General features: G+C 41.7%; 6 protein-coding genes across 6 annotated transcripts; 2 read left to right on the top strand and 4 right to left on the bottom strand.

Annotated features, from left to right (window-relative positions):
- Positions 1-39,777: 39,777 nt before the first annotated feature.
- nomo (nodal modulator) lies at positions 39,778-56,419 on the bottom strand. The gene is made up of 31 exons (XM_029499276.1): positions 56,264-56,419; positions 55,665-55,754; positions 55,526-55,571; positions 54,967-55,067; positions 54,653-54,759; positions 54,471-54,543; positions 53,079-53,231; positions 52,549-52,686; positions 51,290-51,379; positions 51,068-51,173; positions 50,820-50,970; positions 50,475-50,652; positions 49,846-49,987; positions 49,316-49,447; positions 48,471-48,607; positions 48,276-48,363; positions 48,015-48,078; positions 47,830-47,925; positions 47,508-47,729; positions 47,119-47,201; positions 46,764-46,923; positions 45,607-45,733; positions 44,656-44,769; positions 44,365-44,492; positions 43,742-43,883; positions 43,559-43,642; positions 42,035-42,145; positions 41,856-41,957; positions 41,525-41,644; positions 41,269-41,361; positions 39,778-41,045 (listed from the first exon to the last, which is right to left on the bottom strand). Exons 1-31 carry the CDS (start codon positions 56,417-56,419, stop codon positions 40,914-40,916), a joined length of 3,666 nt encoding a protein of 1,221 aa, XP_029355136.1. The 3' UTR covers positions 39,778-40,913.
- Positions 56,420-56,630: 211 nt separating this feature from the next.
- tmc7 (transmembrane channel like 7) lies at positions 56,631-63,378 on the bottom strand. The gene is made up of 16 exons (XM_029499290.1): positions 63,230-63,378; positions 61,903-62,167; positions 61,573-61,721; positions 61,307-61,462; positions 61,126-61,211; positions 60,887-61,032; positions 60,660-60,807; positions 60,078-60,260; positions 59,692-59,837; positions 59,462-59,576; positions 58,981-59,078; positions 58,601-58,784; positions 58,227-58,357; positions 57,860-58,015; positions 57,666-57,744; positions 56,631-57,515 (listed from the first exon to the last, which is right to left on the bottom strand). Exons 1-16 carry the CDS (start codon positions 63,243-63,245, stop codon positions 57,318-57,320), a joined length of 2,256 nt encoding a protein of 751 aa, XP_029355150.1. The 5' UTR covers positions 63,246-63,378; the 3' UTR covers positions 56,631-57,317.
- Positions 63,379-63,905: 527 nt separating this feature from the next.
- On the top strand, positions 63,906-72,671 carry tmc5 (transmembrane channel like 5). The gene is made up of 20 exons (XM_029508935.1): positions 63,906-64,023; positions 64,524-64,729; positions 64,880-64,954; positions 66,199-66,315; positions 66,423-66,525; positions 66,731-66,812; positions 66,907-67,167; positions 67,673-67,815; positions 67,977-68,121; positions 68,348-68,500; positions 68,802-68,968; positions 69,333-69,408; positions 69,495-69,592; positions 69,679-69,774; positions 69,866-69,941; positions 70,412-70,545; positions 70,756-70,929; positions 71,185-71,263; positions 71,437-71,523; positions 71,606-72,671. The coding sequence occupies exons 1-20, from the start codon at positions 63,950-63,952 to the stop codon at positions 72,104-72,106; spliced, it is 2,847 nt and encodes a 948-aa protein (XP_029364795.1). The 5' UTR covers positions 63,906-63,949; the 3' UTR covers positions 72,107-72,671.
- A 2,085-nt stretch (positions 72,672-74,756) lies between these two features.
- Positions 74,757-79,758, bottom strand: LOC115047961 (germ cell-specific gene 1-like protein). Its single transcript, XM_029509229.1, has 5 exons — positions 79,470-79,758; positions 77,639-77,686; positions 76,313-76,465; positions 75,699-75,810; positions 74,757-75,051 (listed from the first exon to the last, which is right to left on the bottom strand). Exons 1-5 carry the CDS (start codon positions 79,756-79,758, stop codon positions 74,757-74,759), a joined length of 897 nt encoding a protein of 298 aa, XP_029365089.1.
- Positions 79,759-85,428: 5,670 nt separating this feature from the next.
- Positions 85,429-94,713, bottom strand: sec23b (SEC23 homolog B, coat complex II component). The gene is made up of 19 exons (XM_029505208.1): positions 94,575-94,713; positions 92,755-92,982; positions 92,303-92,360; positions 92,073-92,159; positions 91,222-91,458; positions 90,988-91,070; positions 90,726-90,870; positions 89,334-89,492; positions 89,071-89,186; positions 88,845-88,968; positions 88,642-88,722; positions 88,442-88,531; positions 88,094-88,200; positions 87,539-87,692; positions 87,290-87,367; positions 86,975-87,136; positions 86,745-86,831; positions 86,401-86,622; positions 85,429-85,758 (listed from the first exon to the last, which is right to left on the bottom strand). Exons 2-19 carry the CDS (start codon positions 92,973-92,975, stop codon positions 85,669-85,671), a joined length of 2,301 nt encoding a protein of 766 aa, XP_029361068.1. The 5' UTR covers positions 92,976-92,982; positions 94,575-94,713; the 3' UTR covers positions 85,429-85,668.
- Positions 94,714-96,183: 1,470 nt separating this feature from the next.
- ccdc85al (coiled-coil domain containing 85A, like) lies at positions 96,184-121,331 on the top strand. The gene is made up of 4 exons (XM_029505220.1): positions 96,184-96,710; positions 97,992-99,090; positions 117,978-118,035; positions 120,530-121,331. Exons 1-4 carry the CDS (start codon positions 96,471-96,473, stop codon positions 120,546-120,548), a joined length of 1,416 nt encoding a protein of 471 aa, XP_029361080.1. The 5' UTR covers positions 96,184-96,470; the 3' UTR covers positions 120,549-121,331.
- Positions 121,332-144,179: the final 22,848 nt, after the last annotated feature.

The raw sequence follows: 144,179 nt of genomic DNA, 5'->3' as shown, positions 1-144,179 counted from the left end.
TGCGCATGGATATATTTTAGCTCAACTGTTCCCAACATTTAATTCCAGGAAACAAAAAGGAAAAAGCTGCGAAAATATTCACAAGTTAGTGCAGATTATTCACTCATATTGGCTTTTATATTGAAACTACAGTGAGTCATTCCAGATGGTGCCAACCACAGCGGCACAGCTTCTCCCACTTTCTTCTCCAAACTGGGAGCACTGCGAGGTGTTAATATATGAACTGCAGATAACTACCTCTCTCAACGCACATCAAGCAAGCCAAACCATCAGTTTGATCTCTCCTTCAAATGTCTGATTATTTGCACGGTATAAAAGCTCTAGCTGTTGTAGCCCAGTCTTCAGAGGCCAAAGGTGTCAGTGATTTGCATTTCAAAAGAAGTCTAGACATCTGGATTGATATTTTAGCAAGGTTACATTTTAATGACTGCATCGAAGCAGAGCTTAACCACATGCTGAGGTGTATCATTATACATAATACATTTGAAAGAATGGTCACCTTTTCATTCATCGAAAAAAAAAGAAGTAGATTAGAAGTAGTTTTTTTTTTTTTTTTTAAACTTGCAAGTCACCAAATCATTGTTTCTTGTAACATATAGATGCTTTTAACTAAGACGATATCGAGAACAGATGATAATCACTGATGTTTGGTTTAGGATGGCAGCACTATACAGCGTGCTACAGAAACGTTTGCCCTCAAGGTGAACTATCACTGTGTCATGCATACAAACATAAAAGCTCGATCTAATAGCACGCCTCAGGACTGTTTTATGAGCAATAGCTTTCATTTACATGCATTTACTCAGAGTTAAATACTAGCTTCATCATGCGTTTTACAGAAACTAGAAAATCATCGGCTTTATTTACATGATTTTAAAGTATTTTGTTTAAAGGCTGGAGAGGATTTAATATTCCGGTAGCGACATTGTATCTGCTGAGTGATCCATATTATTTCAATGAGTCAACACTAATGCGAAGATTATTCACTGACACAAACCCCATGGGCATACCTGACCTGTCATCAGTCTCCCTCTGCTCCCTGAAGTACGCTTCATCCATCTCACCTCCCCCCCTCCATCTCTTCCTCCCACTCCATCTTGTTTCATATCTTGTCTGAGTGTCTGGCTCTGGTCTGTTTTGTACTGTTGCCTTTTGCAGCCTTTAACCTCTCATGTAAAGGCAACAGATAAGCCGCGCGTGGATTAAACTTTTCACGTCAGTGTGAAAAGGAGAAACAAACGCATGCACCAGCTTTTATTTTTTCACATCCAGAGTGCTACTGTGTGTTTGTCTAGGGTGTCAGTTGACAGTTATGGGTGCTGATTGGTCCCTGTTGACTACTGTATCATCACTTGCTTCTCCGTCTTCTACCTCTTTCAGTACCGTATGTTTTTGCCAGCCAAGTAATTTCACTTCAGCCTACAACTTTATTTACATCTCTCCCAATTCCCTCAGCAATAAAAGGTCCTGCTCAAGGCTACTGCAAGGACATGTGCTTGCAGTATCCTTGCTCTACACCTGTTTCTGTTTATGCATACATATGTGTGTGCTTGTTGTGCATTTGAAAGCCAAGTCACATACTTGAAGTGATGTGTGCAAATGCTGAGATATTTGGGACATATGAAGAAACTTTGGAAGCGGCTACAGTAAACTGTCGCCCACGCAGACCTTAATTCCCCTCAGCCTGCCTCATGTCCCTCAGCCTCAGCTCTAGGTCAACACCTCCCCAAAGCCCTATCAGAACTTTACAATTAGTTGATTGAACCTGCCTCCAGTGAGCCATCTGCCTGGGCACACGGTGGAACTGATGTCCTCACCCGCCAGAGGCAATTAACTCTAAATACGACTCTCCCTGCTCATTCACTGCAATTCTCCTCCCAGCTGAGCATAATAAGGTTGAACTACGTCGAAGCTGAAGAGGGGGCAGGAAGCCTGCTCATGGCCCCCAGAGGGTGATGGGTAATTACTTCCGTCAGATTTATACCGGCAGTCATGCGGAATGGTGGACGAGCGTCTCCGACCCTTGTAGGCAGAGGAAGTGGTGGAGGTTTTCTATTCCTTTTGTATTTACTTTTGACTTTTTTTGTCGGGGGGGGGGTGGTGGGCTGCCATGGGTCAACTAGGAAAGGAGTGCAGGGTGGAGCTGAGGGGCTGGAGGAGAGATGGCGGCATGAAGGGAAGGTTAGGTGATTAATTGGAAGAGCAGCTCAGGGTCAGCCTCCATTGTTGGGGCGATGGGTCAAATGAGAGCGACATTGAGTGCGTCACCTGATGCATGGGTGGCCCACAGAAACAACTGTGAGATGAAGTTGTAATTCAGAGCAGTGCAGAGAGAATGAGAGAAGAGAAGGAGAACGAAACGAGGCCACCGGAGAGACAAAAAGACAGTTTCTGCGGATTTGGAGTCCCTGTCTCTCGACTGACGTTTCAATTAAATTGCTATCACAAGTGCCATGAGTATTGTTGACTTCATATCTTGTACCAATATTTTTTTTCTCACTCTGAAGGATTTCAATTACTTCAAGAAGTGAAGGAAACGTCCCCAACCAATGCACGGAGCCTGAAGTTTCACTGACAGTAAAATGAGATTTATGGGAGTTGCTCGGATGATTGTCCATTCACACAAAAACATATAGAATGAAGATTAAGGTAATTCCCCTTCACCGTTTTCTACACCTAGACTTTGACGTCTTGAGTTGTTTATCTCTTTTTAAAATTTTGTCGAGTTTCTATGACAGGATTGTCACCGCGGCTGCATGCTCCTGTGCAGTCATTAAAATTAGCCTGGAACATGACAGATCTTTGCCCCCCCCCCCCCATATCTGTGGTAACATTGTTGACAGTGACAAGGGTCTAGCCTCTCTTTATTTCTCCTGCGTCTCTCCCATTTTTCAGAACTCATCTTGTATGGTTTTGTGTACCTGTGATGCCCTTGGAGAAAAACAATGAAGATCTACAGAATGCTAAGAGGCATATGGGCGTAACATTGATAGCAGCACTGAGCTATCAATCTTCGAAACAGATTGCCTATCAGTTGCGTGGCTTCGTCCTCGACATGACTACTGCGCTGCACAGAGGTGACCTCTCAGAGATAATGCACGTTAAAGATGACGGTACATGCCTAATTCACCTGAAAGTAAACAGACTTTCTTCAGAACGGAAATGTAGTATATCTTTAGTACTTTGATAATTCTGATAAGCATTATTACTGTAGCTAATTAACATTATTTCATATATTTTCATGGAAGCTAATGAAAGCGGGGATGAAATGTAAAATAAACGATTAGGCTGTAGCCAGCTGCCCATTGTTCCCGCAGCACGTCCTGCTTATCAACAGCTCCATGTTGGCTTTCACAGCACAGGAAAGAACTGCCATGTCAATCCTCATTAATTCGCCTGCTGAATTAGAGGCAGAGTAGATGATAGGAAATTAATGTCTGCAAGGAAATACTTAAATAATTCAACGGTAACAGGATTATGATGAAAGATCACGACAGTGGCTTCTTCTAACATCCTCATCCATTCTTCTTTTTCTTCTCCTCCCCCTCTTCCTCCCTCATGCCTTTAACTCCTGTTAGATGGCAGCCATTGCCTGAATATACATGATTTTTTAAAACCCTGCCTTGTGTTATCCCTGTTGTAAGACTTGGTTTTACACCTGTATTATCCTACCATGTAGTAAATTATAATGCTGTCACTTTGTTAAGTTATCTTTACCTTTTAAAGTGCGGCTCGTCAGCAGGACGCCTAACCACCGGCTGGAAAGTAAAAGAATCCATGTTCAGCTTTTGGTGCAGATTACGGATTTGTTTGCTGATAAAGGGAATGATTCATGGACTGTGAGACAGTTTTAGTGTAAATGATGTAGTCCGCGACAGTTTGACAGAACCTTAACACTCGCTTCTGTACAAATTAAACAAATCGGATTGTGTCGCTCAGTGATTTCAGAGCTCAGATTTTAGAGGGACTGAGTCAGCATTACTGTTCCAGTCCAGTTCAGTCAGTATGCTAAACTAAGATGGTTGACCTTTATTAGCTGACCTTATACCCCAGAAATATGAATAAAGGAAAATATGTGTGTATCCCAGATGATCAAAATTTCTTGGACGCATCTATAAATCTACTGATATAAGGTCTGACATCATTGGATATAATTACCTTCATCTCTAACAATGGAAAGCAGAATACATAAAAAGGTTAGCTATGATGAAACTCGCGCCGTGAGTATATAGGTTTTTTTTTTTATTTAATAAAAGATAGATTTAACTTGTCTACATCTGCCTTCTCCTCAATATGTAGGACTCACCTCTGTTGGATTGTAAGGAGATATAAAACTTTGCGGTTTGTTTTTTTATTTTGAGTTGAGTATCACTTCAGAGTATTAGTTGTTTGTGTGAAGGGAACTCCTAATCCAAGGTGAGGCTGATGCATATTCCAGTGGTTGTTTTTTGTAATTATCGTGTGCTTGATCTTGTAAATCACCATATTTTTATTTATTACTTTATTTTTTATGTTTTTAAACACAGGGGAAATGGGGAGATTGCTTGGGTCTTTCTGTGGCTTTCAGAACAAAGTGTTGTTGATGATACTCTGAACCTGAGCATAGCCCCAGTGCTTGTGCAATAATGGGAAAAGAACAAGCCTTTTTATACAGAAAGAGGCTATTTATGTGGCCTCATGGGCTGCGCTGGCAGAAGTACATGGCACATAGTAGTAGATGAACGAGGGGACTGTATGAAAATTCAGGATACATTTAACAAGGATATATTCCTCATAGGCCGTAAGGGTGGTAGACAATATGGGTAAAAATCAAAGGCAAGCCAACTCTTCACAGTTGCGTTGTCTTTTAAATCTATAAATTATAAAGGTACATTACTTAGTACTTTAACTGCACAGTGCCAGAACAAATTTTGCAAGAAAGCAGTCCTTAAATAAACCACAGCTGTGTCTGCACAATGAAGCATGAATTTGTAACACGTAGTCACACTTTGTTGCACCGACCCGTCCTCAGCTGGCACTGCGGGAAGTTTATATAGGAGTAAATCCAAGGACAGGGATGTACAACAATTCTCAGCTAACTACCCGCTGCTCTGGATAATGCCCAATCAATTATTCACCTGATGTGTTAAAGACACACAAAGACACCAGTATGGACTGATGAATGATCAGTGACTGATACAGAGTGATGTGCTGCGAATGTTTAATTCTATTGTCAGAAGGATAATGTGGTGAGACTGATGTTTGTTGATATTTTCTTACTTACAGCAGCACGGCATGCACGAAGAAACACATTATAATTAGAAATAATTGATAGAGTTACAGCACTATGATGCTGAGGCTTGCTGTTAATAGATGGAAACAAAAAAAAAATAAAAAAAGTTTGACCGAATGTCAGGGCGCCTGAGGACAGGGTAAATGTGAAGCGTTTGATGAATTAGCTCATTACTGCTTAAAAAAGGCGAATGGAACAAAGGGATTGTGAGCAGTTGATTTCTTTTTCATTGTTCTTCCCGGGGTTAGGGAAAGAAGACACAAAGAGCAAGGCATCTTTTACAGCACAGTGAACATGCATCAAACAATTGCCTTGCCTCGGAGACATCCTATTTTATTCAACATTTTTCCTGTTTGGCAGCTTAAGTTTCAAAGAATGTGGTTTGGGAAACTTCAACCAGCATGTAAAGAGAAAAAAACAACGTATGTTAAGAGCCCTGCTGGTAAACGACATGTAACTATTTCAATGTCCGAGGGGAAAGTTGGGAATTATTGAGATTAGGAACAAGCTATTTAAAATATCATCACCTTATAAAATGAAAAAGTAACAACCTGCTTGGCTGTGAGTTTCCTGCACATCCAGGGGACGTGGTTTTTATTCGCACATGCTTCAACCTTCACTTCAACACATGATGGCTCGACAGCAAGAACAGAAGCTCCTTTGTTTCTGTTTCTTTGAACAACAGGAGAAAGTCCCAAAAAGAATAGTTGAGTGTAGCAGCCAAACAGAAAGAGGGCCCAAGCATTTGCACATATCGGCATAAAGTACAAAGGATTACTCTGCAGACAGTCCACACAGTCTGAAATTCATGGTTCTGCACTTGGGCAGGTGATGAAATGTACGCCCTCTGTGGACCCTTGCAGACACACTGACCTGGCAACCATTAGTTGTCCTTGAGAATCTTGTGGAAGGGTTGCAGGCCAACAAGGCTGAACACCACCGATGCAGACTGAAATGTGTTTGCTCAGGCAACACTTGAGTCACCAGATTCGTCATTCTCATTTAACAGCGAGGCGTTTTATTCAATATGGAGAATTATATTCAGTCGTCCTCGATCCTGTAAAAGCTTTTGGGCTATTACAGTGAGAAAAAAATATTCTGTATATATATTTATGTGAATATCATCCATTTAGTAACAGGTTTAAAAGTATATGTGCTGACTGTTAGGCCAAGTATCATTCTGAGAGGCCTTTCTTGCCTTTTAACCATCACAGTTCAGGCAAAGCAGTCCTCCACTTGGCCATCTTTTTAAAACCAGAAGATCGAGCAAGCCAGATGTCAGATGTGTTTTCATATTAGTCACAGCTCACTGGCAGAGGGGATAAAGTTGGCTACATCAACAGGACATGCTGGCTAACAGCCAGAGTTGCCCAAGCATACACAGACGACAGCTCCATCAGCTGAATGACAAAGCTAGGTGGCTAAGATAATGTGATGTAATTCATTGACATTGCATTTTCCTGGCGAGACATTCAATGTGCTTTCTATAATGGAGCTAACGGAGAGTAATATTAAGTGGACCATAATCAAAACGCACATTCATATTGATATTCAGCTGCTTTTGTGAGACACAGCATTGGATTTCCTTGTGTTTTTTTTACTTAAATACCACTTTGAGTTGTGCAAAGGATAAAAACAGCTCCATGTCTATTTCAAGCTGAATCCTCAAGCGGTTTTCTTGGTTCCTGCCAACACCACATCACATGTTTTGTTTTGTTTTTTTTTCTCTCTCTCTCTTTTTCTCTTTTTTCGAGGAGCTTTGAAATAAAAAGGCACAGTATGTTGAGGGAATTACCTGAAGCCGAGGGGGTCACATGTTAAACTGCCTCAGTTTTGTTGTGAAGATGTGCAGCTCTCAGTGTTATTTTTGGCACGATCGTACGCCTGCAGCAACTTGGAAGTGTACTTTTGAGAAGAATGATGTTATAGAGCAGGTATGTGGAGGTGCGATTGCAAGCTTTTTAATGTTAACTGCGTGTGAAAACAGTTTGATTTGTTCTCGATGCTAATAACTGACGGGCCCTTATTGGTTCTTCTCTGAGGTTGTCTCGGTGTGAGCCGCTGAGGTGTTGTAACAGTCAGAGAAAGTTCTATTCCTTCTGTGGGGAAGTGTGTTTCGAGATGCTGCTCTTCTTTCATTTATCATGAGTTTATGTCCACTGATTGCCCAGAAACACCCTGAGTGAAGCCCAACACCAGACTGAATAATTAAAACGGCCCATGCTTCAGTGGACTTCACACCTCCCATATTTTCCAACTGGAACAACAGAAAGCATCAGCAGTTTACAAATCCATGAGAGGAGATGGTTGTAAAATTAAAGGAGGATTACACAATTTTTTTGCATAAAGATGTCAGATTTGAATGGAACATTATTATCAAGTATCATTTCTCATAATGCAGCTGAACAGCATTTTTACTGGAACCTCATGTTGTTTTGAATATGAATACAGTACTTACTCTGTGACTAGACAACACCAAACAGAGAGCCCTGATGACGGCTGGTACATTTTGGATTTCCACTGATCTGTGACTGATTCACATAAAAAACAATGCCGCAGTAAGCAATTCAGTCGAGGCCTCCTGAGCAGAGAACAAAGTCACACAACCTCAGTGTGTCTCAGTGTAGATGAAATGTGTCTGCCGTGGATACGTTAACATGACATCTACCAACCTCCAGGAATAAGGTACATCTTCAAACGGACACAGAACTTTTTACTCCCTCATGTATCTGATAGCGGGTACTAATGTGTCTGAGCAGTATCTTCCGGATTACTGCACATCCTCCCCTGTAAGCTTTTTCACTTTTTACCAAAGAAAAGAAAACTGAAAGAACTGGCAAGAGGGTTAGTTAGGGAAATGTGGAAGTGCTGTGTCCTTATGTGTCCTTGATCAGCCTGATATGGCCTGATGAAGCTCCTGGAGATGTTTTGTATAATATGAATTGAAAGGTTGAAGCGAAGACACCCACAAATCTGAAAATGAGCTCATGAAAATAAGTGTTGTGTAACGTAGCACTGAGGTCTGTCAAGCTCAGGAGAAACAGGAAGTGTAGGCGGCCAATCAGGTACATACAAACGGATTGTTTTGGTTAGGTCTGACAAGGTGATTTTTTTCTTTGTGGGTGTTTGATTCTGGGTGTATCAAACAAAATAAAAACATGAAACAGAAATTCATGGCATAGGAGCGAGACTGAGAAGAAAAAATACAAAGGAACATTGGGTCAAAGTTCTGCATTTTCGCTGGAGGACAAATTTGTCTTGATGCAGGAAAAAGAGTGAGGTGAGGGCAAAGGTCAACTCCGTAGTTAACAAGGTCACCAGGAGGCTGAGCTGACAGCGCAGTCAATCCAAATCCAGACATGTTATTCAAAGGTCAAATCACTGGTCCAATTTAAAGGTAGGGTTTTTTTTTTTTTTTTTATGTGAAAAACGGAGCAACAGTAGGAGGTGAGATGAACGCTTGGAAAAGACCTTGAAAGGTTTCCACGTGTCTGACATGTCTGGGCAGAGAGTCTTGAGGAGTAACAGAACTTTGTGCGTTCTTTTGCCAATAATAATGGCTTAAACTGTTGTCCACAACAGTATGAATAAAGTCTGTGATGTGAGATAACCTTCTCCAACAGCGCAATGACACTACGACTTCTGGTGATACTCAGTCAATTAGCAAAACTTTATGACAAAGCTGCCGACATACTTTCTCTTCAGGCTGTTCATAACCGGGACAGCGACCATCATTGTTTACCGCACAAGTAACCATTGTAGTTCATTGTAAATTTTTTTTATGTCACTACAAATGTTAGTTTTTCAAAGAAAACAACATTTGTTGAGGTCTCTCCCACAAAAATGAAGAGTATGCTTTGCGGGCAGGAGGTGTGATTGTAGCACTACAACGCTACATTTATGGTACGCTATGACATTTTATTTCTATTTAGCACCACAATTTATATAATAGATCAGATTTTTCAACCTACTTCATAACTCTTCACTGGTAGCCCACTGTGTGTTTTTTAAAGCAATGCACATCGGATGGGAGCAGCTGAAAATGTTGTGTTAAAATCTTGCTGAGCAGATGGTGCGATAAAGGGCACAGCTTCCTTTTTAGCTGGAGCTGAGGAGTGAGGCCTGGTTCTGACCTGAGTGACAGTTTGCCACACTGATGCATTTCCCGCATCACGGTCTAGTTCCGCTAAATTCAACCATCATTTAAAAAAAAAAAAAAAAAAAAAAAGTTATCTTCTATGGAGGAAGACTTGAAACTAAAGACTGGGAAAAGTCCAAAATGAAGACCGTTTTCTCAGAGACTTTCACACACACTGATGCTTTATACAAGCAGTGCGGTCCTGATGGTCACTGAATTAAATGCAAGTTTAAGTCACTTGAGTATTGGCTTCAATTTTGAGCTGCGGTGTCTTTGTCCATTTTTATATACAGTCTATCTGCTGCACCTTGATGCTGAAGACACACCGGATGCGTTGCGTGGTTGTGGCGGATGCATCACAGAATCGTTTAAATTTGAACCACAGATTCAGCATCTTGCAAAAAAAATTCGGACTTCATACAGTACAAGCACGATTAAACAAACCTGACACTTTCCAATATAATCTGTGTGTCTGTGCTGGATCTGATACAGTATGTGGAAGAGATGAAAATGCACATGTATGTTGTGCATTTTAGCAGCTGCATGTAAAGACTGTGACATGTTGGAGGCATTTTCTGTCAAACAAATCTGAAGTTTACTTAAAATAAACGGAGTGCTGTATCTATGTGTTTAGGCCTGCACAGTCCTGAAGCAGGCAGCAGTGATGCAAGTGACACACACGCCAAACATCCAAATGTGTTTGGAACAATAATTCTGGTTTTGTTTTTTTTCTCTGTGGTTCATTTCGCTGAAGCAAAATGAAAAGATAAATTTTTTCTGCTGCCATATCTTTCATTGCACACGCTCATTTCATGATAACAGAATGAAATGTTTATTGGTCAGTACCATAGCGTACACCACAGGGTCCGCTTAAAACCTTCATGTTTTATAAGTTGTTTTTGCTTCTGGTTTACACTTTCAACCCTTCATGCTTCCTTTTCATCCCAAAGACATTAACATCCTTGAACTGCTTCGCTCTCCAATTTGAACCAAAAAAAAAAAAAAAAAAAAAAAAAAAAAGGGAGAATGAACACACTTCTAACTGCTGCAATGAAAGCAGTGCAAATGTTTACACAAATGTTAAAGAGAAAACTTTTTAAAAAGCACCCAGTATTCATCACAGCACCTGTCTCCCATTGACCTTAGGCCGATGGACATGTTGAGTTTCAGCTCTGAATCACACTGCACTGCAGAAAAGATTAGTCACTGCAGTGGAGGAGGGGAGAAAGCATTTGAGTTTAGCTCACATCAAACTAAATAAAAAAAAAAGTGTTCCACATGAAGTAAAGGAAATAACTTTGACAGAAGTGTTTTCTGCTAAATACAAATGTCAAAATAAATAGACAGGCGGGAAAGTGAATCATGAAGATGATGCGTGAGAAAGATATTAAAACGGGCACCCATCTGCAACAATTTCAGTCTTAACAACACACACACACACACACACTCCTCAGGCCAGAGCTCACACACATTCCTAATGATTTATCACGCAGGTATTGCCTTATCTCCATAACCATGACACTGGTCCAGTCTGCAGTAAATAACCTTGTGTCCCCTCATTAGTAGGACAGCCATGTCTCCCTTGGCCTTTTTGGCACGTAGCTACACACTAACACACACGCACAATCCCCCTAAGACCTGGCCAGCCCACACCATCATAAATTCATGGGGCGCACAATCTGGCAGCAAGGGATGGGCAGCTAATTATTCAGACAAGCAGAACCGGGCATGGAGGTGACCCAGACGCTTGGACCAGGAAATCCTGAGAGAGAGAGAGAGAGGCTGGTAGGCCCGTGGGTGGTCCACTCCCCCCCCCCACACCCCCCCGCCGGCTGCTCCCCTCACATCATCACAGAGTTAATAAATCAGTTGGCTTTACCTGCTGGTTGCGAATACCAATGTTGCAGTATCTATGTGGGCACACTGTATATAAGATGTTAGTATACACACACGTGCGTGCTTTCAAATGAATGACACTGTTGTGACGTTTGAAGAGATTTCCCCTCCCATTTACATTTACTACCCAATATAAAACTAAATGCAAAAATCAATTAGTTCTTGAAATCAGCTTGACTTGTGTAATCCATCACGGCGAACATCAAGTCAGCATTCATTTTTTTCAGTTACATGATGGTGGCATGGTAATACAGATTGATCCGAAATGTCTGCACGGCATAATGATACCGTAACTTTTACAAAAATGAATGCCGACCTGGTCTTCACTGTGATGGATTACACATCTCAAGCAAGGGTCAAGAGAATGCTAAAGGGGTATTCCATCAATTTCACCAAGTAACTTCAGGGTAGGATTTCCAAAGTATGGAAGCATTTATTGAACTACTGTACAGAAAATGTAGGATTCAGTGTTTTTGGAACGTAACTAACACAAAAATGCTCAGCTGCTTTGGGCCATTGTCCCTTGACTAATTTAATAATGTCTTTTACATTATACAATTGTATAACTGAAGTAGTAGCATCGGCCTTTCAGTATAATATTACAGATAAGTGTGGCACAGCAGTCACACCTGGACCTGTAAACCAACATCATCTTCAAAAGAGGGAAAGACAATATTAGAATCTAGCAGTGTCTCCCACTTGCTGCGATCACGCTCCAGTGGCTAATGGGTGTAGTTGGGTGGGGGGGTTCTGGGAGCAGAGATCTCAGGCTGGTTGTTAATGGAGTTATATCACTGCTTCAGCTGAGATATGGAGGGCAGCACTGACGGACAGGCCAAGACCACCTGCTGTGCTGTGAGGTGCCGTAGACTCGACAGGTAGATGAATAAGCCTGGCCCTGTGTGTGTGTATGTGTGTGTGTGTGTGTGTGTGTTTGTCTACTTGTTTGTGGACTTGGTGAACAGACAGTGAGGGGGCTGTGAAGTTGCAGCAAAGCCTCAGCACAGAGGGGGCAAGACAGAAGGAAGGAGGTGAGGGATGACAGCCAGAAAGAAAAAAAAAACCAAAAAGGAAGCCAAAATGAGTTGAATGGCATAAAAGACACACAGCACGGCGGTGTGTTACTGATAGGTTTGTCACACGACATGAGATGATATTTTGGTCATTGAGGGAACACATATTTACTCTGCAGAGATGTGACAGAGAGGCTCTAAATTATCATGAAAAGGCTAAACTATTATCTCAACAACACAGACAGCTGCATCTATTTACCAAATCTGTCACATAAATCTGCTGTCGGGAGATTCTCTCGAGCGTGGCACAGATGAGATGGGGAAAAATTTAAGGTGCGTATTTATTACAACCTAAACCTGATTCGGATGACGGACACCGAGGTCACAGATCTGCATGTAATGTCAGCTTTTGCAGCTGGAAGTGATTGTTGTGAACGTTCAGTCATTTATTTCCATGCACAGATATCTTATAAAATAAGATAACACACATTAGTACGGCGTTAGCACCAAATGTTTAATCAGTGCTGTATTTACACTAATTTGTCAAATGTCGTTGCTCTTGCGTGGCAACGGGGTTTTGGTAACAACCCAGTGTGCTGATTTGTTTTTTAAAATGCATTACTGTGGACCCAGCTTTAGGTTTTCAGCAGTCATTGACCTGATTTAAAATACACTGTCCCACACGTGGAATGCTTTATGATTGCTGACAAAATATTGAGTGCTATTCTGGCCGTCAAAAATTTTATATCGTTATGAAGCAGGGACAAATATATTACCTGTCAGTGTTTCCACATTGCAAAGGTATTGCAAAAAATATGTCAGCGACCTCAGCTGCTAAAGTGGTCATTACCTTGCCATTTAAGCTGCTATATTTAGGCATAGGTATGAACCCAAGTCACATTGTCTGCATGTTTTTTGTTTTGTTTTTTTTTTTCAATAATTTACTACACTTTGACAGCATTTCTGATTGTTGAATCTTTGTGTTAAAACTGAAAACCGAGCAAAGTTTTAAAACCAAAAAAGGAGGGTTGTTTGATTCTGATCATTCAAAAATTTCCTTTCCCAAAATATAAAAAAAAATAAAAAAAGTTAGGGAAAAAAAAAAAAAAAAACAGAAGCACATGCACTGACAGCACATCTCCTCAGAGATCCGCAGAGATCTGGTGAAATAACAACCTTCTAAGTGAGCTGATGTCTTTTTACGACATATAGCATAACAACAACCTCAATTAACAGACTTAAGTTTTGTTCATGATTTCGCAATTATCCTCATAATATTTGAAATTAAAAATATCTCCTTTTGAGATTTGCTCAGCCACCGAAAAGACTCGAACAAACTGAAAAAGGGTTGTTTACTGTCTGAGTGTTTATAGTCACAAGTCAGTGAACTAAAATGCTAAATGCTTTTTGATAAATAATGTCAATGTATAATTAAGTATAATGAAATAATCTTTTTAATTATACAAATATTTTCCGCCTTTAATTCAGCCGTTATTTTAATGGCATCAGATTTTACAGTATAAAGCACATTGTCGTCTAAATATTATTAAGTATTCACATTGCATCTTATCTCTCAAACAGCGGATCTTCTCATTACTATAAACACGTTTCCCTCATTTCATTTCAGTCCCGCACACACTAAAGGAGGAGCAACATCCTTTCTTCTTGTCATCTGAAGCAACATCAGTTTCTGACAAGCACAGCTGGATAACAACTTGATCAGCTGCCAGTCTGCAGGCATTTAGAGCGTTTTCTGCCTTTGAGTTTGGAATTGCACAGATAAAATAATGCGCTGTCCAAACAATCCTTCGAACATATGCAGCAGAGAGATGATATCCTCCAGCACGACAACAGTGAAATATGAATAAATAGCAGGACAGCAGCGGCACGTTCATCAAACAGTTGTTTGTATTTATATTGTGAACAGTTCCATCAAAACACAGTTTGAAAAGTTACTGCTCAGTCTCTCCAAATCGACAAGATTTTTAATAGATTTTTTTTTTCTTTTATAAATCTGCTAATGTATAAGTTTTATTTGGAGGAAAAACGTGTAAATACCAAAAGTATAAATAGTCATTCTAACTGATATGATACTGCGCAGACATTTTCAGCCTGAAAGAGACTGAGGCTTGATTAAAATGGTTTTACAGCCAAGGAGAGCCAGGGGAGAGATCTTTCCTTTCTCTGACTGTAAGTTTACCCTTGATTTATGGGAAAATTGCCAAAAAAAAAACAAAAACATAATTCTGATGAATGATGAAAGTTGGACCAGTCTCATGAGCAAAATGGAATCGGGACATAAATAAAAAATGAAATGAATCCTAAACCAGGTGTTGATAGTACATCTAAGTATAGCCCATCCCAATGTGAGCTCCAGCCAGCCCGGTGCCTGGAAATGGACAAGCGGTAGAAAATGAACGAATGAAACAAAGTGCACAACAATCGGCTGGTCTTCTGGTGGTAAAATCCAGATTTCACAATCAGGAAGTCATGTGACAAAATTTCAAAACAGCTGACGACATTGAAGACGAAGACTGCTGTGCTGTGATTTTGGCCATTTTTACTTCTAAAATAAAAAAGTTAGGAGAAACAGAACACACTCCTTTGTGTTTCACAAAGCACAACCCCTGACTGGGAGCTAAAACGGCTTTCAGCAATTTTGAGTGTGTGATTACTGTTTGATTGTAAGCTGTTTTTAGAAGAGCCAAGAGTAACGTTTTGTTACACATGAAGTTGCTGTTGGACTGCACTGGTTTGGTGTTTTATCTAATTAGCAGCAGGGACACTCATCATGTCCTGTAAGCTTCCAAACAATGAAAATATGTGCATTAAAAACTACCTGTAGGATCTGCTGTGTGCAAAACAGTCTTTTGGGTGCTTAGATTTGTGTATTTTACTGGTAATAACTACATCAGCATAAAAGTAACCATAACAATAATAATGTTATTCTTCCAGACTATTATTTCAAAATAAAATTTCACTCAAATGTAGTTTAAATGTAAATAAAATGTGTTTGTCTTTCACATATTTGCCTTTGGCCATATTGAAATGCCTATACAATGTTTATAATCATTGTTTTGCTCTGTTTTTTCTTTTGGCTTTTTGTGATTTCCACAAAATGTACTGGATTGTGGACAATCAATCGTTCCAGCAAATTTTACACCTTCAAGATGAGATGAAGACGTGCCAGGCTCTCATCGTTATTTCAGGCCATGCCGTAGAAAAAGACTCTTCACTGGTGACTGTGGATGATTGTTTCAAGGCCGTTGTTGTGTTTGCCACCACGATGAAAGAAATAGCGTATGGGTAACATTTAGATGAGCATAAAATTTCACTCACTGGGTTGGATCAAATGAATGACCAGCATTTGGGTTAAATGGTGAAACAAATATTTACCAAGCCGACCCAGCACATATTCTGGCCCAGAAATACAGTTAAGTCCAGTTAAGGTGGGCTTTTTTTTAGCCAATCGGTAAAGTTACATATTATCGGCTTTTTAGCACACAGTTGAACATCTACACATCCAGGAGGCACCGTTAGCATTTCACAGTGTGTCTAACCTCCTGATGCATTTTTATTTTTAGCTTCATTTTGTAAGTTGCTTTGTCTGGCTGTGGATTGGTGCTTTGGGGGCAGCGTACAGTGAATTCATCTGAGCATTTTCACCGAAAACAGCTGCTGTTGCTGCTGGAAACTGGATTGATCAGAGTAGAGAACGAACCAAAACAAAGTTGCAATTTTTACCTCCTCATTTGACCCATAGTAAATAAAAAGATTAATAATGGCAGTAATTCTATAAATATGAACATGAGCATTTTTTTCCCCATTAGAAATTAAAACTCTTTATTTTATTTTCTCGTGAAAATGTTCTGCTTTGTTTCATGGTATCTTCACTGTGACAGCCTCATGTCTTCATCATCATCAAAACATGAACTACAAACGCACACTCAGTGATATCCTTGGCCTTGGGAAGCCCTGTCCTCTGTCATGTGTCTTTCCTTTCTGTTGTCTCTTCAACATTTGCCAACACAATGGCCCGATGCAATCAGATGTGTTCTGCATGTCACACAGCAGCTGGCTGTGTTTTGACAACCCGGCCGAGCAGCAGCTGGAAACCAGAAGCAGCTAGCAACATCAGCCCAGTTAGCAGTGAGCCTATAAATGGGGTCCACGTAGCACAAGTCGAAATCAATACCCAACCTCCTATTTATCAAATACACAGGAAACGGCTGCTACCAGGTGACTTTTGCAATCGTTTGCAGAAAAAACGACGCAGAATACTGACTAGTCTTTGTCTTTTCACAGCACATGCTGAATAAATAGCATCCATTTTTCCAGAAATGACATCTGAACACAAAACATGTACAGGTGCATGTACACACAAAGTCTTATGTGGGAAGTGGGAGCTGACAACAGCCCAAGTTTGGCGTGTAATTGTTTCGGCTCAGTTAAAATGATTAAAAATGCAGTGTCGTGGGTAAAAGGACATGTTTTAGTATGTGGTTGGAAAATGGAAGTCGTACTGTCGCTACCTCAGAAGCCATCTAACAAATCCGTTCCAGTGACACTGCCAACTGTTGACCTCCCACCTCTGCACCAATCAGAGTGGAGGAGCAGGCACATTATTCAGGATAATTAACCAATGGGCAGGATGTCCCCTGTTGTTACTCACGGCTCATTTGCTCCTATTCAGATGACAGATGTCATGTCCACTAAGGCTGCATGTTGCTCAGGGGGGCCGACAAAGCCAGACATGAGAAAGACCAGCTATGTCAGGAAGCCAGTTAGTTTATGTGCATGTGAATTTGTGCATGCCTTGTTGACTGGACACGACGGACACATTTCTGACTTTAAATCAATGCAATATTATGCCGATATGAACATAGCTCAAATTTATATTTCTGTATCTAAAACCTTCTGAAATATTGGTTTGCCAGATCTATGAGACTTGCTCCTATTAAACTATATAATATTTTAGATATAAAAACAGTAAATCAATCTGCACCTTTTCCTGTATTCAGGATTCAAATACAAACAAGAAACATGACCACCATCAAATGAGCAAAACCTTTGTCAATATTAATACATTAAAACTAACTTTAAACTACAAAATGGGTTTTAAGTGATGAAATATTTCTTCAGTTATAACTGAAAACTTTCGTGCTTCTACACATTTAAGCAAAAACATAACAATAAAACAATGAAACATACGTTCCACAACTTTGGTGGAAATATCAAATCCACTGTAAACTTTTTTATTTTTAATTTTTTCTATCCCCATGCTCTTTGGCAGTCCACCAATTACTGACATCTCCATTGAAGTACATGATAGTCAGCCTTTGTGTTGAGCTCAGTGAGTGACTTATTACTTAGATGACCGCTTGACTGAGATTTTTCCCGACAGAAAAGTTCCTTTTTATTATGAAAAAAGACCTGGGTCCAGTCTCTCGTCTCGTCTAGTCTCTGGGGAGGTCCCATCTATTGTCTGGTCTGGTCTAGTCTCTGCAGGGGTCCTGTCTGGAATTCAGGTGCCCCCACCGAAGTGCGCCCTTCTTATTGGGGGGCGACAGCGCTAACCACTACGCCACCATGTGGCTCAGGCCATCACATACATTTACATTAAGTTAGCAATTAACCTACTCATGGTGCTACACAGGTGCCCCTAATGGGAATCGAACTGCACCCACTACGCTGAAGTCACCACTTTCATTCATTCATGGGTGGGGGGGGTGTATTATTAGTGACCCCCATCTGAGCATTTTCCCGACAGATACGTTCCTTACGTCTCCTCATGAATTCTGTGATTCCATGATCATGGATTTCATAGGGCCCTATTTACCAAATGCCCAGGAAGACTGAACTTAAAATGAGCTTCAAAGTGTGCAAGGTTTGGAAAGTGAGGATTAAGCACTTCGGGAGCCCATGTTTAACTGCAATTTTTTTTTTATAAAGCAACACTTTTATTTTTGTTACTTAAGCAATTTCTGAGATTGCTTTTATGCAAAATGTATGAATTCATGTCTCCATTTGTCATTCCATCTTGCAAAGCAGACTGGAGTAGATCAGGAGGATCCTTTGCACACCGATAGATTGAAGCAGAAATCATTACGAATCAAATCGCTTTGAAAATAAAATCAAACTGCATCCCCAAAAATCGGAATCGAATCCAATTGTGAGAGAGTAAAAGATTTCCACCCCTAATGAAAAGTGCTAAGAGTTGCTGCAGAATGTATTAAAAAAAAAAAGAAAAAAAAAGAGAGAGTGAGCAACAATAAAAACACATGGGGTGGTTGCTGTGTTGTCTAAGCGACAGGCTGGCTTACACTCCTATGGCGCCTGATCGTCAGGCTCTCCTCTGGAGGTAAACTGCTTCAGATGGTGGACAGATTTGATGTGGTGGCTCCTCTCTGGCCCATTTAGCAGCACACTGAACTAGCTGAACTACTTCCCCTCCACTGGATTAGTCTCTCTTCTCTTATCTGCCATGAGCTTTATTATGACTTGTAGAAGCTCATTCAGTCACATTTCTATAGCAGCCAAAGGTCACATTTAGCAGCTTAAATTTATGGCGTCAACGTCAAGACTACCTGCGGTGTACATCATGGCACACCACCACTGCTTTTTGTGTTCTGCTTTGTGCTCGGCCTGAATGTGTACTGTACTCCCGGCAATGAATGTCAGCCAGTGGCAGATGCTGTAAATAATGTATACTGAAATATCGGAAATTGTATTAAAACCATATCACCGTCATTGGAACATTTTCTATCATGGCATGTATTGATATTAAATTATTGTCCAGCTGTGCCTTGCTGGAGGAGAGGCAGTGAACACTCATGTAGACATAACACGACAACGGCCTGATAACAAAATGACTGCCTGTTAGCGTCTGAGCAGGGAAGATATAGGTCCAAGCTCACAGCATATGCATGACTAATCCTGTTAACACACTCCACCAGCAGCCTGCCAGGAGTAAATCATCAACAGATCAAGCTTCAACACACAAATCAATCAATAATTTCATGCTGCTTCGTGTTTACTAAAAGTTTTAACTACTTATACCTCCAGATTACTGTATTGTTGTACATTAGTCATCTCTTATTCACGCTGCTCTATTGGTGATTTATGGAATATAATACAGTCTGTTTCACCAAGTCCCGAGGAAACACATATTTTCCATGCATAAGTACATACAGATGTCTGCCCCTACTTTTCCTTAAATTAAATTAGGCTCCAATGACAAAAGTGACATTATAAGTCAGTGGTCTTATAATTGTTCAGACAATATTGATGAACCTTTAAATAAATCACACATTTGGATCCATCTGAAAATTTAGGTTGCGATTTCATTACCCTCATAAATTACGTTAGCATTGATTTTGTATTTTGCCCGACACATCCTCTGCATGAGTGTTTCATTATTTTGGAGATTTGTAATTAACATTGAGACAGAGATGACTGATGTATTAGTTTTGCTGCACAGTTTTCTGATAGTCTGTCTCTGCAAGTCAAACATATCTAATCTTAGTAAAAAAAAAAAAAAGACTGAAAAAGACAGCCTCCCCCTCCAAAGGCATGACACAAGACACCATGTTAGATACACAACATGGTCAAATGAATGGTGTTGTACAATCTTCCTGAAAGCTTTTGCATAAAAGCTTTGGTGGGAGGCTCCCCAAAGAAGAGTGTAATCTGTAGGATTTAGAATTAGGTGAATATATTAAATGACTCCGGTTTCCATTAGGCATGTTGCACCAAATTGTTTATCGACTCATATCTCAGTCCTGACACTCCCTGATTAATGATGCTATTAAAGGGGGAGGAGCAGCAACAGGGGGGGAGGATGACAGGCCAAAAAACACTAACCGTTAACGTGTATGTGCGCAATTCTACCGTGTGTAAAATTTAAATTTTAATGTCCACCTGATCGCACATTTGTGCTCATTGGTGCATTCACGCATCAAGTATGTCTGTTCATATCTATTCATGCATGGCATTGGAGGAAGCTTTTGATGATCTGTGGGGAAATGAGGGAACCTTGAACTACCGTGTGTATTGACAAACTCATCAAATCAGCGGCTAAAAGCAGCCCAGCAGTGGCATGCTTTGCTGTTTTTCCACTGCTCTCAGGGCTTAACACATATTCTAGTCAATAACTGCAGAAAACAGTTTTTATAAAAAATCATACCCATTCTGGAATGCCAAAGTAGGGTGCTTTCATTCAAGATGACAATGTATTTTCAGCGCGGTTAAGTGTTCAGCTGGTGTTTAGAACAGCATGCTAATAATGCTAACCACATGCCAAAGTTTTGAAAATGACGAGATATGATCCAAATTTCTGCTTTCATGCTGTATTCAGTGGTGATGTCTGTAATACTGCAGACGAGGCACTTCCCACTGCGGCTGTAATGACAGGGAAGGTGAGATGATGTCTCGGGAATCATATGTTAGGAACGATCAGCAGACCTAAACAGTCACAGCAGAGCACTCTGTGTCTTTCCTGAGCCACCAGCAAGTTTTCATGTTGGTTTTTCTCCCAGAGCTTGAACCAATTCCCATCACTCTGCCTGCTTCTTGAAGGTTTCTGTCAGCCATCAGTCCCGCTGGACGTGAGCCGAGCCAGACAGAGATACTGTCGGTCTAGGTGACCTTTGAGCTGTGGCAATCTGCAAGTCATCTGACACTTGTCTCATTCACATCTGCTCCAGGACCCACGGGCTGCTGATTCGAGTGTGGACGTGCTCGGCCTCACATGGCATGTGTGTAAGTGAGACAGAGTGAGAGAAGCGGCTCTGCCTCACTACACCAATGAAGGATCAGTCGGGGGGGGGGAGAAAAAAAATGAACTAATCAGCCTCTACAGTGGTGGAATCTCAACCAATTTATTTCCAAGCTAACAGGCGTTGGTTAATGAGCTGAGGCAAAGGATCTTCTCTCTTGCTCCTCTCCTCTCCACCTGTCCTCTGCTGTTCCACTGGTGAGTCTGCACACAAAACCAATTACTCCTGAGCACATCCATTCATGTGTGCACACATTCACATTTGTGTGTCCAATCACAGATGTTCAAAATATCACTGCAGGAGAAGGAGATGTACGCGTTCTATGAATAGTTGGCAGTAGTCTGTCACACACACACACACACACAATCAAAGAAAACATCTCAGCACATATACTCTGGCCCCTTTGTTTGCTCTGTAAATGACTCAATGACTCATTTAGTAAATGACGAAATGACTGGTATTATAAAAAAAAAAAAAAAAAACTCAGACAGACAGGATCATGGCCAAGGTAAGATTCTATCAGACATATCTATGGGAGAAGACGTGAAGTAACACCTTTCTGACTTTTTACTGACTGAGACTGAGGATGCAGCATAGACAGGATGTCTGTCTGTTAGCTATGGTAAAAAATATACGATTCTTTGCAGACTTTAGAAATGCAAATGTTCTGCGCCACTCAAACTTTTATGCTTGTGGCAGCTTTTAAAGAATAGTGTGAATACAGGCTTGTTTTTACATCGCTGTAGTTCGGAAACAGTACAATTGCATACATATGCAGCATGTAGACGGTGAAAAAAATTTGCATCGCACAAGTTCCCATCCTACTTTCACATCATTGCCATTTCCAGCTTTATGCCAATCAACATGTTGGGACCTTATTTTTTAGGAGGCTTCAGATGTTTCATTCAATGTGTTTGCATGACTTTTTAAAATCAAAGTCAAAGAGGCACTAACCCACATCTCCAGATTCTGGTTTCAGTGGAAGGTGTCAACTTTGGTAAGTGCTTCATTCTTAATGAGAGCAACAGAGGAACTCTGATGTTCCTCTCTATTCAAAGGTTAGTATGGATGAATGCGTTGACAAAACATACAATTTCTAGCGACTGTCCTATGTATTGTACCCATGAATCCAAGGACAATGGGTGAATTTGAAGCCGAGACCTTGTTTGCAATTTGTGTGCAAAGTGTTTGCTGTCACTCAAAGGGATGTTGTGAAATGGTCGTGGTTGCTGAGGTGCATGAAAAGATTTTGGTTTGAGTTGTAATTATTATGTAGCTTAAAGAAAGCGCACAGATTAATGGTATTACATGGGGAAAAAAACTAAACCAAAGCCTTCAGTGTGAGAGATTCATGTTTTGTTGACCAATTCGTCCACCCCAACCTCCTATCAGTGCTCGATACCTTTTGTACTTCATCAACACCTCCCGTGTTCCTGTCATAATTACTAACTGTAGGTAGTAACGGGCTTCACGAAAGAACTGCAGTGTCTATTTTTACCAGTGACAGTCTCTTTAAAGGTTAATTCAATCATCATAAAAAGTCCACAAATGCAGTGAACTTCCCATACTGTACAGGACCTATATCTATCACCAGGGGACTAGTTTTCTTTCTTATTATCTCCGTCCCTTTCATGAAAATATTGCAACCATTTTTAGTCAGTGCTTCAACTTCAAGTGCAGCTGATATAAAATGCTGCACAGACATCACCTGAACCGGTTAACCTGTGATCAATAACCACAATACAATACGTGGCTTGGGCCACCTATAAGGCGCCATTACTATTGAACATATCAGTGAAAAGCATTCCTTTAAAAGTTATATAACTGAATAGTGAATGGCTGAGGTGACCTTTTGAGAAAATGCCAGAGGAACCTTCAAGCAAAATCCCACATTCCTGGAATTGCAGTCCTTGCGTTATGGATGGGGATTTGCTAAATCTCTATCAGTGAAAGGTGGACCAATCTAGTTTTCAGTGAGGGCAGTTGGCTGACCAAAAGTCACTCTCTAACTTCTGTATGAATCAAAGAGATGATTGCTGCGAAAAGCAGCAAAAGGCAGATATAAATAAGAGGGAGGTGAGAGAGGACTGACTGTACTATATTCACAAATCAGGTTTCTCTCAAATGTATGCCGGCTACTGCATATACTGTTTAACACAGTGAATATGTTTAAAGAGTGGGCAGACGTATAATTATGCACATGTAATTAAAACTCTTTTTAAATATGGGGGATGATAGCTATGCTCCACTGAATATTAATGTACCATATGAAAACAAAGTACAGTGTTATGTACAGTATTTCAGTAACAGGACTGGATTTTTTTTCTAATCTCTAAAATGACGAATGTGCTAGTTTGATTAGAAGTGACAGTATTTTACTGTGGGTGGAAAAAAAAAGCTGTCAAAAATTACATCTGTGACAGTGCGCATAAGAAAATGATCTCATGAACAAAAGCATATGCGGCAAAGTTTGAGTGCAAAGAAATTGATGTGTCAACTCTGATAAATCATTTCATGAATTCAAAGTCCCTCAAGGAGAGCTCAAAATGAGGTTACATGGACACTTAATGCTATTTTTAAATGTACAGAGTTTCCTGTACCTTTGAAATACAATGTGGTCAGATGAGAAAACAGGAAATGGTGGCTACAACCTACCCACTCTCCTGTATCCTTTACCACCAAAACCCAACCTTTTAACCATGTGATTAAGTGCTTTGGTGTGCATCTCTCCATGTAATCTCAGCTCATGGGTGTTAACCTGCGATTGCCTGTCAAGGCCATTCAGCTCTCGTCTGCATGTTTGATGCAGAGTCACGGTGGAAAAGGCCAAGAGTTCACGCCTGCAGGCACCGACACCAATCACTTGTGAGCACTGGGCAGCTGCTCGTAATGGTCCCATAATAAGAATCTTTGGTGCTGTGGAAACCAGGCCCCCTTCTGGGTGCAGAAAAAGAGAAACTCAGAGACTGAATAGCTCAATATTCCATTTGAGCTGCGCTTCGTGAAGAAATCAATAGAGACATACACTGTGATGCTGTAAAATTCCAAGTTTCTCATCCGATTGTACCATCTAGTCTGACTCTTACTCAAAACCAACAAAGGTGACAAATTAAGGTGTGCCCCAGCTTCAGTGTCAGATTGTTTATTTCATCATCTTTGTGGTCTTTCTCCAGCCCTGCCATTCTCAATTCTCCTTTCACACGAGGACCAAAGAAAAGCTTCTTTTCTTAAAGCGCAAATGGCACCAATTAAGAAGGCAAATTTTGCATCTATGAATGCCGCTTGGCTAGTAATTATATCCTCCAGAGTGTTGCAGCCATTAGAGTTCTCAACAACCAAATGAAGACACACCCAGCCCAGTGCGACCAGATTAAAAGAAGAGAAATTTGCCCCTTGATGCTCTCAAACAGCCACCGTCGCTTCTGGAAGTCCATCAGTCTAGAATCTATGACTTGAATCACCTCTGTATCACAATTAAAGTGGCTACTCTACTCATCAACATCTGTATAATTGTACTTACACCATACCAGTTTATGAGATCAGCATTTCAACTACTGAATTCACCCAAAATGGCCCATTTGTCCTCCCTTGAACAGCTTGTTGTTGCTGCCTTGTTTATTTCTATTTATTAAGCAAGTGCAGGTGTATTTGAGCAGTAATTAAGTGTTCTTGCCAAGTCTGAAGGTTTTTTGTGTGGTTGCAGACTGCGCAAAAAAAAAAAAAAAAAAAACATACATTATTTTTGCATCCATTGTGTAGTTCCTCATTGTCTTGTGTGGGATTCCATTACAGTTTAGACTTACATTCACAGCCCCATCCTGCCATCATTTAATTTGGGGTAGTGTACACTCAGGTGACATTACCTAAGGCAGCATTACATCTGGCAAAGGCATCCTAAAAGCAGTAGGCAATAAAACCTACAAAGGTCAATCGTGTTGGTCATCTGTTGCTCCCTTGGTTATCACATGTGATGACTATGGCTGGAACACATCAGACAACCGCAATTTATAGCATCACTGAAACCATGACCAGTTTCTTCAAATTGTGCCACAGCTACTTCCACACCTCCTGAGATATGGCACAAAGCTGCTTGGAGGGGAGAACAAGGAAAACCCTTTCATTATCCTTGTGTCTGGTAGTGTGGGAGAAATCGATAAAAAGCATCCATGCTGGACTCATCTGTATTCTACTGTGTGAACCTAGTACCCACACATGGGAAAGGAAGATGAGTGGGTGGTTTGAGGGGAAGAGGTGAGGGAGTTTCAGTGGCAATGAGGTGCGCTGGAGGAGAAAAGGAAGTTAGACATGGTGAGGTTCAAATAGTTATTTATACATAAAGTTTTTTGGTGCACTCACTCAGGTTGGAATAACTTGCATTTGGAAGTCAAGAAAGATTAAGATGCAGGTTAGATACAGTGGCTGCACAAATATCAATTGTGATGCATGCTGAACCACAGAGGAAAACAAAGCTCGAGTTATCAGCTTCTTCTGGTCTGAAGTTATAAATGGAGCCGCCGTGATCTTCGTGAGAAGCGAAGCAAAGAGGAACATGAGACTGCTGAGAATGCACCAGACAAAATACCAGACATTTCATTTGTGGAAGTCATGTTAACGAGGCACTTGTTCAAACTCTGAAAACACACCCAACCCAAACACACAATCTAACGACCACATCACCTGTCACTGGGAGCCTCATTAAGCTGACAGGCGCTGGCCTCTCAGGGCAGGCCAAGACGTCAGAGTCCTCTCCTTCCTGTCATGACATGATGGATCTCTCCACCACTGGATGCCAAGCTGCCACTCATGTCCACCTGCCTGTGGGCGTCCATCAGGAAACACTCGCTAAGCATACTGTTGATCAGCTTTTTTTGTAGATAGTTGCCATTTCTACCCACGTCCAAATCTGACTGCACGTTGAAGAAACAGTCAAGACTGGCTTGCTCCACTAGCAAGTTGTTCCGTGGCTTTTGCTGTCAATGGATATATTGTACATTGTCTGACTAACTTTATACGTCTCTGTATTCTGGCATAGCCTGGCTTCAGATCTGAGCACCACCCACACCTCCACTTTATTTATGTAAGTCATCAAGTCATCAGTGGTTCATGGAAGTGTGAATGAGCTGCAGGGGCAGCTAAAGAAAATGGGAAGTTATCACCATTTGAAATTGTGAGGTAAACATGGTTACTATCTCCAAAAGCAATCAATAAAAATCTGCAGAAAAATCATACATTTTTGTAGCATTTCTGGTCACTGTCCTATTTTCTGTTTTAACAAATGTGAGATGTATTTAATCTTTGATGATGGTCTGCATGAGTGCTAAAATAACTCTTACATCATGGGAGATGTGAAAGTTTTGGTGTCGATGGAGGAAATGCCTTCTTCCATCACTTATGACAGCTTTGATCAATTCCCACAAGAGTTTTGTATCTTAAGGAGAACCCACAAACTGTCAGTGTCACAGATGATCAAGCCTGACTGGACAATTATCAGCAAGTCTGCGACAGGAGCCGCATACACTTCAGCGGTGATGATACAGATGAGGTGAATCTGGGTATGGATGAAAATCTATTGATAGATAATGCCAAATCACAACGCAAAAAAAAAACCCAAACATATTCTTAAGCATTTTAACAGATTTCCCTGATTCTAACCAGCGAAGGTATCACCTCGTTTAAGAAAATTCAGGTTCTCTGACATGATACATTTCATGCACTAAGAGGTCCTGGATATAGGCTTCATCATCAACGTCTCTGTCACCAACTGGTCAACAGAGTCAACCTGACTGTTTGCAGATGACAAACTACATTTTATAGCATTTTATGACATACTTCATTTCACGCATTTTAGAGTACACTTCCTTTTATGCATTTTCCTGCAAAAGAAATTACAGGAAATTGCATAGTTGGATGTTGGTTCTGGAAACCAAGTGCAAAAAGTGATCCTTCATTATTTATTAAGCGTGACTTTGTCATGTGCCTTAGATCAGTTTCATTTGTGACTTCTCTTGGAAGGATAAATGAAGCTGGTTTGTGTTGCGACAAGGCAATTGTGCTCAATTTTACAGTAGGTGCTGGCTGAATAAATGCAGATATTGAGTGCGCTTCCCTTCCTCCTGCGGCCATAGTCGAAGAGCTAATGTTGTTTCCAGGAAGTTTACTAAATAATCACAAGAAAGTCAACTGAGCAGCTTTGAACTTAATCAGCAAAGCCAAGTTGCCTTGCAGTTGACCTCCAACTCCATGAGACAGGAAATATCAAGGTATGTCTCAGTATTGACCAACCACAACTCACCTGCCAGTGAGAGATGTGTGTGGTCCAACCTGTGATGACTGGTTGACTGGTCACGACGGCAAAATGTCGATAACAGGCATGACAGCTGTTGCGATGCCATCGTAAGGTTGTCTGCAGTTTTCAGCTTGGGTGTTTGTCATCATGGTTTCCTGGTTAAAAAAAACAGCATGATCGTGTCACAAGTTGTATGTGCCAGATGTGAATAAAATACAATGTCACAATAAGGTATAAAGTTGTTACACGCTGAAAAGGGGGAATATGAACGCAAACACTCCTCCACAGCAGCTTCATTCACAGTGTATTTGTTCAAGAAAGTATGAACACAGTTATGAAATTCTTCAACATGAATATCATCATCTCAAGAAATATCTCCTGTTGATTTCACAGGTAGGCTTTCACTTCATTTTTTATCATTTAACATTTATCTGGTAAGTACAACGTGTAGTACCTCTATTTGATTTTGGCTTCCTCTAAAAGCTAAACTCAAAAATAACAAATGAGGTAGGTTATATCAATCTTTCATTTATTAAAAATGAAACGAAATAATTAGAATTAAATGCATTTTAAATGAATAAATATTTGTCACAATCCTTTTTTCTTAAAGTTGTAAAGGTAAACAGAGGACGGACTTAAGCTAGCTGCTCCGGCAGTCCATCAATCAACGAGAGTAAAGTTAAAAACATCCCGAGGACAGCTAACATGTACATAAAACACACATGAATACATTTCTGAAAGATCTTCTGAAGTTCAAAGCCAAAAATACTCATAACCTACCTGAAAAAGGGGAAATATAACTGAAAATGCTCGGAAACACGGATTCTTCTCCGGCAGCTTCATCACCTCTGCAGGCAGAACTAATCAATCCCGATTATCTGTTCAAGGTCCAACAGGTGGATCACCGATCAACTCATCAGGGAGGTATATTCATAATCGATCACTTTACCCTCTTTAACAAAACCTAAACATTTCGACCCTTTATGGAATATGACTTTACATTACAGCTCAACTATTTATGGATGAATTTTCTTTTCACTCTTTTTTTGTGATGAGTGTTTTAAATGATTAATTTTAAATGTTGTCACTGCCATGTGAGTTTGTTACAAGTAAGAGCTTTTTAATAAGATCGGTCTACCAGATTGGAAGGTGGGGTCTTTTGACCATTAAATATTTATTTTATTTATTTATTTTTTATTTTTTTTCCATTCCTCTTCCACCACTTATCCGTTTCCATTGCTGGAGCCAATCCCGGCTCACGCTGGGTGAGGGCAGGGGTCACCATCAGAGGGCCAACACACAGAGACAGACAGACTTTGGACGGTGGGAGGAAACCGGAGTATACTAAATACTACATGTTGACAGGGGTCCTGGCCTTGATTGCAACTAATTTTGTTTTTTTCACTCGTCAACCTAATGGAACAAACACGCAAACAATTTTTGCTAGGCTTTTGTAGTTGAGTTTACAAAATGTGTCATTTACTTATTTATTATTTAATTAACATACAAATACAAACTCACTCAAGCCAACTCAACTCACCCGGGGATGTAAGATTTTCAGCCACTTATCATTACTGGTTTGATAAAGTACAAGTATATCATCTATCAGAATTGTTTAGTTCACAAGTTGGTTATGTGAATTGACTGAAAAGCAACAATTTAGTTTCAGTTAAATCATTATCTTTATAATAACAGTTGAGTAAGTTAATATAATATCAAAGGTCTAGTAATGAGAGATATAATTATTTTCCCCTATCCAGCATCTTTTCACCTTGATTTGATACGACGTCAGAGTTGTGCAGGTGGGTGTGTTGTCCCCAAGTGACCAAAAACTAATTAACGCATGATGTTTTTCATGCAAATAAGTGTTTACCCCAATGTTGATATAACTAAATTAAGTAAACCAGAGAAATAATTGAAAATGACTGATTAATGAAATGCTGCTCTGGAGTGGCAATGCATTCCTGTAGTGTTGGCCGCAGTCTGTGAATGAACCAAATCTGATATTAGATGTGTTTGTTGGCTGTCTTACACAGAGCCTATTAAGCCTTCATGAAAACAAATTTTAATCTCTCAGTAAAATACTGACGATGCTTAGAAGCTGAACACAAAGAAGCCCCAGGTCATATGTTACAATACAACATCAAGGGAATACCAAGAGACACAGGGCGCATAAAATTGAATGAATTATGGAATCTTTTTCTTCAAACACTTCTCCTGAAGTGCATCTAGACATCTCACAAAGTGGAAGTACAGAGGCATTGTGGGCTTTGGTGATAACAGTCTCAGACACCTGACACCTCCAGAGCCAGATCCCTACATCCAACATTCCTATGCGTCCCTTCCTCCGTTTGTATCATCAAAGAACAGCTGGTTGCAGGCGGTGGCCCTTTGAAATGTTTGTCTGTCCTGGACAACCATTTGACAGCAGTCAGCCACGAGAGCACATGGTGGCCCAGCCAGCTTGTACCAATTTAATGCTGGCTGCTTTCATATGCATGTCCCAGTCGTGACCCAGCGACCCGGGCAGTACAGAGCGGGGGTGTAGGGGGATGGCGGCTGTTAATAGCTTGGTGGACATAGGTAATGAGATTATCAATTAGAGGGAGCATTGCTCTCATTTGTCCCTTTAATGATGTCATGTTTTTGAAAGGGCTTCTGAGGAGGAAACTAGGAGAGAATTTATAATCGTCATTTCATTAAAGGACCCAGAAGGCAGCGCTTCATTATTTGGGGGTTTGTTGTGAGCAGATGTTTCCAATGAAAAGGTGCTTTCCTTGATTTGTACAATAAATTAGCCACAAAGACAATGTAAGTAACGATGGTCTATTATCCTGACTGTAGCAAAGTTTATCCATTTCATTTGCATTCAGATCTCAGACAGAGCAGCTATGTAAAGATTTGGATGCGTGTTTGTGCGTACACTTGGATGAACAGCCAGCAACAGTAGAACGACCGCCGCTCAGTTTTCCTCTCAGCAGCTGGCTAGATGCTGTGAGTGTGAAGGTCCCAGGAGGTGAGCAGACAGAAAAGCAGCCCGGGAAGAGATCTCCTCCTCACTCCACATCCGAAGCTTCGGCGTCCATGTATTATTAACGTCTGAAGGCAAGGGATACGCCTCAGCATGAAGGATGGCGCGGAGAAAGAGAAGAAAGGACAGCAGCAGGCAGAGATGCGAGGATTACAGGAGTTGAGGGACAGGTGCTTGGGAGAGGGAGAAACTCTGATACAAAGAGACGAACATTAGGTAGGAAGACCAATAGTTAGACGAGGGTAACTTGGCCGAAAACAAAGTGTGCTGTTCAGGTCGTGTGTCTGCAGCAAATACTTGAACGTTTGATTATGCTGATTAGAGCACTTTGAGTCAGAGGGGGAGACACTAATCAGTGAAAACACCTGCTGCTGTGTTTGGCTCCAGCAGCATCTTGTGTGAGCCTGACTTCACTTGTGCAGCATTGGACACCGCTGAGCGTGACAGTAAACCTCCTATTGATTGTGGTAGAAACCTCAGACTAAAGAAACTCCCACATACAATTTGCATATCTATTTTAGGTACCACTTCATAATAGGTCTGCCCATATGAAGGCTTTATGAATAGCTGACAAATAGGTTAATGGGCTGTAAAAACATTATGAATATAATTTATATAAATAAGTATAAACAATAACATGGGTTCTATAAAATCTTAAGAAACTAATTGAACTTGTCAAAAGCCACTGACAAATGCTTTACAAGGCTAGCCTTATGGTTAAGAGATACTCTTCTTTACTTTGTATCTCTGCAATATGCAGTTTTTACAAGTCAATCCCAAAGCAGCTATAATCAATCTATGTTCAAGTTCATTGATCCAACTCAGTAATGGATCTTTGACAAACTCAGAAACCAGCTAGTTTTAGCAGCTAGTACATCAGTGCCTAAATTCAACTTTGTTCTTATCAGGACAGCTGGCAAACAGTCAACAAAGAAAAAAGAAAGAGCTATTATTTAATCAAATGAGCGGAAATATTATCTTAAAATAAATGACCATCTTTCTCTGTATTTGCTGCTTGAAACGGTTTGCTCACAAGCTGCCAGCATCAATTAAAGTTATGTCAGTGACCTTTGTGTCAACTGACATTTGGGTAAATAACTCACTTGCTTTAGATGAGAGTTAGAGAAAGAGAGAGAGGAAAAGAAAATAGCTACCATTCCACAAACTTTTGCAATTTAATATAACTTTTTGGAGTCTCCACTTGTAACAAGAGCTAATCTAAGATAAATCCACGCTGACTCATATTTCACATACTAACGTGGACACATTTATCGTGGCATATATTTATTTTATTTTTTAGACAATGTTACAAAATGTCAAATCTCTAATCAGTAAACTTTGTGATGTGATACAATTAGATCCTTTTCCTTTTCTACTAATATTAGGCTTTGCTATATGCTGTGGTTGTTTCATTTCTTCCTGCTCCAACCTCCTCCGTCACTGGAATTCCTTCACATTCAGTTTTTATTTTCACATCCTTACATCATCCTGCCTGCTCCATCATTTTTCACTCTTTACTCTCAGTATCAGGGCTTTTTACCCCAGACCTATTTTTTTACACAACCAATCGCCAACATGATCTCACTAACCCCTTAACCATGACCACAGCATCCTGCTCAGGGGCCATGATTAATCACATTGATTGAGTCTAATTGCCAAAGTTGTTTTTTTTTCCCGTTGCTGTCATGCTATACATATCTAACTGAATTTCTGTCTCTTTTGTCTTCCAGCAGCTGCTGTAAATATCGCTCCAGGCCTTCACTGTATTCCCAAAGTGTCCTCTTTTCATGCAGAAATGTGGTTTCTTTCTGTGTTTATAAAGCTCTCCAGCAGATTTGCTCAGCGTTCTGGCACAGCGGGGGTCTTATTTAACATGCAACATAGTAGTGTGTAGACCAACCAAGTCTCAGCTTTGATTGCTCACACTAAATATATTAATGTCTCCAAATTAATGTGCTAATGGATTTTTGATGGTGAAAGCTGCACATAGTCCATTTAAATTCCAACAGCGTTTCATCCATCTTCTTCTTGCACCAAAGACCTCTCACACTAGTTTCCCCCGTTCTCAGCGTGTCACCTCTTCATCCTCAGGCTAACCGACAGTGGAGGTCAGTTACCATTTCACTCTGTCGCTTTCTCTATATCTCACACACTCCACCTCTTCTATCTTAGTCAATGTCTCTAGCAGACAAGTGCACAGCAACACAACCGCATCGACAGAGCTCTCATAATTGCATGCACCGCACACCTATCAAACCAAATTAGCACACAAAACCCTCTTATGCTATCACTTGGCCGACTATTCAGCCACTTAATTAATCCAATTAATCAGGAAAGGCATATTCAACCTAATCAAAACATGTGTGTAGTATCTGGCAGCATCATCAGTATCCTGCCACGGCTGTGCAGTAAAGTGTGAAGGGTGAGACAAGGAGACAATGAAACTTTAAGTCCGCTTTTCCTCCTCGTGCCATTGTCCTCAATCATCCTGAAACATGACGTTTTCCGAAGCCTGACGCCGCTGCAACGGATTACATGACATGTTTTGATCAGACGATGCCAACTGATGCACAAAGAACTTTTAGCAGAAATTGTATCTTGTTTGTTTTTTAGTTTTTTTGTTTAATGTGTGGTGTGGCTGTGCCTTGAAGATAACCAAAACAAACCTCATTAGAATAGTGTTTTCATATTCACTGTCTGTGGAGAACATAGATAACTGAGGCAGGGAACATATTTCACAGGACATTTTGGGGGATCCATAGGCTGCACAGTCAAAAATGCAATTCACTCATAGATTAGGCAAAGGCTTGAGATAAAACCATAACTTTCTTTAAAAAAAAAAAAAAAAAAAAAAAAGCAAACCCTAATATCAATGCCCACTGTCCATAGTAAGATACTTGGGCTGTCAATGTGCTGTTTGACTTTAGGTTGACACCTCGACTTGGTCTAAGAGATATTCCAGACTTGTCTGTAATGTAATTGCCTGTTTGGTCAGACAGACAGATTTTGGACACCTTTTCTAATCCCAAATGGGCATTTTGTTTGCTGCTTTCCATACACATTCAGACCAACAGTCAAACAATCAATCAATAATCAGATCAGTTGAGGAAACGGGAAGAAAAACATATACATATACATATACAAATAAATCTCATAAATAAATATATATACTATAAAATAAATAGGTAAAAATAAGTTCATCTCAAAAGACTGGGATATGTGTTTGAAAGCTTAATAGCTGAGGGGATAAAAGACTTTGCATTGCGATTAGTGTTTAGACTGATGCAAACAGAAAGACTGACCAGTTTTAAGCCCCAAAATATTTTATACCTCATAAGACAGATGTTTCCATGGTAACAATCAATGACAACTGCACTGTCCAGTAGCACCAAACATGATATCAGATCATTATTTTTTGATAGCCTTGCTTGCCAAATACAGTCTACCAAAGTAAAATGCCCTTGTATTCAACCGTTGAATTCAAGTTGAAAAAAGAGTTTGTTTCAGGTGAACATTTTTTACCACGAAGGTCTTGATTTGCTTACATTAACTATCATCCAGTGCTGAATTTGGATATCCATCTTAAGTCTGACTGTTATATCTACGCCATGGTCAGAGTCCATCTTAGTGATACAGGCCCTTGGGCTGCAAGGGCAGCTGTAACGTCTGGTTGGACATGAATCGATACCGGTATGACTGAAAGCTGTTAATAATTAAGACTCAGGTTCATCCTGCTGATGTGATAAAGAAATCTTCGTATCTGAGAGCGTGTTGGTCAGGGTTTCCTCTCGGGTGGGGGCAGCCATGCCTGAATCCTTCGTCCTCCTCCACAAGGTCACTTTGTTCAAGGACTTCTGGAACTCTGATGAACTTCTTCCCCTTCCCCATATATACACCAGACATCTCTTCTTCTCTCTCTGCCCCCTCTGTCTCGCTTCTCCTCCCCTTTCGTCAGGCTCCGTTGACCATACAGATGACAGTATGGACTACAGCGCCAGTGTATCAGAACCAAGAGCTGAGGAGAGCGATGAGGGAAGAGAGGAGATATGAGGCAAAATGAGAATGATGGAGAGGAGGGGAGAAACAGAGTGAGTCCTTTCCAGAGCCTGTCAGCTTTTTTTAATTTTTTTTTTTTTTTTATTACTGTCATGTCTGTACTTTTATCACTGTGCCCGCCAACCGAAATCTTTTCAAGCCAATGGGGTGGCGGCTACAGACGCCTTGCTAAATGGCAAACAGGCCTGGATGCTCATTTGATCTGTGAGAAACTTGAGCATTGCCAACAAGTCAGTGTCACTTCACGAGGGTCAGCAAGGGCTGCAGAGAGGTTGGCTCACCTTGTTGACCCTGCTCAGGATGGAAGGAATGGACAGCCACTGGCTGCGGTCAGTGTCACACATGTTTGAGGGGAGATTTTTGGACAGGCAGAAGATTAAAAGGTGCTGTTCGTACGTAGCTCACCTTACACTGATCTGCCGGGAAAACGGCACTAAGGCTCATGCAGAGCATTTAATGAGTTTCAGACGCCAATGCCAATATGTCTGACTGAAAATGGAACAAAGAAAGGAGGGAAAAAAAAAATAATAATAATTTGTTCGACCTTCAACCACAGATGTGTCAGAGCTCTATATTTTCAAGATGTGTCATAATATGAATTTAAATTTTGCCTTATTTACATACGTAAAAAGTACACAATCCTGTGGGTTCTGCGAGCAAGGCCAGTGACCCTTTGTTCTCGCCTCCTTCCTCTTTGTCCTCATTTTTCATCATCTCTCTGTAAACGTCTGTAAAGACATAAAATGCCCCTAAAATAAAAACTAGAGATGTTTGATTTAGATACCTGAACCCAGACTTGTCTCATCCCACGGAAGACCTGTTAAATCTTCCCAACAATGGAGTGTGAAGCAAATTTACTATTGATTTTAATATAGATTTTTGGAGGTGCTGCTGTAAGATTACTACGTGCCGGGGCATTCAGTCATAAGTCATGCATCCTTACAAAATAGATGGTGCTTAAAGCTGGTTGACGCAATAATTACTTGACCAAAAAAAAAAAATAAAAAAAATAAAAAAAGACTGCCCTCTTGGAGAAAACTGAAACAGGCTGCACGTCATGCAGTTACTTTCTAAAATCAAAGTGGAGTGTAGGACAATGTTTCCTCTTATGGTATTTTTCATTTATGTACACAGTTTCACATCATGCCTCTGATATATTCAGGTGGGGGTGAAGGGCAAAGAAAAGCGCTGACGTGCAGGAATGAAAAACTATGACTTCAGAAATGTTCTGATGAAGCAATGGTAATGAGAACTGTGTTGGCCACAGAGTGTTTGTTGCAAGCTGATGGAAGCTGCATAGTCAGGTGACTATCCATTTCTCACTGTGGCCCAGATGAGAAATCATTTTCACATAACTGGCTGTGTTATCCATTATTATCCATCAATATGAAAAGACTGGTTATTGTTGCTTTAGGTGTAGACCTTTAATTCATGAGATGGGTCTTGTCCCATCCACTGGAAAAGCAGGCCCATATAAAACTGGATGTTCTCCGTCAAGAACGTCATTGATAAGAGCCACACATTGTTGAACACGATGTGTCAGCTCCAAACGACCATGAGCGAAGGCAAAGATCACAGCAATTCAATTGTAATAAACAGATTTTTAAAGTCCGACTGGCCTGACTAAGCTCTATAAGAGTAATGCTCATTTTCTGAGACTGATGAGACTGAAATACTGAACGCTCTCAGGCTCTCTCGGATTACATTGGTGGGGATGGAACGACTGCTTTCCTCATATCTGCCGTACACTAAGTAGGCATTAAGTTCCATAGAAGGGTGTCATGACACACCTCTTGTTCTGATAGAAACTGGCCTATAGAGTCTGTCTGGGTCATGTTGCCCCACACACACACACACACACACACACACACACACACACACACAAATCAGCTCCCACAAAAGCAGCCAGTAGGTAATATTACACATTATCCTCACCGCTGCCCATATTGTCATCATCCCCAATGAATATTTCATTCCTCCACCCCTCACTGGCCTTCTCATCAAACGTCTGGTATTAATGTGCCACAGACGGTGTGCCCCCCCCCCCTCCCCCAATATCTCCTCCCTCTTCTGCTTCACAATGACTTGTGTCCTGGCCAATACGTTATGACTGGTAGGGGTGACTCAGGCTGGGCAGCATGCCACTGCAGTTTGGGTTGACACAAATGGACAAAAGGGTTATTTTAGGCAACACATTAATACAGATGAGGCTGTATGGCTTTTGGAGACAACTTCCTAAATAAATTCACTTACAGGAAGCCTGAATTTTACAGAATCTTTGCACTGAGGACTTTATCAGTCAGCTTATTGTAGGTCTGGGAACATCTCAAGCCACAATTAGTCAACATTACCTGCTTTGAAAAACTTCCACTAATCCGCATTTTGCTGGGGACCTCTTATAAGCTCAAAGGGATCCTGGAGTAAAAGTTGGTAGCTTCATAAAAGCTGTGTAAGGCACACAGCAGCGCTTTGAGAGCAAACGTCATGACAGTCATACATGTGGACTGTTTTCCTTCAATCACAGTACGATTTCAGCAAATTGTACCATAATGATCCCAGAAAAAAAAAAAAAAAATCTTCCCATTTTTAAAGAAATAAAGGTCGGTGAAGAGAAATGGAAAAACCATGACGCATGTCCACTGCAGACTGTCAGGCATCATGAACTTGAAAGACAAGGTTATTCGATCAGACTGCTGACCCCAGTGTGCTGCTGGAGCTTTTATTTCCCAGGCTGCCACAGACAGACGCGGAGCCGAGCGGTTCATACTAATTGGCCGCATCTCATCACGACAATATGCCAGCAGATGAGCCCAGTGCAGTCTCAGCTGCAGTCAAAAGGCTGTGTATTTAGTGGCACAGCCAGACAATGGCTCTTATTTTCACAGGAATGGGCAGAGGATAAAGATGAGACCCCCACTGTGCAGTTACACAGAACAAAACAGTCTCCTCTAGTTCACTTCTTAAACTTACACAGACAAAATAACTCAAACAGACAAAAGAAAGAAAAGACAAAATTGAGGATGTTGAACAACAACAAGAGTATAGAGGACTTATTTCCAGTGTCAGAGTTCATTCCTTCATGAAAAGACCACAACTCCTACAAACAACATTCAAGCAAGCGAATTACTATAATGACTTCATCCTTATTGTGGATGCCATGTCATGTAACCAGTAACTGATATTTTTACACAAACACAATCGCCAGTCCCAAAAAAAAAAACAAAACAAAAAAAAAAAAAACAGAAAAGAGAAGCTCGGTAGGTAGCAAACAAAACCCAAGACATTTTCCTCAGAAGTTACAGAGTCAGAATAAAAGACGTCAGGAAACAGTGGATTTACCGGGCGGCCAGGAACAACTCCAAGGAGAACTTTATATTTCTCTCTGTGTGAATAAATAGATGTTTGTGAGTTTTTGATGGAGTGCTTAATTTTGAAAATATCTTGGTACAGATATAGCTTTTCTTTTCTTTTTTTTTTGGGTGGGGGGGGGTGTATCACATTTTTTGTTGTATTATTCCACAGATCATTTACATAAAACCTAACGACTGTCTCAGCACTGTAGAACAAACAGCTTGTAGGATATGCTTCAGAGCCCTAGGAATTACCATAAAATACCCATGTATCAACAAAAGGAGCCATTGTCACCTCCCAATATTTTATTCTTTTTAGGCAGTGACGGCAGGAGGGTCATGAATTTAAGGTGCCTTTTGCTCCAGCTCAGAAGCTTTTGCCTCAAATATCTAGCCATTGTTAGATGACTGCCAGGTTCAAACTGAGCCGTTCAAACATGCAGCTGGAACAAACACACCTGACAGTGTAGGACTTGGTTCTGATTGTTTCCCTTTCCAGTGACATATACAGCTAATTCATACTACAGAGTACTTCAGAAACACAGTGGAGTCAAAATTATGGCACTTATCTTTAGATGAGTAAATGTCAAAAGCTTCCATGTAAAAATGCTAAAGTACAGACACAAAAATTATATGCAAGTCTCCAGTAAATGTTCTTGATTGCCATCCACTCCTGCCACGATGCCAAGTCAAAGTCTCTGGTGTGAAAGAAGTAAATGCTTTCTTTTGGCTTAACTCCAAGCTCAAGACCAAAGTACTGATGACAAATACTCATGTCTGGGCTCTGGGTTGCTGTGGTCTATGTTTGATAGATAATGTACTGAGACCATGATTCCCTGACAATTATGAGCCAGGATACCCCCCCCCCCTCGCATTTTGTCTATAAAAGCTGGGAATCATCTAAAACTGTCCATCCAATAGTGACCAAACAAAGGGGCTTAAACCTTTTTGAAGACTTTCCACCTGATCACTGGCGGAGTTGGAATGACTGTTGTGATTATAATGTGACATACTTTACATTGTCCAATAGACAGCACACAGAGGCAGTGTGGTGAAGACATCACACCAAGGACAACCAAAGGATCTCAGATGAAAGTGGTCCTTCACAGACAGATGTACTCTGAGAGCATTAGCCTGTCCTGGCTGTGCTCCTAACGTGCACCAACACATTTTGTTCCATGTGCTGTTTCAATGAAGACAAGGGACAGTGAGATAAGTCTGATACTTATTTTTGGGGGGAATAACACATAGCTAAAAATCTCAAAGTTGTTCTTTTAACACCAAGGATGAGATCTGCAACTGTTATCGTCTTTGTGAAAATATGAATGTTTAGCATTATATTGCCCCCTAGAGGCAAAACTATAAACCAATTGAGTTCATTTTCTTCCAGTCAAACTTTATTCACCCCCACCCCCCCCAAAAAAAAAAAAAAAAAAAAGTTATTATTTTTCACAGATTCTGGCCAAAATGACCAAACCAAACTAATCAACCCCCCTTCAATGGGGACGAACTGAAATATCTTTAAAGTCAGTAAATAGTACGTGGCCGTTTCACTTCTCAGTGGAGGTCAGCCTCCAATCAGAGCAGATGAATTGAGTACAGCAAAATAATTGGGGTCCGTTGTTATCACTGTGCATTAAACAGCCAAGCGGTAAGAGCTCACCCAAAATTATCACACTGTCTTAAGTTCAGCTCAACATCATGACAGGCCCTTTGCAGATAGTCACTCATTTGTGGGACAGGCATCTTCTTAAATGTTAAGTTGCTCTTTAAAACTGCTTGTTAAACACTTCATGTGACAGAAAATCATTCAAAAAACAGCCACACTTCTGAAACATTCACATCTGTTTAGACACGTTAATAAATTATTGAACTATCAGTTATCCCCTATAGCTCTCTACCCTCATTCCTGACGACAACTACCCCCCCACCCGAAAAAAAAAAAAAAAAAAAAAAAAAGTTCCCTAGCTGTAATCAAATCTAAAGATCAAGAATCTTACTACCCTCATTTTCAAAACTGACATCAAGTCAGCATTATGCTCATTATCCTACAAGTTACTGATAATATGGAGTCTGTTATGGTAACTCATGGCTGTGTTGCCCAACGGTGTGAAGTCATTGAGCCATTAGATGATCAACATCTTTGGCTGTTTTTCAAGCATAGTTGTCAGATACAGAACAGAGAAAGTTTTTGATGGCTTTATGGTGGTCAATGGCGTTCATGATCAAATGGGTTCAAATAAGGGGAAAAAAGATTTTCAGCTGATGCTGTTACTCTTTTGTTCGAAGGAGCTATTACAACGATTTTGGATGTTTACACATTTTTTTTTTTAGTTTGGTGTCAAAACAAAACCTTTGCTCAAATTATGTAATTACTCTGATCTGTACTTCTGAAGTTGACAGAAGGTCACTGTAAACTTATACTTAAATATATCTTCAAATATTGTTAACCAGCCTGACAGTTTTACAAGGGTAAGTTGATTTACAACTGCAAGCTTTGAAAAAAAATTTTGGCAAGTATCTCTCAAGGTGAAAGTCTTTTTGACCCCTATTATGACCCCTAATAGTTCTGCTTTGATCAGATCAAACTCCTGCTACAGCCTGATGAAAATCACCTGCGTATTGTCAGAATTTGCCTTAATGCTCAGAGATGAGACACAAGGTTCTCCAGAGTGCCTGATAGTCATGAATAATGTGAGGATGAATATCAAAAGCATTCAAGTGCTTTCAAAACAGTAAAGATTTCAGCTGACCTAGGAAAATTACACATGTATAAAAATTCTATCACTAATATTGACATTATATTTTAGACAATGAGTGTTCTGTGGGGGAAAAAAAAAAACACTAAAATATTAGCTAGTTCAGTCCAGTGAACCTTAACAGCTGATGAGGCGGTGGTGATACAACATGAATGGTTCATGGCGGGATTCACTTGAGGGAAAATAACATCTCTGTGAGCTAAACAGCTTGCCAGGATCCACCATCAGCCACTGCAACTGAGGAACTCATTGCTGGCTGAAGGTGGGATTGTGGGTAGTAAGTGTGTCTGTTTAGCATACAAAGATGTGGTCTGAGGTGAGCCGTGGTTGTGAACTCATGTACGCCTGGCTTTCTGTCTCTTAGCCTGACGTTTGGCTTCATCCAGAGCAGCACTGTCCCCGCTGGCTTGGGCCATGCTCCTCACTCCCTGGATACGGTTCACAAGCTGTAACAGGACGGGGATGACCTGTAAAACAGACCGGCAAAATGTATTAAACAAATGTGTTTTGCAGGAACAGTTGAATGAACAGATAAAAGCTGATTTTAAAATATGAAAACCTCAAAGAGACGAACATTATTGGTTGAAGTTCACTGAGGTTTAATCCAACTAAATAGGAAAAAGTATTCAACAGCGGAGTAAGAAAAGCTTTTGTACATGTTCTCTGGAGCATGGGGAGCTGAATATGTACCTTCTCATGATTGTAGGCTGCTAGCAGGAGCAACAGAGTGAGGGGCAAAGCTATGTAGGAGCCTTGGGCAACATCCTGGTCAGGCACTTTACGCTGGAGGAAAAAACACACAGACACAAAATATGAGACAACAGTTTGAAAGGAAACAGTCCATTCAATATTGTTTTGATATAAAAAGTCTCTGTACAGTCAAGATTCATTCTTATTTGCAGTAAAAGCGGAACATATTTACTCAAACAGAGGATGTGTGCCTTACAGTGGGGTTGAAGGTGAGTGTGACGTGCTTGTGGTAGCCGGTGGAGGTGAAGGAGACCTGGGGAAGGGTGAAGTCATACTGGGAGCGGGACAGTGTGGAGTAAAGCATCAGAACGTAGGTCTGGAGGGGAGGGAGAGAGAGAAGCGGCAGGGGGGGCGCAGAGAGTATGTCCAGAATCATGATTGTGTCTTAAGCAGTTAATACATTCAGTGAAATATAAATAATAATATGATATTGAGATTTACAACTATGAATAATCTGGATTACAAATCTGTATTTTGGTTTTATGAGAATGAGCAAGATGCTGTTTGGTTTAATGAGAAGCTGATACCTCTCCGTCTCTGTCAAGCGGAGGGAAGTGGAAGAAGAGTGACTGTCCCAGAGAGACACTGTTGATTGGGTTGTCCAGATTGTCGCTCTTGTACAGCTTCACCTGCACAGACCAAGAGAGGGTAAAATAGCTGCCATCTAACTAAAGATTTCTAAATAACGGAAACTAGGCAGTCGTACCGACAGTGTTGGGAGGTGTTCAGGGGACGTGATGACGTTTCCGCTGAGGTCAAACTGATTGATCTGTCTGAAGGCGATGATGTTGATCCCTTCAATGTCACTACTGCCAACCTGAGTGTGAATACACAAAGCTCACTGTGAGGGTACATCCTGCAATGACTAAAGAAAATGCAGACTCTGGATAAAGCTTTGTCAAGTCACACGGCGTGATAATAACAGAGAATTAAGTGGAATTAAGGCATTCCCAGCCTTGCCAGAGAGATTAGGGGGCCTGCACTTTTCTGACAAGCTAAAATTATGAAGAGAGAGGTTTAAACTTCCAATGGGATTACCGGTGCTTTTGTTCTACGTATAGAGAAGGACCCATGTGATAAGGCTGCAGACAAGTCATAATCACACAGTTCCCACAGTCATTTCAACAATTCAATTACCAAAAGGTTTTTATAGCTTCCAATTTTGTTTTCGTGACTGTTACTTCAGCACAGAGCACAAAGGAAAAGACTTTGAGAAGTGAGAAGGTTCAAAGTTCATTTGCGACCTTGGCCTGCAGCTGCTGAGGGAGCCATCCCAAGTGCATTCAGTAGCTGCTCTGGGCCAGAGCAGAAACAGTAGTTTCTCTGTGAGTCTCAGCTTTGGGGCCAATGAAGAAGACAACTTCAAGTGTTTAGGAAAGGGGACCATATACAAGTCTGTGATATTTAGGCAAAGAAAATCCTCTTGTGAAGATAATGTGATATGATCAAAAGATCCTAAATAGCTACTCAATAGACTCTGTGGAGATACTTTTCAAAGTTCAAGAAAAAAATAAGGTTTTAGAAGTGTCTCTTAAGCATCAGCAGCACAACATATTGGAGATTGGACGATATGGGTATTTCTATAACCGCTGCCGATGTTTAGAGGTCAGGGTCAGCCGATTTTTAGGGCTGATATCTAGAGATTTTCTGCTTTATTTGGGCTAAAATGTCACACTTAAACACATTTTTTCAAGTTTGTAGGAACATAAGTGTAAACTTAAACATACATTTAAATAAAATAAATACTAACTTATAAATAAAAATCAATTAAACTGAAAAATATAATATATAAAAAATAAATAACAGTATTGCTTTAAACACACTAGCAACCAGCAACATTTGTGTTTGGTTTAATGAAAATGTATATGGCACTTGACACAGAACATCTAAAGTGCATTTTGCACGTGCAGCACGTTCCACCGCACCAATAACACGGAGCTGCCTGTGGAAGTGCCTGACTTTAAATCGGCGCTACTAAATGCAGATATTGGGCGATGCTGATATATTAAAAATTGGCAAATATTGGCCCGATATATCGGTTGACCTCTAGAACATATATATTTGCAAAAGCAAATAACTGTTGATTAATCATTTGTTGATCATAACTGATCCTAATTGATAGATGTAACTAAGAATTCTGACCAAGTAATAGAGTTTTCATCAATATAGCAATCAGTTAAAAGACTTAGGAATTCAGTTTTCAGAAGCCTGTCATCATTTTGCTGCTTACCTCTATAGCTCTGTGTTGTGGCAGAGCCCTCTCTATGTGGTCGTTGCCTTCAGCACGTAGCTTAATCAGATACTTGCAACCTGGCTGTAAGGAAACATTGTGTTAACCATTTGTTAATCATTTTAAAGATACCAATGCCACTTTTTCAGAGATCGTGCATGCTTGCTGCCTTAGCGCCCTCACCAGCAGACCCCTGAGTCTGAAGCGGCCCTCCTCATCTGTGATGGTGTCCTCGCTGTACAAGCGGCACTCTCCTTGACCTACTGCCTCCACGGCTACGTCCCGCTCTGCATCCCCGCTCAGGGATTGCACGGCTCCATAGCAGCTGGGGACCAGGACACAACACCATGACACTGATAAGCAACATGTGAAAAGCACATTTCTGGATTCAACAAACAGCAGATAAGCAGTGAGGCACCTGATCAGTCTGTAGCATAACATTGAACGGACAGAGGGAAAAAGAACTGACAGTGATACCAAATGGATGGGCTGCCACAGAGCCCTGATCTCAACATCATGAGTTAGTTTGGGTGTCACATAAAAACAGAAGACACTGAGACAGCTTAAATTCAGAGTGGGCCACACCACTTTGGCACCTGTTAGTTATCTTGAAAAAGAGCAGCCATGCCATTTCTTCATTGCTTTTAACTTTTAATGAACTCTGTATGAAGGCAGCTGATAAATAAAAACTGTTGTCAACATTTTCTGGAAAAGTGTCTTTGCTTCTCAAGGCTGAGGCTTTTTATAGTGACACTGTTGTCGAGACAGATGTGTTTCCAGTGAATAACTGATGTGGATTTGTATACCTGTATGCAGTCTTAATGCCAGTTATGTCAATACTGAGGTTTTGACCTTCCTCCACTGTAATCATCTGAGATGCTGGCTCAAAGCGGAACTCCTTCATCATGGGCTTGAAGTAGTACTGACCAGGACTCTGAGGAGATGAAAGCAATGATTACAAACAATAAATACATTTGTCTATAACTGCAGCACAGCAGAGGTCAAAGCCTCCCTACATTCAGCTTCACAAGCAATTTCTTGCACTTACAAGAAAAGAGCAAAGATGAAAGCAAATGAACCCATCACTGGATCCCTACCAGGTTATTAAAGGTGAGCAGGCCAGTGTCCTGGGTCAAAAGGTTAGACCGAAACTGCCCTCCACTCAGAGACAGAAGGACGCCTGACAGGGGCTGGCCATCCTCTGATTTGATCTAATGAAAAAAAAAAGAGGGGGCATAGAAGAAGTTATAGATCATGATATGATATAAAATTGATTTCATCATCAGCTCCTGCTTGATGCCAAACTTTTCCAAATTCAGACACTGCAAAAACCTGAAATAAGCGTTTCAGCTGTGGCCACACAAAGAGGGTTGCAACTGAACTCTTTCAGCGCCTTTGGTTTCAAAATAAAGCAATATGCGGACTAGATGTCTGTTGTAATGAAACCGAACTCACAAAGACAATTCTTGAAAATCAGTTAGTCACAGCTCAAATTGTATAAGACAGATAGTGAAACAGTAAGCATAATCAGGCTGACAGGTGAGTTTAGTGTCTCTAATGTTTCATTTCAGAGGGGACGAACAAAAGGATAAACAAGGACACAAAACTCTTCATAGATGCTGTACAGAAGATTTCATAGCAAATTGTCAGACATTCTGTAAGGGAAAGCAATGATGAGCCTTTGTGCCAGCATCTCATGGTCGCTGTAGATAATTGCAGACCCTTGAATAAAAAAAAATAAAAAAGGCAGTACAAAAGCGAGGCACTGACAGCCCACAGCAAAGCAGAAAACTGATTCAACAATCATTAGGGAGATTTTTCTTTTAATTATATTTTATGAAAACATACCGTAGGAAGTAACAAAGACTTTTCATCATGTTATTTTAAATTCACTTTAAGCCACATAAATCAGTTTGTTCAAATATGAACAATGAGCTTTAATTGTCAGAAGCTCGGGGTGTAAGTGTCAGCTGTGTATCGCTGATTTAAAAGAGTCTTGTAATTGTAATTGTAACATTTTTTCATTGAAGGAGGTTGGTCACATGTACCTTGAAGGTGACACCAGCCAGAGCGAACGCCTTGAAATCTCCCTGGGTTCCCTCCACTGGACTCAGGACAAAACCTTCTTTATTGGCACTTATGTCGTACTGCCGGTCGCTGTGAAGGGGGCCCACACTGGAAGAGAAATAAGGCTGTTAAAGGACTGCATGTTAAAGGACGTCTCTTTTATAGAATGTGTCATGCACTACTACGCTTAGACCCGATATTAATCTTTACTGTTGACTCTTACATTTATCAGCTCAAAACTATTTCCAACATATTGTTACATGAAAAGAATTATTTTTTTCAAGGTAGCTGCTGACAAACCCTCCAGAGACCAAGCCTCCTTCAGAGCATCTTCTAGAAAGCAGGATTTTAAGGTAAACTATTGCAGATCCATTTGATATCTGAATATGCACCTACAGAGATGTCATTGTCAAAACAAGTGTATAGTACCAAAAAAAAAAAAACAACAAAAAAAAAAAACTACTACTACTATATATTTTTTAAATATATTTTAGGAACTTGGCGCCATCAAGTATGTCAAATAGGTTAACAACTGTTCTTGATGGCAGTGTACCGAATTAATGTTGTACCAACAACATGACAGAATTATTCAGACACTGAGAAAATGGAGATTCCTTTTTCAATGATTCCTGGGTGGATTTATGGACATCACATGTAACTGTCCTGGGTAAGTGTAGGTTTCATTGGTTCTAAAATGGTCTGCTCATCTGCATGTGAAGCAACATCTGTAGGACAAGTGAAAGTTTTTATGATAAACAGTAAAAGTGAAAAGCTTCAATATAATTTTCTATTCAAATTGCACTCTTTCATGTGCCACTTCTGATAATGTTTACCATGAGGCCAGTAGGTCTCTCTTTAACAAACAGTTAAAACTTTTTCTTAACCCCATTTCAAGTACCTGGACATGACCAGCAAACTACATTAGATGTTTAAAAAGGAGCCACACTTTCTTGTAGTTTCTACTTGTCTTGCTTAAAGTTACTTATGGATCCACACTAACCTGCTAAGCACATATATTTACAGTGAGGCAGAGCCTGAAAATAGTTGTTGCCATATTCCATAAGCGGTCTGGAATATCACACCACCAGCTTCATGCCCTTTATTTTTTTCTTCAATTTAAAACACTGAGTTCTCATACCTGTATGCTCCCATCTCATTTGTGGCCACAGTAATGAGCGGTGCGGCAGCTCCTCTTTCACTGATGGAAATCTCTACACCCTGTAGCTCTGGGGAGACCTGGCCCTCCAGGAAGAGACCTGCACGTCCTGTGATGTCCACCAGCCGACCGGGACAGGACTCTGTCAACAGGGAGGGTTTCGTTTATCATGCTATAGAATCTAAGGGATTTTATATTTTGCATTGATTTTATTTCTCTATTCAACCAATGATACTCGAGTTATATGATTATACACTATTATGATAAAAAAGGAAATAAAGCAAGAACAAGCACACAAGCAACACTTTTGTTAAGTCTGAAGAATGATTTTTTTTACCTCCAGTGATAGTGGCCTCTACTTCAGGTGGGTAGAAAAGCAGTTCCTTGGAGGAGGGAGTCACTGTGACCTTCTCTCCAGCCCTGTAAAAGCATGCCCAGTTTTTAAAATTAACTCACTGCATCATTGCAGGGAATCAAAACTAAATGACACTCTCATACTTGGCATATTATTAGGACTTATTATTAGAATGTTATAAATTTGTTGTAATGTCGCTGAGAACTTGTGTCGCTCAATGCTATAAGACACGAAGAAGCATTTCTCAGACTCTGCTTTGTCATTAAGCGCAAAGGTGTTAAATTAAACCATCCATCCACCCATCTTCAGCCGCTCATCCGGGGTCGGGTCGCGGGTAATATGAAACCACATTTTAAAATTCTGTAAGTGACCTGGCCCAGTAGGAGAACTCGAAGTGGAACGGGCCAGTCAGCTCATCAGCCTTCTCTTGGATTGGAGGGCTATCATCCCTGGCTCCTCCAACCTCTTCTGCGGCCCGACGCTCCCGTTCCTGACGTCGCAGTTGAATCTCTTGAAGCTGCTGCTCCAGCCGCTGCTCCTCCAGGCTTCGCAGAGGACCAAGAACCAGAGCAGGCTCACTCTCAATGGATGATCTGACCAAGGCAAGGGGGAAAAAAAAGAATTTAAACTGGTCATTCTGACTGATGCACAGCAGCGGATGTCGAGAATGAGCCCAGCCATGATGAGTCTTACTTGATGGTAACTGTGACGTCAAGAAGCTTGTCAGTGGTGATGAGTCCAGTCATATGATGCCTCACTGCAGTGAGGGTCAGGATACTGGGGGCTGAGCTGTTGGACATTCATTACTTCATTGAATTACATGCAGGGAGGACACTTTTTAATCCAGTAATAAATGGGCACAGTAAGTGATTACTTACGTATCATAGGTATAGAAGTCCTGTTCAAACTGATGGCAGGAGCGGGGGGTGACCTTGTAAACACCTGGACAGGTCATTTTTAGTTGATTAATTACTTTGCTCCACTTTTATATTTAGCCAAGTCTGACAAAGACCTTTTGGCTCAAAACATTGTACTCTAACTCTACACAAGGGAACAGTTGGTACACTGATATTTTATTTTCTCAATATGCTAATGTACACTATGTTTAGCTAATGAGAGGTCAGGAGAATGCACTTTACCAGGCTTGGAGAGACAGAAGCGGTTCACTCCCTTTGAGAGGTTATACATGCCGACATTCTCCGGTTTGCTGCCATCTTGGAAGAATTCCTGCGAAGACGTATGCGGTTTGAATCTGTTTAAAATCTGTGAATCGGCCAACACTTGTTACAACAAAGAGCAGGCCGTGCTAATGTAGTCAGTGACCTATGACTAACCAAAGTGATGGCATGGGAGAGGGAACAGCGCAGGATGTAGCCAATCTGTCTGAACTCCACCCCCAAGATGTCTGAATCCAGAACTTCCACTTCCACGGACTTGTGCTTCCAGCACCACTCCTCATGAGAAATACTAACTGAGAGATTGAAAATAAATGATGATTACACTATTATTAAAATATTAAAAGCAACAGAAAAACAATGATAACATTTGTTAAAAAGGATTAAAACTATCACCCTAACCCATAAAGACAACCTCATGTCGGAATCAAAGTTGAGAGTTGAGGGATTCCACTTAAGGAACTTTTAATTATCTCATCTTTACACAAATACTGAAGAAAGTAAACTTCTCATACTAGTCTGACCTGGCAACACTGCACGCTGAGTAAACATGCCACAAGGATGCTGTGTGTGCACACAGCTTGCAGACACACAAACAGATTGTGTGTATCGAACAGTGAGGGAGATAGATGCAGCACCAGAGGGTACAGAAATGCCAGCTGAATAATGTGTGCTTCCAAGAAGCTGCAGCTAAACACCAATTATGACTGTCATTACTAATTGATTTCCCCCACAATGGTTAACAGAATAATTACTATAACTACTTAATGGATTCTGAGGTGCAGGTAAGATGGAGGAATCAGTTTATGTACTATAATTCCATTACATTCCTCCAGTCAAAACCTGTGTGCTGACATTGCAGTGAGGCTCCACTTAAGCGCTGAGGCAGTTCAACAGCAAAAATGTTTGCAAGCACTGCTTATTAGTTTGCAATTGCTCTAATCAGCCATTAATATTAATATTATAATAATGAATGAATTATGTCATAAGCAATGATCCCTGACCTTTGTATTTCCCAGGGAGAACGTTGTCAAAGGAGAAGCTGAGGATGTCGTTGTTGCCTGAAAGAGTCACAGTCCTCCTCTCTCCCTGCCGACTCACTGGCTGCAGGGTTACCGAGAGGTCATCACAGGAAGCTAGGGGTCAAATAGATGACATGAGGTGAGCTTGTGCCAAAAAAAAAAAAAAAAAAAAAAGGATTTAACAATCTTTTGCTTGGATGCTGCTCAGCTCACAGATCTCATCCTATGTTATCCATAAAGCCAGATGCACCATCCAAACACAACAATAACACAACAACAATACAGAGTCTCTGGGTGTAAAACAACACAAACTTGTTTGGTCCAAGACTCAACAATAAACAACACCATCGCCATCTTCATGTATTATTCAGTGAACGTGAAATGTAAAAACAACCTTTCAAACTGAGATTAAGACTTTAAAAAATATATGTAACTACTTATCCTGCAGGCCTACTCGCCTATTTGTAACTTTTCATTTAAATGCAAGAAGCCATATATAACTAAGTCATTACCTAGACAGTAGACTTTTCCAGAGACAGAAGCCATAAATTGTGTGAAAATAAGGTCTGTGAGGGGCCGATCCACAAGGGAGACCTCAAGGGCCTGAGGCTGCAGAGCGAGGCCTGCTTTGACCTCCACCTCAGGAAGCGACACCTGAACATATTGAAAGTAAAACCAAAGTTATAAAGCAGCAAGCCAGATGATAGTTATACTCCATATATATATAGTGTGTGTGTGTGTGTGTCAAAATTGGCTATATCTCTGCCTATAAAACTGAAAATCTACCTTTATAACAGTAAAAAAAATCCCCCCAGGCGTAGCAGCTGCATCTGCATACGTAAGATTTGGACTTTCCTCACTATCACTCGGAGCATTATATTAATGAGAGCTCTGATGGCTAAAGTGACACGTTTTATCTATTTACTCAGTTGAAAATGATGGCTAATACAATTCTGCTTCTGATATATTCCAGCGAGAAGAGTAAATGTTAATGTTGAACTTCCAGCCGTACAGTTTGAGATAAATAAACACAGCAAGTGCCTTTTCTGGGGATACATTTCTTCCTTAAACAGTGAACTTTGTGAACCAATGCAAACAGAGTACAGCTGTGACCTTGATCTAACAATCGATTAGGTCTTACTTGGACACTGTAGTCTCCAGGTTTTGCCTGAAAGCAGAAAGCCCCCTGAGGGTCCGATTCCACGGTCCGGCTAGAGGTCTTGTCTTGGCCCTGGTGTGTAAGTGTGACCTTGTAGCGACCCTTCTGCTTCATGCCCTCAGGCAGTTGAGTGATGGAGATCTGACCACACACACTAAACCTGTTGTGGGACCGACATCAGAACTTCATTAAGCTTGTGAGCAATGTGGCAACATGACAAGAGCAAACAGGCACTGAAGCTTAATTTCCTACAAACCGCAAAAGCACATCCCATCAAAACCTGTAATCTGATATCGTCACAATATGTATACAAGTGGGCTGGCGCACCCTGCTGTGATGATGTCTGGAAGTTGAGGGGTGTTGGGGGCAATCTTAACCGTGACTGGCTCAAAGAACATGAGTTCCTTGCTGACACGGATGGTGTAGGTACCAGCTGTCATGTTCTCCAACCGGAAAGAGCCATCCTCCTTGCTGACGACTGTGTGGACAGAGTGGCAAAGTAAGCAGATGTCAGTCGTTGTGTAGAGAATTAGTTATTTTGTTACCACAAAGGACACGTCTTTCAGTATGGTTACCTTTGATCTGGTTGTTCAGCGACACTGTAGCATCAGTTACTCCCTCCCCACCGACACTGTTGAGAACTCGGCCTGTCACAGAGAAGCCCATGACTCTGAAGATGGGCTAGATGCAGAGCAACGAGACAGCGTAGTGTGTCAAGGTCATGTGCCCCAAATACAATTAACTCAAACAAATTACATGAAGAAAAATTTTGAAACTAAAATGGAGATACTCTTTACCTCTAGCTTCAAACTGTTGTGTTCAACTATGAAATTCATCCGAGATGGAGCAACATCAAATGTGATCCTCTCTCCTCTGTAGAAAGGCACCTGAAATGAAGAATTTCACAGAAGCAGAATTAGAGAGAACACATGTTCACACTTATTCATTCGACAGGTGCTTTTATCCAGAACCACTTATAAGTGAGGGATATCACTAAAGCTTCCCTGCACTAAGAATCCCTGGCAGGTGTATTGTGCACGTTGTTAGACATGTTCAGGTTTTTAGGAAAGGGGGTTGTCCCAGAAGAGATAAGTTTTAAAAAGATACTTAAAAGTAGAGAGAGACACCTGCTCTGACAGAGCAGGGACAGAGCAAGGGAGCTTGTTCTACCAACAAAGAACCACCTGGAAGAGTCTAGACTACAATTGCCTTACTCCTTGGAGGAACGGAGTGCCTTAGGAGGAGCAAAAGGATATATGATTGCATTCAAATACATGGGCATAAACCCACAATTCCCTTTGAGGACAAGCTTTTGGGACTTGGGACTGAGCATTGTAGGTTGATAACTATCAGAGTGACGCATTTCACTGAGCAGAGAGGAAGGCCTGCCAAAAGAACACTGCAGTACTGAAGGGGAGAGATGATGAAGGTCTGGATCAGAGGTGTCCAAATCCAGTCCTGGAGGGCCACTGTCCTGCATGTTTTAGATGTTTCCTGCTCCAACACACCTGATTCAAATGAGTGGCTCCTTATCAGACCTCAGCAGAGCTTGATGAGGAGCTGGTCATTTGAATTAGGTTTGTTGGAGCAGGGTTGTACACCTCTGGTCTAGATCAACAGCTGGGTGATACGCCAAGACAGTTAATGACTGATTTTTCTGATGGTGTATTGAACAGAGAGCTATTACAAAAAGATGGACACAGCATACTCAAAGTTCAATAAGTGGTCATCTAATATGGCCCATGTGTCAAGAGGAGAGCAGGAAGAGGCCACTGTAATTACATAAGAGAGCAAGAGAGGTAGAAATATTCTCAATGCATTATGCTGGATGGCAATGCAAGTTCTTAGTGGTGGTGAGAGAGTCACTGGAATCAAATAGCTTCCATACCAGGAACATCATACTTTCAGGCTAAATGTGAAGTGAACTGAATGAAATGAAATTCAAAAGGTAGAAACATTAGGGACGCATGGGAATGCATGTAAGCCTGCATAATTAAATCTCACTGACAGCACACAGGAAGAAAAAACAAACAAACAAACAAAAACAACCACTTACCACAGTGTACTCTCCACTGGCCAGAGAGGGGAAGATGAACGTGCCATCTTCCCTGGACAGAGTGCTGCACAGGTAGACCAGGGAGCTATCTCCAGAGTCTGCCCCCTCGACTGGGGATGTGTTACAACCACTGACGTCCTTCAAATCACAACATATTCACACAAAGAAAATTTATCAATGATTTACAGAAGTACACAAACACAGATATTTTTATTTATTTTTTTTTGGTATGGCTGTTGGGCACACGCTTCCTCAATCTATCAGTTTTTATTGTATATGTTCATTAATATGAACATAAATACACATACTTTAGCATTATATGATAAAAAAACTACAATTCAAATTATGAAATATTCAACAAATTTTTTCAGACCAATGAAATGTAATATTCCATGACTTCAAACAGAGTTTGTGTTAAAACACACACAAGTGAATGATCCCACAAGCAGCACAAATTAAATCAGACAAGTAGCACCATTACTTGATCTAATTTGACTCCTTGAACGGTTTCTGAAAGAATGTTGCTTTACCTCCCTCTTGACGGTGGCTGAGTACAGTAAAAAGGTGACCTCTTTCATGGGCTCTCCATCACTGCGGACCTCCCCCGAGACATCGTAGCCTCCAACCACCAGATGGTCAGTGGCCGGGGCATTGGCATTGGAGACCTGCACCGAGGTGGCACTCTGTTGGAGGACGGCAAAGGTCGCCGCATAAGTTACAGCGAGGGTCGGAATAATGACCCTGTCAGGAGCAGTGTGTATTACCGCTGGAGATCATTAGTTAGAAAGCTGCTAACCTGACAGGGGACCTTATCAGCTGAGCAAGCTGGTGAATAATGAAGTTGTCTATACTTAAGTGATGCCAGATTAAAAACACTTCTGAGATAGAGTAGTCCCTGTTGTAATGACACTTCTCAGACAGTGACCTGTGATACTGTGGTCTTATTACACACTATGGGGGTGAACGTGATGTCTTACATACACAGCTCTTCTCTAGCTATCGCTTGTTTGCTAGTTACAAATTTGCTGGTCTGTCCGACCTCTGTACCAAAGGCTTATTGATGTAGACAGTGTCTTCATCCATCTTTTTAAATCATCACAGCAGGAGAGGGGCTTTGGATGTGGGTGTGATCAATGGATAAAAATCTTAATTTTCTCTTAACCTTTTAAAGTACACCATCCCTCAGCCTTGACAAATTACACAGTGTTTGAAAATCTCCTGATCCCTTTATTAATATAGGAACTGTTGACAGAATTGGCTCAGACTTTAGCAGCGCTGACACCTCAAAATAAAGAAGGTTGTGAGTTCGGTTTCCAGTTTGCATGTTCTGCCTGCACCTGCGTGGGTTTCCTCTGACCATCCAAAGACATCATGTTTGGGTTAACTGGTGATTCTAAACTGTCCATAGATCTGAGTGTGAGTGGTTGTTTGTCTCTGTCTGTCAGCCCTGTGATGGACTGGTGACCCTGCCCTTGCCCATTGTGAGCTGGGATTAGCTCCAGTATCCTCCGCGACCCAGAAACGGAAAAACAGTAGAAGATGGATGGATGGATGGATGTGACTTTAGCTGCACAGAGTTTTTTCATGCAAAAAGTTGATGGAAAAGCACAACTTAGAATGATTGTGCCTGTATTACTTGTTCAGTATCTCCAATACTCATTCTGGCTTTTGAGGAATTCAATTTAGACAGTTACAATTCAAAGGCACCAAGTTTTAAACAATAGAGTTGAAGTAGAAACCTAGAAACCTAGTGATACCAAAGCTTGATGCGGTTTAGTTTAGTTGATAAATGCTTGCTCCAAATATGAAAGTTATAAAGTTCCAGTGAAAGTGGCAGAACAGGCTTCACGGAGACTAACCCTGCGTGTCACATATCCTACTTAAAGTTTGTGCCATGTCATAACCAAAGTGAATACACCAACCTGCTCCAGAGTCCAAGAGGGATGGGAGGCTGTGATGTCATAATTTCCAGGGAGTACTTTGTAGAAGGTATACCTGTGTTACCATATCACAAAGGAAAGGTGTTAAAGTGGCACATTATTCCACACACTGCCAGACACATGAGCACCACAACTGAACAGAAGAACAAGTGTGAGTTACTTACTTTCCTCCAGACTGTGTGACAACACTCTGAAGTTTCTCCTCTGTTCCCGCTCGGCTCAGTTTGATTTCTACCCCTGCAGGACCCAGGAGATGGCCTTTACTCAAAACCTGAGAGAGACACAGCATATTAAGAAAGAAGAAAACATGATGCAGGGGTGATTGATCATTTGTGCCGTGGTGCAAATCCTTAACTGAAATGTTTTCAAGAAAACTGGCATATAAATAAGAGTAGGAGGGAATGGGAAGACCTGAGAATTCGTACACATGCAACCACATGCCTCAATCAGGAGGGGGGTTAATCTGAATGTAGCTCACCGTTCCTGAAACTGAAAACCCAGTGAAAACAAAGTTGATGTCTTCCTCCTTTGTACAGATGTCACTAACTCCATCCACATGGAGGTCAACACTGGTGGGCTCTGGTGAGAGTTCAAAGGAAAACATGAGAACACGATTTTGCATTTATGGAACAACAGCTCTCATTACAACATCAGATAAGTATGTTGTGTTTTCCACTGTCTATGTCTGTCTGTTTATTCTTAGTGGGACTTTACATAAAGGACAGTATTGATTTGCGCCAAACTTGGTTGAGGAATGGGATGCAGTGCAGGAGTAAAAAAAAAAAAAAATAAAAAACATACATACATACAATTTTGTTATCAATTCAGTTTAGGGGCAGATCTTTATCATGTCCTTAGCAGGAAGGGGCTTTTTCATACATGTTTGTAGATTTCTTAGGCAATAATTTATTTATTTTGATGAAAAAGAATGGGACAGACTTATAGCATGTCAATCTGGACATGGACAGACAGTATTATCTGTTGTTGCTCTGCTGAGTGCCGTGCTGGTTCAGACTGCAGGCATCTGGGAGTCTTACCAAAACTCCATCCAACAGGAGGCTCAATCTTCAAAACGAAGTCGCCCTGTAAAAAAGATCCCGTCATTCAGGTCAGATGTAAACATCACCAGTAAGAAACTAAATAAGTGTATACATGTGGGTGGGCAGCTCGTCATACCTTGTCGTAGAGTGGGATCATGAAGTAGCCATTGATAGGAGCACAATCGGTTTGATATTTCAATGAACCTTGTTTGGTGTACAGCTTGATCTGTGTATGAGAGGGGACACAAACTGATCATTGGATATAGTCATGATTGATTAACCTTAAGTGTTCATGAAAGGCATTGATTGGATATCCTGTATCAGCTGTCATCAACAATTAGACCTGGCAATGTGGGATTTAGTTCATTTCACTTATTATCCAAATGGCTAATCCCGGAGATCCTGTCAATGAGCAGGGATTAGGTCATGTGTAACACAGACACACTGATCGGACAACATGTAGGTTTATTTATTTATTCATTTATTTATTTACACCGAGCAGAAAACGACCCAAACTAGCTAACCAGCAGCTATTTTAGCTTCGCTTAAACAGCGTCCGACGACATTAGCTGTCCCAGTTTCTGTCTGCCGGCGACACAGAGTTCACTCTACGTTAAAGGCTCATCTTTTATGGTGGTTTCATTCAAAGTGCCACTGGAGTAAAGTCCCAGCCTCCGGCTAACCTTCAGCCCACTGCGATAAGGCAGCTAGCTGTTAGCCGGCTGTTAGCCTCACCTCGATCAGAGAGTAGTTGATCTCAACGTCGGACTTCACGAAGCCGCCGCAGGCCACCACGATGTCGTCGGAGGACGCAGCCAGGAGCTGGGAGTACAGCACGAAGGATAACACCCACAACGATCCCATGTCTGCCCGTATCGTTACCCTCAACATTTCGGCTGACAGAGCCGAAGCCACAGCACGCTGCCTCCGGTTCCGCACCAGCTGAGCTGCTGTCACCGCCGGAGAGGAGACACCGGCGGCGGCGGCGGCGGCAGCGACCTCTGCCGGGCCGGAGGGGGCGAGACCCGCGGGAGGGAGGACTCCTCCGTTGGGGAAAGGTAACAGACGGAGAAAGTTTTTATTGTTATTATTATTATTATTATTCAATTTTAATATTTTTTTTTCCCACGTAAAAAGTTTGATATTCAAGGCAGCTACATATAAAGGCACCTAACATAAATACAACAAATTCGTATAAATGCAGGCTAAAACTTCCCCTCCATCCATAAGACATTTTTATAAAGTTACAAAGACTGAGTCACAGTGCTGGTAAAGAGAACATGGTTAGAGTTACGGGTTAGCAGGATACCGTGTCCTTACATTACAATGCAACCTTAGAGTAAATAATAATGAGACTTAAAAACACACAAAACAGATAATGAATGCATAGTAATGACTGTAAACACAAAAGTTGCACCAGTAGGAACACATTAGTGTTAATATATTTAAAGTGCATCCAATTCATAAGAGTTTTTCCAAGCTCCAGTGGTTGTGATGATGCAGATCCTTCTCAGAAGGACACGATAAGAGACAGAGCTCACAGTAGAAGAGCTAAATATGGTCAGCAACGCCTGCTTTGGTTTAAAAAAAAAACAAAAACAAAAACAAAACTTGAACATTGCCTTCTTACTAATTTTATAAGATTGCCAATAAAAAGAACACTGAGAAGGCAAAACACAGCAATGTCAGCAAGTCCACCGATGTTATCAAGTTAGAGTGTTTTCACAATGAAAGAAGAGCGTTTTCCAGTTTTCAGTTCAGTTTTGGTCTATAATCTTAGGTCTTTTCTTCAGACGTGTGTGGAGGAGCCTGGAGGCGGGTGTGCCAGGAACACCACTTCACTGAAATTGTTGGAGAAGCTGGTGTGGTAGCTGGGGCTTCTGCTGCTACTGCTATGGCGCTGAGATTTGGACGCTGGAGATTTGACAGCTGAGAGCCTCTGGGCCTGGCACAGCTTCTGGATCAGGAAACGTTTGTCACGACCCTCCTGGAAAACAAAACAACGCATCATTTGCAGCCTGATTCATAGGAAAACAATTAAAAAAAAAAAAAACAACAACAACATGAGACTGAATAAAAACGTTAAATTGTTAAGTCTTCTAAAAATATATACCCTTGAGTCTACTTAACAGCCTACCATGGCGAGCTGCTCCCGAAGTTGATTTATAACCCGCTTATGGGCTCCAGCTAGTGCAATCACGTAGAACATGGCCAAACTGCAGACAAAATGGAAACATTTAAAAAAAAAAAAAAAAAATAGTCACATGGGGGGAAAAAAAAAAAAAAACAGCTGCCAACGGCTTATACACTTGAGATACCACAAAGACATACCACGCAACAACAAAGAAGGAGACAGCAAAGGCCTCTGATGATAGAGCGAAGAGCAGAGTCTGGACTCCATCTGGAAGCTGGGATACTGAAGTTGGCAGCACCTCCCAGGAGGTGGTATAGTTAACAAACGGCCCACAGGCTTGGGAACAGTTTATTCTGTGCAAAAAGGAAAGGTTAAATAAATGTTTGCCAAAAGAAATACAGCAACAGCAGTAAATGTTTCTACTTTTATTTAGTCACTGCTATATAAACTAAATTTCACATTTCTATTTAAGTGAAATTCAGACAAATATTGACCAATCTTCAACATCAGATTCTATTCCAGCCTCAGAGACTGACGTGTAAACATGACATGGGCATTACTCACTGGGCTACACTAACAATCACAGGCAGCCAGGCCAGAGCCAGTCCAATCAGCAGCACACCCAGGAAGAAGAAGTTGGAGCTTGATGCTCGAAATGGCCGTGTTGCTGGTCGGCAGTTATTCATCAATGATACCTTTAAACGAGAAGCACAAACAAAGTACATCAGTGGCTGTATTCCTGATGCTGAACCATCCATCCACCTTCCGCGTTTGCGCTTCCGGGTAGCAGGTGCTGGAGCCAATCCCAGCTCACTCTGGGCGAGGGCAGGGTACACCCTGGACAGGTAGCCAGTCCATCACAGGGCCAACACACAGAGACAGACAGAAACCAACAACCAACAAAGACCAACAAAACATATATGGGAGGCAGAAATCACCTTTTTGACGTAGAATATGAAGAAGTATTTAATTGTGCAGATGGCAGGCAGTATTGGGCAGTAGTATGTGCCGATCCAGCAGATGGTCTGACCGTAGACAATCTCTAGCACATTCTGAGGGATCCCGAACTCCTGCTGCCCCCACCACTTAGCCAGGCCACACTTACAGTAATTCACTATCAGCCTAGTTAGGATAAGACAATTCAAGGACAGTGACTGAAGAGCCAAGAACATGAAGGTAAATTGTCAGAATGCAAAATAAAATAAATTAGGACGGCTGAAAATATAATCCTTTTCTAAATATTATTAAATTTGTTGCACTTTCTATTGAGGGGTTCAAGAAGACGATGTTTTTTCATGAGGGAAAAACAAGGGCTTACTTTCGGGGAAACTCCACAAAAATGGTGACTGCGACAATGATGATGAAGTCAAAGATGGTGAGTTTGTACATCTCCTGGCCCACACGGGTCTCCCAGCACTACAGAAAAAGATTGGATTTGAATTGCTAATATAAAAGTAGTTTAAGGAGGAATTTAATGCGGTAATTATTACGCTATACCTGAATGTGTTGAAAGCCCAGAAGAGCACTGAATAAATGTAGAGCAAAATTTGAAAGCAAAAATGGGCAAATGCCACTGCTGTTACACTCTGAGTGATGCAAATTTAAAGAGGTATTAATAATTAATGTTCTCAGCTCTTGGTATCTTCGAAATATTTTAGATCATTTAATCTAAATCATTAAGCACTGAGCTACAGTGATGCCTGTTGATGCAGAGATAAAAGTGAGTTTAACACTGCTACCTGCAGATTACTAAATGAAACCACTGTGCTGCTGTTTCGAGATGAAAGACAATGACTTACAGAGTAAAGCATGTGGTTATAACCACAGACACAGGTCTCCTCTTTGCATTTGGTAATCTGTGACCACATAGAGAACAGCAAAACCCCAATGCTGGTCAACCGCATGAAGACACACCTGTGAAGAAAGGCAAAAGAAAAAGAGATATGTGTTTCATCTTTTACATCATTAGCTTGTGTTTGCAAATTTCCTATTGCCCACATAATAAAGAATAATAGGAGGTCCACCTTACCTCATGAGGGTGAAGCGGATCTCAAAGGCAGGTGAGTAGTCCTCGTAATTGATTATAACGGAGAAGAGGAGGGGGGTGATAAAGTTGGCCAAGGTGATCACAATAGAAGGAAGATACTCATATATGAGATCTACAATGAAATTCACCTGCAAAAAAGTAGATATTACTTACTGAATATTGAGAGAAAGAAAAGGATACGAGGATGTGAAAGAAGCCAGTCTGATCAAATGTTTTATGAATGCCAGCAATACCAATCTCAGGCCATGTTTTTGAATAATTTATGAAAATTAAGGTGAGTCTGAAGCAATTTAAAAACTTAATAAACAACTCAATTATCACAATAATGTGAGTCAGAGGTCTGACTGGAGAGAGCAACATGTCATTACCTTCGTATTATTCCTCTGTGCTTCCTGGGAAAAGACGGTGGCTACATAAATGCTGTAGAAGCAACCAGCCAGAATGGCGATGACAAAAAGGTTGAGGATGAGACGGATGAGGTAAATCCGACACTTCTCTTTGCGGGTGCGATCTGCTATTTTCTGCTTGATCCTTTCTTCTTCTAAATCCGTCTGGGCATTTTCAGTGAAAAAATAAGGCAGGTAAACATTCAATGGAAGCACAGATTATACATTGAGCATTTAAGACACAATTTAACTCAAATAAGTAATTTCTGACAAAAGAGTACTCTTAATCTAGAGTAGATTCATCTACTCTAGGATCTAAAAAAAAAAAGATAAAAACATTGTTGGATGGTGACTAGCTTGTCGTCAGTAGGAACTGAACTTTTCCTGCATGTAAACATCACGTAAAATAACACAAGATTAGTCACGTAAGATTAGCCACTGTATAGACCCACTGAGGTCACATTAAAACTTCTCTTGCAAGAGATGACGCTGTTTTTCTGTTTGGGTCATGGCTCCCCAAATGTTGGTATCTAAACACATGGACCAACAGAATGATCAGCAAACCTTGAGTTCATAGAGCAGGCTGCTTCTTTTCAGCCTTGCGGCATTCTCATTGGTGATGCAAAAGTCCCAGCCAGCAAAGATCTTGTTGCAGAAACTCTGAAAGCAATCCTCATCCTGAACCAAATTCCGTTTGAATCCTGCGGCAGACCTTGAGGACAGACAAACAAACTCCCTAAAACCAATCACACAAGTATATTTCGTTCACCATCATTTGGTCTTATCAGTACCTTTTAACAATCCAGATGAGACTGAGAAAGAGGTACGCCATAGTGGCCAACAGGTACGCCAGTGGCAAATTGTAGGTGGCATTTGCAAAGTGGATTTTGTCCACCCTGTAGTAGCCATAGAAAAGATAAGTCTGTTCCAGGAAGCCCTGCAGGTGATGCAAAATTAGTGTAGAAGAAACTACATGGAAATCATTTTTCTCCACAAACCATTACTGTAAATGTAAAGTTCAAGGACTTACTCCACCAGACAGAAGATCTGTGATGTGTTCGTGAAAGATAACCAGGCCTCGTCGAGCGCTGCTTGGATACACACTGCAAATGCTGCCTGTGTGGAAATTTTGATCTTAAGACAATTTTATGCTTAGTTTATTCGTCTGGTTGAAAAAAAAAAAAAAAGAGTATCAGCGATTGGTTTTTCACCATCATTCTGGTTGTAGGTGGTGTTCCCTGAAGTGTATGGGGCAATGATGATGGGCAACATGACGAAACTGAACATGAGCAGAAAAATGATCAAGTTGAGCATGACCAGGAAGCGCAGGAAAAAGAAGTATGATAGGATCCCTGTGCCAAACATCCCTGAATGAATGAGAGACAGAGAGTATTTTATCACTTCTACCATCCTGAACAGATGTGAATGAATGTCACAGTCTTCTGATGGTCAGCCCATCTCATTATTCATTTCTCACCCTCTATCAGGTGGATGTCTCCCCTCCAGAGCTTCAGGGAGCTCAGCCATTCTTGGGCATCATCCTTCAGCCTCCTCAGATACCTGCGAGTATTTTTCCTCCTCAGTCTCCAGCTGCTGAGCTCTTGAGCTTCCTCCAGACGCTGTGTCCTACGATGTTACACAGTCAAATCAAATTGCTTAGTACGCCATGCCAAATTTTTAAAATCAGCAATGAGTGAAACTGGCAATATAGCAATGTACTTTTCAAGTGACTTCAAAATTGGAAAAGATATGATTAACACGGTCTTTCAAGAAGGTTACAAGTGCACACTCATGATGTGTTTCCTACTTGGCTCTGCGTTTCTCTGCCATGGTTTGAGCTAGCTCCCTGATGGATCTCTGCTCAGTCTGACACTTCTGCTTCTGCTCTTGTGTGTTGATTGTGTTGAAGCCCCATTTCCCACTGCTAGAAGAACTGAGCCGGGCTCTAGAGCTGTTTCTTCGCTTGGTGCCAACACCTGACGACTTCCTGCGGTAGAGCAAGGACTGGTAGCTGGGGAGCTGGTCCAACAGTGGGTTACTGGTGACTCTTCCACTACGATCAGTGTAGAATACTTAAAAAAGTGAGGACACATGATTAGGTCTTGCAAAGTAACATTATCATTTGCTAACATTTGAGCCTGACAGTTTAGTGACAATGTACCTCTGCCCTGAAGTTACTGCTATGACAGGTGCTGCAAACTTATGGGGAATTCAGAGTTACAACATCAGTTTTTAAATTTAAAACTATTTTGATCATTAACGATAATTCATTTCAAGAAAAAAAGTCTTCAAAATTTGCAGGTTTCAGCTTCCCAAAAGTTAAGATCGGATGTCTTTGTTGGTCACAAAAACTGAGCCTCTGCTGGAGGAATAAAACTATTATAGGATACATGTCGTCAGATTGTGACAAATGACAGCATTGCCTCACTTTGTTTAGATATAAATAAAGGCTTAACTAAGAAAAAAATGACCAGATTTATGGCCAATGGAAACAGATTTAAAACCAATATTTTACATGATACTACATGCTATATACTGATAACATAATCAATGAAATTTAGTGCATTGATTATCCTTCAGGATTTGCCTCTTTAAAAGACATGAAGTTATTCTACAAGCTTTGTTATTGGCCGGCTGTTGCATGCTGTTTTTTTTGTTTGTTTGTTTTTTTTAAAACTCATTTATTGTTTCAACTTTGCTTGATTTTCTCATGGAGAGCTTTTGTGATGTGATGTGATGTTTTATTATCATGAGTGTGATCTTACTAAGTGTACCTGGAGCGGTTTCCTGTTTCCTTTCCTTAGAAATCACAGAGAGAGTTTAACTGCGTTACTACTAATCATCACACCTGAGCTGCAACACTCAGGTCAGAAAGCGTCCAGTCTATTGCCCAACAACACCGAGAAAAAAAAAATATATATTAAAAAAAAAAAAAAAAAAAAGCCCAAAGCGAAGTTTGGACACAGAAAAGAGACAGAGACAAACCGAGACTAAAGTCTGACATTGCTCTCTCCCAAACACCGTTCATCATTTCGGGACAGAGTTGTTAGCTTGCTGTTAGCCGCTAACTCTGTTAGCTGTTAGCCGCAGGAGACGCAGAAAGGGCAACTTGAAGACGAAAACTCCGTGTTTACCTGAGTCCGTCTCCATCTTTCCCCTCTGCGGCTGAAACCCTGGAGGTCTGCGGGATAGTCTCGCAGTTGGCTGACAGTGAAGGGAAGCAGACTTTAATAATGATCAGGGAGTTGACGGTCCGGCTGGCAGGAAGAACTGCAGGCACTCCTACAGACCAGACCACTTCCTGAGTCTGGATCGGGATCCAGCTGACAGCTCGATCACAGCGACTGTACGAGTCAACTTATTTCCATATCATTACAGCTGTAATAATAATAAAACCGGAAAAAAATTAAAGTTAATTCATGGACAACACATATTTTTACCTTGCTTCTCCAGAAAGGTGGAAAGCATATAGAAAAACACACATATGTTTATGTTTTGTTTTGTTTTTTTTCCTGTATAGCGATTTCCAATTCCCCATTAGTTAATGAGAATTGGCTTAGAAAAACATTTCTGCTTGCTTTCAGATTGATTGTTCATTCAGTTGTTTATCATCCATTTTTGAATCGTCCGTGCAATATGCAACGAAAATAAAGTGAACACCTTTTAGCTGTCATGACAGGAAACACAATTTATACTTTAGTGCTCTTCTGTACTCAGATAGGCAAAATGCTTTCGGTGTCTTGCTGTAACCAGACTACGCAGACATCAACATACTGAGGGACGGCTGCAACAGAGTGAGCTGACGGACTCTTAACTGTCCACAGAAGAATAAAAGGACCCATTTGCACAATCTCATGACAAGTTACAGTGGCGGCGGATACTTCAACCCTGCGTACCATGACAGCGAGACCCTGGAAATTGATAGAAGGTTTGTGGTTATTGTTGTGGTTTTGGATTAGATGTGTGCATCAGTGAATGTAATCCTGTACAAACCAGAGTGCATATACTGCGCTGTAACTGAATGAGCAGTATTTCCTCAAGGGACAGGCTGCAGTGTAGATGTGCTACTTACTATGTCACTATCGCAGGCTGCAAGATTGGTTCTACTTACTTTATTCTTATAATATGTTTAACACTCAAAGACTGAAAGTTTTATTTCAAGAAAAAAAGAATACCCTTCAGAAAACTTTAGAGAGAATTCATGACCACATCAGTCTTTAAAGTTCAAAGAATCAATCCTACTTTTCTTGCAGAATGTTTTATCCCTAAAATTACAGCAGTCATATCTATAATAGTTAATAATGATTGCTTCATAATCATAACTTTGAATTCCTGTCCCTTTTTGTCGTTAACCCCAGTGCTCTCAGGTACCGCCGTGATAAGTACTTTACCTTTCACTTTAAACATGACTTCTCCTATCACCTTAAGGTATTCAAGCAAAACCCACCACACTAACCCCTATGCCCGGGAAAACCCGGCCGGATGGGGTGACAGGGCAGAGTCACATGATTCCTCCTTTGGTTCAACAAGTGCCGATGATGATTTTGGGAGAGAACCTTGGGGAGGGAGAGAAAACATCCCCATGGGCCCCATCTCAACACGCCCTGGGAGCCCTTCATGGCAGCATGACCATAGTGAGTGGGCGATGTCTATGTTGTGTGCTTGCTTATTGTATAGGATGTATTGCATGATAAAAGCTACATCATTTAGTGATGACTGCTACTCAACTGTGTGTTGGCTTGTGTCCCTGTTTTTTTGTTGTTGTTGCTGTTGTTGTTGTGCAGGTCACAATACATTTCAAATCAACCCTGACCAATATGATCAATCAGCACCTGTCCGACTTCCTTCTACAGTGTCAGGTAATGTTTAAACAAATTTTTATATCAAATAAAAGCTTCCTTTGACAGCCATAGTGTCTTAATGTTACTGTAAAATCTCAAACTGTCACTCTGGTATTGCTCTGTGGACACAGTTAATGCTTTACAGGACAATTATTTATAAGACACGTTTGTGACGTTCATGTTGATGATGGCCTGATAACCCTAACCCTAAACCCATGCAGTCCAGCTGGGTAATTATTACTGGAGCCAGTGCAACAACAAACAACAATGACGAGAAGGAAGTTGGCAAAGAAATGGAGGGAAGGGAAATGTTATCCTAAAGAAATACACAAAAAAAGGACAAGGAAATCTGAGAGGACTTACACATTTGTAGCTGAATTCTTTTCAGAATTCCGAATTTGCATTTTAACAATGCTGACAGCATGGCTCCTGGTTGGACTGCCACAAATTTTACATATCCATGGTCCCAGCTGAAGGAATCTTAATGGCTGCTTTACATTTGTGGTGTTGAGTTATTTAGATATTTCATGAACTGTTGGATGGATCTTGTTGGGAACTGCTGAAGTGTCTTGGAGGTGGCGTGACATCTTCAAGAATGTCCAACTAAGCCCAATTGCCCTACAGTCAACTTTCTGGGGAACTATGACCTGGTTGACTGAGAACCTTCACAGTCTATTGGATGCAACCTAGCTTCAGTCATTTATTGCTCAAGATAAACTGTAATAACTTTGGCAATTGCTTAACTTTTCATATAGCAATGCCATTGCATAGTCATAATATTTCCATTTCTTTGGTATTCAAACACCTGCGTTTAATGTTCACGCTGTCGTTATTAACATGTTTACTCACGTTTAACTTGAATTATCGCTAAGTGCAGAGTCGTAGATATCTCAGAATGATTGTAGACTCTTAAATTTGTTATAACAGAACACAATCATTAGCAGACTGTTTTAATAAATATATGCCACAGGCAGCACAGTAGTCATTCGCAATAACTGTAGAGCCAGCAGTGACAGTGGATTTAATCAGGAGTAGAGATAATGTACAGATACTGGTATAACAGGACCCGCATTAGGTCAAACCAACAAACACTGCTATCAGTCGACAATACACACATATGAAAGGTATCCGGAGTCAATTGGGAAAATGTAAATCAAAGAAAGCAAGGATTTCCCAACTGCTTCCCATTCCAAAAGTTTACCATTTCGTATCAAGCCAGAAAAAAAAAGAAACACCTCCTTCCTCTGTGTGTGTTAATCCAGGTAATATGACAATGCGATGGAGGGCAACGACTATGAGAAGGATGAGCATGTTACCTAACACTGATTTTGACCATGCGGCTTTGACAGAGGACACCATCAGAAATGAGATGGAGAATGGTAAGTGTCTGTGACGGGATCGGCTTCATTTCATATGGATTATGGGTTGCGGCTGTTGCATGTGAAGATAAAAGGGGGGATTTATCTTATCATCCCGTCTGTGACAGAGGAACAGAACCTGGTCAAGGAACTCATTGATCTGTCAACGCGAGACCGAATCCGGGCTATTCGGGAGCTTCCAATGAGCTTTGAGGAGAAGAAACGCATCAGGTGGGTCATGAGCTGTCAAAAGTGATTTAGGCCCTAATCATTGTCGCTCTGGGAACTAAGTTAAACATTACCCTGAAAGAAAAATGACCTATAAAATAAGGGCTTGGCGTGCACAGGAGGAAGAGTGGTACACCTAAAGACCACTCTTGGACTTTATATGGGGCTCCTGTACAAATTATACTGATGTTTTGTATTATTTTCATAGGAATCAGATACTGGCATTCAAGTCCTTCAAGAAATCTCGCCACTTCACATGTTTAGCAGATTTCTCTGAGAGTGTATCACTGGTGAGCAATCAAGCAGTGTTGCAGAATCATACTTCATCAGCACATTCTGGGTTGTGTGTGTCTGTGCCACTCGTAGAAAAGGCTGTTCTCTCAGTTTTTCCGCAGGCTGGGCTACGGTCTGAGGTCAGCCAGGCAGACTTTGGAGCTGTGGCAGGGTGTCATGAAAGAGATTGGTGGCAAGTTTGGCTCTAGCGTCCTCTCCTATTTCATGTTCCTCAAGTGGCTGCTCATGTTCAACATTTTCTCCTTCCTGGTCAACTTTGGCTTTATCACCATCCCCCTGCTTGTTTATGACCCCTTACCCAACATTCCTCCAAATGTGAGCTTCAGAGGACTGGAGATACTGACTGGAGCTGTAAGTGGAGGCTCTGGCCACTGCTATCCAAATGGTTATACAAATATACATTTAATAGGACTGAATTGTCTTTTGATGATGATATAATTCAGAATGGATCTAATCAATACCAGAAAAATGATCAATAACTATTTAGTCTCCCCCACCACCGTCATTTACGATGTTTGTTGATAGAGTGGGCAGTTAGTTTCAGCAAGAGAAGCCTCACTAAAATCTCTATACAACATCTGCCAGCACCAAATGGCAATGTTATCAGTTGATGTACATCAATACATCAGCTTGGTCTCTTGGAGCATTGAGCAACTAAAGACCCAGATTTTTAAGACATGTTGGTGGAGACCAAAACATTGCTTAAAGAGGAAACATTTACATTGGTCAAGGTTGCAAAAGCTAAGTCTCCAAATGGATTCAGTGGTCAGTCCATAATGTACAAAGTGCATTCATCTGTATTAATGACTGAATCTTTTGCACTTTGTACTCACTATGCTTAAATGTGTTTCACCAGGGTTACTTTAACTACACTGTCATGTACTATGGAGGCTACAGCAACGAAACGCTTTCAGGTCTGGTAGACTACGACATGCAGTTGGCCTATTTCTTCACCATCGCAGTCTACATGGTACTGTGTGGATTTGCACTGATTTTCAGGTCAGTTCAGCCCTCCCCTCTGAATGCCTTCTAGAATTGCTTTCGATAAGCATTTTTATCCAAATCCTCCACATTCTTTTTCCTGGTTTACAATGGTTTAACTGCAGTCATGCTGTAACTAATGTCCCCTATCTTTCCTGTTTGTTTTTACTCTAATGTAGCATGGCAAGATCATTTCAGAGAAATTATATACTAGCTGAACCAGCTTCAAGCTGCGCATGGCAGCTTCTGTGCAGCTGGGATTTTAGTATAACCAATGAGAAAGCAGTGAGACAGCGCAAGAGCAACCTTCGTGTCCAACTCAAGGTGATTGTTTCAGTTTTTTGAAACCTATTTATGTTAATGACGCAGCAGGTCAGGAAAGTCATTGAAGGTCTGTTCAATTTTGACTTTTATACATTTAGGAAATTCACTGTAGCTGAAATTAATATCTTGAGACAAACATTGGGCAGCGCACTTCAAGAGATTCATCTATTTTTTCAGATGTCTCGTTATTTTTATCACAATGTTTGTTTTCTCTGTATGTTCCCAGGAGTCTTTGTCAGAAAAGGCCCAGATGAAGCTGCTAACCCTTTCTGAAAAACTGAAGCACTTCGCAGTTCATTTGGGTTCCTGGCTTCTCTCCACTGGCTTAGCTCTCGGCTGTGGAGCCAGCATATACTATCTCTGCCAATATGAACAGCAGGTACACTCGTCAATGGAAGGATTGGTCTTACTGTTAAAGTCAGACATAAGGTTTCCTCTTTGTACGGAAAGGCTGATGATTGTATTTAGAATACAACCAGTATTCACGGGAACCTCTCCTTGCAAATTCCTAACAAAATACAAATGCTAACACACCATTGAGTATTTGGTCTATAAAGTCCATATCAGCGTCATAACCACCGAAACTACTGATAACAACACGTGGAGTCATTTACTGGCAGCAGGGGATTTAATTTATCCCTTAAACACACAACGTTTGTCATTGTGTCTTATCTATACAGCAAGCATCTGATTCCACCAACTGGTCTCCACGTCAGGAGGCAGAGACTCTGCTGGTTCCCTTTGTGGTGTCTCTGATCAACCTCGTCATCCCGCTCTTCTACTCCCTCTTCTACAAGTTTGAGCAATACTCCAGTCAGCGGAGACAGATCTACGCTCTGGTAATCAGGTTAGACAACAGACAGAACATACAGTGTCTGACCGAAAGGACATGCATTCATTAACATATCTTATATTTAAAAGAATATGTTTCAAGAAGTTTATCTTTGAGGGTTTTTTTTTTTTTTTTTTTAAGCCCACTTTGTATATGTTAAACAAACTGCGGTCGAAATAATATCAGTTAATCGGTGAAATTAAGAGCTTCTGGTATAGGTACATTGTGTTACCTTTCCAGCTAGAATGCTGAGCCACTTGGCGCCTACATCCCGCTTTCTCAGCAAGAAAACAGATGAGTGCATTTCCCCAAAATGTTATACTATCCCCTGAACCTTGAATAAAACTTGAAATATTCCTTTCTCTTTTCCAATCTACAGAAATGTCTTTCTCAAAATGTCCATTCTGGGTGTCTTGTGTTTCTACTGGATGAATGTGGTGGCCAAGAAGTATTCGGTACGCTGAACACGAAATAACGCATAAGCATGTTTTTAAAAGCTGTATAAGTCTCATCATTCCAGCCATCTAATGTTTTCCCACAGTGTTGGGAGTCCATGGTTGGACAGTCTTTATACCGTCTGGTCATTGCTGACTTCCTTTTTCTGATGCTGGGATCCTTCTTTGGAGAGTTCCTTAGCAAGTGAGTTACACAAAGATTTTTTTTATTATTAGCATGTTCAAAAATGGGAGAACATATAAACTATATTTGTTTTTTCTCTATTACAGTGTGATTGGGACCAGATTAATACCACGTTTCGGGGTTCCAGAGTTCGACATAGCCAGAAATGTCCTTGAGCTCATCTATGCACAGACTCTTGCGTGGTAAGACACACATTTAATAGGACACATGAAAGCGTGTTGAGGTGCCAGTTATCAATTAAAAGCATCTATGTGCTGTATTTTCTCTGCACAGGATTGGAATCTACTTCTCTCCTCTGCTGCCTGCCATCCAGATTGTCAAATTTTTCATCTTGTTTTATTTAAAAAAGGTAAAGACAGGTTCACAAGGAATGGTACCTTGTAAACTGAACTGCCGGGACGAAACAAAACTGTCTGAGCAGCTCTGTATGCCTTCGTGGCTCATGTTACTTTATGTGTGCACCTGAGTCAATAATTAATTTAAATCCTATTGTCATAAGGACTATGCCCTTTATTTTGTGCTGTGGAAAAGATGAGCAACTAAACCCTTTGGTTGTGCTGTATTGTACCAGCAATCCTCAAGATCAATCAGTCTCGGAGAAGTTAATTAGTTCAATACTGGCAATTTGACCCAGGCCAGACCTGACGCTGCTCAGTGTTTCATGAACGTGCACTTTTTAATCAAAGCTATTCAAAAGCTTTGATAGTTTTCTTTGTGCGATGAAAAACTAAATCTTTTGTTTTTTGATGATGATGAAATGATGAAAATTGTGTGTGTTTGTGTGTTTCTTCATGTGTGCATGTTTTTGTGCTTCCTCAGGTCAGCCTGACCCAGAATTGCCAGCCTCCACGGCGAACGGGCAGAGCTGCTCAGATGCAAACAACCTTCATCGCCCTCCTCTTCTTCCCTTTCTTTGTGGGAGCCCTGTCCATGGTTGCTTATACTGCCTGGAGGTATGAGCACATGGCCTGTTTTGTTAAATAGAAAACCAGACTGGAGTCAAGTAAAACATTTTTACAAGATCATTTCCTTCTGAAGCAAAAAAAACAAACACAATAAGATAACTTAGTAATATCGGTCTTTGACACACGCTGCATGCTTTATCGCTACACAACTCACCTCCAAATCCAATCTTTTTATCTCCACCTTGTCCTGTATTGTAGACTGGCTCCCTCTGAGCAATGTGGTCCTTTTCGTGGACTCAACGATACCTTCAGTGTGGTTGGAGTCTGGATAGATGACCTGGAAGTGATCCCTGGGTCTCAGTGGGTTGTCTGGATTTACCAAAATGTCATCAGGAGTGAAATCTTCTATTTTCTGATCACAGTCGTCACCCTGTAAGTGCACAGTGCAGGATCTATGTTTTTGTCTGCCACATTTAGTGCCCTCATCTGATTTATTTGCTGTGATTTTAAATAATCTTTTTATTTAATCTTGCTTTTTAAATGATCTTATTAATTTCCTGACACAATGGTCAGCAAAGTAAACGATGACGTGTGATATGTATGGGATACTGTGGCATCACAGCAGTTGGTTATCATGCGATGTAACCATGGTGATCCGAGCAGCATGTTCATGTTGTTGATGTCCAGGGTCATCACATACATCTTCTGGCAAGTCATCCAAGGCCGCAAGTCCCTAATGAATTTACTAAGGCAGCAGATCGTCAATGTGAGTGTCTTTGAAGAAAAACGTCTCTTGTTGATGCTTTTTATTGAAAGGATTTTGTTTTGTACACAACATTGGGTCTACTCAAAATATATTTTGTTGTAAAATTCTTACTTTTAAATTGCTTCTGTACTGTGGTTAGCCTGGTTTTTCTCATTTTCTTTTTCTCTCACCAGGAAGGGAAAGACAAGTCCTTCTTGATAGAAAAGCTCCAGGACCTCCACAAATCTGATAAAAGACCCAAACAGAAAAACCCCAAAAAGGTTTGTTTGAAATATGTTTCATTCTACCAAAGCCCCTTTCACCCTGAGAGATCGCTGAGAGATTTCTGCTGTCCTTCCGCAGATTAAACCGCGTTCAGATGATCGCTCCTCAGGCAGTCAGTCCAACTCAAACGCCATGATTCAGGCTTTACTTGCTCGTCAGCAAGTCGAAGAGGAGGAAGCAAGATGGAGCGCCGGAGGAGTGCCGGTTCCCTCTGACATATCCACCTCCAGTGCTCTGATTCAGGCCATGTCGGCGCTTCAGAGATTAGAAGACCAGGATGACGATCTTTACTCGATTCCTGATAAACACCCATCACCCTCCATCGCCCTGATACAGGCCATGCAGGCCAGGCAGAGAGCTGATGGGCAAGATGACTACTACAGAACAGATGAGCCGCCATCTTCTATGTCAAGTGCTGTGATGCAAGCCATGCAAGCCAGGCAGAGAGCAGAGGAAGGGGAGGGGATCCAGTGGGTCCCTGCTGCCCCTCAAAACCCAGATCCCTCAGCCCCTAGTGCTCTTATCCAGGCCATGTTGGCCCGGCAGCAGGCCCAGAACGAGTACGATGACGGTTACTGAGCCGAGGGTTGACTCTAGCTTACCATGGGGACAGGAGCAGGAGAGACGGGAATAACAGAATGGGTTTATGACAGATGACTTTGGTTTTGATATTGCATCAGTTTGCTCTTCATAAATGAATGAATCCACACATTCAGCTCTACTATTCACGCAAAGGATGAACGCTACTGTAGCAGGACTATGGGAAAGTGCAGGTCTACCTCTTTATTTACCTTTGTAACAAATGGATTTTAACAGTCTATTTCTATGTCAGTGTGTGAGCCTTGTATGACAGATGAGGACAATAACATACTCACTTGGCCTGGTCTTGTGCCATTTCTCGTCCAATTTCTGTATCACAAATGAAAGTTGTGGACACTATAAATATTCAAAGAAAAATATAGAAGATCGCCTAATGTAAATAAAAGAAAGGCAAAAATATGATCATTACTCTCCTGTGTATTGTCCATTGTGGGAGAGTTTCTGCTGATGAAATGAGGGTGTATTTTAGACAACACTGCCCTCTGAAGGAAATCTGTGAAAAGTGTGAAATACCGCAGTTCAGACATGACGGTTGAGTTTTTCACTAACGGTCATATTAAAGTTTTTTTGTTTACTCATATAGCAAAAAGACAGCATGGTCTTCTTTTAGTGCTGACGTTGAATGATGTTCAATTCAAAAGTTAATGACAATAATGGACAATAAGTAACATATATCAATCTCTCTCTCAAAATTGATTCGGTGTTGTTGATTCTATGACTGTCTTCATGGACAAATACAAGTCCAGTTGCCTACGAATCAATTTTGAGAGAGAGAACACTGACCTGGATGAATGAGAATATTCATAGACAAAATCTATCAAGGTTTTATTTTTGGCTAAGTTTGACACATTTTTTCACACCTCTTGCTGTCAAAGTTGGGAATAACAATCATTGAAAATGCAAAATTCAACTCTGAGTTATTCCCAGTTTACCTGAAAATCTTATTCCATTATACTAACTATTTATGCTCTGCCACATTAACATTGACAGCTTTTTACTGTTAGTTCACTGATTCAAAAATCACTTGATGAGCACATGAAGCATTCATTCATCTTCGAGTGCTTATCCATTTCCCTGGGCAAGGCCAGGGTCATGTAAAGTAAGATGCATATTAGCACACATAACAGTTAACAAAACGCCAGGAATCAACTACACGCTGGCAACTGCTACAATTTTGAATGCAATACTGAAAGAGTGATGGGGTGAACTTTAACATCGCACTCAGACATTCTTTATAGCACGCAGTTTTTATTGCCATCCAACCAAAGCAGAAACATCAGTGACAATGACATGCTGCACTGTTTCTGCGTTCACATGAACCGTCGTTCTTCGTTATGCATTTCATTCATGCAGGTGCGTTGAAGATGCTCACGTGGAATTTGTAACACAGTAAAAGTAACAAACCGAAAGTAAAATATTTCACATTTTTCTCCAACTTTTCTGCGTACAAACATCCTGCACACTTGCCCCCCACAATCTATTTACAATTTATATACTGACGCTGTACTGATAGTCTAGGCACATGTTTGTATTTGCAGCGTTGGTTTTATTGAACACCAGTTATATCAGGAGAGACTTCATTTGTGCTCATGAATAAACTTGAATTTCCATGTGCAAAAAGAGAGGAAAAAATTAGAGAGGCGAGAGTCTTTGGCAACTAGGCCCCATTGTGATGTCATCATGAAGCGAACAAAGCCTCCGGGGGACAGATGCTGGTGGTGGCTCTGTTGATGGGAGAAAGAGAATGAGATGATGAGTGATGGGCAGGTGTGGACAGTAACGAGTCCAGAGACTAGACCGGACCCCCCCAACAGACCGGTTCTTGTAGGGCCTCTTTAGCTGAAGGTATCTTTGACCTATAAACATGTCTGTGGCAGAATCGCATCAGTGTGTTGTATAATGACAATAAAGCTACTTTCCTTTCCTGCATTTCCTAAAATATTTTTTATACTTAATATTTTTGACGAAGCTACTTTTTACTTGTATTGGAGCTGTACCTCTACTCAGGTAGTGAAGCTGTGTACTTGATGATGAGCGCTGGCTGTGAAGACAGGAGGTGGATGCTGATGGGGAGGATCACACTGAAATAACGGCTGACAGTAGGACAGACACAATGCGACTTTTAGGTATGATGTGAAAAACATGGCTGGTTTAGATTGTGGGGAGATGTGAGAGGAAGAAATGGAAAGTATGGAAGCCGCATAGATATAATCCTGCTGTCGGAGCTTCATTTAAAATGTCACGCTCTCCTTGTGATTGGAAAATCATTTGCATTGATTTATTGATTGACTGATGTTTAATAAGGCTGCTAGCACTTGAGAGACCCTTAGCTTGGCTATAAGGGCAAGCTGAACTTTTTTTTTTTTTTTTTTTTAAATCTACGTTGTAGTATGTTGCCCAAACAGAGAAACACCCTCCTCGAAGAGATTAGATTGCATTAGATCATGTCCACTTTTTTTTTTTTCTGTGACATGTTTCAGTTAAGGCAGAGTTGAATTGTATCTGATGAGCTTACGGTCCTCTGGGACATCTATCCCATAATGAACACAGAGCAAAGAGAGAAAACTACACCTCTGTCTAAACAGCTGCCACACTGAGGGAAACACCACCATCTGCTGTCCCATCACATTCAGCACTGCTCTTCCCCTAAAGATCCTGCAATGTCACTCAAGTCCAGAGAGTCAGCAGGTATGGGGGTTTTCCTGCCGCTTTTCACGGCCTGGCTCGAATAAACCTCCACAGACTTAGAGATAGAGTGCACAGAGCGTTCCCGGAAATATCCAAAAGCCTCCCTGGCGTGCTCCTCCCGGATGCTTTGCTCGAAGGTCTTGCGCTTGTGCCTGAACTCGATGACGGTCTTTGTGTAAGAGTTGAGGGTGGTGACTGACGCGCCCATACAGCAGGTGAAGGAGGCCCAAGCCATGCTGATATGAAGAGAGAAAAACATTAGGAGAGGAGAGATTTTCGACAGACCAGCACATTGTGGCAACTCTGCTCGTGAACTCTGCGCTGTGATGACAAACAGGGAAACACCAGCGTAAACAGCATTTTGGCATTTTTTCCCCTCCGTGTTTTGACACTGTAGTTGGTGAGATTAGTGTCAAATCCCTTTAAGTCCCTCCTCAGTCCTAAACATGCTGCCCCACATGTAAGTTCAGACAATCAAATCATCTTCTCTGTACTTTTGCACGAAGAAATGATTCTTGACCTTTAATGAAAATAAAAGGTCAAGAATTGTTTAGCCTCTAAAATTAATTTTCAGCATACTTGGCATATTGTAAAGGAGTAAAATATTATCCCCTTATGCAATTCCAATCACGCCTGTGCTGAGGCTTTGGACACCAAAGCCTAATCCGACCATAACATGAGAGCTTTGGGCTTTTTTCATTAGAGACAGTGATGTTGGAGTGAGGTGAGAGCAGAGCCACAAGCCAGTATTTGGGACAGCTATATGTGGAAAGGAATTCCTCATCTCATCTGCTTTCCTAATGGGCGAGTTCATGTATGTACATAAATGGATCCAAAGTGGAACAACAACAACGTGAGAATAAATCTGTGAACTCTGTCATACCAGAAGGACCAGCCATAGTCCCAGTTGTAGGGCCTCCAGTCAGGTGGGCCAAGGCTGACGGTGACCTGGAAGACCTGTGTGTACATCACATGAGCCACCATACCCAGAAGACCTGAAATCATGCAGACGGCACTGGGTTAATTATTTAATTATTAAAAAAAAAAAAAACTTCTGCAGAACAAGGCACTATATGTGTATGTTAATAAATATGTAAACCTGCTGAAATCATACAATCTCAATCTTTACAGTTTTAAATACCCATTGAAATAGCTCAAGCTTGTCGCCCAACGCAATCTGCAAGACAAATAACGTCTTTGATTCCACTGGATCTTTTGGTGCTGTCATCTTAATAAAACATTTCTTCAACTCATCACCACGACTCACTCTGTTACACCTGCATGAGAGGTTTCAAATTGAGTTTGGATTTATTGCTGATCGTTGAAGGAAGACTGAAGATCTGGTTCCTTGGTTTGAGACAGAATCTAAATTTCAGTGAGTCATCATCTAAATTAATCTTACAAGCAAATGACGCTGGCATTTGTTATCTTGCTCTTCCCTGTTAGGAAGTACAATTTAATACATTGGCTCATTTAATTCAATTAAAATCCGACTACCTGAGAGCACTGTGAAGACGGCGGCGAAGGCATTGAGCTTGAGTCCATCGATGACGTTGCTGGAGTGGACCAGCTCTAAACACATGAGACTGAAGCCCACCACCAGCAGAACAATGTACAACATCTCAGAAACTAGTGACAGCCACAGCATCCCTGAAAACCAAACATCGTTATCATAACACTGCATTCAGTCAAGCCTGAAGTGATGATATACATTAGAAGATGAACAGTATTTCTGGTTTTCAGCGAGAAAACCCATCGTTGTAGTTTTGAATGGCATCTCCCAGGATTCTCTTTGAGGTCGAGTGACAACTGCTCATCGGACCGATCGGAGGAGAAGCTGAACTTTGAACAGAGCTCCTGGAACCACTTAAAGGATCCTGTAAGCTTAGACGGTGGGTCCAGGTGGCTCAGGAAAGTTACAGAAGTCTGGACGGTTCAGTATGAGGCCCAGGCTCTCAATATGGGCTTGGTGCGTTTCACACACTGAGAACATTTGATTTCGCTGTTTTATATGCTGTCCTTTTTTCTTAAAAAAACAAAAAAACAAACAAACAAACAAACAACTACTCCATTATTGGGCTAAGTCAGTACTGGGTTAACATGTTTGGTATAAACCTTAAAACACACACCAGCATGATTTATCTGACATCTCAGTGGTTCCTTGTGGAGCTAATACTAAGAAAAGCTGCTGGTCACATTTCCAACTGCAAAGAGGCTGAATGTCAGCTGAGTCCCTAAGCCCTCTCCAAGCTTTACTCTTCCCAGTGAATCCAGCCAAATGTAGGCTGGCTGCACAAAAATATCTCCGCCTCTCCATCGCTCTTGTTATTCAGTCATCCTGACACTTCACAAGATTGGCAGGAAGTGACCATTTCCCCATGGACAGTGTCCACACATTTAAAAATCCTAATGCTTGATACCAAATGTTTGCGGCTTCCTCTATGTCCCCATCACTTCATATCAATGGAATCATTCCAAACAGATTTCAAAATGACAAAAGTTGTTCATATGTGATATCAAAATTACATAAAAACATCAATCAAAATATGTACACCGCATTTATGGCTTCATGGAAAATGAGACCTTTCAAAAGATTTATTTTGAAAGGAAACGTTCATAGCCAGTATATATAGTCTTTGCTCAAAACTACATCTATCTCTTACTGAGTCTGATAAAACTACACAATTTTTGTGTGTTTGCATGAAGATTATTTAATGATCTCTTACTGTCGGGATTATTGTTGCCTCTAACGTCTATCACACATTTTAGCACAGACGTTCCTTTTGGAGAACTTCTTTATAATGCCGCTGAAGATGCACTCACCTTTCTCCGACGCAGGGGCCAAATCAATGAAACTTCGGCATCTCTCACCTACGGCACAAACACAACACATTAGCATCAGTTTCTTCAGCCTGCACTTGATGTACAATTGTCTCCAAGGCTGGTTTGAAGTAACTCAAATGAGGTTTGGTGGTTAACAGGCAAAACCAAAAAAAGGTATGCTCCGCCTGAACTGATCCAGGCTTCAGTCCAAGTCCTAATCTCGGTTTAATTCCCAATTTGTTTCCAGGTGTGTGTCACAGGACCAGCTCAGACAGAGAATAACCAAATATGAATGAAAGGCACGTTAGATAAGTGGTGTATGTTGTGAATGTAGCCTTCTGAGCTACCAGATGCTACGTGCTCCTTTCACCCTTGACTTACAGGTGTAATAGAAATACGATTCAGCAGAAGAGAAAGCACTGTGGTAAAAAAAAAAAAAAAAAAAGATGCCTGTCAAACCTTGAACACTCAGTGATAGTCACTGAGAGACTGTGCACATTTAGCAAACAGGATATAAAATCTGACCCCTGACATGGCGAAGCCCTGCAGATGTGATGTTTTCACTCTGTCATCTGTCGAGTGTCGCTGGATTTGTCGTAAGTGGAACACTTTAATCAGGTGGAAAAGAGGGTGGCAACAGCTGTTTGGGCGAAAAACTCATCAAGGCCCCTGTTACATAATCCTTATTAACTCAAGCTCTCTCTGCCCCGCCACCCTCCATCACGCCGCCACTTGATGAGATAGACATGTGCTAGCTATTCCTTCATGTGTGGCTCACTTTTACTCTCGTGCACTGGGAAAAAAATATACACGAAAAAGAGAGATGTGGGTTCAGATCAGACGGGAATTATCCGATGTTATCTGAGATGGCTGTTGGAGTAATTCCAGATGAAGTCACGGCCGGGCAGACAGAGAGGACTAATGTGGCCTGATGACACATTTGACCTGAACTTTTCATGACCAGGACTTTTTCTGAGTCACGTTGCCGCCACAGTTCACCCCACCTGTTGTTAAATCTTTACTCACTCCAATGTGATCGAATTCCCATCTCCCTGATTGAGGAAACGAAGCCCGTGCACACTGTAAAGCTTCGGTATGAGCAATTAAGACGAATATTACTGACAATACAATGCACAACATAGAAATCACGTTCTCCTGCTTGGTACAAGCCTCAACACATTTTCTGTGAAAATAAAACACAAAAATGACCTTTCCACCTGAAATCGTGACTCATAACTTGATTGCATTAACCATGACGAAATCCTTTTTGCTTACGATTCAGCTGTACTTTGTACTGAAGCTCTCATGTGCTGCTGTCTGGCATGCATTTCATGCCAGATAAAACCAGATGAGGCGAGTTGTCCAGATTTAGTATTAATGTGGGGCGATTATCTCAACATTGTCATGAAATGGAGTATCTGAAAAAGAGCAACTAATCTCTACTAAACAAAGCGCCCCATAAGGAAAAATGAATTTTTAGTCATGAATATGTATTTATTTGTGTTGGGCATATTTGAGTCATGCACATTCAGACTACCAGTGTCTAATTGCACGTAAAAGTGTGGACGATGACAATGAGAGAGATGTCATTTTGTGGAATAACAAAGTCATTTTTGGTGTCTCCAAATAGATTCATGAACCTTTAAAGCTGACAGTGAAACGAAAAGCACCCATCAGCAGGCAGCACTCAATTTCCTCCAAGTTCATCAAGTCCCACCTTCAGAAAAGGTCACAGGTGAATGAATGAAGTGTTGACACTGCAGCAAATCGCTTAGCGTTGAAATCTAACTTTGCAGCTGCACACACACACACACACACACACACTTCTTACTTTCATCGTGGATGTTTTCCTCGCAGGAGAACCAGATGCCGGTGTGGAACTGGCGGAAGAGGAAGCGGTCGTCCCCGGTCTCCCAGCTGTAGACCACCTTGTTGGGGTCCGTCTCGTTCACTCCGTAGTCTATGCACTGGTGCGTCCGCAGCTTGCTGCACTTGGGCTTGGGGACCCTCTGGGTGCCCACGCACCAATAGGTGGTGATGAAGGCGGTGATGGAGAAGAGCAGGGCGAAGAAGTTCAGGCCGACCGACAGGAGGGTCCTGCACCTGCGAGTCGTCCTCATGGTCCCAACCCGAAGAGGTCCAGGGCGCAGAGCGGAAGAGAAGCTACTTCCCCACAGCTGAGGGTCCCGCTGACTCCAGATGTCTCCATGGCCGGCCCGTCCCCTCCCGGAGCTGAGCCCGCTGTCCCGGTGTCACATCCCCGTCATCACAGCCTTTCCCTCCTCCAGCCTATAGGAAGTCACGTTGCCAAAGGATTTGACAAACAGTTTGCATCCATGTCGGATTTTCCTGTGATGATGGATACTCTCTCTCTCTCTCTCTCTCTCTCTCTCTCTCTCTCTCTCTCTCCACCTGATAAGCTGAAATCATCACTTTGGGATGTGTTACTACTTTGATGAAACACACGAGCAAGCCTCAACAGGAGGATCCACCTGTTATACTGTACAATTTACACAAATCACAAGACAGCCTGCATATGAATTTGTACAGATGATGCTAAACTCACATGCATAAATAAAGAAAAGCAATGGATGTCTGGATAGTCCGACTAGGTGCCTCCTGAATCTCCCATAATTTAGGCCATCTCTCTCAAACCCCTTGAGCTTTCTGATAAAAACAATTCTCGAGCTCCGACCACAGAGAATTGGCCCTTTGTATGTATAATCCTAATTTCTGACTATGCTGTGTCCACAATTCCAGAAAAATCTGGAAAAGAAACCCCCCACAACTTTTACTGATTAGCAAAATCGATAATATGAAATAACAGAACATTTCAGTTTTTTGTTTTTTTTTTGTTCAGATAACGAGGAAACTCGAGGTGAGGGCATGTAGAGGGTGACGAGCTTTCTGGCACAACTGAGTCTCCAGGCTGAAAAGTCTAATTGATGGCACAATGCCGAAAGGCCGCGGTGAATGTCCCCAAATCGAAACAGTCCTGGAGCATGGCGACAACACAAGTGTTGGCATTTCAGAGACCTTTCCCATGAGATACTGCGCTTCTTCATGAGAGCGGGCTAAAAATACAAATCGTTTGAGCCTCTTGCCCAACAGTATTTATAAGCCAAGAGAAAATGAGGGCATCTCTGTTACCGTAGCAGAGCCACTTCACGTTCAGCCCCAGAGGCTCATTTGCATTTTAACATGACTGAAAACTGACAAAATCAAACCAAGACACTCTCCAAAAGTGGCCCAAATACTGCAGAAGAAGAAGCTGCTGCTGATACTGCAGGTTATTACCACCTCGGGCCCAGAGAAAGGCCCCAGGCCACGAACCAAACCTGCGACACTAACGCTAACCACTGTGCCGCCGTGCAAACAATGAGTGCTTCCTGTTGTTGGGAGAAAAAAAAACTAAAATTAAAAAAAGCAGTCCTTCCACCGTCATTCGGTCGTCTTTCAATTCTACAAATGGGAAAAATGCACTGACAAACATACACATCCAGTAAAAACTGTTGTGAACAGTTACCTGCTGGCCGCAGAGAATCTGCTAAAACTTCTTCTTCTTCTTTCACTGGACCAGGAAAAGGCACTGAATCTGTACTCCAGTTTAACGGGTTAGGGCGTCCGGCGGGGCTGCGCTCTGTCTGGATGCTCTGTGCACGCTCCCTCGAACCTCCTCTGCAAGATACACTCTGGTTTTACCTGGTTTTCATAAGAGCATCGTTTCATCTGCCTACGCTGATGACGTCGTTGTGCTGATACAAAATCAAAGAGACACAGACATTTTATCTAACTTAACAGACTCACTTAATGTTCTGTCTGCTGCAAAGGTGAACTGCAAAAAAAGTGAAGCCCTCGCCGTCGGTCAATGGTGTGGTGGAGAAGGGAGGGGATTAAATACCTGGGAGTCTTCCGTTAAGAAAAACTGGGAGGACGTCCCAGCTAGGACAGAGGGAAAGATTAGAAAATGGAGATGGTGACCCATCTCATCCGTGTCCTGGTGGTGCTGTGGCATCGGCTAGCGTGCCTGGAGCCGCCACCAGGGCTGTAAGACCAGATCCAGGTCAAATTAGTGGACTTATTTTAGGAAATAAAAAAACACTGGGTTCTGCAGGGGGTTTTATCGTTGCAGAGAGAAGGAGGTGGGGGGGGCACGGCCACTTTCAGATGACAGTTTGTCCAAAGGTTTTTAACAGATCCAACAGATCTGGCGTGGAGAGAACCGGCCAGCTGTATGTTCAGACGTGTGAGTGCCTGCTCTGATTTTAATCCATTCTAGATTTGTAAATCTTTGGAATGTTTTTACGTCATGGGCCCTTTTTAAAAGCAGTTCAGGGACAAGCTCTAACTCTCTGTTATGGCTTTTAAATGAACGGTGCCAGATTGGACGTCTCCTGCGAGGCCATGCTGGGTTTCGCAGCTGGACCGGCGCTGATGGATGCCGGGGCGTTGGGGTCCGGTCCACCAGGACGATGCAGAAAGTTCTCGAGCTGTGGAGGAGGAGGCTCACTGCTGGAGAGAAGCTTCTCCTGGCTAAGTACAGCAGAGGGACTGAACCTGACCCAGAGGACGCCTTTCCGGATGTTCGTTTGACGCCTCAGCTTGGCGATGCTTCCGGTCCGCTGCTGGGGAAGGCCGGGGAACTAAACCTTCGCACAGGGGACAAAAAGACCATGTATTTTAACTGCGTCAGCGTGACCTGCAGGAGGGGACTGAAGAACAGTGTGGAGTGGAGACAGAGTGGCTCCATGCTGGAGGGTCCTCTACAATCCCCCTGTAAAAAAAGGCTTTTACGCGCTGCCATTGCCTGCAATGCTGTTGTTTGTGTTTTTAGCCCCGCTGTGTCAAACACCTGTCCGTTCTGTGGTCACCCTGAAACAATTGTTCATTTTTTTTTGCAAATGTGAGAGACTTGCGGGTTTCCACACTCATCATTAGAAACGTGTGTTCAGTTTCGAGTTGTTGTGTGTAAAAGATGACAGCTGTGTTGGAGTTGTGTTCGCATTTTGCTGCCAGTACAATTTTGAAACACAACCGTATCGCGGTGTGAAATGTGTTTAGTGAGTGTGTGCTTAAGGTTTCGCAAAAAAGAGCAGATGAATTATGCAAATTGAGTCTAAGTACCTGAACAGTGTTAAAGGTTTGGAAAAAAGAGCGTTTGATTGAAAAAATGAGTCGCTGAGAATTTGGTTCAGAGAACAGAGTTTCCTGTTTTAGCAACTGTGAAAACCTGTAATGAAAACCTGAGGTAATATGCCGAAGCCGTGAAGGTGCTTGACACAGTGACTAGCAGCTGGAAAAAGCACGCGACAGCCGAACAGCCTGGGTATTTCCTGGGTATCTCCTTTTGGAGTGGAGCCCAAAGTGGAGATAACAGGACACAGATTTTTTGGGCATAGAGCTATTAGGTGCCCAAAACTCTGTGAAGGCTTCATTTGATGCAAGAATGCAACTTTTGGGAGTAGACAACACAATCTGCCACTTCCAGATGAAAGCTATAACTATGAAAACACAAAGTCTAATCAATTCTAAACTTTCTTGCCTAATTTCTTTTTGCTGCAGCAGCCTTATTTGGTCTGATGGTGGCTAATGTTAGCTTGTTAGCTGTGTGGACATTGAGACCGACGTCACACGTTCGTGCACAGACCTGATTGTGTTCTCTGCAGACGTACAGTCCTTTGTGTTTGACCCTCACATATCAGAACTTTATTGTTCCTTTAATCAAATCTCTCCTGTCCATTCCCAATGCCATCGTCAACTTTTACATGACTTTATTCAATTGAACTTGATTTTGCAAATAGTTTTCCTCACATTTACTGACACCATATTTCTCTAATATCTCATTATAGATGCATCATTTATTTGCTGTTTCACATACTAATTGCATTTCTGTGCTTGTACCTTTCTTTTTGAAGACACTCTCTATGGTCCTATGGATAGTTATTATGATGGGATGACAGTCCTACGGAGTTTGTCTTCTCATGTCTGCAGCACTTTCACATTCGTTCTGACACATTTTTAATATACATTAAAACTTTCAGCACCTCTAATCTCAATCACAGAGATGAAGAAAGCTACATTATTGATTGTGTGCGTAGTTATATAAAAGTGCTATGGCATATTCTATATACAGATCTTACATAAGTTTTCTGGGACACAAGCTGGAATGGATTTCCTGGGCTGCTGGACTAGAACCGATCTGTTAGGATTTGATATGAGATAGTAAGACGGCACATTTCCTTACAGCTTTGAGTAAGCCTGGGAATCACATGGACATGAGCATCATGACTGGTCACTGGAGAAAAAAAGGAAAATAGCAGGCTGAGAGAAGTTTTCGATGTCCACTTGTTCCTCTGAATGTCATCGAATGCATATGGCTGCTGCCTTTACGTATAGCCATGCAGATTGAGATGAAGATCATTTTCCTGTTAAAGGATCATTACTCATCCATGTATAGCTTGGCCTCAGATCACATACAACAGCATGACCAAAAAGTGTGGATAATAAAAGGAGCTTTTCTTATTGTGTAAGTATCCATGTCCAAAGAGATTAAGAACCGTCGCATTGCCTTTTTATTTGGCCTTGAATACCTTTGGAACATATGTGGCTTCCGAGTGCAAGGCTGTGAGGCCTAAGCTTTTGATAGACAGACTTCATTTGTTTTTCAGCAGCAACTTCCGCATAAAGCTGCTAAGAGTAGAATTTGCAACAAAACAGATAGCCCTGATGGATTAGTCTTCATAATCTGCCGTTCACTGATCCTCGAAATCATACTGTCTGGGTTCTCTGAAATCAGCTTACAGTGACAGTAGATGGTGTGTGAGTGCTTTTGTGATTAGGATTGTGCGCCATGCGGGCTTTATGTACAGCAGTGAGGAATGAGAAAAAGACAATTGTTTGGGGGAAAGAGTGTTGCTTCCAATCTACACAGAGGACATGTCGCCTGCTGTTGTTGCTACATGTCGTGCAGACCGTCGTGAGGCCCATCCGGGTGGTTATACTGACATCTGAGATTTCAATATTCAATGTGCTCTAATGCGCGGTGGCCTAAGGAGGCTTGTGAATGGCGACGTGAGTGCTGGTGCAAGGAAAGACAACACAGAGAATCTGTTAACTGTTGAATTTTTTGTTGTTTTTGTGTGTTATTTTTAATAGAGATACGGACAGAATCTAAAATCACACAACTGTCTCTTTTATACAGCCGCACAGTATGTTAAACCTTGATTACAACACTTCATTCACTGGATACAAAATACCAGATGGTGCGACAGGATCAGTGGACTAGACTGTAGGACACCCTATGAAGTCAAGGTTAAAAATAAAATGCCAATGTTCGTCATTAAAATCAGAGTCAGTCTCAGTTCAGTTGATGTGATCGGTTGACTTCTATTCTTCAGAACATTAATCCTCATAATTCAGAGGGAATTTTCTTGGAAAACACTTAAGTTATAATCCATGGTGGATATTTTTTGTCACACAGACAGTGATTAACAAAGCATCATTGCGAAGATCTATAATCCCCGAGTATGAATGTTTCTCACTCAGCATTAGAGGTACCATCATAATTTATTTATCAGAAAAACTCTACACATGTCATCTTTAGCTATGGACAAAGCAAAAGCATATAAGCATCATATTAAACAGCACCTTTGACCTTAAGTCTGAGGCACACATTTTAGCATAAAACAAAAAAAAAAAAAAACAAAACACAAAGGTAATTATTTGTCTAATCATTCTGCATGTCAGGTGATATACATAGTACAAATAGAGGTGTATTGCTTTTGAGGACAGAGTTGGAGCCATTTTATTAAATAAGTAAAAGTGACACTTGTTGCCTGGGAATGTGCTATTCTCTCCCTTTTTCTTTTTTTTTTTTCTGTCAGAAATGTCATTTATGAAAGACTGGGGGGTAAAAAAAGAACAAGCAAGCACATACAGTAGACTCTCTGGGTGTGGCTCCTTATATAAAAAGGGGGAAATGTTAATAGATCCTAGTATGAGAACAGGAATGTGACACTACTCTTAGATGTTTATGCAGAGCTGGACACAGCCAGTTTCTTCAAGTGGTCCATGAAAACCTGCAGGCTGACGTCATCGGTGAGGATTGGGGCTCCTGTCTCCTGCATATGCACAGTGAGAACAAAACACACAGTGGTTGAGTGATTTACTCACATCTTTCCATAACATAACTCTCATCCAATTATCACTGTGTTAAATCTAACACTATAATAAGCGTATGCAAGACCAGGTCTGCCTGATAAGCTTATTTTCACACTGCAACAGATGTATTTGCAGGCGATAGTTCAGCTCTTCCTTGCTCTTGGAAATAGGAGATTAAAGCTATTTTCAGCTTTCCATCTTCCCCACTTACAGAGGTTAGCTAACCTCTGTCAGCGTTTGCTGATACTTTGACATGAAATCTTCTGAGTCATCGGGGCAGATTGCTTTTCACCCAGACTTCAGACAGTCCATGGATTTTAAGGTTTTCATTTTGAACCAGAAGAGAAAATGAGACATTCCTGAAACTGTTTCTTATTTTGTTAGAAAAGCTCCGTGGGAGCTCACTGACGTGGCATGAGGAGACGGACAAATGATATTAATCCAATAATGTGTTCATATTGAGACAGTCTGGAGAAAAGGTTACACCATTGCATATTAAAAAACTACCGTGCATTCAGTGAACTAAAAACAAAAACCTTCATTAAAAATCTAACCCCTCAGACCAATGTACATGAAATTAGTGATTAGCAGTTGTACTGTACCTGTCCCCAGCCGTAGAGGTTGTTGTGGGTCTGTGATGGGTTGACTTTGGAAAGCAGGAAACGAGCCTGTGAGCCACCGTGTTCGGTGTCGACGTAACGAGGCATGGGGAAGCGCGTTTGCAGGATCTCCTGGGCGTCGTCCAGAGGAGCCTGAAGCAGCTGCTTGAAGTTCTCATACTCTGCCATTTCCTGGTAGCCTGCTTTTCGCCACTGGGCTATGGTCTGGAAATAAACAGGAGAGTGAGTGCATCAAGAAATGACAAGCAGCAGATGATTTATTCAGCCCGATCGCCAGGTTGTTTAAATAGATAAGTGCATTTTTAGTCAGGGGTTTGCCATCTCACCTCTCCATGGTAGATGACCAGCTGGAAGAAAGTGTCCATTAGCAGGATTCGATCAGGCAGGATACTGCTGCTGTCCAGCAGCACAGGCTGGGAGGAGCAAATACATTCATTCAGGAAAGGAGGCCACGAGAAACTCGCACAGTAGACAACCAGCAGGAAACATTTCACATAGACATTGTGGGAAAGTTGTACAATATTGGCAACAGTGGTGTGCAGGGTGAGAGGCTGACCTCTGGTGGTCCATAGAAGGAGTATGAGTAGAGAATGGGTTGGATCATGATCAGGGATTGGGTCAGGTCCTGCCTGACAAAGTGGTGCCTGTAATAGGAGGACTCATCAGGGCTGTTGTTGAACACCTGCAGAAAAGGTGACCGCCGCAGGTGGAACATAAACTGCAGGAGAGAAGAGAAACGAAAAAGAGTTTTTTGAATAATACAAATCAATCGAAATTGGGGGACACTATTGTAATTACAATTTAGACCACATTTGAAAATGACCACAAAATAAACTTAAGTTTACAGACTTTCATTAGGAGGCAGGTTTACCTGAGGGTAGAGAGACAGAGACTCAGACAGTTTGAACGATGAAGGATCGTCTTTATTGAACTGGCCGAACTTTTGACACTAAAACAAAGAAGAAACACAACGTTGTTTAGATACTAAACATACCACAGCACAAATCTGCAACTGTACAGACAAAGGACTAACTTCTTGCAACCATGACGCAATTACAACATAGTTGCCTAACAATGGCAACTACGCATTCAGTGTTTTCTGTGTGGGAGCGCCACTCACCAGGCGGATGAGCTGCCTGTCGAGCCAGCGCAAGACATCCGGCCCCTCTTCGGACTCGGCTCTGAAGACTCCCAGGCGAGCCATGAGCACGGCAGCTGCTTCTTGGTCGAATGATGACTCGATGTGCTGAATCTGGGACTGTGCATCTGCCCAGCTGAGGTGGGGGAAAAAAGAATGAGGGGAAAAAATAAATTTATATTTATATATATATATATATATATAAAACAGGGAGCGAAGGAGGGAGGAAGGCAGGAGAGAAACCAAAGACACACAGGTGAGCATGGGTGTGGTGTGAATGACGCACATGCATGAAGGTTCCCTGAGGCACAATGCTTAAAAAAAAAAAAGAAAAAAAAAAAAGAAAAGGATTGCAAACACCCTTTCTACTGCGGCTAATATTGATTTTGACTGTCACTTTCTTGACTGAATGCCAGGTCATTATAACACTACCACACACTTGACAGCTCATGAGGTGAATATTCACTCCTGGCAGGGGGGGGGGGCTTAAGGCTTGTATGTGAAGAATAAAACAGACAAAAATAAAACCCGTCTTACTTCCTGGCGATGGTGGTGACCCGTATCCTCCTCTGGGTGTTGGAGTGCTGGTACTGGGTTACAAACTGGATCGCCCCTCGGCCCCCCTGGGGGACTGGTGCATTGTGCTACACAAACAAACAGGCACATAGCAGTGGAGAAAGTAAGGCAACAGTTGGTGACAACTGTTCTTCTCTGGCACACGCTGAACAAAAGGCCTTCTGATGCAAGGAAGAAAGCCCACAAAAAGCCACTGTTTGTGGAGTCTTACGAAACAAAGGCTTCATTGCAGCTATTTTCTTGGTTGATGTAATTAGTGACTGTACCTATCCTATCAACTCAACCACCGTTTCAATCAATATCTTTTACCTGATTCACCACTTCAAAATACATGCCCAAAGTGGTGGAAGGGTTGAGACTGCATACTTTCCACTGGGTCGTGCCACCAACGCCCATCTCCTATGAAAGCATGGAAGATAATTCAAGGAATGCTGGTCAATAATAGCTCTCATTATACATTTTGAGTAAAGAATCTTAATCTCTCAATTTAATCTGGGGCAGTGACCCACATTCTCTGAAACAGAGGATCCTTTTGAGTTGAGTGAAATGCACGGTCCAATGGCCCCGCAAACCTTCAGCTCCCGTGATGTCTGCACAGACAGAAACAAAGCATGACATAAGCAAGACATTCAGCTTCTAAAAAAACGTAACATTAGACGCGGTACTACAGCGAGGAATGTAAAATCCCTATGATGGTAAATTACTTCATTACCTTAATTTCCAGGACACCTCCAAAGGCCATGCGGAAGTCTCCATTGTAGTCCTTACTAAAGACTCTCTGGAAGGTTTGTTTGAAAAGGGAGGTATTGAAGGAGTCTCCCATCACAATGTGGCCCCTGACGATAAACCACAACAAATTATTAGGACGCTAAACCTTTCTGAATGAGACAGGTATAAATAATTCTACACCCTTGACCAGTTAATCAGGGATGACATACCCAGTGAGATTAGATAAGCACTTCATCTCAAGCAGTCCAGTCTGATCCAGGGCACAGGCATAGATATCAATACTGTGGCCATTTACTGCTGAACGGTTGGCCAAGGCTTCATAATACTGTGTGATAAAAGAGACAGAACACATGAAAAAAACTAAACAAAAAACAAAACCTTACACCCACAGCACACAGTCTAGGAAATACATTCATCATGACATTTTTTGCAAAACAGTTTGGACAAGAAGAACATGCACACAATTGTTCACCTTAGTGGCTTTCTTCAGGTGGCGGGCGTTGTCCTTCTGAATGTCATGCCAGGAGCGAATGGGGGTTTTCAGCTCGTCACCCACTACCATGCCAGGGCCCTGGGTGGGCGGCCCACCAATGAACAGCATCACACGGGCCCCTGTGTTTGGGAACGTACCCTGTGAGTGAGGAGAAGAGAAGTCATGTGAGGAGAAGTACCATTGTATCGAATATAACGCTGTTCAACTGTGACACAGTTGATACTTTACTACCACTATTGCAATCTACATCCATGATGCTCATAAGTTGGTGTTTTCATGGGTAAAACTCATCCTTCAGTAAATTCTGTCTTGGTAGCATTTGTGCTGAATCCCAATTTCTTGGCAATGGATAATGAGCATGAAGAAACTACTGCCCTAGTTCCTATATTTGTCATTTAAAGATGAGTTTTGTGGAGTGTGTACTTTAGAATGGCTTTTAAAATGAGAGATAACCTGTAAAGGCTCGGCCTTATTGCTGATGTAAACCTGATTATGAACTAAATATTTCATTTAGTCATTTGAAATCATTTCTCATTGCAGCCGTGCTGTTTTTCCACCTGAACTAGAAAAGTCAAATCCAGCTGAACTGAATGTAATGTTTAAAGTTTGATTAAAGCCCTATGCTGACAGTCTGCACTGAGGGCAAAGTCCATAGTGCAAGAGTCCAAGACCCGATAAGTTTGGAGAGAGGCCAAATAATCACAAAGCTGCCAGACTGAGCTTTTAATGTAATATTGCATTTGATAGTGAGTTCTACTTGAATGCTGATTCATTTGTTAAGTGTAGTCATTCATACAAAATGATCTAACAAATTCCACTCTGATATTAGATCAAACCGGTTTTTGCAGTTGTACTTTAAATGCCAGTCAAATTCATCTGGAGTATATTCCAATTTTATTTCATTTTCTTTTTTTTCCCTACATCAGGGATAATTTCCTAGTTGCTAAAGGGGCATAGAACAGGAATTATCTGTTGCACTTTTACTTATATAACCATGCAGATTAGCAGCAAAAAAAAAAAAAAAAAAAAGAGAACAGTGATGGCAAAGAGAAGACAAATAAGGCACCACCCTTTGAACTGACAAAACACATGTACTGTTCCTTAAACAGATGATTATCAGGCTGTGTGTCTATTTGAGAAATGTTCATGTGGCACAATCCTCTTGAGGAGACTAAAGGTCAGATTACAGTGAAGCATCTCAATGAATGACTGCTATTCCTTTGTTTCAAGGGCATAGATATACAAAATATAAATCTGTATTTACTGTTACCTGGTTTTACATCATTGAGAAATCCATCACACAGCCGAGTATCATTTGTTCTTATTTTCTGTGCAATATAATTTATTCTCTGTATGTGTGAGAAATTGTACCTCCAAAAGACCGACAGCAACAGACAGTGCGACACCAGTGGAACGCAGTGGACGTTTGCCCTGAGGGACAGGCCAAGGGTCTCTCTGAAGCTCGCTGAGCAAGTCTGTCAGATTCATATCAACTCTGTGGACAGGCTGAAGAAACCTGGATATAAAGATGCATGTGTTATACCCCCCCAAAAAAAACAAACAAAACAAACAAACAAACAAACAAAAAAAAAAAAGAAGCCACAAAAGAAAACATATTGGAAATGCAACTAACCTGCAAGAGGCTGAAGCATCCTGGGGGGGCACTGGGCGACCTTGCTGCCCTGCTGCTGCTGGTTTTGTCAAACCCAACATTTCCTGAAACAGAGAGGGGGAAAAAAAACAACACATATTGTTAAGTTGAAAAGGGAGTGTTTTCATTAAATACAATGTTAAAGTCTGTGATACAATAGTCAACTCGTTGTTTTTCCTCATTTCTCAGACCCCTAAGGTCTTTGCCCAAACTGACCTGGATCTGTTTGGAGGACAGGTCCTTAGTGCCCCTGAACACGTAGCTCTTGGCAATCCCCTCACAGCTGAGCTCATGAACCTGGACCATGCGCCCGAATGTGATAAGGCCTACCAGGGCATTGGGTGGTAGCAGGCTGAGGGACATTTGCAGAGACTCCTTGAGAGCCTGAAGGTCCTCTTCTTCCAAACATGTGTCCACCACATAGAGAAAGATCAGAGGAGCTGAAGGTCCACGCTGTAAAGAGCCAGGATGGGAAAGTTACAGACAGCTGAAATCATGAGGCTTGTTTCCACATATGTTTCCATATTCATTATATAGTAAAGCATTTTATTTTCACTAGCAAAATGCACACAAACGTGGAAAAAAAGATGATGAATTGATGTTTACTTTTTTTTCTGAATATATGTTTCCCAAATATTTGCACGAGCAAAGACACTATGTGATCATCAGCAGTTCATATTATCTCTGAAAACCTCATGCATTATTTATGAATGTACACTTGTTAACCACATTTGCAACCTGGTTCTAACTGGTTACGAAGCTAAGGATGATTGTGTTTAACTTTAGTCACTTAACTGTTAACTACAGCTGCCTGTTGTATTATAAAGCACTTTTAACTGTGCTCAAAGTTGCTTTTCTGGGGGCAATCAATAAAAAATTTAATATAAACAGGATAAGTAAAAACTCAATAACATTCAGTAAAGGGTATTTAAAAAACCAAAAAACAAAAAAAACAACAGCAATGTGCCAGTATAGCCAGGTGACACTGTTTTCTGATTAAATCCACGACTAAGAGCTCTCTACCTTTAAAATATTTAAAACAGGGCTGTGCTTTTTATAGTATTTACCTGTACTATGTACTCAATGGTGGAAAACTGTGGCATTAGCTCAGCTGGTTGGTTGACTTCTGATATGCCTGCGTAAGATGGAGGGAACTGGAGAGACAAAGGGAAACATAGATTAACCACAGTGATAAAGGAATGTTGCTCTTTTAAAATCAAAACTCATTAAATATGAGGAAGGGATTAGTATAACATAACCCATGGGACTAAATCTCTCTGTGAACGTCAGCACTTACTGGGTTTCTTTGAAAGCAGAAGTTGCACGCCCATATTTTTGCTCTGAAGTCAACTTGACTGAAAAAAGAAGGAGGAAAATAATTTAAGGTTTGCACTTAATTGGCAGGGGTGTCCCTGTGACTGAAAGTGGACTGCACAAAGTGTATTTGCAGTTCTTGTACACCGCACCCAGAACACATCAGCATTTCAACATGCTGGTACGTTAGAAAATGTTTAACACTTGGGCAAATTCAAAGCTCGACAACCTCCTTTCATCCTAATTACTGTTTACTTTAAGAATAGGAAAATGAAATGACGAGAACAAAGCTGGAACAGGACAGCTTCTGAGTTGGGTTAACACAATTCATATTTAAAAGAACAAACTGAATTCTGCCAACAACTGAACAAAACATCAAACACACAGAGCTCTGTGTGAGAGCATGGCCATATGGGCATAGTTTTTTGTACTCACCATAGTGGGTTAAGCACTGCTTTGCAGTTGGCCCTGCTGCAAAGAACGGGTTCATATTGGACTGGCGGCAGATCAGGCCTCTCCTTCAGGGGTGTGAAGAGGCAGGAGACGGGAACCACGAGCCTGGTGGCTTCCAGGCGACTGGAAGGCCAGAGGTTCCAGCTGAATCTCACTCCATCCCTGTCTTCGTTTTGTTGGATGAACTCCTGGTACGTTGCCATTGCAGAGCTTCAACAGAGAATGAGCCTGATAAACCGCAGGTGAGGTTATGGTTGTCTCCTAATGTCTCGCTCTTGCTTCTGTCTAACTTCTATCACTGCCTGCTGTGAACATCTGCTCTTCATGCAGGTGATCCTTTTCCTCTGAAGTTAAAATAAGACACTAGATGCTGAATGCATGACGCACAACTGTGTCATTGGGAAACCTGACCAGCGTGTTTTGATAAGAAAGAGCACAGTGCAGAAGATTCACTGAGATATTTATAGGCTCCACCTTTGATGGGGTGCGTCAATGAAACAGACAACACCTTTAATAAAGCATCACCAGAGATCCTGCTGCATCTGGTGTATTCTTGCTCTTTGCGTCATAATCAAACAACAAAGTATTACAGCACTTGAGAAAAAATTTGAGGAATTGGAAAATTTTCAAAAACAAAAGCCAATTTCACGTTGTCAGCTATGATCTATTACTATAGACCAACCAACCGGGCAGGCAGGCAACAACTAATTATTTTTTCTAATGTATTATCTATTATTACTCTGTAAATATATTCTGTTTACTATTAGACAATAAATATAGAGAAAGGCAGCAAAGTCTCACTGTTCAAAAGATGGAACCAGGAAACATTTAAAGAGTTTGTGGTTAATTTTAAATCAATTTGACATCTTCATTTCAGTTCTACATTGTTTCTTGTACAAAATTTGGCTATATAACAAATAATTAAATAAACGAGAGAATTAAGGGCTCACAAATGACATTTACGGGTCTTGTGATGATGACAGGGACTTAATTTCTAACCAAAGCCAGTCAAGATACTGTATCTGTGTTTGGTGGTCGCATCTAATTTGAGCTGACACACCGCCTGATTAATCGATTCATCCACCAACCGCAGACAGATAATCAGAAACTACTTTGATCACAATATTTTCCCCATCAGCCAACTTGTTGCTTGTCCCGTCGTCGAGACACAGTAAACTAATTATCGCTGAATTGTGTAATGACGGTGGAAGCAGGCAGACAATATCAAAACGCGACCTTTAAGATCTTACGTGGAAAGCACAACATTAGTTTACTTCTGCAATGAATCCAGATTTTATGGCCTTTTTATGGCCCCTGCTTCGGCAGAGTCCTGGAGAGAGTTGTAGTACTCATTAATGAGGTAATATTGCGGAGGAAGTGGGTTTTCCTCTCATCGGTTTCTTCAGTCATGGTAAGACTTGAGAACTTGGAAAGAATTGATTTGGTGGAAAGAAAAAAAAAAAAAAAATCGACCAGGATCCCAGATGAGTCCACCGCACAGGATACAGGCCACGTATCGTCCCTGGAGGTCGGCGTCGGTGCTGAGCAGCACTTTGTCTTTGGACTTCGTCAAATATGCCAGATTTCATAAACAGACGAATACTTTGACTTTCCGCGACGTGTGCTCCCGCCGTGAAAAAACCGACACGTTATTTAGCTGAACGCCGTTTCCGGCGGACTCTTGTCAGTCAAACCCGAAGCTAACGCTACCGGTGGGTTAGCTGACGGAGTGCAGCCCGAGCCCACTTCCTCTCAGAGAAGCAGGCGGCCCATTTCCGTCCTAAGCTGAGTCGAGGGCTTACCTTTTCGGTCGGCTCTGTCTCGGGTTCGGACAAGATCGAAGAGAGTACGTTCAGTTCAAAATAAATTACAACATTAGGAGGTTGAAGGACTGCGGTGCGGGATCTCCCCCCCTATCAACCGGCTCCTGCTCTCTTCTAGAGTGACGTGTTACTCCAAGCTCCGACGTCTCCTATTGGCTCGTCTTTCCGTTGCGTCACAGGGGCTTACGTACGAGAAAGAGGGTGATTGTGGGAAATGACGTTTCTCAGAGTTGTAGTTGCTGTCAACTGTTTGACAATCTTTAATCCGATGGTTGAATGAATTTTTACGGTACGAACAATGTTACGATACAATTGTTTAAAAAAAGAAATTGTTAATTTTATGTGTTTCAACATCAACATTTTATTAATGTGTTTATAATAGATTTTCGAGCTTAATATTGAACCTTTAAATTGTATCTATTTTGAAGATGGCGGCAAATAGTAAATAGAGAAAAAGAAGCTTCCTTGTGATCATTAGTAATGTTAGTAATGACAGTTTTTGTATGTCTTGTTGGAAGTTTCCTGCTTGTGCATCTCTGGATATTGTGCTCAAATAGTCTGGCCGAAATGTAATTAAATGATATAATAATGGAGCTCCATTACGGTGAACTGCACACACCGGATCAGCTTTTGAAATATGAAGCCCATGTCGGTTATGTAGTCTATAATAGTAGAATAGCCCGCTTAATATACATAACTCCAATTTTCCAACTCCTTGCCAGCTTTACCAGTCACTCCCATTAGGCAGCTACTTTTCAGAAGCATATGCACACATGCTCTTTGTTTTACACAGTTTTATATTTCAAGGTCAAACAAATCCTGTTGCTCCCCTGCAGCATGTATCCATGATGCTGGAAGGAAAGTAGCACACTGCTGCATGTGGTCACAGTGCGTTCAATGTTACGCTCGTATGCTGGGACTTTTAAGATATGCCTGCGTGTAAACCATTTGTTATCTACCTTATTTTAACCAGGGTTTATTTAGTCAACGAAATCACACTACTAGACGAATACTTCAAGTCCATACTTTCAATTTGAAACGCCTGGCATTACATTGTATCACAGTTTACATTAGCACATTAGCACAGTTTAAATTCTGGGTTGTAGTGAATGGGTGAAAAAAAAGTCTCATATTTAATCAACTTACACAACGAAAAAAGCCTGTTGAGTGCGTTTATGTATTCATAAAGTAAACGTCTGCTGCTGACTTTCAACACAGATGTGAGAATCTGAAGGAAACCGGGGTTTCCCCCATCTTGGTTTGAAGGCAGTCCGAGCGGGCCTGAACTCAGCATTGCAGGTAGGCTGTCTGGGCTGACATTGGACATTAGGTGGCGCTGTAACCAAAGTGTCGTTTTGTTGAAGCAAACCCCCCCTGGGAGAGGACTACAGAGAGAGAGAGAGTGAGAGAGAGAGAGAGAGAGAGAGGTAGAGGAGGAACGGGTGGGGGCTCCTTCTCTTCTGCCGTGCCCAGCAGCGGACTCCTTCCCTTCCCTCTCGCAGTGCGCGGATCCTACATGCGGCAGGTGTGAGGATTTCCTCACCTCCACTACATTTGTGGGGGGGTGGGGGGGGCTGATTCGGATACTGGACCGAGGCAGCAACTCCGTGTGGGACGTGAGGATGTTGCAGTGAAAGGCAGCAGAGCATCCTCTCTCAGCCGGCATCGTCAGCTGTTGCTCTAGCAGAGAGTGGAAGTGGAAGCCAGAAAAAAAAAGAAAAAAAAAAAAAAAAGAAAAAGGCCAAACTATGCGACTGATCTCCAAACGGTAACCGTTTCCCACCCTAAGTCGACCGGGGAGCGGATGCGAGCAGAGGCTGTCAACGCGCCTCTGAGTATTTTCTGCCCTTTGTCGGTGCTGGAGGAGCCGTGCCAATGGAGAAAGCGACTCCCCAGCCTCAGCTCCAGCTGTCGATAGCGAAGACTGAAAGTCCGGCGGAGGACATATCCGGTCTGTCTGACGAGGAGCTGCTGAAGTGGTCTAAGGAGGATCTAGTGCGGCGGCTGAGGCGGTCCGAGGCTGACAAGATGAGCGTGATTCTGGACCACGGGAACCTCATCCGAGAGGTCAACCGCAGCCTCCAGCTGCATTTGAACGAGATCAGGGGGCTGAAGGTGAGGGGGCGCGCATCGGTGAAAGATGAGATCATAGGTTTGGAGCGCACCTGAGAGCGCGCATGGCAGGAGGGATGTTCACTAGCGCCTCGGCAAACGTGCTGCGAGAATAGATGGCATCGATGAAGTTCATTGTGTAGGCCTGAGCGGGGATCTGGTGTGGATGTATGCATTCATCACCTCAGGAAGACTTTTTTTTTCTCTTAACTTTTGTAGGGGAAAAGGTTTGTCGGTTTGAAATCCAGGCTTAAAAAAAAAAAAAAAAAAAAAACAAAACAGGCGGCATTTCATTAACAAGGGAAGGAATACTTCTACTAAATGTACCTTCGTAAATCAGCTTATAAAACACATGGCAAGTGAGAGCACAGCAGGCCAGGGAGGGAGAAATCTAAAATCCTCCTAAAGGAGGGCATCTCCCTCTGTAAATCTACAGCTCTGTTCATATGCCAGCGCTGAGGTCTGGCGTCCAGACCTCTCTCTTTCTGTCCACACAGACCATGCATTCCTAACAAAAAAAAGAAAAAGAATTGGGCTCATAAATCAGCAATATGTGCAGCATAATTTGGCTTGTGGACAATGTGGCATTTGCTTCAAAAGTACATGTAGGCATTTTCCTTCTTGGTAACCTTTACCTTTACCCACAATGTTTACAGTTAGAGCTGAGATACAGCCTGAGGCAGACTCATGTATAGCATATTTGTCATTCTTGGAGACCTTGTCACCTTTCTGCCTATCTAAGCAGCCTAATCACACAGGAAAGAGGCTGGGGGGTAAGAGAGAACAGGGAAGGAAAAGGAGAATGAGTTTAATCATTACAGAATGATGGAGGAGGAATGAGGAAGGTATGTTTGAGTAGGTATAAAATGTTCAGGGCGTATGATTCCTCCATACTTACCCTGCTGTATTCCTGTGTGTGGTCTCTCCACATCCTTTGGAGCAGTCTAATCCACATAATGCACTCCACATTGGATTGTACACAGTGAGTCAGTGCTTTTATGGGAAAGACAGAGAGGCTTAGGATTTCATTTTATTAGGATTGCATACAGTGTTTATATCTTTTAAAAAAAGAACAGTCTAGTGGATAGAAATTGGACAATGGTTGCAATGATTTGCTCTGGAATATGATTAATAGAAGAAAAACTATTTAGCTTGTATCTAATAAAAGGCACATTTGTTCATCTTATGCTTATTAGCAATGTCTGAATTTACGATGCTGCATAAGCCTTAGCCCTAATGCCCCGTTAAACTCATCCCCCTTCCCCTTCCCTCTCCTCCTCTCAGGACATTAATCAGAAGCTGCAGGAAGACAACCGTGAGCTGCGGGACTTGTGCTGCTTTCTGGACGATGACCGTCAGAAAGGAAAGCGAGTCTCCAGGGAGTGGCAGCGCCTGGGACGATACAGTGCCAGCATCATGCGCAAAGAGGTGACTCTCTACCTCCAAAAACTCAAGGAGCTGGAGCACCGACAGGAAGAGGTAATCCGCGAGAATCTGGAGCTGAAGGAGCTCTGTCTGCTGCTGGATGAGGAGAAGGGGGTGGGAAGTGGAGTCGGTGGCGGCGGAGGAAGTGGAAGCGGAGGGGGTGTAGGGACCGGAGGGTGCCGCAACTCCATAGACAGCCAGAATAGTTTGCTGCTGGTACCTGGGCAGGGGCTCCTGATGAGAGACGTGGGGGATGGGAGCAGCACCTCCAGCGCTGGGAGTGCTGACAGCTCCGATCACACCCATCATAAGCAGCCCCACCTGGCTGCGGGAGTGGGTGGAGTTGGCAGTGCTGTGGAAAAAGGGAGCCCCGAGCTTGTACACAAACCCAGGTGTAGCAGCATCAGTGGAATGGGTGGAGGCAGTGGAGGTGACAGGGAGGTGTCCAGTCCTGAACACCCAGCTGGACGCCATCGGAGTACAAGCCTGGAGTATCCGTACACCTTGCCCCAGCTCTGCCGACCCCGCTGCGGCTCCATATCTGTGCCTGACCACAGTCGAGTCATACGGGGCCTCAGCCCAGAGAAATACGGGAAGAATGTGGGCCGACGCAGTCCAGAGCAGCACCCCAAGCACCACAGCTCCGATCTTCTCCTCGGACAGAGGCAGCATTTCCTGGGCCAGGGAGGGAGTGGGGAGCTCTTTCAGAGGCACCACAGGAGCAGCATTAGCAGTACAGGCTGTGGGAGCCCCGAGCCGCGACAGGCACATTTAGGGACCAGTGAGCACCATGAAAAAGGCTGTGTGGTCCCAGGGGGCAGCCCTGAAACTCATAGGCACCAGTACAGTATGAGCCCTGATCATGTGAAGTTTGGCAGCCCTGTGAGAGATGGGCAGAGGAGGCCAGCTGGAGATGAGTTGTCGCCACATCATCGGAGCATCTACAATGGCATGAATGGTAGGTGCTTGTGTGTGTGTGTGTGTGTGTGTTTGCATGGGCGCACATGATTGTCCCACAACACCACAAAAAAGTCCCAAATTGTTAAGAGCTCAACAGTCACCTTTCCCATGCAAACAGCTAAATGCAAAATTACATAAAATCCCATCAGCAACATAGGCACCAAAAGTTAACACAAAAGCCTCAAGACTGGGCTCATTTTTTGTTCTTTCTTTGTGCAAGAAGGATCCTGGTTTTTTCTTCATGAAAAGGAGATTGCTTTGCAATCTGCAATGCACTTTTTTGATTGAGAAAAAAAAAACAGATACTCCCCATTTTGACTGCTGCAAAATTTACAGTATTATTGATTTTTCTGAGGCCTCTAGAGGAATGTGGGTTGTGGATGAGTGGATGAGAAAAGAGTAAAGGGTTCAGAAATATTTATTTTACATGGTCTGTATCTGAGAACACATTCAGCTCAAATGAGCCATGCCCAAATTTCAGTTACTGGTGTAATGTCACAACTGCACACACACACACACACACACACACACACACACACACACACACACACACACACACACACACACACACACACACACACACACACACACACACACACACACACACACACACACACACACACACACACACACACACACACACATTAGAATGCTATAGCAGACAATGAATTAGCCCAAAATCTTTGCTGCAGTCATGCATCTCAGTGATATCAGTCAGGTTTCAGGGCGTCACAGACAAGAAAGAATATCAAAGTACCAACTTGGCTGCCGCTTAAATACCCCACAGTGGCTGATAATGATTTCTGGGGGAAAAAAGTGCTGAGTGGCACCGAGCTGGCAGAAGCTAAAGGACATATTCCTCAAGGTGAAAAATCTACCTGACTTTGCAATATTGGCTTAAAAAAAGAGAGAAACAGAAACAGTCTGCACAACGCAGAGTAAACTCAAAACTTACAGGAAAGGTTTCAATAACCTCTAATGAACGTATGTTAGTATTATGTGAGAGCGTGTGCTATATTCATTTGCTGAATGGTGAGTTATTTATGCCTGCTGATCAACTTGATATATGTTTCAAAGTAAACAGCCAGTTAGAAAGCAATTACACAAATTACTGCTTATAATGTGTTATCTTTCAATATTTAGTGAGTTTATAGTGAGAGATTTTACACGTAATGATCAGTTTACTACTCACAGAGAGTAGTCTTCTATTAGTCTGCGAAAACAAGGCACTGGAGTCAGAGACAATAACCCTGATGATGTCAATAGTGATGTCACCAGAGTGCTCTCAACCTGAGTCTGTCACAAAATGCATCTGTAAACTATAAAACGTGGTTGGCTCTCACCAAGTGGAGTTCGTGAACCATCATTATGATGTTCATAAATCAGCCTTTGCTGCTTTGGTTTTTTGAAAGCAGATGAAACCATATTTGGACGAGTAGGTGTTGCTGATTGTCAGTCTGTCAATCACACAGTAGCCTCACCTGAATTTATAACCTTTTTTTCTATAAATTGGAGAAGATACCTTAAAAAATTATGTCATATTGTATAAAATAGGTATAGAAACTAAAAACTCATCATTAGGAAATCATTAACTGAGGTATTCATCCAAGTGAGAAGGGGCGTCATTTTCAAATAAATTCCAATACTGTCTGACTTCTTTTTACAACCAGTGGAGTTGCCCCAGGGCAGCACGGCAGCATAGTGGTTAGCACTGTCGCCCCACAATAAGAAGCTTGCGGGTTCAGTTCCTGGCCTGGAGCCTTTCATGTTCTCCCTGTGACTGAGTGGGTTTCTTCCAGGTACTCCGGTTTCCTCCCAGCATCCAAAGACATCATGTTTGGGTTAACTGGTGACCCTAAATTGTCCGTAGGTCTGAGTGTGAGTGTGAGCGGTTGTTGGTCTCTGTCTGTCTCTGTGTGTTGGTCCTGTGATGGACTGCTGACCTGTCCAGGGTGTACCCTGCCCTCACCCAATGTGAGCTGGGATTAGCTCCAAAACCCCCGCTACCAGGAAACAGATAAGCAGTCGAAGATGAATGAATGAATGGAGTTGCCCCCTCATGGTCAACATGAATGCAGGTTTAAAGCTCGACACAGTTAGTCCAACTTTTCGGAGTCTATGTCAGTTGTTATTTACAGACTGTGGTTCTCTCCAGATTGGAATATTGTAATAAAGACACAAAAGCAAGCAAGCCTTATGGGAACTGAAGTGTTTTGGAGGTGGACATATGACTGCTGCTTCATTGGCGACCAGTCTTTTTGTCAACGGCCTTACACAGTAGCTTCAGACATGGCAGCTTTGTGTTAAACATGTGCTGTCTAGCCATTTTGCAATCTCAATGGATTCTACCAGATTATGATAAAGACATACACACAAGTTTGATTTGCGCTCTGCAGATTTCAGACAAATTTCAATCTTGCTGTAACATGAAACCCATATGATGTCCGCAAAGGACCACGCCACATTAATGCCTCATAAATCCTTAACTGGAAAACATTGTGAGTGCACAAGGTACTCTCTGCCCTTCCAGCCTGGTGCTTTGCCAGCTGTGGAATAACTGCTGTGAACGTAGCTTAGAGTGAAATGCACACACCAAATAGCCTTTAACCAGGTCCATAAAGACTTCATTAAGCATGTGTGTGAGAACAACTTTGCATGTATCATGGAGTCATATTGGTATATCACAGCTGGTTGTCTGTCAGAATGGCTGTGGATCTCTACCATGATCCTGTCCCTCCAGGGTCAGTATGCCTGCACTGGCCTGACGAGGACACTTAACGTCAAGTGTCACAACACAATATTTACAGGCAGAGCAACCACATAATCAACACTTACCCGAACATGGCGATTTTACTTTAAGGGGTGAAAAACCCAATTAATTATTTCACATCTTAACATAAAAATACCATTTGTCTATCGCTGAAGGATTAAAATTCACAGAAGCGCAATAAAGATACTATTGAAAGCAATGAAGAAGATGAATGATATGAGTCATTAATAGAAGGAGAAAGTGAAGAGAAAAAGCTTTGAGGTTGTGTCCATGTATGTCAAACACTGACCCATCCTTATTGCCATGTCCTTTTTTTTGGGGGAGGAGGGAATTTAATTCCTGTGACGATGTAGTACACTCTACTCGCTTGGATTATCCTCTAAGCCCTTTGCTGAGTATTATTTCATTTTATTTATTTTTTTTTTATGTTTGTGCATGTGCTTGTGTGTGTCATTTGCCTGGATGCATCCAGGGTCACTGTGGCAAAGTAGGGTTTTTATTCAGACAAATAAATGTCTCATGTTCATTTGACACTTAACAGCACTGAAGCGTAGGCCATTTAAATTTTTGTCAAATCCAAAATGAAAGCAAAACAAGTCTCAGACCTTTGCAGCCTTTTAATACATCCTGCTGCTGCATCTTTTGGCAGGCTTATCACACATATTCTGTCGTATTTGCAGCCAGCAGAAAGGAATAGCCCAACATGACTGAAAGTACTCGTCGAGTCACTGTGCAAAACATGACAGAGATATTCAGGCCTTCTTCCTGAAGAGGAAGCCAGAGCAAGCATACTTTCTTATCTCAATACTGCAGGATCCAGAAAATCACTAAGTGGTATAACTAAAGAGACATTTGTAGAATATGTGGAGTAGCAACTGTGTAAATCAGAGATAAAATAACTGCATGTCACTTTGGAGTTTTACAAGTTTCTATACAACAATAAATGTTCTATTCCTCACATAAAATAAATGGCCCATAAAACCAGTTAAGAATATAGGATACAGAGCACCATAAATAATGACAACGTCAGCTCAGCAGTGACTCAGATAAAATATTTCAGTCAGATTCTTGGGTGTAAATTCATATTAATATTAATTAATTATAAGCCTCTGACCCAGACTGGAGGGGTGATGGTTCCCTTAGTGTGTACAGTAGGCTCTCAGCACTGCTGAAGGTCTTTTTCAAAAAGCATAAACTTAATCATGTTTTCTGCTTTAGCAATCACAAGTTCTGCATATTAGCTTAAGCTGCTCAGAAGATCAAGAGGAAAAAGAAAGGCCACATGAAAAAAAAAAAAAAAACAAAAAAAGACCTGACAGTGTGTTAGAGAATCTCTACCCTAGTGATGCCACTGTCACAAACACACACGTAGAATCAATCTAACTTAACCATTCAACAATTTAACATTTAGTGATTTACTCACCTTTTTCCCCTCGATGGCCCTTTTCAGACCGGGTACCATCTCAGTCAGTGGAATCACAAATTGACAGCTCTGGGTACAGATAGAAAGCTCTAAGTACAATTGGACAGGTATAGATCGGAGCAATGTGAACATTGAGGTCTGATTTCAATTACTCAAACAGCATTAAGTCTTGGCCAGATGAAATTTATGATTTCAAATGACTAAAAACTTATTTCACTGTAGAACATTGCTTCGCTCAGCCTTGCTCTCTCATTCTCTATTCCTCTATCCAATATACACACACACACACAAATGCAAACACAATGACTGTAATTGGATTGACTAAAACGAATCATGTGTTTTTAATTGAATTTAGAATGGGGACATGAGATCTGATCAGAAGTGGTGACCCCCCGACACATGTGGAGACACATGCTAATGGAAGATAAAAACCGACCAGTTGATCAGATCACTCAAAATGGCAGATCTGAGCAGAGCCGGTGTGAAATAGACATGTGCATGTTCTTTTAAGAGGCACGTTCATCTTTTCTAGCCAGCATTTACTGATGCCAGTGAACATTTGCCTCCTGAAATGACAACTGTTGGTAACAGATTGTATGAGATGTAACTTGCGAGCGACACAATCTAACTCTTTGAGTTGGTTAAGAAAGCTGCTTCACAATGAAAACCATGTTATAGTGTCAATGGACTCTCATCATAATGATGCCAGAAAGTCAGCATAGTATACTGACGAGTAGTATGAAGACACTGTTGTACTGCAAGGTCACGCTAGTTAGCTCAACCTGAATATTACAAGGGATGAAGGAAAAACTGACAATCATGTCATTTTAACATAATCCCTGTCTGGAGGTTTAGCTCCCTTTTGAAAACAATCCTTGCCAGAGACCACACGGTTTAATTTTTTCATTTCTACATGAGGAAAGAGAATTCGGATTAACCAGTGACTTTGACCAACTATCACGGGAAATGAGTTTGGCTAAGGTTGCTGAATAGTAAACATCCACAAACCCCAAAAAGAGAAGGACAGAGGTGTGAATATTTGCTTTAGGAAAGTGGCTAAAAACCACACAAAACTCCTCAAATACTGGGTGTTGCTCGAACTACAGATAGCATTTCAGCATGAGGAGAAATCTGACAGGCATGTCATGCCTGCTTTCGTGTTCGAAGCTATGACGGGAGAATATCTTTTCATAGGAGTTTTATGATGAATATTTGATTAAAAATAAATATTAGAAAAACAATATATCTTTTACAGAAACAGAAGAATAAAAAAGGAGTGTCGGATGAACTTTTGGGTATTCATTTCAAACTCCATTTGGTGACTCAATGCGAACTGACAAACGCTGGCAGCACAGTTCGGCAGCTTTTCCTCCGTTCTTGAGCACAATATATCTGATTGAATTAGCCAAGATCATGGCATTGTCTTGTTGATTCTGTTAATCGTTATAATTGTAGACGATCCAGCTCCTTTGGCTGTTGTTTAGCAGTGCTGCTGCCTGAGCAACAGGAATTCATCACTGAAGCTTTGGCCTCAGATAATGTTCCCCTCTTCCACTGTCACTAAGAAAGTAAGCCCCCCCCCCCCCCCCCCCCCCCCCTTCTATATCTTCCTCCTCTTCTCTTATTCTTTCCTTCCATCCTAATTGGCTGCCAATGTGAACAACCAGCTGTCTGACAGAGAGAAACTGTGATTACAAAGCCTTATTTGTGGAGTGGGCCAGAGGATGTACTGTTTGCCAGGCTGAGCTGAGGAACACAGGGTTGAGGAAGTATTTGAGTGGATTACTAGCTGTTTCCTCCTCTCCTTCTCACTATCTCTTTCTCTTGTACTGCAGCATCTTCTTCCTCACTCGTCTGCCAAAGCAATGGATGGAAAGCATCCCCCTTGACAAATTGTGAAGTCTCACAGCCCAGGCGGCATGAAGGAACTCAAATGCTTGTCACAGCTGCTCGGCATAAAGGATTTGTGGGAGCATTAGGCTGCTGTTGCTCAAATGGATTGGTATTATTACCGGACAGTCTCATCTGCATTGCCACTGTCTATCCCTCTAAATTTTCCTCCCATTACTTCTTGTACTTGTTAAAGTGGCACGATGTGTATATTGACTAGTTCAGACACATTGCCTTGATCTCCTATCATAATTGTTATGCAAATAGTAGTAGTATTTTTCATCTTCTTAATGACAGGGGATTGATGTTTTTCATCATCTAATGCAGTAGAGGAATAAGCAAAACCAAACTCGAAGGATCGTTTGAGTTACAGCCTTTAGAGATGTGTGATTCTCAAGATGGATGTCTCTATCGTGGATCCACAAAGGGGAAAGTGTTACTTTTAAATGCTATCATGGCATTTGAATTTGTAATCACACCTGGGACCAATTATCCCAAACACCCTCGCCTATAAGCTATCAGAGCAGCCATTAATAACCAAGGAGTGCATGATGAGGCATTTTGTTTATCTACCTCTGGTGCATATCGTTGTCATTTTTAATCCAGCCGCCATCAGATTCATGCGCCTCCTGGATGGAGGAAAGGACCATGTATTTCCTCTTTGCTTTGTACTGCTTAAACAATACAGACTTATTTTAGGTCCTACAAAGTCACATACTCACAACAAGGAGTCAAGTCAAGGGGAACTGAAGTGTAAAGTGTGTGACAACTTGTCTGTGACAAGATAAATTATGAATTAGGGAAAGGATAAAAAACACATTATGTACTGCAGATAAAGCACAGATGTAATATCATCACAATATTATGAACCTGCATCTGGAAACGCCGGTATTCAAATTTTATCATGTGTCTCTTGAAAAGACCGTTGAAGGAATATGGATTTGTTTAGCAGTTAACTATCGCAGAATTCTCACAATCATCGGCCCCACCAGCAGCTCCTAAGAAGATCTGTGAGTTATATCAGAGTCTGCTTGGCGTGTACTAGCGTTGCTCCAGTCCAAACCCCTGGAGGAACGTGACAAATGTTCTGCAGTAGCCCCAGTCATCCGGTAGACACGCAAACCCAGCGGAATGGAGAACAGTCTTTGTCCTCTTACGCTGCGCCAATGGGAAGCGACCCACTGAGCTGAGAGGAAATTAGCTCGCTAGGCCAGGTAATTAACTGGAAGTTGAGAGGCTGCCATGTACGAGGGCAGGACTGGGCCTGAGGGAACCTCTGTCAGTCCCAAAGTCAGCAGCAGTAACCACATTTAGCCATGTTACATTTACTTCAGCTGTAGCTGTGTTGTCCTGCTGAGTGGCGGCAATCTGAAAGTATCAGGTAATCAGGTGGGGATGAAGGAGAGAGGAGCTGGCCAGATGTGTACTGTATACAGGCTGAGTTGGACTGACTATAGAAGGAACTGAGATTTAGACGTGCCCAACCCTATGACAGCTTAAGACTGACTGACTGATCATCATTCCACCATGGGCTGATCAAATGTCAGCTTTCAAGATTTTTTTTCATTCTTTGCAGCATGCACAGTCTGCAATGTTGCCAAAATACTGTAATTACGCAAATGGTGCCAGTTTGGTTTATTGAGATTTGGGTAGAGAAAAGACCCACCTCACCTTGATAGGGATGAGAGAGTACACCACTTTCCGAATCTGTTTGACCGTCTACATTATCTGTATCCGTATTCGTACTCGGACGGAGCGGCGCTTCGCCCAGAAGGGGGCGTGGCTTATACGAAAGTTGTATTTTTAAACCTGAAATTGATCTGTTGTTATATTTATTGTAAGCCTCAATATATTTGTTTTATTTACAGCTTAATTTGTATTACACCAAGTTAAAAAGAGCGAACCGACTGAAAAAAAAACAAAAAACCTGACCTGGTGAAGAGAATGAGAAACGTGATGCGGGCGGTCTGTCACAAAAAACGTCGCTTCTGCTTTTAGCCCATAAAGTGGGACAGATTTGAAGCGTTTGGGTTGTAAAACGCTATTTTAATGAGTTGATGTAGTAGTGTGGATGCAGCCTAACTTTTTATCGCTATCAGGTTAAATGATGATCTTACCGAGGACTTACCGAGATGTAAATGTCCGGCCGTTCAGTGGGATCGTTTCTCCATGAAAATGAAGGCAAACAGAAGGGACAATGAGAAGGACCCACATATGTGCGTTTTTCATTGTACTGTTTTTTCTCCTGTACAGCTGGCGTGTTAAAATAATGTTTTAAGATAACTTCTGGACAGTGTTTTTTAAATTGTCCCGCCGATTGTTTTCCCTTCCGGTGGGCGTGGCTTTCTGAGTATGACGCGTTGCTCTCTGTCCTATCACAGGAAGCCCTGAGGAGGCTTTTCCTTCAGCCCAGCAGGATTTTGACTCGTATTAATAACTCGTTTGGCACTAGTATGAGTCGAAATCGCTATATCTGTCAAGTCACTGGGTGGCATTAACATAACAGTATCATAAAAACAACATTTCACTTACTTTTTATTTTTCCCTTGTTTTGCTTCTTCTTCTATTGTCCAATTATACAATCTGACCGCACACTTCCGTTGCAGCTTTATTGATTTGGGTTGCAGCTGTTTTTTATTTTCTATGAGGCTTCTACTGCATACTTCACACATCCCAGTTTTTTTTTTACTTGAATTGTGCCTTTTTATCTACATGGTGGTTTTTGCAGTATAGTGACCTTTCTTGGCCACTGTAGACATATCTCAACAAAAACAACACATGTAAGTGCGAATACCTATAATGGGAATGGCTGTATTAAAATACTGTACAGGTGAGCACAGTAAGTGTGAAGAAAGTGTGAATGTCCGACACAAAGCAGAATAACCCACACTGTGGTCCAGCCATATACTAAGTTTATAGCTAGTGTAGTTTTTCAGTTATCTCCTGCTATTCATCATGAAATGAAAAGCAACTGGCATGATTTCACAACCGATTTTGATCAATGTACATTAAATTTGATGGGAGTCTGTTCAGGAATATGAAGATAACAATAGCAAAAACAAAACAAAAAAACAGTAGCACAAGTTGAGAGGACTCATTAGTTCTAAGGTTCATTTTGCAGAAATGTATACAGAAATAGCGAGCTTTTAAACATGTGTCTTGTTATGAAACTGAAATATTACCTATCATGTTTTCTTGTCTGGATACACACTACAGGCATTTTTAAGTAAAAGTCATTGTTGCAGAATCACGAGGACAGACCTATTAAGGCATTCACCATGGCCATACATGCATGTCTCTCATTATTGTATCAAGATTTAACAAAACCTAATTAAAAATAACAAAACTTTCAACACTATAAATGAGACAAGGAGTAAGGAGTTCTTCTTGTTTCATTCTCTGTTTTTCTACTTGTGTTCTTTATTAAATAGGCAACACTTGTCTTCCTTCAAAACAATCATTTCAACACATTGCTAGTCTGCTGCAGCGACACCCTTTAATATTACAGGTTAAAATCCATCATTATAGCAGGTCGATAAAGATAAAGTTGGACAATTTTAATTTGTAGAACTAACCGTGGGGCATTTTATGTTTCTGGCTTTTCATTTGCAACTTTTAATTTGCGAGAGGACAGAAGGTGTTATTACTTCCTTGGATTCAAACAGTCTACCTTTAATGCTCGGCTAGCTTTTCTTTGGTGCCAGTCTGTAGTGCATTTGAATCACTTCTCTAGCAGCTCTAACATCTGTTATCAGAAAGATAGAAAGTGAGATAACGGAAACACAACATGTCCAAAGTGATGCTGCTGACAACATTATAGTCTCTCCCTCTCACAACACCCAGGATGTAGTTATCCATTTCCTGAGGCAGGAATTTATCTCCTGCCCATATTGTGCATTATGTGCATTTGAAGTAATGTTTTCTTTGATGAGAATGACAGCAAAGGCACGTGTGCAGCTCATATTGCAGCGGATGAATGGGCTGAGCTTACCAACATAAAATGACTGGCAACACTGTTATTATATTTAGATCGTTGTCTCTAACCAGTTCACTCTCAGCCATGCCTTTCGGTCTGTGAAATTTCCTCTTTGAGATAGTGAAATCAATTTCATTGCCCCCCACTGCTCCAGACTGACTGGCTCACTTCCTTCACTGTTACTGTACAACAAAAGCTACATTTAATTACCTGGCTTTGTAAACACTTTAGCTGCAGGTCAAATGTGTGCCTGGGGAAGTTTGTGGCTTTGACCTTGACGATCAAGTAGATAGATATGTCCACGTTTTTTAATTGCATTCAAAATGTTTAGCCAAAGTGTGAAAAATCTAATTTTCCTTTCTTTAACGTGTGAGCATCTGTGTGAAATGTGCAGTATTTTAAGAGCAGGAAAACGTACATTCTCTTTCACACCTGTATGTCACCAAAAAGGCATGCATGATATATTATATATATTATATATATAATATATATAATTATACTGAGACAAAATGCTACGGCTGCTTCTTTTTTATATCTCTCGCAATGTCACATTTTACTCTCGCTCTTAAATGCAAATTACAAAAGGGTTTTCATTAAGAAAGGGGACAGTGGCACAATCGTCTGAGAGAGTATAAACAAGTTTCAAACGTTTATTTGGGGCTAAGAAGACAGAAGTCATTACATGCAGACCCTTGGTACTAAACAAAACAGCAAAGGACTCTGGGATGCTGGAAAATCCAACATCATTCAATGCTTGTGAAACGACCAGTATTGCATCTCGTCTCCACCCACCTGAGCCACATGCTGTTATATTATTCATCTGAGGAGTGATGGGTGGTGACGTTAAAAGAGGACAACAGCAGTTTATCTTGCAAATGTCTGCTTAAATATTTAATCTACCTTGGAGGATCACACCAGAATCCATACCACACTACTGTGACTGACAATTTGGGGCCTGTGTGAAGCGTGGAGGGATAATATAAGGGCTTGAACACACAGGACAGAAACAACAAAAGAAGATTAAGGGTTGATGTGACAACTTCTCTGAGTCTTCTTGGCAGTGATTTTTTTTTTTTTTTTTTTTTTTGAGGGGGGGGGGGGGTTCTTCAGTTTTTCTTGATCCCCTTTGTTTAAATATGAATCAAACAGAAGTGGTTGATTTCAGAGCAAAGCTTTTAAACTTCAGCAGCCGTCCATCATCATGCTGAATGAGTGTGTGCACGAATTTGTAAGAATTGCGGGTCAAACTCACATAACGATGCCTGCACGCACACGTTTGTATGTTTTTGCACGAGTATGCTCTTAATTTTGATGTAAATGTGTATCTGTTTCCCACAGATCACGACAGAAAAATAACTGCATACATGCAGAGAAACGCACACGAGTAGGCCTACAGGGCACCGATTGTCCAGCGCTTCTTCAGTCAGTTTCATACCCTCGTCTGTCCACAAGCAACTCTATCCTCTCAGTGAGCCGCACTCCACATACAAGAGAGTTGGGTTATTTCCCGCTCCTACCCACTGCCATCACTCACTTCATTAAAGGGCGAGCATAGTATTCAGAGGACAAGTACCATTAATTATAGCACCATGAAGGGTTTTTCTCTCTTTTTGTGTCTTTACATTTTCTGCATAGTCTAATGTGACAACAAATGGGAGCTTAAATGATAAGGAAAAATGTCATTGAAGTAATACTAGCCAGGATGTCTGAGGAATAAACGAGGCACAAAAGGAAGAGATAGAAGCAATTAAAGAAAATCCTTTCAACCAATATTGTGTGTCTGAAAAACTCATTAGCAGCGGCATTTGTTTCACCTTGTGGGTCTGTGTGTTTGCGTGTCAGACAGCCGCTGTACTGCATGCTGTAGCACAGAGGCAGTTTTGCTTTGGCAGGTGTTTGTCTGGACAGATTCCGTCACCTCCGTAGTGTCATATGCAGTCATGAAATTTTACAGTTGTGCAGCTGAGATCAAAGTGATGGCCGAGTTCGGTGATGAACTCGTCGATCGCATCGCAGATGTTCAGATTCCACTCCAAGCAGGCTATACGTTTTTGTTTTCGTTTGTTTCATAAAGGTTATAAACGACCCATTTCTGATGCAGGTCACTTCATTCGAAAAATGTTGTCCACACTCTGCCTCTGAGTTGAAATTTAATCATTTTTCACCATGAAGAGAGGTAACCAGTGACTGGAGTTTGAAATCAAGACTCAAAAAACAGAAATTGTTGTTTTTCATCTCTGTTTTTGTGTGGATTCAATAAACATGATATAATGAGTTAATTACTGTCATTTAGACGTTCTGGCCAGGCTACCTAGTCTTTAGCTAAGATCTCAGTCTTAATGAGAAGCTGAAGTAATTTCCTCTAAACTGCAGCTCCATGCTGAACGCAAAGACAACACAGCAATATGTTTGTGCACGTGTATTTATATCCTCAGTGTGTATGTGTGTGTGTGTGTGTGTGAGAGAGAGAGATTATCTTCACTGACATTTGAAACCACTATACAACATGAGGTATCCTTGCTTTACCTACTCCTCCACAAAGACATATTTTCCAGCCTCACAACAGTGAAACAGCTCGAGACGTGGCATATTACTTCATGTAATTCATTAATTTATTGTAGTAGAGTAGAAATTAGTATACAACTTGTGCTTACAAAGTCTAAATGGATTGATTTGGCAAAGAAGTCCAGCACACAGAGTCTCTGCAACAATGACTGACAGCTAATTCATCCAGTACGGCCCATCAGCATTCTGGTACTCCAATCCGGTGCAGCAGAAAAGACCAAAGACGTGAAGTTCCCTTGACCTGAAGTGGTGTTGACATGGCATCACACGACCGGGCCTTCCTGTGAGTCACTGTTAGCCACTTACCAAGCGCTGACTTGACTCCATAAATACTCCTGCATGTAGTTTGCACTTGGTGTGTGTGTTATAGTCACACATAAACCCCTTTATTATGCATTCAGAGCCCACCCTCATGCTCCAGAGCTGCACACAACAGGACTGACTGCAGCTGCCTGAGGGACGTGAAGGCAAGTAGTTCTCCTCCCAGGCATCTTTTTGACTGACTGTCAGTCTTGCTGACTGGCTGTCTGCCTCTCTGACTTGACTGTCTGTCGCTCTGATTGTCTGAATGACTGCCTGCAAACGGAAGGTCACTGATCTACCATGCATCTCCACAGGCTTTCCTGCCCAGGCAGCCTGAATAATTTATGTGGCAGATTTTCAGGAGATCTGAGGGAATGGCCATGTGAAATTACCTTGCATTGATCCTGTAAGTTGAGAGAAGACACGAGGGGAGGGGGCTGACAGATCAGAGAGGTTTGAGAGATGAGCAGACCTGAGGAGAGCCAGTTCATGTGTTTACAGGCTTGATTCAGTCATCAATATCACCTTGATTACTAGTTTAATAAATTTTACAGACATTCAGAATTGTTTTTAGAGGTGCTTTTTCCTCACCCGCATCACGGCCCCATTCATTCATTTTGCAAATGTGTTTGCAAAACAGATCTGATTTGGAAACAAGACTGTTTAAAATGGTCTTGAATCTCCTCTACGATGATGACTTATATGGAGTTAATAACTGGTGTGTGGCTGCAGAAGAAAAAAGGTGTTCCCCATCTATAACAGTGATTTATTCAGTGTGGGAGCAGCCTCTCCCAAGCCAATCGCTCAGATCTCTTTGCGAGGAAATTTAGAGCCTCTCACTCCAGCCCTGGTGAGCAGAGGTGGAATTTAAGGGATCTTAGGCTCTGCATTGTTCTGGAGTAATCGCATTATCTATATACTCCTGCTCTGACCCTCAACCAAACCTCTTCCATCCTGCACATCTCTCAAATCCAATTAAATCCAATTTCGGTTTGAACGCCCTAGCCCTAACTAAATCACCAAATGCTGTCCAAGTGTGCTGCACGTTTTCTCACTTTACGACTGTCCTTGAAGAGGTCACAGACACTCGTTGGAATTCAGCAAGAGCAGCTGTCATTGGAAATTGATCAAGTTCACTTTAAAGGGATTCTCTGGATTTTGTTACGTGATTTGTGTGTGTTAACAGGACTGCTCTATCACAAGACAGCAGTTTGTAATCTTGTGACATACGAGTGTGTGACAGCTCACCCGGAGACAGCAAATCCATTTAGGATAATTGTTCCAGTGCTTAAAGAGTTTCACTGAGAACTGAGTGAGCACGAGACACTGAACAAGGAACAGCATTGCTTGACTGATGTATTTTCTAACTGTGGACCTGTTCTCATGTTACGCACCATAGACAGAGGTGGACCTTGTCAAATTTTACTCCAATACAAGTAAAAGTAGCTTCGTCAAACTAATACTTGAGTATTATTTTGTAGTATTTGCTTAAAAAATTATAAGTATAAAAAAATACCTCTGGAAATACAGGAAAGGAAAGTAGCTTTACTGTCAATACACAGTACACTGATGTGATTCTGCTACAGACATGTTTATAGCTCAAAGATACCTTCAGTTAAAGAGGCCCGACAAGAACTGGTCTGTGGAGGCATCCGGTCTAGTCTCTAGCCTCTGGAGGGGTTTGGTCCAGTCCAGAGGTCTCCAGCTCTGGTCCTGGAGGGAAACTGTCCTGCATGTTTTAGATGTTTCCTGCTCCAACACACCTGATTCAAATGATCAGCTCGTCATCAAGCTCTGCTGAAGTCTGAGCAGGAGTCACTCTTTTGTATCAGGTGTGTTGGAGCAGGAAACATCCAGGACCGGATTTGGAGACCTCTAGTCTAGTCTCATCCGTATAAAACATATTTTATATGGACACAATAAACACCGTCTCAAGCTCTGGGGGGTCTGGGGGTCCAGTCTGTGAAGGTCTGTGGGGGGTCTGGTCTCTGCTGGTTGTGCTGTGTTACCTCGTGTTGCTGTCTCTGCTATTCACCTTGATTAATGGACTGCTCTGTGTGTTACATGTCCAGTTCTTCCTCTGCCTCCTTTTATGATAGTGCTTCTTGTCAGAGATGAAGGATGATGGCAAAAATGGAGGTGAGAATTAGTGAATTTGAGTTGGGGCTTTAGATAGTTTAGCTCATGCTAGTGTAGCTAGCTATAAAGCTAAGTGTCGTTTCACCTTAGCTTGGCTCGTTGACAAGTGTGCTCATCTGAACCCAAGAGATGTGCATGGTCCAGGTGATAATACGGCCACGATGTATAATGTAGAATGAGCTGATCAATATGACGAAATAATCCCAGGTAGGATGCACATTATACATCGTGGTCATATTCTTACCTGGAGCATGCGCGGAGGTGTGCCTGTTACAAAAACAATTAACAAAAACAAATGAACAAAAACAATGAACGCGTAATGTTAGATTCGCACAAAAGTAGTGAGTAAGGAGAGCATCAATAGAAATGTAGTGGAGTAAAAAGTACTTGTACTTCAAATGTAGTGAAGTGAAAGTAAAAGTATACCCCAAAAATAATACTCAAGTCAATTTACTTCACTACTGTCCACCCCTGACCACAGATGTAGTATATATGAAAGTGTTGTCAGAGTGGCCTTGGTCTGACACTGGAAAAACACAGAGACAATAATACCAAGCACCTGATCTGGTTTGGTCCCAGACAAGGCAAATGACCTAAGGAACACAGGGCGCCGCCCTTCATACAGCAGGGCTATGATAAGGGCCTGCTGACCGATCATCTGGACCACATCTGGAATTGTTCTAAAATTCATTTTCCACCAACATAAGCAACCAGAATTTGTGTTTCAGGATACTGGCTTCAATCCAAAGTCTGGGATGGTGGACTGCAGCATGTTTGTGTCAATCCAGTATAGTTTGTTCACAGTTATGCTCCCAACTGTACCATTTAAAGAGCTATCAGCTGCATTTTTGAGTTGGAGTCTCTCAATGGAGCACTGCAAGAGTTACATGACAGACAGGAAATTAAAGGCTACTTTTGTGTAGCGATGCAAAAAGACAGCAGGCTTCAGTGAGAAAGTAGTTCAAGTTCCTTTTCACACGTTTTAAACTGATATGATGAATATTTTTGCTTTAAACAGAGGCCGGAAGCTCATCTATTCCTCTATTCCTACTTTGGGAGTCAACTAGTGGACAATTAGCGTCGTTAGCGTTAGACAGTGTTGGTGGAGATCATGCTAAGGCAAAACTGGCTCTCTGTACTTCTCTGTATAAAGCTCCGGAAAATGGAAGAATTGATGTAAAAATGGATGTAAGATACAGAGGAAACCAATCTGACCTGCTTTAGTAACATGTCATGATGAAGATGACAACAGAAAGGCCAGCTCTGTAAATGGGACTGCGGCTGACTGACTGAGGGCTAAGGTTACACCACTGGCCAGCGAGCTGGTGTGTTGGACTATGTTGGTTGCTACATTACGCATCTGTTGCTTGATACTGACTTTTCAGCCCGATTGGATGACCTCTAGCTCCTTGCAAGAATTGCAACAAATTATTTGTTGAATTAGTTGAATAGTCCGCCAGCTGTGAAGTACTCGAATGGCTCACTAACGGTTGCAGCAGCTTGGCCACAACCCCTCTGTAACGTCACCGTGGCTACGCATATCAGACCAGTGGAGTCTCACGTTTGTTTTTTGTGCGAAGCTCGATGTGTAGTTTTGTGTTAGCCCTGGATGGCCACAAAGTTTCAGTAGGCACATCTTCAAAAGTGAAGTTAACAGCACAAGGTTGACAAAACATGGAGAAAATACGAGGTGGAAGAGCTCGTGTGCTGTGTTTTGCACGCCTAGAGCGCACGCAATCAGTATGTAACACACATCAGGTGAAGCCATTTTATCTGAAAACCTTCTATTCACCAGAGACGTCAATCCCTATTATCGTGAGTAAAAGCATTAAGCATGGTTGCAAATTGACGTGGACATGCCAGACATGTCTTTGTGCTCAGGAACAGAAAGGCGCGGACTGACATATGTCTGTTGATAATTCATCTGGAACACATCTGGAACTAATCACTGCAAAGCCAATTTGAATTCAGAGCCGACAAATATGGATTAGCTTACTCACAGCATAAATAAATTGTTCAATGTAGTTTTTTTTTTCAGGTCCAAAGCCACGTTTGGAAGGATGCTAGGCTGTTCTGCGCCTCAGTCGACCAACACTGGGCAAATTCAGACAAAATCCTGCCTCCACGCCTATCAGTTAAATTATCGCCTTCACATCCTGTTGACTTTTGTGCGATTGTGCTCATGTAATAGGATGAAACAATACACGTGATTGTGTACGTACTGCACTCCAGCACATCTGTGAATTCTGCTTTAACCGTGAAATCAATCCCATTGCACACAACCTGACCTCCATATGAAAATACCCTCCAGCTCACCGCGGCATCCCCCAGACTCTTTAAAGGAGTCTTCATATATATTTGTTGTGTCTTGCCTCAACCCCCAACTCCGCCCAACCAAGATGAACAGAGTGAGAGAGGGGGGATATGTGGCGATGGTAGCCCCTGGAATCTATCGCAGAAGTCGACAGTCACCGGAGCATTATGAATCTTTAATGTGGGACGTTGGCGCATCAAGTAGGGGAAATGTGCAGAAAACATGGTTATGAATGTGTGGGGTGGAAGGGGGAAGAGAAACAACAGAAATAAAGAAAGCAGGGGAATGAGCATGAATAAAAGAATTGTTTTGAAGGGCAAAGGAGGTAAAAAGGGAAAACAGTGATTGTTTTTTTTTTTTTTAATGGGTAGACTGCCTAAGGCAGAGGCATTTTCCACTGCTTTACCGAACCAAGTCCTGGCCAGGCCTCCTCACAGAGCCAGTGAAGCATGACAGCAAATAGTGTATGCCCTGTATTATTAGATTAACACCATTTAAATTGAACAGCAAAACTTTTCCTGAGGCGGAAAAAAAAAAAAGCGAAAGATTATTTGGTCAAGGATGTCAAGACAGAGTCAAGTTTTGTGTCTAAGGGCAGAAAAGCGGGACGCCATAGTGTGATGTCTTACACTTGTCAGGGAGTGAGACGGAGCATGGCTGAACTTTAGTGGAGGAGGACGTTCAGTCCATCACTCATTAAGGAAAACCTCGTCGAAGCTCTTTTCATTCTTTGGATCTTTTAGCCTAGATGACAGACTTGCATGTATGTGTGTGTATGTGTGACTCGCATTTAGCCTCCCTGAGAAGGTTGCTGCAACCCCACTCGCTGTCAGTCATCCCATTGCTGCAGAGCTTGAAACAGACGATGGGGAAATGTGGAAAAGTTGGAAATGTTGTTCTTTACAGCGGTCATAACCCTGGTACACCTTCCACTGTTTACTTTTATTACATTATATTTTCATTGTAGAAGAAAGTTGTCTGGTGAGATGTGAGACACAACCAGAGGGAAGGCAGGACCAATCCCAACCAAAACCTGACGAACACATTACATGTCTCTTGTTTATTAATGTTATTTAGTGTTACTTTTCAGTGAAGAACAGATGATGTTGCTCAGAAGTTATGTGTGGATGAATAAACGTTGGTGGTCAAGGTTCACCGCATGACTCAGATGAGTTCTTTCCACTAGTTAGTCTTTTTGCTATGCTAGGTTAATCACCTCCAGGCTTTAGTGCAAACATGAACGTGGCATCAATCAGCTAGTGCATCTGTTTTCCAAAATATTCCTTTATGGTTCTGTCAGTTTGGCGTGCAGTCATTTACCGCAGTAAACATACTCTGGATTCCGCCTTTTACAGAGACAGTATTGATTCACTAATATTACTCTATCAGCATGTTCTTCTAAACAGACACGTCTAACCTGTAAATGTTCAGGTACACGAGGAGCCCCTTTTCAGTCAATACAATAAATTGAAAACTTGTTTCTGTCTCTCTGTCTTTTGACACAGCTTTGATATCGGCCGGCTGCTGCACTAACAACTGTAGAAATGTCAAGTTATGGGACAGGTAAGCGCCCCTTCTGCACCTCGCTTCTTTTTCATAAGGCTCTTTTGTGCTAATTAGTCTTTGGAAGGAAGGCGGACAGTGAAGGTCACTGTCTGTTCTTTCCATGGAAAAGAGAGAAGGCTCCATAATCCTGTAATTAGCTCCCATTATTCTATCTACCATAGTTTGCTGCTTGCCTCCTTGAGCTGGAGCCGCTACTTTTATTTACATTTAATGACGGAGTTTCAGGACACACGTGCTTTACCATTAAATGATAACAGTAGAAGAATCTTTGCACGCTGTTCTCTTGCTAAGCAGTAGGTGATCTACAGTATATAATCTGCTGTGATCCTGTGTCATTGCACATTGGCTGGTTCTGTGACTTAGTCCGCTGCACCGACGCTGGATGAGTAATGGGTTTTGCATGATTGTTCTGGCCCAGGTGTAATCACAGTGGCTTTACAGTAGGACCACAGAGTTAGGGGTGACCCTATCCTGTCCCTGTGTGTCATCCCACATTTTCAATCAGGTCCCAGTAGGAGGGCGAGATGGTTGTGTTAATATTTAATGATCGCATGACAAGACGTACGCCTGCCCCCCCCCCCCCCCCCAAGGATAGACAAGCTCCCCTTGGGCACACACATATGTCACACACATCGTCTTCATTATTCTTCCAAACATGAACTCTTTCTTTTTTTTTTTTTTTTTTGCGTGTGTGTGGCTGTGGACAAAAACACCTTCCTCCTTTTCTTTCACATTAGTATGTTCACCCCATCACTCCTTTTCAGACGCTTTTTCAGCCCACGTCTACTTGCCTCCTCCTACAGAAATATCAATGACTCAGGTGAGGAAAGGAAGAAAGTGTACTTTATGTCAGTAGATGATTTGCGAGCTCAGAGAAAAGCAACGGGGACATGCTGACATTAGAGACTGCAGCCATGTCTCATGGCTGTCCCTCAGCCCTCTGCTGTGGTGGAGACAGACACACACAGGAAGAAAAGAAAGTGTTACTGATAAGCAACAAAAAACCTGCAGTGATGAACATCTTAGTCATTTACTCCCTGTCTATTTAATTGGCTTCACGACACAGGTTTACTGATACTGACTATCTACCTGCTCAAAGAGAGAACTGGGTAAGATAAAGCTAATAGCTTTATTAGTTGTTAAGAAATCATAAGGTACTATATAAAGGTTCAGTAATAGGCCATGAATGTCATTTGCAATGCCCAGTTGTGAGAAATCATCCAGTGCTGCACAGCATCTGAATCCATTCATGAGCAGTTTATTAACAATAATGTCTGCAGTGGCAGTGGATTATTGTTAGAACTCCAAGAAAGATGACCTTCAAGAATTCAGAATTCGGTATTGTTTTAGGTGTCAGAGGCAGGAAACGTTATCTTAGCCAACAAAGTAAATTGTCCTTTTTCACAGAAGACATTTTTAACCAAAACAATGCGACACTTGGTTTTCCTACTGCAACAGAAAGGACATTTAGTCTAATGTCTGCGACAAAAGACTCGGGCTGGACTCGTATCTGCTTGTACTGCTAATGCTTGAGTATTCATCAAGTTGAAGCTGAGTAATTCTTCCAGAGTAATACATTGGCCTGCCGAATATAAATTACTTTGAAAGCAAGTTATCCTGTTTATAAAAGTGTCAAATTTCATCCTGATGAAGGTGAACCTTTAATCAAACGAGACATGAGCTTGACTGAATTCTTACTGAACAACTAACCTGAAATTCTGGCTCATAGTTAAAGTTAATTTAATGGTGCTGTTACATATCAAACTCCACATGAAATATCTGTGTTTTATGCCCAAAACAAAAAGATTCTCTGTTTTTGATGCCACATTGTATCATTAAATCCCTCCATTTAGTATTGATGTGCAAATTTCAAATAATTCAATGATAAACTGAATGAGAAAAGCGATAGAATTCTAACAAAGAGCATCTTGGAAAGTGCAGTTTACCCTCATTATTATAGATGTCAAGTATTTTATTATAATCTATAAATAGTATTGATTGCTACTCATTATTAGGCATGCCCTGTGACCGCCTGGGGATGTAGCTCAGTGGCAGAGCGATATGCTTTGCATGTAGGAGGCCACAAGCCAGTGGCATTCTTGTGCCCATTGTTGTGGTCCCAAGCGCGGATAAATGGCGGCGTTGCGCCAGGAAAGGTATCTGGCGTAAATTTGTACCCGAATCAAATCATGCAAGTCAAAGATACGACATCTACTGACTTGCTGCGGTGACCCCAAATAACCCTCACCCTAACCCTGAAAGAAGAAGTTGTGACCTGTCACCACCGAATCTTCTGTTGTAGAAATTTGCTTAAACCTTTTGGAAAATGTGTCGAACGTTTTTATGCTGACGATGTAAACTCGGGAACCCAGTGGCTCAGGAGCATCGATGACCCAGTCTTTCCTGTTTAAATCTGTCAAGGTTCAGTAGTTTCACCGCTGAAGTCATATGCTGCTAATCTCTTCCTGTTCTTCTTTTCATTCCTGCACAGCTTTGATGCCTCCTCTTGACCCCAACTTGACCAGTTAGGCTCCTCAAACAGAGGAGGGGTCGCAGTGGTGCCACCCTCCTGCGCCTCCGGCCTTGATAGACACGAGGGCCCCCGGCCGCTGATGTCCATGGCTCCACATGGTCTGTCGTCGGTGGCCCCATCCATGTCCACAGCCCTGAAACAGCCTGCCTCCATTTTTTCATTTCTACATTTCCAGAGTTTAAGGAGAGGGGAGTTTCTTGAGAGAGTGCTATCTATACAGTTGGTACAATTGGAAGACTGCCACAGCTATAAGGATTAGAGTGGATATCTCTCCCTGCCAACTGTGACACGGCTACCTCCCAGAGAAGGGGAGTGACGCTGGGGATCGGTGAGAGGAGATGGAGAGGACTCTGCACTGTTAGTGCTGCTACCCTCTGTTTACAAATGTAGATCACTGGTGGAGAAGCACATAAACGAAACTTTCTATACCCTGCTGTTCTCAACTTTAACTATTTTCCTACACTCTTCCCTCACTCTCGTCTCAATTCCCTCCATCTTGTCCCACTGTTGTCCAATTTTTTTCTGCTCTCTCTCTCCAACCCCCTCATGTTCAGACTTTCATCATCCAAAGTGTACAATGAGACTGGTGTAATCTAATGTTCTGTCTCTCAGTCTCCAGACCCATCCGATCACAATCGTCTCCTCTCCCTTCGTCAAATTCTGAACTTTTTCAGCCATTTCAACCAAACTTAAAAATAAAACATAAAGTGTTCTAGCAAAGAAAAAAAAAAAAAAACAACAAATTTTCCTGTGTCTTAAACCGAGATGGTCAACATTACTAGCTGCTGACAGATGTTCTAGTTCCATAAGATGCAATGTTCAGGTGTAATTTTTCTTTTTTGTATTATCTTCTTCTTTCCCCTAAAGCGCCTATATTGAAGCTGGGGAGAAGATTATACGTTTCTCCATGTTGTTTTTTACAAGGAAGTAAAGTTCAAGTAAGAAGTAGATTATTGGATTAGTTTTCTATATATCTATATATATAAATATAATATGATTATTATTTTTGACTTACTGGTATTAGAACTATTATATGAAGATGCATATGATATATATCAAATAATAAACAGACTTCTTTATGTAAAAGTGCATCAGTTGTTCAGGTTTTATTTCAATGTGCTGGCATGACTTGGGGGTGAGTGTGTGTGCGTGTGTGTGTCATTTGTGCACGAATGCAGGAATTCAAAATCGACTTGAGCAAAAGGAATAAAAATTTGACACATGCTGGCCACCGCTTGTTAAATGCGATACCAACACGCTCTTCCCATCTGCCTGGGGACAATGGGATCAAACTGGAAAGAATTTCCCATTAAGTCATTGGAACTGAAGCAGAGAACTCTTCCTTCCTCTGCGCCCCTCACCTTCCTCCACATCCTGATCAACAGGCTCAATCCAGCTGTACCCAAACATCTGATATTTAAGATTTTTCTCTCCATTGTGTTCGTGCATGATGATATTCCACGTTTTTGCTACAGTCCACAGATCCTCAGCACTTTTGTCTTTGTCTGGGGCCCAAAATTAATTTGTTCCTTTTAGAACAAGTCACTTATATGCTTAAGTGATAAATTATTCAGTAGCTGACATTTTAGGTTTCGAAATCACTTCGTGATCAGAAGTAAAGAGAGCTATTTTCAGCAGTGAATTAAACTCCACTGTGAGCAGCAGCAGGATGGTGTGTGTGGGATTGACTCAAGCAAACAGTGACCATGTCTGTTGGATCACCTCATTGGTGATTTCACATTTTGGTGCATTCATGGAATTTGTCGACAGCATAAGAAAATTATATTATAAAAATATAATACATCACCACACCTATCCGTAGAATTAAGAAAGGCATTCAACTGTTATGTTAATTGTTAGGTTATACCTCAAGACATGGCACAATGTCCTTGTGTGTGTGTTTTTGCTGTGTATTAGTTTGTCTACCGGGTCAAAGTATTACTAGCACACTCACAGTGCTGAGGCTGATCTGGTTTGATCTGATTGCTCGGACTGATTAGCGTTCACTTATTTGAGACAATCTCTTTAATGAGGGTTTGTGCTGCGCTGGTATTTGAATTCATTCCCGTTCCATATTGTCCTCCTCTGGGATTCCCTGCTGTGCAGGCATCTGGAGGATCTTTAGTTGCTGATGGAATTAAGTGATCAACTTCAATCTGTAAAATAGCAATGCTCCATTGAAGAGAGCACTGAAAACCAAATTGTTTATAGATATGATTGCATGGGGATGTTGCTGAGCTGTCCAGAAAAAGGAAAGTCCTTCTTTCTGATGCTGTTTTAGATTAAAGATAATAGTGAGAGAGAGAAGCTGGAAGAGGAAGAAGGTTTGAGTCAATGCTTTATTTTTGGCATGTACAATTGTATGTTCATAGCTCAAAATCTGGCAGAAAGGAAATACCTCCAGTTTGTTTAACCATTCAATCTAATGGGTTTATTTCATATGTTGTCAAGGGATGTGTTCAACTCTGAGTTCTCAAAGGTTGTCAGTTTTACAAGCCCTTATGTTACTTGTAATGAATGTGTGTGTGTGTGTGTGTGTGCGTGTGTGTGTACGTACAAGCAACCTGCAAAGACATGTAAGTGAGCATTAGGGAGGAGTGTGTATGCAAATGCAATCATGTGCATATGTACATGCTGTTCGATATGCAGAATCATGTGGGTGGTGTGTGTACTCGAGCCAACCAGACAGTGGCAGGTTGTCGAGGACACACCCCTGCCTGCTTATCCAAGAAAAAAAAAAAAAAAGGCAGAAAGGACTGAGCATTTCCTATGTGCAGTTTTTTCTTTTTCTTTATATTTATTTATGTACAGTAGGTCTGTTTGTGTGTGAGAGGTGTGCTGCAAACTGCAGTTTGTCTGTGTGTGTGTGTGTGTGTGTGTGTGTGTGTGTGTGTGTGTGTGGATGTAGGTGAGAGCATGCAGCGCCACTGATCTGCTCTGCTGCATTGCAGCACATCCTGCCCATCCCGAGGTCGCCGTCGTGCTCAGCCAGGGCACTCTTCCAAGGTCACAGCAGGTCAAACCACCCCATCTGCATACCAAGCTATAAACACCACACCAAATCTGTCGGCTGTTAGAGCAGCGAGACACCAGTAAGAACCAGAGCTGGACATAACCACACTCAGGACCCATGCTCACAATAATCTATCAGAGTGGAGCCCGGGGTTGTAATCTACACAGATGACCGGTCGATCAACCAGGGAAACCGATCGACACAAGATGAACTGCTGCAGCACACACACTCTACATGCAAATTCAGGCAGCTGAAGTCACATGTGAAGACACTTTGACTTGGGAGCCGTTAGCCTGCTGGAACTTACCGTCCATCTGTGGAAGATGAGGACTTTTATGGGAATCGCCAGGAGGGACATGAAGCCACTTGAGGCCAAAAATGTCCTGATTGTGAGCATGTAAAAAAATACATAGAAATCAGTTTTGTGTATTAAGTCCACACTGAAACGAATACAAACATCACATCAACCTAAGAATGCTTGTCCCTAAAAAAAAACAACCAAAACATTCATCTTGACTATTTTACTCTAAGTTCAAGGGCACAATAGAACAAATGCAACATTTCCTTCTGCTGCCATGGATACAAAGGACTGTAGAGGCTTAGGAGAGATGCTGTGAAAGCATCAACGAATAACATCTCAGCTGAAAAAAAATCCCAAAATATTATATTCTCTCTTTTGAAGCATATGCTCATTGAAATGAAGGGGAGCTCATCATCAAGAGAGAGCACAGTTTGTGTTTGACTAATTTTACATATGGAAATAATAAGCATGAATCATGCCTATTAAAATGATTGTCAAGATACTGCTGGAGCAAGTCGTTGCCATATTTCCTATGATTTTGAAAAAGAGCAATTTGCTGTGTTAAACTGATTAAATTGTGGCTAAAACTGTAAATCATACATTAGCTTATATGATGTCCTTGTTTAGGGACATTTTTATCATACCTGCAATAACTTCAGTTAACAAGTTGTAAACACAACATTCACTTTTCGTTGAACTGATACAGTGAACTTGTTCAAACGGTGCTTATTTACATATCCAGCAGTTAAAGAACACCATCTGGCCAACTTGTAAAGGAAATTTTAAAATTAAAACTTACATATCTGCATTTTATTTTCAGTGGCAATATCCGATTCTTTAGATGTGAAAAGCATTATTCTCACCTGTTTGCTTTGCCCGCATAATTTGGTGTTGAGCAGCAAGTGTATAACAGATTCGCTGAGCTTTTGCCACTGACGATATCCTGCACTGACAGAAAACGAAGCTGTCGGAGCTGTAAGAAAAAACCAAAACAGTAAAGATGCTGACATGCAGCTAAACAATGAGCGGATACAAACCTCTGTAATGCTGCAGAGAGATCGAGTTTCAGGTGATAATGTCTAATTAGTGCTTAATATGCACTTTTCGGTGAACATTGGAGTCTTTGAGCAGATGTAGTCCTTAGTTCTTATGCCTGGCCGGTTACTGCAGGAACACCAGCTTTAAGTTCCTTGGCCTGCACATCTCGGAGGACCTGGGCTGGACTGTGAACACCACCCACATCATGAAAAAGGCCCAGCAGTGTCTCGTCTTTCTGAGAACACTGAGGAGGAACAAACTCAGTCCACCTCTGCTGGAAAACTTCTACCACTGCACAATAGAGAGTGTCCGCACCTATAGATGTACAGTGTGCTACGGCAGCTGCACCTCATCAAGACGGCTCAGGGGATCATTCGCTCACCCACAGACTGTAATGGTCTGTATCTATTGCAAATTCTTATTCTAAACTGCACCTTATTTTTACTGTTTATATGACACAGTTTTATGACTGTGACATTGTTGCTGCTACAAGAGAGGTTGCCGAAGGAAACGTCGTTGTTCTCCTTGCAATGACAATAAAGCTTCTTCTAGAGCCTTTGTATCCGTCAGTTCTAAGTCACTTCAGAAAAAAAAGCCTCTACCGTATGAGTAAATGTAGAATCAGATGAGAAAAATTTGGATGGACTCTCCTGGTCTATAAAAGAAATTTGGCTAATGTGAGGCTTGTATAACATCTGTATGATCCTCTGTCGGCCTGTGTTTCTCTCTTCGCCTCAGAGACGCCGTCCAGTTCAGATTTTTAAACAGAAGCTGCAGAGTGCAGTGTTATTATCACCAATAAAGTGATGACCATAATGATGACAGTCAGATCTGAAATGAACTTTTGATGAAATGGTGAAGCTGCTATACCACAAACAGCTTCTGATAACAAATTTGACAATTTGGACATGGATTAAAGAAGCAGCATTTTGGGAAACCCAACTTTTGTTGCATTTCTCTCTCACCCTCTGACCATGTCTCCGGCCCGATGTGGCTTCAGAGAAGTGTTTGACATGAAGTGGCTTGTTTTACAAATACTCAGTCAGCTCATCTGCCCGGATGCTCAGGATTTCATTACATTCATGCAGCAGGAGAATTGCAATGGGACTATTAATGATTTATCATCTAGATACAAAGGAAACAAACAAATATTTCTCCCTCTCTCTTATGATTTAATCTATTACAGCAAGGTCTCAAATTCCCCTCATATAAAAGAAGCTTGTTTATTTGTGTAATTAGGTGGCATCCCATTGAGCATCCTGATGTAAAACAAGAATCATTACAGACTGGCCAAGGCACAAACAGTGCAAGACAAAAGTCTATCATGCATGACGCTCGCTGAAGCAACGAGGAGCTTCCTGTAGGTACACAGGCTTTGAATGAATGCACACAGAAAGAAGCTGTGGACGGGCATTTGATTGTCTGTATCTGCGGCTCGTAAAAGCAGTCAGTGCAAACACTTTTGTGAAGTGATAAATGCTGCGTCTGCATCGTCTGAAGTGAGGAGACAACGTGCTTCGTCTGCATTCTGCGGGTGATCATAAAAATCTTAACTTCTTTGTGATCACAGCTAGACATTTAGCTGGAGCACGGTGTCGCTGCCTCCCGAAGACGACACGCTCAACTTCTAACCTCATGTAGGTCACCGTCATGAGCAGGAAAATCACATTGCTGCTACATGCATCTTAGACTCGTTTGCTAACGACCCATCTCCAGTACAATGGGAGTTAATTACATCCTCTAATGACTTCACACACTAAGGCTAATGGCCAACAGAGATAACACATCTCTCATTACCACTCTGGCCGTATCTTGACTGAAATAGAGGACTTATTACACAAACTGTGCTCACTTCAGTCTGAGGGCCTAGAGAGGGACAGAGAATAATGCGTTTTAAGCATCTTATTTAAGTCATTCAGTGCCACTTAAATGGACATTTCACCAGAAGTAATCGTGCTTTGTGATAATATAACCAGAAAGTTGTTGGGTTGCCAGTTTGTCAATTATTTTAGCTGATCTATATTCACAGTGATAATGTGAGGCGCTTGTGTTGCCTTATACACATTGATGCAAAGTGAGACTTGTTTTAAGTGTATTTCTGGCTACAGGAGTTTACAGCCTCAGATTTCTGCTATTTGCTTTTTGGGGGTTTCCAGCATTTTTAAAGGCACCCTGCGGAGTTGATGACTGTGAGTGGCATCATGAAGCTTTTTCTAGATGGGTTACAGTTTGTATCCACAAACACAGTGAGGTTAGTGACGTTAAAAATACAAAAACAAAACAAAAAAAAAAAGGCTTTATCCTTCACTGTCTGTGCTGTATACAGTATATCTCCCTCACTGTAGCATCAATGGCATAAACACATAATGACTGTTCAGCTGAAACAAAGTGAAACTCAATATATATGCAGTACAGGCCAAAGGTTTGGACACACCTTCTCATTCAAATGAATCGGAAAGTGTGTCCAAACTTTTGGCCTGTGCTGTATATTTTTGTTTTGTTTAGTAGAAAACTTCACAGGGCACCTTAATAGTTACAGTTCTTTATGTTTATATTGTCAGAATGGTTCTAGTTTATCCTCTGTCTCTCATGTTACGTTTGGATTTAAAGTTCAAGTTTTCGACTTTAGTTGCTTTTGATTTTGGTCTCATATTTTATATTTCTTTTTATTACTATTTTAAAATGTTAATATTATTATGTTTTTTGTTTTGTTTGTTTTATGTTTGGCCAAGTGAGTCCGTGAACCGTGTTTTATTCACCATTTTCTTATCTATACAGCTTATCCATCAGGGTCAAAGGGGGCCAGATGATGCAAGTTCATCACAGGGACAACATACAGTACCAGCCAAAAGTCTGGACACACTTTTCACTGATGGTGTATGTAGACGGACACATACGCAAAAAACTGTCCATCCTCACACTCACTCCTAACAACTATTTAGAATCATTAATGAACCAAATCATGACGTCTTTGGACTCTGGGAGGATGTTGGAATACCTGCAGGGAGCCCACCCAGGCACATGGAGAACATGCAAACTCCACGCTGAGAAGGCTCCAGGAACCTTCTTGCTGTTGGAGGCCACAGTGCTAACCTCTGCACCGCAGTCCTGCCTCTCTGGGTTCACCTATGCACTTAAAAAAGAAGACAGAAACTAAAACCAGAACAAAGAATAATACAAACATGTCCAAGATGTTTGGCAAAGGTGTGTCTTTGGAGTGCACAAACTTCGGTCCCCTGGGGCCGAGATTCCGGGTGCCAAGCTGATGGAGAAATCACTGCTGGACCTGGAATAATGCCACCCAGCCAATAAAGAACGCCGACTCAATGAGGCAGTATGCTAAATTTGATGACTCTGCCATGCTGACTGATGGACAGATGTGTTGAGCGGTTGATATGCAAGGACTCTGCGCCAGAGATCATTTAGTCCATTTGCGGTCGTAATCTGTGTCTAATTAGCATCTGGTTTACTAAAGGCAGCACCTTATTATGCAGTCAGTGACTGGAACTGACCGCTCTCTATATACATTCTGCAAGGGAAGTATCCAGAGCTCAGGAAGTGCAATATAGTGGTGAGATTTATGTGGAAACTGCTTCTCCTGTCCAAGATCTCCAGAGACTTTTCGTGATGCGCCCACATTGTCTCTGTCGGTGACATTTTGGTGCAGGATAAAAGTTTATTAAATTTTCTCTTTCACACAAAATACACCTGCACAAACTGTACCTGCTTTTCTTTTCTCAAAGAAAGACAGTTTTTTTTTTTTTTTGAATATGCTGTATGTAAAAGAAAAATAGGGTGATAATACATTACTTTACCTGAGCAGGTAAATTGCTCTTGGTTGGTACCTCAGAAATCATTTCCTAGCTGTCTTTCTGTTTTCTTTCATTGGTTCTTTCTATTCCTTATTTCTTTATTTTTCTGGTTCCTGAGTGGGAGGACGCACAGTCAGGATAGGTGAAGTGAGATGTTATCATTAACGTAAGGCTGATATGCAGTGACAGCAGCGGAGGCAAGCAGAGACTAAGGACCGATACATATAGACATCCAGAGAATGAGAGAAACTGGAGACTTTATGATGCCGAGCTCACACTTGAAACCGCCTTGACTTCAGTGACCACAGGGAGGTTACAGCAGATGCCTGTGTGTCTATCCTTCATTCATCAAAGAAGTCAGTCAGTTCTTTATTTGTTGCCAGATATTGGTGCCTTGCTGATACCGTAACCCTGCTGCAGCTCCCGCAGCTACACACTGCTGACGAAGACAAAGCTTTACCCTGCTTTCCTACAAAAAAAGAAACAAAAAAAGCCACTGGGACTTTTACAGTGGCGTGTGGATACTGCAGAAAATGTGACTGTGCAAGAAACAAAAGTTTATGATGCCCACGTGTTTTATTCAGCAGGATGATCTTCACAAATAAACACCTGTAATCGTTTTTGAAGCCTAAATACAGATACCAAAATAAAAAAAAAAAGCTATATTTGATAATGAATGAAGTTCACCACAGTCACATGACCTCAGCATCACCAATTCTGAACTAAAAAAGGTGGTAATCAGTAACAAGCAAGCAAAAGTGTAAACACAACAAAGCCTTCAATGGCATCTTTTTTTTTTTATTCACTTCGTATAATAATGTGTGAAAATGTCTTGACCTCATCTAATCAACAACATGTTGGGAAACTGGACACATGCTAGGTTGTATTTTAATTGTGAATGTGATTTCTGCTTTTCAGGACATGGTTCTGCAGCTCTTTTACTGCATAACTATATTAGCTGTGCGGGGACATTAAAGAAATGCTAACGGTCTGTCTGTTCTATTTCCTGCTTCAGTAATGCCAGTGAAAGCAGCAGATCAAGGAAATAATGCCATCTCTTCATTTGCCGTAATGAAAGACAAAGCATTGTGGGAATGTAGAGTGAACCTTTGCATTGGCTGCCTTATTAACTGACCATTGTGACAAAGCATTCAAAGCACAGCAGTTTATAGAAGAGCGCAGGATCTGTGTTTTTACTCATTTACACTCATTTACAGTAGAGTTGCAGCTCTACAACACTGTCTGACTTTAGATTTTAAATATATAAAAACAGACAAAATAATTGATGTATAATTACATTAATTCTATGAGGAATTAATGAAGCGGTGGTTGCAATTAGCTGACGGCTAACTGTAACAGCAAACAGCTAAGCCCTTGATGCTAACATTACCTAGCATATTACCATTAAGAGATAAGTTAATCTGACAAAAAAAAAGTGTTAATTGTTTTTCTCTTGCCGCAAAGTATTACTCGCTTTAAGCTTTGTTTACATCTGGTTCAGACAGGATATAAACTAGCTGGTGAGCACATAGAAGGATCTATCAACTTAAGAGCCAGATATTTCACACAAAAGACCAAAGTCAGAGTCAGGGGGAAAGGGAATTTTGTGTTGATTTATCAGGTGGCCAAAAAATATGATTCCACCTGTATTCTAATGCAAATGCTCTCTTTGTAAATAACAACACCTTTACCAAGTTTACCATCTTGTATATATGTCCCATCTTGTTTTTTGGATTCTAGGCTTGAAGAATGTGAGCGTAAACGACCTGAACAAAGTGAAGTGAGAAGAGCACGCGTGTTTTCCAGACTGATTATGTATGATGGCTCATTTTGCTGAATTACAGACAGTAATAGCATGTAAATTAAAACAAACACAATTAACTTCGCCAAAATACACAGAGCATCTCGACAAGACTGTTGTAACGTTGCATTTTAGTGGTGCAAATCTCCACGCCGTGAACATGGATGCCAAAACAATCCTGCTTAGTATGACATATTTTTCAAGAAGCCAGCTATGACAGAGCAGGCAGAGGCCCCAGCTGGACGTGAAGCTACTGAAGCAAGTGGATTTGAATTCACTGCACTGCTGGGAGGCAGCAAACAGCACCTGGTACAACGGAAAATTTATGCCCTCTGATTAAGCGAGAGTGCTTTTGGTTGATGATTTGCTGCTTAATCATCAGCCGAGCTTTTATATATTGCAACAAAAACACATCAGCTTAGCAAATGTGAATTTCTAATGTGTGACTTTAGGACTTTCAATCTATCTCTGTCAAAGATCAAACTAATAGATGACGGCCTTTACCAGAGGAAAGATGGCAGCACGAAGCCACCCTACCCAGCTCCACAATCACACGCACACACAACGTAATTATCATTTGTCCTTATACAACAAGAACATTCAAAAGCCAAGCTGCAGCTCGGTGTGTCCAGCTTTTCCATTACAAAGAAACAGCAGACACTTGTCAAACATCTTCATTACGGTAACACTTTCTTTCATTTATGTCTCCATTGTCCCATGTTTCTTCACATTTTTCAAACCTGAACGAAAACCACAAATCATGACTGGCTCAAAGTCATGCCTGTACCCTCTAAGGATTTGTCATAAATTCGGCACATCATAGGGGAGCACTAAAGTGAATGGCCAGCATATAATTTGACAGTGTTACCCTGCTGTGCCGTAGTGTGGGGTTAGCAAAGTTTAATCTCCCACAGAAAGGGCATTTTTGGACAAATTGCTTAAACCAATAGGGTGCCATTTTAGCACCCCATAGTCTTCTCACAATGATCAGGCATACGGGTGCAGTCATGAACAGGCACAGAGACACAAACACTTTCAACCAGAATATTAGGTGAGGAGCAAAAGGCCACCGTGGATCGTTTCACTGTATTAGCTAAGCTACAGGGCTTGAAATAAAGGTTGAGACGACTCCCTGGGGATGATTTTTGATGACTTTGTCCCCTCCTGTTCTTTACCACACCAACATTCCAAGTCCTCCTCTTTCACTGGTTTTAGTATCATTTTGGAGGTATCTGAGACCCAACATTCATTTGCAAAATCAGATTACTGACTCTCGGTGACCAGAAATGAAAAGTGTGATCATAGGCGAGATTAAAATATACACTTGTATAGTGTAGTCATACAATGATCTGTTATACTGCCCAGATGTCAATATGTCATCAGAGCCTTTGAAAAGAAAGGATATAGGTGTTGTTTCTATGAGACCGCTGGCCTGACAAAGGCTTTAGGCAGATTTGTTTGGGCTTATCTGTCCTGATGCTGGAGAGACTCTGAGGCAGAGATGCAGAATGAATAGATGAATGAATGAATAACAGGGACCAAAACAACTCAAGGAGGCTGATTGAGTTCAGCAACCCAATAAAAGGGACAACTGCTGGAATGAGACAACCAGGATGAGAGAGAAAAAAAGAATTTACTGAAAAAGTGTCTAATTATTTCATTGCTATTTGGCCATTTTACTACAGTCAATGTCACTTCCACTGTTAACTCAACCAGAATACCTGAGGGAAACCCACGCAGACATAAAACAGAAAGGCCCCAGGACTGGGAATCAAACCCCAAAACTTCTTGCTGTGAGGCAACAGCGTTAATCGCAATACCGGCGTGCTGTATGGGAAGTGCTTAAAACATGGCAAAGGGTTAGGGTTAGGTAAGGTTACAGGAGCTGGCAGATCATCTGCAAGACTAACTCATTGAAAAATCAGGCCTTATGCCTCGATCACAACCTCTGCTGGTCCTAGTTTGAAAGGTGAGGATTATAAAGAGTTTAATGCTCATCAAGATATGTGACTAGAAGCGATATCAGTACCGAAGAACTCAGGCAGACTCAGATACAGAAAAGGAATGAGTTGTGACATGTCAGAACAGTTTGTGTATTTAGCATATTTTATTTGTTTAATCTGTTTGTTAGCTTGCGGTTGGCAGGGGGTGACTTATTATTAAAGATTGATTGAATGCTCTGGCTTGCTGTACTTGCATTATTTTTTCACCCCCCTTTGTCCTAAAAAGAGTTCAGGATTGATTCTTCAATCTTAACAAGATTGAAATCTCGATAGCCATAGTGAAAAGTGAAATATTGATGTCAGTCCAACATGGCAAAGCTGTCAACCGTCATGCTTCCTTAATTAGAAAAACGAATAGAAACGATCTAAATAATAAAAACAAACCGAAGAGTACTGGACTTCTCTTGTCTTTGAGTCAGGTCTATTTTTTTCGGGTTTATTCATGTGTAGACCCAACGCTGGGAGGAAACGTTGTCACGAATACAACAGTGCACATGGTGTGAAACAGTGGATGACGTGTTCGGAGCTTTGGGACAAGAATCAGAGAGGCAGAGACAGGAACAGCCCTCCTGCTGCCCAGCAGACCTCGGCCTCATTAGAATCAGCAGTACTTTGGTTCTGAGTGTGTGTGTGTGTGTGTGTGTGTGTGTGTGTGTGTGTGTGACAGAGTGTGAGTGTTTGTTTGTACTAGTGGGGAGGCCCAGTGGGCAGGAGCAGATGCTCCATCCTCACACTCAAACTCCCCCAACAGAGTGTGTTATCTTTCTGAGTAAGGCTTTTTTTGCTTGCCTCCTCTCTTTCACTGTCTCCCTCTCGCTTGGCCTTTCACCCTTTGATGCTTTAATATTCACGTACTGTTGGTTGTGTTTTATCTATAGTAAAACTTCCGCTTTAGCTCTCGGCTCAGTAACAGTGTCCGTGCGTTATGAATGCACAAAAGCAATGCTTGCATGGATTAAAAAAAAGAAAAAAAGAAAAAAAAAATCCACCCCTGTCATGGTCTTGCTTAATCCCTCCACAATGGTGAGATCATACTTTCCTTCCCGTGCGTATTCATCTGTACTGAATTTCTCTTGCAGCTTCACAGCAGAAGGTTATGCACTGACCCATGATAATATGGCCGTGCTCCCAAGCAGAGCCAAACTGTGATGATTCCTGTCCTTCTCTGAGCGGTGCTGACATCACAGTGACCTGATTGGCACAACATGGGTGGTTATGCGGCTCACAAGAGAGAGTCTGCTATTTTTAAAAGCTCAGCTGTCATTGTAAAGCTGTTGCGCGTCATTTAAAGTTTGGCTTTCGTGTTGAATGAGAACTCATTCATTAAATACATGAAATAGGCTTCATTAATCCCATCGCTGTCCCATCACCAGCCTTTCCTCTGCAGCCACACATCAGGTTGCAGCTCTTGCGTCTACCCAGAATCTACCCAGAAGATGAACTGCAGTTTTTTTAACTCTCATTTTGATGTTGAAGATGTTTACAGCCAATACATGCAAAGCTTCTGTCATTTCCATCAGCCATCTGCTTACTGCCAATTGGCATATGTCAACATGCTTTATTAATGAATGTTAATATTTATCAGCTTCACTGTCATCACAGTAAATCAAATATATATATTATCAAATCTAATTAGCAAACATGCTAGCACGATCATAATGCGAAAGCCAACTGCTGGCTCCCTGTCAATATCAGCTACAAACATTTGAGCTCTTTTTCCCCCACAGGAAGCAAGAAACAAACCCGCAGGAAGTTGTGTCTTAACATCCACATAGTGTACACAATAATACTCTGTGGACAAACCCCCACATGGTCCACACAGTGTCTGGTGTTACACCTGGATCACAGCTTAGGGCTCTATGTCTCACTATTTCACCAAGCTGTCTTGACAACCACATGCCCCCAACTGGGGCTGTGCGCTGAAAGATAAAGTTTTTGATATTTACACGCTCTATTGAATAACGTTAACACACAGCAGCAGTTCAGCTGAGGCAAGGTTTCAAGTCGATCCCTATACAGATGCACAAAAAACAAACTTAGTGCTGGGAAAATGAACCCTGATAGCAAACATTTCAAATACTAACTGCGATTTGCACAGCCTTGAACGGTTTTATCCAATAGGAGGCAATAAATTCAGCAAGCAGGATTTTGATTGTTGGTTAAACCACATAAAGCCTCTAAGCTTCTTTTTGTGGGAATGGCACATCCACAAAAAAGGAGACTCATCTGTGTCTACATATGAAAACAGGCTTTTAAGCATTCACAGAGTTTCACAGAGTTCACAGGCCCTGCCCTGGATCGCCCATGATATCTGTTTTCTCCCCTCTCTGGTCATTTTACTGCCTCCTCTCATCTCATTTTGTCTGAGCAGCAGCGTCAACAATCTGGCCTAAATGGGCCTTTCCAAGACATCTATTAAAGGCCCTGTTAGGTGGTGGCAGCAGAAGAAGAAGGGAGGTCTGTGTCAGCGAGAAGGCCCCCCGTGATGGAGTGACTCAGCTCAGTCGGGAATCTAAACTTGGGCGGGGTAGATAAAGACGGTGGCAAGAGAAGGACCACTGAACCTAAACACTACTAAATATCGAATAGGGGTTGTTTACTGACCCGTCGGAGAGAAGTATTGATTTCTCCTCGGGTCCAGTGTTCAGAGGTAAACAAAAGAATGGGACTAACACAGATTCAGGCCTGCCAGTGCCTGTGACTCAATACATGGGAGCAAACTACATTGTTCCCCCACCTGGAAATAAATGGCCGAGCTGTAACTCTTGCGAATGGCACCTTTGTTTTCAGTTTTATTGAGACATTTGTGCTACTGTCTTTAGCAGCTTACTGACCATTGATCACATGAAGATGTTATTAAATTTGATAGACAACAGCAAGGATGAAATTTGAGTAATTTGCATTGAAATCAATGACGTGACCTTCACACCATCAGAAAGACGGTCATGTCATCATGACAGTTTCATTTACCTGAAGACATTTCATCAACTGGCCTCCTGCTGTAAATTTAAAAGGAAACTCTGCCCACATCCTCTCTCCTGCTATAGCCAGTAAACAGCACCAAGAACCGCACAACAGTTTCGGATTTATACAGAATACATTGTGGAGTGAATTTATTATTCTGCTGTAAAGTTTGAAATCACACTGTTAGTCTAAGAATCTACACTTTCCTACAGGATTGAGCCTGACGAGCTCTCTGCAGAGAGCCATGTCTGGAGGGTCTGCAAAAACAGGCCAAGCTGCTCTTAAAATGGTTACCGGGGTGTGAGGTTTATCTCACCACCTGCACATCAGTAAAAAGAGATCATTTCTGAACACAGAAACTGCTCATTTCATTTTGCCCCTTATACCCAGACATGCTGTTGTGCAGTAACACGAACGTTTGTCGTTCTTTTTTATGCATCGGTGCAGAAGCCTTGTTGAACAGGAGTCACTGCGATAATTAATCGCACAATGTCAGTTACGCTGAGCGTCAGATTTGGATTAAACCTGTGCAGGTAAGGTGCGTCCTGACTTGGGGGCAAAAAAGGTGGAGCTGCCTCAAACCATTTGGCGGCCCCAGAGTTCAGACAGATCAACCAGCCTGTCTTCCTCTGAGGCAGACAGCAGCAGGCAGGCTGCCCTAAAAGAACACATAGCAAATCCCAACACCAATCCCGCCGGTTCAGAAAAGCAGCTGCCTGTTCGGATTTGTCCATATGACCCCTTTGGTCTATATGACAGGAGGGTGGGCTTCTGTAAATGAGGCTCTTGCCGTAATGTTGTGCACGCATGCTGATATTCAGCAAGGCTTGGGTTGAAACGTGTCAGCATCGGTTTGTCTCACATGGTACGCTCGAGGACGTAACAATTGCTGTGCGGCTTCAGCTAAGAAGACAAGAGAGCTCTCCAGCTGCAGCCGCGTGAGCTGCTTATCATTCTTTAAATAGAAGTACTTGTAGAGTTGTTTCAGACAAAAGTAGGCCTTGACATGGAGTGCCAGGTACATACACAGCAGCACGTCAACGGTCCCCCTCCATTTTCAGATACACTGTCAAATCAATGGCACGATTGGATTGGTTCTACCTTTCTTGCTCCCCAGAGGGGACTGTTGATTGGGCTTGGCAAACACAATGAGGTGCGTGTGCTCAACATTGACAGAGTATAAACGTGTGTGTTTTCATCATTGTACACACAGCAGTGGTGACACTGATCAGCAGTCTGAGAGGATCTCTTGTCCCTGGAGCAAAATCAAGTCGAACATTTCCAGCCATCCTGATGATTCATTTCCAATCAGGCCCAAAACTTGTCAATGTTTACAATTAATCTGGTAATTTAGTGCTTGTGATTCTGAATGGCCTTTCTGAAAGGCTTTTTAATGGAATTTTCAGAGTCATCTTGATAGAAATGACAAATGTGAAGCAAAAAAATAAAAAAAGATCTTTGTCATATTTGTGACATTATCTCAAATAATAAACATAATTCAAAGACTTAAACTGTGGCGTAAATATTTCCCTTATTAGCCACAAACAAACATCTTGTCTGTGTTAAAAACTGAGAGGGGGATAAAAGTGAGCCAATGCGGGGAAAAAACAGAAGAATGGTGCGGCACTGGCTCTCTCCCTCTCTATGACTTTGCACTTTTCTTCTTAATAGTGGAGGCGGACCTGCCAGCGTCCTGTCGGGGAAGGCGGCAGCAGCAGCAACAGCAGCAGCAGCAACAGCAGCACCAGCTCCAAAACTGTGGCCAGAATCTCTAATGAGAGGTCTGGAGAGATGGTGATTTTGAATTTGTCTGCTATTATGCAGGCCTTGAACACTTTGGTTTAATGAGAATTAAAGATTCAAAAGCAATGCATTTTATATCAATCAGGCAAACAACCCATGGGAGAGGAAAACTGGAGGAAACAGGGGAGTGGAAAAGAGGCAACGAAGCACCACAGAGCGGCCAGTTATGGCTCTGAAACCAGCAGTGAAGGAGGAAAACAAGGGCTCCAGCTACAACCGAGGGGCATTATGGCTGGACTGTGTCTCATTACACAGCTGTAATGTTGTCAGATTTGTCTCTTCCTCATACTAGTCTGTAAAGCTATTTTGTGATTGATTTCGTAGATTTGTATTTCTTGTTCATGGCGAAATGATTCGGTTTATAATGCAGAACACACCATGACACATATGCCTTTCTTTTTTCTGCCGTAACTTCCGGATCATAAGCCACTGCTTTTTTCAGATGCTTTGAACCCTGCGGCTTAAACAGCTATGCGGCTAATCTATGGATTTTTACGGGTAACGAGCTTCATTTAGCGTCACATCAGACCAATGAAATTACCCAGCAGGTCACAGTGGACCAATTAAATTTTTCAAATTAAATTAAACGCACGCACACTAAATTCTTCAGATCAGTAATTTATTTTGCACTTCATGCACACACCCTTATCATGGAAAACACACGAGGCAATGCATATGATGCAGCTTTCACGTTAAGGTCGATCGATCTGGCGAAAAGGCGAAATCTTTCTGTGTAACATAATTCCTACCATATGCCATTTCCTCCCATATTTCCGACACCTGCGGCTTAGGAAGTTTTAGTTGAAATTAGGCTAAATATTACAAGTAAAACAAAACAACATTATATTATATTAATACCGATAGATTAGCATGTAAACGTTGCACTCTTTGAGGGGGCGCATATTTGAAAACCATTGAATTTCTAGTGGCGGACTTCATTTGGACAATGGAGCTGACTGACTTTATCCTGTTAAAGATATTCTGCTGAATCTCATATCCCACTACAAATATTTCTAATTTCAATGTATATATGTAGAACTATTTAAATATAAATTTCCTCTTTTTTAGTTTTTTGTTTGTTTGTTTGTTTGTTTGTTTGTTTGTCCCACAGGAGTCAAATTCCTAGTATGTTTACACATACCTGGCAAAAAAAATATTTCTGATTCAGATTCTGAACATTTTCCAAAAGACTTTTCTAATTACACATCCAGAAAATAAGGGGGTACGTTCGTTCCGAGCTGTCTTTTTCTTTATCAGCATTGACTCATCTTTTAATGAGGACTGTTTTGGTTTCCACCCCCTCCTGAGGGAAATATGTGGCTCTTTAGCATGCACATATCCCACCAGTTTGTTGCTAATTTTGTCCGTTGATTGATGCCGGGTAGGCAGTGTACACTGAATATGAGGAAGCTGTTTCAGAAACAGTTGCTTGCTCAGTCTGAAAAGTGGTCAGACAAAAACAAAACACCAAGAGTCCAGGAAGCAAAATGAACCTCGGGGTCGTGCTAAAGAGGGATACTAAATGAGTGATCATTTCTGTATGTCAATAACTGTTAATCGTTAATATAAATGATTGATTAATGCAGATTTAATCATCAAAATAATTGGAATTTATATCTGATACACATATTGGGAGTTTCCACAGAGACCTTTGTTCTGAAAAGTATCAGGATTTTCCACATTCAGGGCTTGAACATGTCGACGATTTCTGCTGTAGCCATGAAAACTGTTTGTGCTATAAGAGGCCAAAATTACACTTGTGACCTTCCTGAGTCTGTTTTGATAGATAATTCACTTTACGTAACCATCTTAACGTGATTAACAGGCTGGGAGTGGCGTCTAAGAGGTGACTTTTGTTAACCTTTAATGGGTATTTCCCTCTCGAGGAGCTATAAGAGGCTCAGCTATTGTGTGTTTCCCCATCAGCACAAACACTGTCTGCCACTGTTGATATACTTCTGTGATGTATCGCCTCTCTCAGAGGGAGGGGCAAATTAGGTCCATAAACTCAAAACATATTTCCCAGTAAGCACATGAAGAGAGTATAGATAGTTTATTCTGCTCAAGGGGAAGTTTTTATCCCAGGCAGGTTCAGGAAATACATGTGAACATTAGTGTGTCCCAAAGACAATTCACAAAATAAAAGCACAGTCGATCGAGACGCACACGCAGTTTCCAGTGAGAGTTGTTTTGTTTGTATGGTGGCAAACAGATTTGTGAAACATAACAGATACGTGCATTTCTGTTATGTATAAAATACAGCACCGTCAGTACACACACAGAAGGTACATGTGCAGAGGTGGACAGATTACTCAACTGCATGTAAGTGAATTTCCCTCAGGATAAATAAAAAAGAGCATATATATCATATTTTTAATAAAAAAATATAATATTGCACCTGTGTATGAACTGGGATGTACATGAAAATAACAGATGGAGGATGCAGATCTCCTGCCGTTTAAACTTGAGCAGCACGGTGGCATAGTGGTTAGCTCCACCCCGCAATGAGGATGGTGGGGTTCAATTCCCGGTGTGGGGACCTGAACATGACTAAGTTAATTGGTTAATTGATTACAAGTAATGGACTGGGGGGGGGGGGGCAGCACAGTGGTGTAGTGGTTAGCGCTGCCGTGGGTTCGGTTCCTGGCCTGGGTCCTTTCTGTGCATGTTCTCCCCGCGTCTGTTTGAGCTTCCTCCCACCGTCCAAAGACGTGCAGGTTAACTGGAGACTCTAAATTGACCGTAGGTGTGAATGCGAGCATAAATGGTTGTTTGTCTCTGTTTGTCCTTGTGTGTTGGCCCTGCGATGGACTGGCAACCTGTCCAGGGTGTACCCCGCCCCGGATATGGAAAGGTGGATGAAGAAGAGTGAGTGAGTGAGTAATGGACTGGGCTAATGCAAGGTACGGACTTGACCAGAAACGGGGCTGAGACTACACCGGACCACAGCTCAAATTTAGAAGAACACTCCACCGCTCCAGACACAACAATACACACAAGGACCGGGACGTTACTCGTTGTTAATGTTATTTAATGTTTTTCCACAGAAGACATCCAAACACTGGCTACAAGCTAATGCGTGGTCATCTGAATGCAAGAGCTGTGAGTGTTCCAGGTAATAATACGGCCGCGGTGTATAAAGTATTATCGTGATATCTCAGGTAGGATGAGGATTATTCAGCCATATTCTTACCTGGAACACACACAGAGGGGTGCGTGTTACAAAACAGTTACAGTTAAAAACAATGAAATGAAGTGGAGCAAAAAGTACAATATTTGTCCATCAAATGCAGTGAAGTGAAAGTAAAAGTATCCCCCAAAATACTCAAGTAAAGCTCAGATACTCAAAAGCTGTGCTTTAGTACAGCGCTTTGCTACTGTCCACCCCTCTACATGTGTGCACGCGTACACAGTCCCAGAGCAGATCTGGACAGTAACTACTGCAGAGGCCATTTGACACCTCCTGTAGAGATTCAGACGCAGTGCTCTGGCAGTGCACTGAAACACTAGCTCAGCCTGTCTGAGCCGCATGTGCTTTATAACATCGTGACATCCTGACTCTTCGGCCTTAAAGCGACGCTAAATGTTTTCTTGCTACTATACAGTAAGCACTGAAACAAACGCACATGGACACGCTCGACAAAGTTTCCAGCTTGTCACCTGACAATGGAGGAGACACGAGCTCTGCAGCCTTCTGGCATTAATCAGCCTGGCAGTTTGGCTTCATGGACACTAATGTGATTCAGTATTAGGCAGTCATTTCGCAATGTGACATTTTATGAGCAAATGTTCACACTGAACCTCGTCCTTCCCGCGAGGCTCAGGTGTCTATCGAACATCATATCATTTTGTCAGAAAGAGTCTCTGATGAATGCGGCTTTCATCACAATGGGCAGGGCTCGATATAATGACACTGACAGTAAAACAGAAAGAATGGAGTTTTTTTTTTTTTTTTTTTGGTCTGCTTTTGCCCGCAGAACACCACAGGGTGTCAACATTGTATGAGATTGATGCAGTTATAATCCATCCATTCATCCATCTTCTAACGCTTTTCCGTTTCCGGGGAGTGCTGGAGCTAATCCCAGCCAACGATCTGGGCAAGGGGCTGACACACAGAGACCAACAACCATGCATACTCACACCTACAGACAATTTAGAGCTGCGAAAACATGATGTCTTTGGACAGTGGGAGGAAACCCCCGCAGGCAAGAGGAGAAAATGTCCCCAGGCAAAGGAACCGAACCCACAACCTTCTTATTGTGGGGTGACAGCGCTAACCACGACGCCCCTGTACTGCCCTACGCAGGTGTAGTCTTGCAGCTAAATATTTTATTATTTCAGTGCATGTGTCAGTCCATCTTTATTGAGCGGGATGACCTTTGTGCGGCATTTTGTCAGTTGATGAGTGTGTGTTTAAGCTGCTATTCCGTCCTGCAAACATGTAAATGTAGCTGTGGCAGGTTGTGATGTGACCAAGACAGAGTCTTAGTAGCATGCTAGTGTTAATAAGTTTACCCAGTTAGAATGATAACTTAATAACGTAATACTATTAATTACAAAGAAACATAAAGTAAATACGTTACCGCTAACCTGCCGCCTACCGACTAAGTTAGTGTTGGTGTCTCTGTTCCTCGACTTTGCAGCAGCAACAGCTAGCATTAATAACAATAAAATAGCAATATAGCATTTTAAAAAAAGAAACACATAGTGCGGCAGTGATATGTATGATGCAGTGTGTATTAATACATGTGCACGTTTGTGTGGGGTTTGTTAAGACTGTGTTGTGTGTGTGTGTAAAGTACAGGCAGACATTTAGTGTTCATTGTTCATAAGCCTGGTTGTCTGCAGCGCCGGGCTTTCACATGCAGCCTTCACATACGGCCTGCATGGTTATCAACATCCCCACGGTCGTGTCCAGCCTCAGCACCCTGCCAGGGCTAGAACAAGGAGAGTTCCTAACTGCTCGGTGTTCACAGTAAATATCTCTCTATAGATTTTTTACTGTCATTTCACAATAAGTGTTTGGCAACTTTTGCAGCCATAGTTTTTTTTTTTTTTTTTTTTACAGTGTAGCCTGCTGCCAAACGGACAAATGTCAAGAACTAAAAATCAAAGGATAACTTTAACTTGACCCCAACTTTAACCACAATGTAACTTGACCGCTGATATTGTGATACTCTGTGGTGATGTCAGTCAGTGATGAGGTGTGGGCTACAAAGGCCTGTTAAGTTTATGACTTTCTATTGCCACACTACATTTTTTTTTGCCTTTCCAAACTTGCAGTCCTCAGATATGCAGAATAATTAGCAGCGTCAGATGACGTCACCTGTAGCGATTCAATATATGCTGCTCCTGCTGGAGCCACAAAGGACAACTTGTTTACACACGGAAGTAGTACGCTGAAATTGTTTTTAGGTTTTTTGAGATTTAAAGCCAAGCACAACATCTCAAGCCCAATTCATTTCGTTGTCAGCATAAAACCAAATATGTGTTGCTTGTATATTCAAAAGGAATCAGCCTATTGCATTGAAAAGGAAATGAACTATGGACATTTCAATAGATGATGATTTTACGTTGATGGTTTGGTTGTCAGGATGTGGTGCTGTCTTGGATGGAAAAACTGATTTCCTCTTACTTTACAGCAGCAGGATCAGCACACGAGGCCAAATGTTCTGCTTTCACACTGTAGTGACGCCACATACCGAGCTGGTGTCCTGAAAAGGGGAAGGATTGCTGCACAGACAGCAAACATCAATCTGTGGCAAATAACCCACGAAGCCAATTGCTTGCTCTTGGGTGTACGTGATGAGATTTGGTTTGTGAAATATTAGAAGCCAGTCGCAAAAGCAAACAAACAGGAAAAAAACAAAAAACAAAAACGTTTTGCCACAACAGTCATTTGTGTTCTCATGTTCTCTTACTGTATGTGTGTGAGCACCAGTTCACTATAAACAACATATTAGACCAGAGCTTTTACTCTGTCAGTGCTGCGGCTGATATTCACATCCCCTCTGCCGCACACACACCAGCACACACATGTTGGTCTTACTACAAATGTGGAGACACTGAGTCACACTAGTTTGCCATCACAGATAAAGGTCTGACCCTTACCTAAAGTCAACCTGGCCACAATGCTGATAATGTATTGACACTAAACAACCTTGAGGTCAATGTCAAACACTCCCCCTCTGAGAACTTTACAATGTCTAAATGTCCTCACAACAATGCTTCCAAACGGAATATTTGTCGCCCAACAACACACACACACAAAGACAAGTATTATCAACATTTTGCTTCCATCCGCATGCCCACACCCACATGAGCACAGCATGATGTTGATGTGCTAATCCGCCTGGTCATCCTTCTGGGCCGGGACTGACACGCATATCCAGCATTCTGACAGTGATTTCCCTCATGTGCTGTTACGCAGCTGCCACCGCAGTGTGTCCCCACCCATCCACATGCACACAAACAGCAGGGAGACAGACAGGGTGCCTGACAAACAGACAAACATTACCCAGCCTACTTTAGCACCTGCCTCCTTTCCTGTCTGTCTGGCTTCCTCTGCTGTTTGGATAACTGCCTTGCTCACTGTTCAACCCCTAATTGTGTTGCAGGCTGGCTTAGCACTCTGGTTTGCAATGAGAAGCTATGAAAGCAATCTGCTGGCTGTCTAAACATCCAGTTGCTCGCTGATTGTCTCACCTTCTACCGGCCTAAACAACTCCCTACCCTGCTCAAAGGATCAGTGTCTGGCTGTGCACCTGCTAAACTGCTCCCTCCCCTGTACAGGGACCTGGGGAGTGCGGCGCGCCAAGCCCTTTAATAAGAATATTCAGACAGGCACCTGCAGGGGCAGCTACTGAGAGCTAC

The sequence above is a fragment of the Echeneis naucrates genome, chromosome 1, assembly GCF_900963305.1.
Source record: "Echeneis naucrates chromosome 1, fEcheNa1.1, whole genome shotgun sequence".
Classification (NCBI taxonomy): domain Eukaryota; kingdom Metazoa; phylum Chordata; class Actinopteri; order Carangiformes; family Echeneidae; genus Echeneis; species Echeneis naucrates.
Note: the sequence above shows the minus strand (reverse complement) of the source record. Positions and strands in the feature narration are given on the sequence as shown.

Bases quoted from the DNA above. Each gene is read 5' to 3' on its own strand.
- nomo (XM_029499276.1), bottom strand. From the start codon at position 56,419: ATGTTGAGGGTAACGATACGGGCAGACATGGGATCGTTGTGGGTGTTA. The intron at 50,971-51,067 runs GTAACCATACTG...CTGTCCACACAG, and splicing joins GCTGAACAACCAGATCAAAG to TCGTCAGCAAGGAGGATGGC. The intron at 49,448-49,845 runs GTAATGACTTAG...TTTGACCCCTAG, and splicing joins TGGAAAAGTCTACTGTCTAG to CTTCCTGTGATGACCTCTCG.
- tmc7 (XM_029499290.1), bottom strand. The intron at 61,212-61,306 runs GTGAAAAACCAA...ATTTCCACACAG, and splicing joins CACCTACAACCAGAATGATG to GCAGCATTTGCAGTGTGTAT. The intron at 57,745-57,859 runs GTATGTCTTTGT...TTTTGTCTGCAG, and splicing joins TCCTTCTTTGTTGTTGCGTG to TTTGGCCATGTTCTACGTGA.
- tmc5 (XM_029508935.1), top strand. From the start codon at position 63,950: ATGACAAGTTACAGTGGCGGCGGATACTTCAACCCTGCGTACCATGAC. The intron at 66,813-66,906 runs GTGAGCAATCAA...CTGTTCTCTCAG, and splicing joins TCTCTGAGAGTGTATCACTG to TTTTTCCGCAGGCTGGGCTA. The intron at 69,593-69,678 runs GTGAGTTACACA...TCTCTATTACAG, and splicing joins TTTGGAGAGTTCCTTAGCAA to TGTGATTGGGACCAGATTAA.
- LOC115047961 (XM_029509229.1), bottom strand. From the start codon at position 79,758: ATGAGGACGACTCGCAGGTGCAGGACCCTCCTGTCGGTCGGCCTGAAC. The intron at 76,466-77,638 runs GTGAGTGCATCT...TTTGGTTTTCAG, and splicing joins GGCCCCTGCGTCGGAGAAAG to GGATGCTGTGGCTGTCACTA. The intron at 75,811-76,312 runs GTAGTCGGATTT...GCATGATTTCAG, and splicing joins CGTCTTCACAGTGCTCTCAG to GTCTTCTGGGTATGGTGGCT.
- sec23b (XM_029505208.1), bottom strand. From the start codon at position 92,975: ATGGCAACGTACCAGGAGTTCATCCAACAAAACGAAGACAGGGATGGA. The intron at 92,361-92,754 runs GTGAGTACAAAA...TTCTTTTTTCAG, and splicing joins GCAGTGCTTAACCCACTATG to TCAAGTTGACTTCAGAGCAA. The intron at 87,368-87,538 runs GTGAGTGGCGCT...TCTTTGTTTTAG, and splicing joins ACAGGCAGCTCATCCGCCTG to TGTCAAAAGTTCGGCCAGTT.
- ccdc85al (XM_029505220.1), top strand. From the start codon at position 96,471: ATGGAGAAAGCGACTCCCCAGCCTCAGCTCCAGCTGTCGATAGCGAAG. The intron at 96,711-97,991 runs GTGAGGGGGCGC...TCCTCCTCTCAG, and splicing joins ACGAGATCAGGGGGCTGAAG to GACATTAATCAGAAGCTGCA. The intron at 99,091-117,977 runs GTAGGTGCTTGT...CTTTTGACACAG, and splicing joins CATCTACAATGGCATGAATG to CTTTGATATCGGCCGGCTGC.